We start from the raw sequence: 121,896 nt of genomic DNA, 5'->3' as shown, positions 1-121,896 counted from the left end.
AGCATTATGCTGAATAAAATAAAACAAGCCAGACCCAGGAGGACACATGTCATTCCATTTATATGAAATGTTCAGAACAGGTAAATCCATAGGGACAGAAAACAGATTAGTGATCGCCAGGGGCTGAGGGAGTGGGAACAGAGAGTGACAGCTAACGGGGATGGGGTTTCCTTTTGGGGTGATGGAAATGTTTTGGAATTAGATAGAGGTGCTGATTGCATGACATCGTGAATGCACTGAATGCCATTGAATTGTACACTTTACAATGGTGAATTTTACGGCATGGGAATTATATCTCCATTTTAAAACAAGGAAACCTAAAATGCAGAGTTTGTTAGATAGAAAAATCAAGCAGGGCTGAGGGTCGAAGAGTGAGTGTGGGAGAGGGGAAATGCCCACAGCTGGCATGGAGTTAGGATCTACTACCTGAGTGGCCCTGAGCACTGTACATTGTTTATTTTATCCGGGCTTCTGCTCTGTCCCACAAGGACATTTTGAAGATGGGAAAACTGATGTGTAGAGCTGGAGCAACCCACTCAAGGCCTCGAGGCTCATAAGAAGTTGATGCACAGCTAAGGGTAATAGCAAAGATTGTGAGAATTTATTTGATGGTGACCTCTCTAGTTTATAGAGAAGCAGAAGGAGGCGCCCGAGTGTCAGCAGCTTGCTCTGAGACCACTCAATGGTGAAGGGCAGACAGGGTGGTTGAGGCCCCAGGGTGAGGATGTAGGAAAGCAAGGCATCTCCTATCCCCCAGGCCTCAATTTCCTCCTCTGTAACACCTGGAGGTTATAAGGAGGCCTCCCAGCTCCAACCTGGGGCAGTGAGTCCCACAGCTGGTCTGGAGCGGGGAGCAGGTGGTGAGGCCTTTGCCTCTGGGAGAGCTGTGCCAGCTGTGGGCCAGATGGTGGCCAGGCCTGCAGACGCTGCCATGTCCCTGCCTGTGTGCTCTGCCAGACCATAGGTCATCATTATTGGATGACTGTGTGCAGTAACCTTCCTGGGTCCTCTCTGTCCCCACCTGCCCGTGATGCATTCCAGGTATTGCAGCCCATTGGGCTCAGGCCAAGAACCCTGGGAGGGGGGATCCCTGGCCTCACTCTGCCTGCCCCCCGACATCCTATCTGCTGTATCACCTGTTGGCTCCACCTGCAAAGTACATCCTGGCAAGGATCGCCTCCCATTCCTCCCTGGCCACCACCATGGGATGAGCACCATCTTTTGGCCAGGAAATCTTGCCTCCTAAGTAATGTCTCTAAGTCAAGATATTGCCTCCAACTGTCAGTGTTGGTTATACTCCCTCTGCTCACTAGCACCCCCCCATCTCACACAGGGAAAATGCCTCCACAGTGGTCCACAAGGCCCTCCATGACCTAGACCACACCTTGTGGCTGCCCACCTCATCTTCTCCTTCCCTCTCCCTCTCCCTCACTTTCCCCCACCAGGCAACACTGCAGGCATGCTACCTCAGGGCCTTTGCACTGGCTGTCCTGTGCTATGTGATCCTGAAGTAACTAGTGTGTCCACAGACCACGCGTCTGCAGTGTGCTACCTGTAAGCACGCAACCAGGGGCCCAGTGAACCTCTTCTTGCTTATCTTTGACTATGTGTCTGACATGTGGGTCAAATCTGTGTGTTTATGAAGTGTGGGTGCATATGGATGCCATTGCCTACAGCTGTATGTGTCCGGCGTGTGAGCTGAAGGTCTCTGCTGAGCGGGGTTTGGTGCCTGCATGTGGTTCATCCGGAACAAAGGCTCAAGTGGCAGGCAGACCACAGGCAGGTGAGGGGATGTGTGCAGAGCTAGCCGGAATGTGAGCTGTTCGTGCTCTCACACATTCAATATTTATCGAGAGCTTATTGTGTGCTGGAGGAGTTAGCAGGGCCCTTCAGCACCTGGTATCTATCAACTTCCAGTGTCCTGAGCATTTTACACAAATGATTGAGTACCTGCTGTGTACCCGACCCTCTGCTGGAGATGGATCAGTTGCGTCTGGTTCTACCTGAAGGAGCCCACCCAGGGAGGCCCCTTGTTTCCTCCTCTGGGCCCTCCAGCCCCATGTCCACCCCCTTTCCCCAGCGCTGACTGCAGGAAGGCTCTGAGCCCCATTTGGACCCTTGGACCCTGTCTGAGGCTGCACAAGGGAGGGTTTTCCAACTCAGACGGTGAAAGAATAAATGGGTTCAAGGCTGGAGAGAAAATCCTGGAAGCTTGGACCCTTCCAGGGTGAAGATTCTAGGCGTTCAGTGGGTTGGGGGTGGGGTGGGGGGTGACCTCAAAGGCTCTGGAAACTTTACCTTCTTGGCTCTGGGCTCCATGGGGTCCAGAAAGGAGGAGAGGAAAGGGAGGCAAGAAGGAAGAACAAAGGGAAACAGATGCAGGACTTCGCGCCCTGGCTGAAGACAGGGGTGTTTGTGGCACTGGAGCTGGGAGGTCCAAGGGGGTTGGGTCTGGTGGAATGGACTTTGGGGGTGTGAGTGTGGGTTTGAAGGGTCTGTGGGCAAGGATTTGGGGGAGTGGAGTTGGGATTTGAGCGGAGGATGGGGAGATAACTTGAGGGTAGGGGTTTGGGGGTATGGGAACCACAACTGAGGGTGAAGCAGTAGGTTTGGGGATCTGAGGGCAGATGCTGGAATCTGAAGGTGGAGGTTCTTGGATGGGAGAGAGGAGGCTCTGGGAAGATGGGGGAGGGCTGGGACCCAAAGATGGGTTGGAAGTCTGAGGCCTGGGCACCAGGTGAGTTCCTGAGTCTGAGGGAGGTCTTGGCGAGGGAGTGACCCTGGAAGGAGAGAGGGGGGTTTCTCAGATTTCTTCGACCAGTTTCTCCATGTCCTTCCTCTCATCTCGGCTCGGCTCCGCCGCTCCCCTTTCCCACAGCCAACCTCGCTCCTGAAGTGCAGCACTAAACGGTCGGGCTGCCCCTACTCCCAGCTGCGTCCCACCCTCGCCTCATTCCTCGCCCCCCCAGGCCACGCCCCCACACGCACAGGTTTCCTTTGCCCAGTCTCTCCCGGACAGGTCCCTCCCCTTACTCGGGCCACGTCCCTCCGTAGACTATGCCCCCCGCCCCTTGTCCCTGTCCCACCAGTCTCCTGTCCCTCCTCAGACCCACGACCGTGCCTCGTCCCAGACTCCGCCCCTCTCCCCAGGCCCCACCCCCCTCCTCCTGCTGAACCGGCACTTGCCTTTGCCCTCTCCCCAGCGCATCCGCAGACCCCACTCCCTCGCGGCCCAGGACCCGCTCCCTCCTCAGACCCGGCCCCGCCCCTCGCCTAGGGCCCCGCCCCTCCGCAGAGCAGGCCCCGCCCCCCCACCCCCCCCACGAGACTTAGTCTCCCGGGCCGGCGCGCGCGGTTCCCGTCACTAGCACGCGCGGTGGCGGCGGCGGGAAGATGGCGGCGTCCGGTGGCAGTGGTGGCGCTGGTGGCGGCGGCTTCCGCGCGGGCCCGGGCCCCGAGCGCCCTAACAGGTGAGAACCAGCCCACAGGGTGGGCCTGCACCTGCCCCGGGACTGGAGTGACCTAAGGGGAGTCCTGGAGGAGTGGCCCGGGCAGGCTCGAGGATTTTTACGGGGGCTGCGGACTTTAGGTGGCTATGGAGTACTGAGGGGACTGAGGGCTGTTCACGGGTCATCCGAAGGCGGATTGGGGGCCCCAGGGCCTCCAGGCGTCTGCATGCGGCCCTAGGGGCCTGAGAGGGCTTTGAGGGGTGTGGAGGTCTGAAAGGAGACCCAGGGGCTCCTGACTGTGTTGTGGCCATGGGGGAACTGGGGATGCCAAGGGGTCTGGGAGGCAGGGAGGTCCTGAGCAGGGGCTATAGGAAGTCTTGAGGTTGTTGAGGCTGTCTGGGCGACTCTGAGGAGGGGCTGAGGGGAATTTGGAGGGCTGAGGCCCACGGCTTCTTGGAGGGTGCTGAAGGACCCTGAGGTTCCTAAAGGTGGTCCTGAGGACATGCTGAGGGGACCTGGGAGGAGTGAGGACTGTAGAAGTTTGGGAGTAGGAGGCTCAAGTGAACTCAAGGGCCTGAAAGAGGCCTGAGGGACCAGGGAGAACTTGAGAGAGGGAGCTGAGGGGCCCTGGGGGTCCCAGTGAGTCCTGATTGGCAGGGAGAGGTCTTGGGGTCCCAGGGGTCCTGGGGGGCTAGAATGGGTCTTGGGAAGCCTGAAGATGGTGAGAGAGCGCTGAAGGTTTAAAAAATACATGAGAAGGGTCCGACCTTGTGGCTCCTCCCTCCAAGCCCCGTGGGTTGTAAATCCCATTCACCCCCAGGAAAATAACTTGAAGCATGGTCTTGCCCTCAGATCATGGTGGAAGAATTCACCCCTTTTGGTCTGAGAGAGGCCCCCTTTCCCTGTGGACAAGTCCTGAGACTGGTTGTTTGAACCGCAGAATTGGCATAGCAATTGAAGGTATTTTTATGCATTGTTCTGGGTTCTCAGAGGGAAAGGGGGGATCTTAGGATGTAAGACCTCCCTCCCTCTTCCCGTTGCACAAGGCCAGAGTAATCTAGACCTTCTCATCCCAGTCCCCCAGGACAGTCTGCTACCCTCAGTGACCAAGGAAGAAATTCGGACTTTTTCTTGCTGGTGAGCTTATGGGAGCAAATAATTTCCGTCAGTGTGATAAATGATGAAGTGGTTAATACTCGTGTGCTTCAGAAAGGCCTGAGGGTCCGGGTGCATGAGTTGGGCTTTGGAGGCCTGTAGTGGGGAGCAAAGAGAGATGAGGGGATTTGGGAAGACATGCAGGGGGTAGAGTGGACAGGATTTGGTGACCGGTAGGAGGTGGCATGTAAGGGACAGTGAATCCTAGTCCCTGCTTTGAGCCCTGGCTAGGGATAACCTGGGGCAAGAATGAGGTATAATTCGTTACATGTTATACAATTCACTCATTTTAACTGAACAGTTCACTGAGTTTTTTGGAGTTTTTTGTTTTTTTGGCTGCACCGGGTCTTAGTTGCGGCACACAGGATCTTCGTTGCCACATGAGGGATCTTTTAGTTGCAGCATGTGGGGTTTTGCGGCATGCAGGATCTAGTTCCCTGACCAGGGATTGCCCCCTGCCTTGGGAGCATGGAGTCTTAACCACTGGACCACCAGGGAAGTCTCCTCACTGAGTTTTAATAAATTTATAGAGTTATGTACCCATTAACACAATCCAGGTTTTCAGAATGCGTCCATTACCACAATGAATTCCTTCAAGCCCGTTGCAGTCAACCCTTCTCCCACCCCTGGCCTCAGGCACACTCTGATCTGCTTTTGCCCTCTGTAGTTTCGTCTTTTTAGAAATTTTACATGAATGGAATCATATAATATGTGGCTTCTTGTGTCTGGCTTCTGTTCCTTAACAGAATATTTTTGAAGTTTCATCTGTGTTGTCACAAGTATCAGAAGTTCATTCTTTTCTCACTGCTGCCTACTATTCCATTAAATGGATGGACACAATTTGTTTATCCATTTACTGGTTGATGGACATTTGGGTTGTTTCCATTTTGACAATTGCAGATAAAGTTGCTGTGAACATCTGGGTATGCATCTTTGTGTGGACATATACTTTCATCCTCGGGTAAATACCTAGGAGTGGAATGACTGGGTCCTATGGTAGGTGTAGGTTTAAGTTTTTTTTCTTTTTTTCAGGGTAAAATGGATCTTTTATTTATTTGTACTTAAACTTATAAACCAGCCAGTCAAACCGGGACTATTATTATCATCATGTGGCAAAATACAAAACACCTTTCTACAAATACTAGAGTGATGAACAACTTAGGGGTTGCAATAAAACAGAGCAAAAGAGGCAGAGGAAATCAATGAAGCACACTGTAGCATAACCCCTCACTTTAGCAATTGAGGTTCTTAACAAGTAGGACCTCCCCATCCCAGAAAATATAAAAAATTGTTCATTGAATCTTTGTACTTTTGCTTCCTATTTTTTTAAAATAAATTTATTTACTTATTTATTTATTTTTGGCTGTGGTGGATCTTTGTTGCTGTGTGCGGGTTTTCTCTAGTTCCAGTGAGCGGCGTCTACTCTTCATTCGGTGCACCGGCTTCTCATTGCGGTGGCTTCTCTTTGAGGAGCACAGGCTCTAGGCATGTGGGCTTCAGTAGTTGTGGCACGCGGGCTCTAGAGCGCAGGCTCAGTAGTTGTGGCGCACAGGCTTAGTTGCTCCGCGGCATGTGGAATCTTCCCCGATCAGGGCTCAAACCCGTTTCCCCTGCATTGGCAGGCGGATTCTTAACCACTGTGCCACCAGGGAAGCCCCTTGCTTCCTATTTTTTGAGGTTAGATTGAAAAATATGGAACATTTCGCGAACTTGAGTGTCATCCTTGTGCAGGGGCCATGATAAGTTCCAATTTTAGTATATGTGCTACCGAAGCAAGCATCATAGGTATTTTTAAAAAATATTTACTTATTTATTTTGGCTGCGCTGGGTCTTCGTTGTGGCACGCGGGATCTTCGCTGCAGCATACGGACTTCTTACTCCTGTATGCAGACTCTTAGTTGTGGCATGCATGTGGGATCTAGTTCCCCAGCCCAAGATCTAACCCGGGCCCCTTGCATTGGGAGTGCAGTCTTACCCCCTGGACCATCAAGGAAGTCCCTCTGCACTGTAGGTTTTTCAAGAAACTGCTGAGTTGTTTGGAGTGACTGAACCATAACTGCATTTGTACCAGCAATGTGCAACAGTTCCAGCTGCTCCCCATCCTTGCCAACACTTCACGTGGCCAGTCTTTAATTTTAGCCATTCTAAGTGTATGTTGGTATCTTATTTTGGTTGCATTTTACATATCCCTAATAACTAACGATGTTGGACATCTTTTCATGGTCTCACTGGCTATTCAGATCTTTGGTAAAGTGTTTTTTCAAATCTTTTGTCCATTTTTTACTTGGTTTGTCTTTTTTTAAAAAATTAATTCGTTTATTTTTGACTGCGTTGAGTCTTCGTTGCTGCACGCAGGCTTTCTCTAGTTGCGGTGAGCGGGGGCTACTCTTTGTTGCTGTGTGCAGGCTTCTCATTGCGGTGGCTTCTCTTGTTGCGGAGCACTGGCTGTAGGCACGTGGGCTTCAGTAGCTGTGACACACAGGCTCAGTAATTGTGGCTCGCAGGCTCTAGAGCGCAGGCTCAGTAGTTGTGGCGCACGGGCTTAGTTGCTCTGCGGCATATGGGATCTTCCCAGACCAGGGCTCGAACCCGTGTCCCTTGCATTGGCAGGCATATTCTTAACCACTGCACCACCAGGCAAGTCCCTACTCATCTACTTTCTGTCTCTATAAATTTACCTTTTTTTTTTTTTTTGGCCTCACCACGCGACTATGCAAGGTATTAGTTCCCCAACCAGGGATGGAACCCATGCCCCTGCAGTGGAAGCACAGAGTCTTAACCACTGGACTGCCAGGGAATTCCGTAAATTTACCTGTTTTATAAATAGAATCGTACCATATGTGACCTTCAGTGTCTGGCTTCTTTCACTCCATATTAATGTTTGCGAGGTTCATCCACAATGTAATGTGTGTCAGTACTTCATTTCTTTTTATGGCTGCATAACATTCCATTGTGTGGACATAGCACGTTTTGTTTATTCGTTCACCAGCTGAAGGACATTTAGGTTGGTTCTACCTTTTGGCTGTTTTGGGTAATGCTGCTATAAACATGCATGTACAAGTTTTTGTCTGAACACCTGGGTTCAGTTCTTAGGGGTATATACCAGGAGCAGAATTGCTGGGTCCTATGGCTGTTGTGTGTCCTTGAACATGCAGTCACCACCCAACACTACTTGGTGTGTTTATTAGTGGAAGTACCTTGAAGGTAGAGAGCATGTCTGTCTCGTGTAGTCTTGGTCTTGTATGCCTGGAGCACGGGCAGCCCAGAGGAAAGAAGTGTTCAAGAAATCTGGCTGGGGGACTTCCCTGGTGGTCGGTCCAGTGGGTAAGACTCTGCGGTACCAATGCAGGGGCCCGGTTTTGATCCTTGGTTGGGGAACTAGATCCTGCATGCATGCCACAACTAAGAGTCCGCATGCTGCAGCTAAGAAATCCCCATGCCACAACTAAGAAGTCTACAAGCTGCAACTAAGACCTGGAGCAGCCAAAAAAAAAAAAAAAAAAAAAGGAAATATGGCTGGGAGGGAGGGATGGATGAATGGAGTGTGGAAAAGCTCTCTAGGGCTTGTAGTCTGGCTGGTAGGACGTCCCTTCTAGGTGGTCAGGTCTGTCCCTTGTCTTCTCGGGGAGACTTGTGGGCCTGCCAGGGATGGGGGGAGGCTGGCCCTGTCTGTGAGTCTGGTTTTCCAGCCTTCCAGGTGGTGCCTGCATCTGCCTTTTTGTCCCATGAAGGGTTTTGTCATTTGGCCAGGGGTGGGGGCGGTTCCTGTCTTCTCCTTGGCCCTTCCAACGGTCCCACAACTCGAAAAACTGTCCTTAGGAGGGACTGCGTTCCCCCAGCCGCCCCCAGCATTACATAACTTGTTTGTTCCAACTTCACTTTTCTGCAACCAAGGGGGAAAAAAGAAAGAGAAAAGCTTATTCTCCTTCCTTCCTATCTCGAGGGATCAACAAAAAACCCGTTGCCTAGTAGAGATGGTCGTTAATGACCAAGCCGAACCTCTGGGATGGATAGAGCATGGCTGCCTTGGCTGGGCGCTTGCTGAGGGGAGGTGGGGTCCTAACTGCAGGCTCACTCACACAAAAGAAACTTGTTCTGCAGCAGGCCCCCTCTCAGCTCCACCTCAGGCCCTTGAGGGGGTCCAGGCTTCTGGAGAGAGAGGAGGTTTACAGTGTGTTGTGAGGGGGTGGAGGAACTCTCCCAGGAGTCACACCTCCCCAGCTAAAATTCCATCGCTGTGAGGTACCTGGCCTGCCTAGTTCTGGAGGAACCTTCTCGCCACGAAGTTTCTTCAGACATTGGGCCTTTGGCATCCTCTCTCCACTGCCCGTCTTTCCTAAAGGTGTCTGGATGGGGCCCAGTCTCATTGATTCACACTGCTTCTTGTGGGGCGAGGCAGGAGTATCTGGGTGAGGGCCACGCCGGTCACAGGTGTTTCTCTGAGAAGTCGTGACTGGGACACAGTGTGAGTGGGTTTGGCACAGTTCAGCTGAGGCGTCTGCTCCTGGCTTGGTGGCCTTTGCTTGTTTAAACTTTCTTAACAAGCCCTCTCTGGCTGCACCCTAGATTGTCTCCACTAATCCCTGAGGCTCTGGAAGAGTCCAGCCCCCCAACCCCTGTGTGAAAGACTGGGCAATGATTTGGCCTTCTGAGACGATTCTTGTTCCTTTGGCCTCATCCTCTCTTCAGCTGAGAGGGAGAGACAGGACTTTGACCCTTCAGAGACAGGAACTCAACTCCTCCTAGGAATTCTGGGAGATCTGGTGACATCAGGCACCTCATCAGACCCACATGCTTGTTGCATGCCTTGGGCACATCTGCAACCCTCTGTGTGTTAGTCTTCATCCGGGAAGTGGGACCCCGGACCCACTGGGCAGGGTAGCTGGGAAGAAGCAAACTAGGGTGAAGGTATGCTCAGAGGGCGCCCAGCATGTTGCACATGTGTGTGTGTGGAAGTGGCAGTGTTGCCCTGTGGTCCTGAAGCTGTTAGCATTCTGTCCGCTGTGCCTGCATGGACCAAGAAGGGATCATGGGGTGTTTGGCAGGTCTTGCTAACGAGCCAATGTGACACGTTGGGAGGAGAAAGTTGGTATCTTAGTCTGTTTGGGCTGCCATAACAGAATACCATAGACTGAGTGGCTTATAAACGGCAGAAATTTAGTTCTTGAAGTTCTGGAGGTTGAGAAGTCCAAAGTCAAGGTGCCGACAGATTTGGTGTCTGGAGAGGCCACTTCCTGGTTCATAGACACGGCCTCCTTGCTGAGTCCTCAAATAGTGGTTGGGTCTAGGGAGCTCTCTGGGGTCTCTTTTATAAGGGCACTAATTCCATTCATGAGGGCCCCATCCTCATGACCTAATCACCTCCCAAAGGCCCTGCCCTCTAATACCATCACATTAGGGAATAGGTCTCAATGTTTGAATTTTGGGGGGATACAAGCATTCATTCTGTGGTTGTTGGCTTGAGCAGTTTGGAGGATGGTAGTATCATTACTTGGTGGCCATGAGAGGGACAGTGGCAGGGCCAGTGGGAGAATGGAACATGTCAAGTCTGAGCTGCTTCTGCAGCATTGAGAGGACAGATGCTGCCATGTGAACCTGGCACCTAGGAACAGAGTGTAGAGCATGAGCTGGTGGGTCTTGGCAGAGTATTGGGGTGGGGCAGTTGAGTCTGGGGTAAGCTGGAGAGAGTGCTGGGCAGAGGTGCTTTGGGGGGGCTGGGTCACACAGCCGAGCTCCTTCTCTAGGAGTGAGGCGCCCCATTCCTCACCTTCTCACTGGTAGGGTCCCTTGAGCTCAGGATGTGAAATTGCTCTGAAAACTGCACACTTCGCCCTGAATTGTGCAGCCGGATTGTCTCATAGCTGAACCACTTCCATCCGGTAGCTGTGACCCCTCGGGGATGGCCTTCTTGTCGGGGTAGAAAGGCGTTATTAGCCTCTGCTAGCATTGCGCCATCTCTAGGGAGTAGACGTAGTGTGTCATCCCACTTTCCTTAACTGGTTATTTTTTATTGCCGATCCTCACGCGAGAGCTCAGAGGGGCCAGGTTGGAGGTTTGCGCCTGCCTCCCCGCCCCAGCCACTTTAAAAGTGGGGCTTCTCTGCACTCCTGCCCTTTGGTCTTGGGGCATGTTTCAGACTTAGGGTTGAAGGCCCTAGAGAAGGGGGAGGAGGGAGGGTGACTTCTCGGCATCCCCAGCTCCTTCCTCTTGTGGATGGGACTCATTTGACACCCTTCTCTTCCCCTGGCGATTGTCGATGGTCACATGCCTCCTGTGTGCCTGCCGCTGTGCTTGGTGTTGGGCATATGGGCCCCCGGACACCCAGACAGAGGGGCTGTGCCTGTGTGGGACACTTATGTGCCAGCATGTGAAGCAGTTGGGCTGTCATTTCCCCACGGTTGCCATAAAATGTCCCGAGGCTGAGTTGGAGGTTCCTGCCTTCTCCGGAAGGTTCTGAGCGTCTCCTTACAAATGAGGTTGAGCAGAGCCTAAAGGTTAGTGCCATCAGCTTGGGGGAAGGGAGTCTCGGGAGGTGGCCTGTTTTCTGGGTACAGGCAAGTGGCATGTGCAGGTTCTGGAGGGGGAGGAGCCTGGCTTTTTAGGGGTCCGGAGGGTAGAGAGGAGCTAGAGAGGGTGAGAGGAAGGAGTGGGGAGACTGGGGGCTGGTGCAGGGTTTGGGTGAGGGGGCACCTGGGTCAAATTCGTGTTTTGGAAGGATCCCTCTGGCAGGAGATGAGGGGGCCTGGGCTGAGGCGGGCGCGTGGAGATGGTGAGGTGGGCATGGGTTTGGGGAAGATACAAGGTTGAACTTGTGTGACATGCTGACCCATGGTGGCAGCCAGGTTGGGAGTCACCAGCTCTCAGGTTTCTGCCGTGGATGCGTCAGGCAGGAGGATGAGGCCCCACTTGGCTTGAGAGGCTCTGCTGCCCGAGATCATCCAGTGGGGACAGGGAGCAGACATGGACACCTGGCCTGGAGGGCTTAAAGTCCTCCCTCTGTTCTGGAAAGTCCTCGTGCCTGTCCTTGCTCGAGGGTCCCTGGTCTTCTAACCACCAGGACCTGGTCCTTCCCAGTTCAATTCCTGCCTCTCTCCTCTGGCCTCCTTGAGAGCACTCACCACGTGCACACTTATTTGCTCTCTTTTCCTTTAATCTGTTGGCACATTGTGTTGCTTCCGCCTTTGAGCCACATCCCCATCCGGCCCCTTCTTCCACTTCCACCTCATCCTGGCTCTGAGCTGCCATCGATTCTTGCCCTCCTGGCTGCTGTCCCCCCACCTCCAGTTGGCAGGACCCTCCCAAGGCAGGCATCAGACCAGGCCGTCCCTTGCCTGACACCTGCCGGGGGCTTCCTCACTCTCAGAACAGTCTCAGAACAAAATTCACTTCTCCACATGATCCCCTTGGCCCCCACGGCGAGGCCCTGCCCACCTACAGGCCCCCATGCTTCCACAGCCCACATCTCCAACAGCAGGCTGGTGCCCCTCCTGGGCCTCGTGGGCTCACCCTCCCTCGGCTGGGGTGACCTGTCCCAGAGCTTTGCACAACTCCTGTGTTGCCTCCTTGGGGCCTGGCCACTCTGTCCACCATGACTCCCCCCGTCTGCCCCTCTTCGTCCTCTGCCCCAGGCTCATGGTCCATTCTGTGTTCTTAAGGATCTGTGTCCCCTAGAATGTGTGCTCCCCGCAGGCAGGGCTTCACTGTGGAGGCTCTGATACAGTCTAGCGGATATTCTACATACAATCTACGATGGATTTGCAGGGGGAGCTGGCCTGACTGGGAGGCTTCTGGAACGGCCCTCCATGGCCAGCCGAGCAAGGGTCACTATTCTTCTTCTGATTTTTGTTAATGGCAGGGTCCGGGTAGAGAAACAGAGACTCACAGGTGTGTTGTCAGTGAATCAGCCCCGTTAGAGAGAAGCCAGTGTGAGCAGCACCCTTTTGCACGAGCTCCATTTAGTTCACGGACAGGATCTTAGCGCCGTGTTGAAGACGGGGAAAGGGCCAGCCGCATTCCCTGTCCAGCTGCCTGCCGGGGGAAGTGGGGGCTGGGGCCCGCTGGGTCCCCACCGGGCCGACCCGCCCTCCTCCTGTGGTAGCCGCTCCGCAGCTGTGCAGACGGGCTCTTAACACTTGTTAACCCCGAGTCTCCAGTCCCTTCCTCCTCCCCGCCCCTTTCCCGTTTCCCTTCAGAGAGGGCTGCTCAGGATTCACAGAACTCATCCCCCATGGCTATGAGAGCGTTTCCCTAACATTCCTTGGCGGAGTGGGTTTTGGGGCGCATCCAGCGTGATTTCAGACCCCTCGCCGAGCAGCCCCGCTGCTGAGCTCTTCCCGCAGACCACCTCGCCGCATACTGAAAATATTGTGATTCGGGAGGAAGTAACCGGCACCTTTGGGGAATCGCGGACCTTTCCTATGAGGGAAGCAGCTTCCGGAATTGAACACGCTCAGCCTGGAGGAAATCTTGAGGGGTGGACCTTTGGGCTTTTAAAGGCCTCGAGAGGGGGTCACCCGAGGATCAAGGATCGAGGCCGAAGACGTTTTCTGACGCCACAACTGCAAAATTCCACAGGGGTCAAAGACAGGATCCTAGCAGGAGCGGGCTGGGCTGGGCTGGGCTGGGCTGGGCTGGGCTGGATATCCGGACAGCTCGCCTCTCAAAGGGATGTTAGAATTTGAAGCAGTCTGCTGGAGGAAGCAGCAGCAGGGAGACGTGATCACCCGGAATCTTCCATGACTGTAGCTGAGAGTGGGACATTCTCCTGAGGGAGGGTTTGGGGGGGGGGTGGTGCCAAAATGCCCGTGAAGCAACAGTCATGTAGGGGAGCCCCGCTGCAGACCCCCGAGGCAGCCTCAACTTGGAATACTTCCAGGACTATAGTTAAAGTCATAACTGTGTGCTGGCTTGGTGAAGTCTGGTCGATCCTAGGAGGGCTTCTCTTGCTCTCTCTCTTTTCTCCCCACCTCTGTTGTGCAAGGGGTAATGGCAGCCCGTGGGCTGTAAGGCAGGGAGGCTGGGAACACACAAATGTTTATGCTCCACGTGAGTCACTTGCAGAAACTCTGGGTGGTGTTTTCCTTGCCAAGGCTGATGGCATTGGGCTGCCCTGCGGCTCCAGCCTTAGGCGCGCTTCCAGCATTTTAGCATTTAGAGTTGCTGAACTTTCACAGTAGGGGGCATGGGTAGCTTGCTGACCTTTCACAGGGAGATGGCTGGACTGTCTCTTTACGGGCGGGCGGGGCTTGGGCTGGGTCTGGTCACCACCCACTCACCTGCAGATCAACCAGTGAGGCTTCCTTGTCCCCATTCCCAGGGTAGGAAGCCAGTGTGCATTGCAGGGAGAGGTGGTAGCTGGAGAAGTATTAACTCCACAGTGGTTTTTCCAGAGGCTCGTCCGGAATTCGAGCCCCAGATCAGAGGCTTCTGACATTGAAGGCCCCTTTTGGCTACGAGAGCCAGAAACTCAACTCGACTCACTGCCTTCAGTTAAAAAATAAAAGTTCATCGTTCACATAAAAAATAAGTTCAGGGAGAATTCCAGTTTTTATATTCATTAAATTCAGAGCTCAGATGATTCCTCTGGAACCTGTGACTCCCGTCTCTTAGCTCTTGGCTGGGCAAGGTAACCTCACCTTGCTCCCCATCATCCCAGCAACCCTAGTGGGGAGGCAAGTTTCCATCCTGGTGGCTCCAGCAAAAGTCCCAGGGAAGGTTTTGGTTGGGTCGGATGGGTCACACTCCCTATCCCGGGCTCAGTCAGCGTGGCTGGGGACCTGGGAGGCTCTGGTTGGCCAGGCTGGGTTATGAATTCTCCCTTTTCAGCCCAGGGGTGCGTCTCCTGATCCTTACCATTGGGGCTGAGAGTGAAGGAGGTTCCCTGAGGAAAACGGGGCTCTTAACAGAAGAAGGAAAGGATGTTGGCACCCCCTAAAATGAAGATGTTCGTGAGAGGCCCCTCTTGATGCCTAAGTTTGTGCTGCTGTTAGAAGGTCCTTGCTGCGCCATACCCATACTGTGTCTGCCTGCAAATGGCCTAGCACCACCAGGCATGAGCACATGCCATTTGGTGGAACTGTCCCTTTCAGAGCCTCAATACCTGCCCTGCCAGGGGAGGCAGCTGGGCTGGGTCCTGAAATGCTGGCATTTGCAGTGCTGGATTCTCACAGGGTTTCCGAGTGGTGTTCTGGGGCCATGCAGTCATGTGCCTACTTGCCTAATTTGTAGAGTGAAGGGGTTTTGCTCATTCAAGTGGCCCCATCTCCAAGCCCAGTGCAGCAGGGATAATGTGGGGGGATGGGCTCTTACTGGGATCAGCCTCTTGTCAGTGGGTGGGAACAAAACAGGCGAAGCTTCAGCCTGAGACCTGCTTATTAGTAGCCCTTGCTGCCCCTGGCATTGGGGCCCTGGCTGGGCTTTGAGGGGTCACGGAGGCTGTGGGGAACCTGGCTGGTCCATGAAGGCAAGGGAGGTCATGGGGGAGACCTTCTACTTCGAGAAGACTTGGAAGGGAAAGTGATAGAGGAGCGTGGAAGAGCTAGTGGGCTTGAGAGTGCAGCATAGGGAGGAGGGGTGGAGGTGGGGGGCAGAAAGAGTTGGCCCTTCAACACGGGGAATAGCATGAGTAAAGTGTGGAGGCCAGACATCCCAGAGAGGAGCCTGCCGAGGGCTTCCTGGTTGAGCCGTCAAAGGATAACATACCTAGTCCCAGGACTTGGACCAGGAGGTTCCATGGAGGGGGTAACAGAGCAGATATATGCAGCAGATACCTGCAACAAGCAGAGATAGGAGTCAGGCGCCAGCCACTGCTGCCACCTAGCAGCCAGCCACCTGCCACCTCACCCATCCTATCCATCCATCCATCCTTCCATCCGTCTATCCATCTACCCATCCTTCCATCCAACCATCCATCCATCTGTCCCATCTGTCTATTCATCTGTTCATCTACCCTATCACCCATTGTCCATCCATCCATCATCCATCTCCCCATCTATCCATCCGCTCATCCACCCACCCACTCAGCCATCCAGCCATTTAATCAACAAGTGTGACTGAGCTCTGAGCACATGCTGGGCATGGTGCCAGGTGCCGGAACACAGCAGGAGACAGAACCCACCCTTCCCTGCTTGGTGAGGCTCCTGTTGAAGCTTCGAGGAGACAGGTTGGAATCAGATGGATGGTTTACCAGATGGAACGATGGGCAGACAAGACAAATAGAGCTGGGTTGGGGTCAGAGAGGTGTGAGGCCTGGGTGGGGCTTTCCCACTGTGACCTGGCAGAATGGGGTTACCTCCCTCATAACAGCTGGAGGGTTAGTGGGATAGTCCACACCCTTGCCCTGGCTGCCACTGAGGAGCCACATCCTGCCCTACTTACTGTCCAGCTCCACGTCCACCTCCTGGCTTGGCCTTCCTGGTGAGTGGTCTCAGCTCTCCCAGCCTCAGTCTCCCCGTCTGCATCATGGAGGTGATCAGGGGGCCCATCCACCTGGGGCTACAGAGAGACCGACACTGACCAGGCCTCTTACGTGCTGTGTGGCCTTGGGTGGGTGCCTGAACCTCTCTGTGCCTCAATGTCCCTATCTGTAAGATGGTGGCGATAGTGGTATACCCCTCTCCAGGCTGCCCACTGAGAGACGAGCTGGGAACCAGGTTGGCACTGCCCCGGGCCCACAGTCTTGCATGGAGTGGGTGCTCGCTTGCCAGGATGGGGAGGGGTGGGGGTACGTGGAGGCAGAGAGCTTGCTGATGAGGGAAGGAGGGTCTGGGTGTCCGCCTTCCATCTTCCTAGCCTTGAGAAGTTGCTGGAGTTGGGCAGGTCTGGGACTGGGGAAGTGCTGCCTACAGGGTCCTCTTGTCCATCAGCAGTGGCCAGATCCCTACGTCCTGGGCTCCCTGGGGCACTGGTCAGAGGCTGGGGTGAGGGCAGAGAGCCTGGGCAAGAGGTCATAGCTGGGCTTCAGGGGCACTGGGCTCACCGTGTCCCCTGAGGAGCAAGACTGTGGGAGAGCCACAGGGGGCTTAGGCAGGAGAGTGATGGAGTTTGATGTCATTGTTGCCTTCTGCTTGTGGGAGGGTGGGCCATACCTGTAGAGTTCTTGGCTGTAACCCAGTGAGTATTGTGGGAGTGGGGGGAATTCATGCGGTTTGTCCCTGTCTCAGAAGGGCGGGATGACGGAACTGACCGGGTGGTTCCACTTGCCTTGAGTGGAACCAGCACTGAGTGAGGCTGTCTGGCGCCAGGCTCAGGATCCCAGCCAGGCTTTGGGGATGGCTGGTGGGGTCTCATTGTGAGGCTGGTAACTTGTGGGGCCAGGCACACCCCTGCCTCTACTCCCAGCCCCTAGGAATTTGCTCCTGTCACCTCTCTGGGTCCTTGGGAGGAGTCATGATGGTTCTTTTGAGGTGGACGTGGGTTCTAGAACCTGTCTGCCTTCCCTACCACCCTCTGGACCCTCAACCTCCCTGGCTGTCATGTCGGGGTTCTCAGGAGCCACCAGTCCTGGGTGCCGGCAGGTTGCATGGTTCCCTCCTGCCGGTACTCCCCAGCACCCAGCACCGCCTCTCTTCTGTCACCCTGTCACTGCACTGCAGGCACAGACAGGCAGGAGCCAAGGACATACGTGTGGGAGGTGGCCCTGCCTGGTGATGCTCTGAAGATGAGGTGGGCAACCATGGCCTGGCGCCCCTTTGCAGGGCTCAGGGAGAGCGTCTCTGTGGGTGATGTGCTCCCAGGGTGGGCTCGCAGTGGGCCCTAGACGTGTCCACGGTCCAGCTCTTGGATGAGGCAGAGCAGGTGGGAAGGAGTGGATGAGGCTCTGTCCCTGCCTGGCGGCCTGGCTCACCTGGCCTCCCATGGGGTGCGCAGATCCACCTTGGCACTGGGCATCCTGATTTAAATTATCGCAGAAGATGTAGGAAGTAACCAGTATGATGACCAGGAGGGAGAAATAAACAATTCAGCTGATGCTGTGGAAAGAGCCCAGGCTCAGGGGCACATGGGATCTGGGGCCCTGGCCAGATCTTCTTCTCTCTCTCTCTCTCTCTCTGGGTCTCTGTCCCCTCTCTATGGGTCTCTGTGCCCCCCAGTCTCTCTCAGTGGTTTGGCCTCCAGGCCTGCTGGGACACTGCTCTGAGGACCTTCATCTGCTCCTGGGTTCCACACTTGTCCACACTGGAGCCCTGCTCTTTCATCTGCTCCCCAGCGTGCCCGGGGATCAAGCCCTGCGAGAGGACTGCAGGCATCTCAGAAGGAGCTGCCCCTTATTGTGGGGCTGCGGCTGTCTGGGGGTGAGGAGGGCGGAGCCGGCCTGGGGTGAGCAGCCCCAGGGGAGAGTGTGCTGACGTGAGCATGGGGGCTGCTGGCCAGCCGGAGCATTTAAGGGCTACTGCCAGGTGCCAAAACATGGTGACTCCATCCTTTGGGCTGGGAGCATAGTACCCAGAGCTGTGAAATACTGTGGTAACCACAGCAACAGTGGCTTGGGGTGTCTGCCTTTGTGGGACATGTGGGACCTTGGTTCAGACGCACCTTTGATCCATGGAGCTGCGTGCCTGGAAGGCAGAGCAGTGGCCTTGGCAGAGTCAGCAGGCTGTAGTAGAGTGGGAAGTGGGAGCCAGTACTGGAGCTGCCTGCAGCCATGGGGGGGGGGCATACTGGGCCTCAGTTTCTCCATCTTTTTTAAAAAAAAAAAATCTATTTATTTTTGGCTGCCTTGGGTCATCGTTGCTGCACAGCCTTTCTCTAGTTGGGGTGAGCAGGGGCTACTCTTCATTGTGGCGTGCGGGCTTCTCATTGTGGTGGCTTCTCTTGTTGCAGAGCACGGGCTCTAGGCGTGCGGGCTTCAGTAGCTGTGGCACGTGGGCTCAGTAGTTGTGGCTCGCAGGCTCTAGAGCGCAGGCTCAGTAGTTCTGGCGCACAGGCTTAGTTGCTCTGCGGCATGTGGGATCTTCCCGGACTAGGGAATCGAACCCATGTCCCCTGCATTGGCAGGCGGATTCTTAACCACTGCACCACCAGGGAAGTCCAGTTTCTCCATCTTGAAAGGGACACTTGCTGCACTGACCTCCTGGGCTGGCCAGGGATTCATGAAGTTCTTTGTGAAGGGCTGTGCCCAGCATGTGCTCTGTCAGTGAGCCTGCTTTGTGAAGGGTCTGAGGCGGGCAGGAAGGGGAAGCCAGAGAAGCTTCCAGTGTGGCTAGATAGGAGGCAGTGGTTGGTGGTGTGGGAAATAGGACAGAGAGGTCACCAGTGGGCTGCCGGCACTTCTCCCTCTGCAGCTAGAGAGCCCCATCCCCATCCCCCAGCCTCTGTCTCCCCCCCCACCCCGTCTCTGTCCCCCTCTCTCTGGGTCTCTGTCCCCCTTCTCTGGGTCTCTTTCTCTTTCTCTGGGTCTCTCTCCCCCTCTCTGGGTCTCTATCTCCCTTTGTCACCCCAAGTGCAGTGTCTTCCCTGCTGATGCACCCAGGACCCTAAGGTGGAATGGCCTGGAGCTCCCTGGTACTGCATCAGCTGGGGTGTGAGCCAACCAGCTGCACTGCGCTGCTGTACTCCATCGAGCCACATGGACAATAAAACCAAAATTGGCTTTGAAAGTGGAAGTGCTCTCTGTTTTGAGGGGAAGTGAGGGAATTTGCATGTAAGAACAGTATGTTAAAGGGGCAATACCGTCAGACTCTGTTCTGGCCTGAGCTTTGGGCTCCATGTGGGGGTGGGAAAGGAGTTTACAAAACCCCAAAGAAATGTTTCCATGAAATTCTTTCTTGGTCTTGCCTTTTCCCATTTTTTTTTTTTTTTTTTGGACATTCCAGTGAAAAAAACTTTCCGGGGCTTCATATCTCTCCTGTGGGCTTGGGAAACCAACCGTGGAGACCAGGGCCAGCAGCCGGGCGAGGGCAGGAGGAGGGGAGCGCCCTCCCCACCAAGTGCTGCTCCCAAGGCAGCCCCTACCGCCGTCGCGGGGCTCTGTCACTGTTGGTGTGGCTCTGTACCTCCTGTGGCTGTCCCTCACTAGGCCATCCTGCCTTGGGTACCCCCGAAGCAGGCCCTGAGGCAAGGACTCTAGCCCCTGGTATATTTGGGGGGTGACCCCATGAAGAATGGGGGGCAGGAAGGAGCCCACACAGGGGGCGCCAGCAAGGATCCAGCGACAGCATGGGCAATGGGCTCAGCAGGCTGGGGACGCCTGGAGGTTGTGGGGATCCTGCCACAGGTGGGCATTTACCCCACCTAGTCCCACTGGCTGTCAGCTCCCATGCAGGGACATCCAGAGGGAGGCAGCAGCTGTTTCCCTTGTTCAGCACGGGACTGCACATGGCTGGGGGTGCCTGATGACAGTGGTAGAGAGACACAGCGCGGGGGTTGGGGTCAGGACAGTGGGGGGCACATGGTCAGAGGCCAGGTCCAGGCTGAGGGTGCAGCTGGGGAGGCAGTGAGTGGCCTCCAGAGACGCCCTGACCCGGCTGCTGACGCATTGGCTCCGATGACTCAGCGCGGGTGACCGTGGCTTGGGTGGCCGTCTGGAGACTCGGACTAGCTCAAGGGCTGCCGCTGCCGCCTTCCTGGGGGCCCGGGGCCCCGCCTCGCCAGCCGCCCCCTGTCTGGGCTGGCCTGAGTAATGGGTCCTTCCCTTAGTCATCGGTCCCAGGCCCTGGCCCTCCCTCTTCCTCCTGCCCACCTCCGCCCAGCCAAGCCTGCTTCTCTGTCCAGGCTGGGGACTCTGGCCCCTGCCGGCTTCCTCCCTCCTTCCCTGAGTTCCCCAGAGGCTGTGAAGTGTGTGTGGGGTAGCGGTGGGGGCTTCAGGGACAGTTGTCCCACCGGTGAGATGGGAGGAGGAAACCAGCCTTGTGAGGTGCCATGAACCTTGCTGGGGGCACGAGGAGGAGCGCCTGGGACAGGATGAGGCATGCAGAAAGGGGCTGTTTCCTACCCCCTTGGTGCAACTTGGGCTCCACACCCTGTAAGCAGAAGTGCTATGGGCTTTGTAGGGGTTCCTGGGCCGGGGTGTCCTAACTCCAGCAGAGGAGCGTTTTAACGCTCAGAGTATGCACGGCCTCCGTGCTCTGCTGGAGGGCAGCCCTTTGTACCCCCTTAAAGGGTGTTTAGCTTGTTTCCCATCTTCAGCCCCCAGAAATGGTATTTGGTAAATATCCTCACACATCTCTCAACTTGCACATGCGAGTATATCTCAGATAAATCCCAAAAGTAGACTTGCTAGGTCAAGGATGTGAACCTTTAGAATTTTTCTAGGTGTACCAAACTGCCTGCCTGGGAGTTGTCCCTCTTCGCACTCCTGCTGGGAATGGACAAGAGCATCTGCTGCCAGATGGCCTACCCCATGACTCTGCCCACCTGAGGGGTGAAGCCAGTCCTTTGGCAAGCACACTTCCCTTATCGTGAGCGAGGCTGAGTCTTAGGTCTCTCCAGCCAGCTGTGCTTCCTTTCCTAGGAACTGTCAACCCACATCCTTCTGTGACATTGCTGGCTTTGTATTGATTTCTTGGTGCTCTTTATATATGGAGGACCACTGTAAATATATGTCCAGGGACCAAGCAGCCCCAGGTTGAAGTTGCCTCTGGTGGGAGATCTTTCTTCTGGTGAAAACATGCATAGGCACGCCAGTCCCCAGAGCTCAGAGGAAGCACAGGAAATCCTCCCAGCTTGCCTCACACTTTCAGAGGAACTTCTAAGAAAAAACTGAGGCCAGCTAAAAGCAAAATGTCAAATGCTGGGTGGGGGGAATATACAAAATCTGTGAGGTGAGGTGTACACAGAGAGGCCAGCCAGGCTCACTTGACACCTGCCGTGGGCTGGTGCTCTGTGGGTGGTTCCAAGCTTCAAGTTCCCAAGCACTTGGCCCCATTCAAAGGCATGCGAGTGGCTTGTATGGTTGGTGGCAGGATGTAGCCCCCCACTTTGCCAGCCCAAAGTGAAGCTGGGGGAAGTAGGGGGTCTGTGGTCCCTCATTTCCCAGGAGGTGATGGGGGCCAGGGAGCCTCATGGCAGCCCTGTGACGTCTGCTCCTCCCTGCCCCTTCCCACCTTTTTTTTTTTTTTGCGTATGCTGGCCTCTCACTGTTGTGGCCTCTCCCGCTGCAGAGCACAGCCTCCGGACGTGCAGGCTCAGTGGCCATGGCTCACGAGCCCAGCCGCTCCGTGGCATGTGGGATCTTCCCGGGCCAGGGCACGAACCCGTGTCCCCTGCATCGGCAGGCAGACTCTCAACCACTGCGCCACCAGGGAAGCCCATGTTTCTCAATTTTGGGTAATTCTCTTGGCGTTTTTTTTTTTCTTTTCTTTTGCGGTACGCAGGCCTCTCACTGTTGAGGCCTCTTCTGTTGCAGAGCACAAGCTCTGGTCGCGCAGGCTCAGGGGCTGTGGCTCACGGGCCCAGCCGCTCCGCGGCATGTGGGAGCCTCCCGGATCGGGGCACGAACCCGCATCCCCTGCATCGGCAGGCGGACTCTCAACCACTGTGCCACCAGGGAAGCTCTTCCCACCTTTTAAAAAAATTTTGGCCGCGCTGAGCAGCATGCGGGATCTTATTTCCCAACCAGGGATCGAACCCGTGCCCCCTGCAGTGGAAGTGTGGAGTCTTAACCACTGGACCACCAGGGCAGTTCTGCCTGCCCCATTTGAGAGCTGAGAAAATGAAGACCCAGAGGACCGGGGAACGTGCCTTAGTCACACAGCTGGCAGATAGCAGGGCAGCCTCGGAATCCTGCCCTCTGCTCCTCACACCAGGTGCCAGAGCCTGGAGCAGCAAGGGCCGTGGTGCAGCCCGGGCAGTCTTTCCAGAGTGGGTCTGGCCAAAATTCACCTCCCAGGCTTTGGGTCCCGGCCCAACCCTCCAGACACTCTGCTCAGGGCCAGGCTCCAGGCTTGGATGACTCTAGGGGATCCTGGTGATGAAAGGGGCACACAGGTGCTGTCTGCGTGTCACCTCCTCACGCCCTGCAGCCCCTGCTGTGCTGAGTGACATCTGCAGAGAACAGCACTGCCATCCCCGGGGCTACCCAGACTGGCCAAGTCTACGTCTGCGTCTGCATCTTAACACGGTCCCTGGTTTGAGACACACCTCTTCTCTGCACCCTGTTCCTGGGAGGGAGGTTCCAAGGGTTCACAGCAGCCGTCCCTGATCCCAGGCCACTGTGCTGCACAGGGAAGGTGGAGCACCTGGCCCCAGGCAGGAGGGGGCCCGTCTTGGGAGGGGAGGTGGCCCTGCACAGGGACGGCCGTTTGTGGAAGTCGGGCCTTAGGGCCAACACCCAGGATGCAGCCAAGCCCTCTGCTCCCAGGGAGAGGCTGGGCGTCACTGTCTAACCTCAGGGGTGGCAGTGCTGGGAGGAGAAGCCGGGGACACCCCCACTTTTTCTGGCCTCTGCACCTCTCTGCTCCCAGCTCCTGTCTCCTCCCCCCGGGACATTCACAGCTTCGATGTGAAGCCAGTTGTGGATGATGTGACCACTTTTGGTCCCCATTTCCTGGATTGTGCACCCGACGAGGGCAGGTCTGCTCTGTCTCATTCATGCTGTGTCCTCCCACCCATGAGAAACAGACAAGGGGCTGACAAAAAAGCCCATGAGGAGAAGGGGGGAGGGAGGGGATGGATCTGAGCACCTCAAGGGTCCTTGGAGGCTCATGTGGGATGTGGCTTTGGCTCGGCGCTCCGGAGACCTGTCACAGGGTGTCGCCGAGAGGACACAGCAAGACCCTGTCCCTGGAGATGTCCTGGCAGGGCCTATATGGCTGAGGGCAGCCCTGGCCAGTGGGTGGGTACAGTTGGAGGCCTTCTGAATCCTGAGGGTCCAATGACATTCTCTTCGTGATCTTCGGAACATGGGTCAGGTGGGGTTCTTGGGAAACCAAAAGAGCAGAGACTCGGATCTGAGCAGTGACCCGGTCAGGAAGGATGGGTTGGATGCAGCAGCACTGGCTGCTTCCTGCCTGGGAGAGGAGGGGGACGTGTGAGGTGGGCGTCCCCTCCACCTCATGGGGAGAGGCGACTCAGCCAAGCTAGAGACTCAGGGTCCTCCTGGGCCCCTTTCCTTCCCTCCCTCCACGGTCTGCACACCCAGCCTCCAGGACAAACCCAGGATCTGGCTACCGACACCACTGGCATCCCAGTATCACCAGCTCAGATGACCACAGCGCTGGGCTCTGAATCACATGTGTTCCTGCCTCCCAGAGACAGGATGGTTTTCTGTTAAGCACAGGTGGTGTCCCCCTGCCACGTCCCCTGTCCCCCCGCCACGTCCCCATACCTTTGGAACCCTGAGCACCTCGCAGGCCTGCAGGCAGTGTCCAGGGCCCTGCAGCCCCTCTACACATTGGATGGTTTACCCCTTTTCCCTAGGCTCTGCAGTTTCCCTAGGCTGATGGGGGCGGCCTGTGCGAGCCGGGGACCTCCCGTTAGCAGCGACTGTGTGTCTTGTGCCCGGCGTCAGCTCTTTTACCCCGTGGTTGTGTTTTGGGAGCTGGTGGGCAGTAGGAGTCGAGGAGCCTTCTTTCTCTTCCTGCTTTCTTGGAAAGACCAGTGCCCACATTCCTGGCCCTCATTTGTGGGCAGGGGCAGGCGTCAGTCCCAGGAATGGGAAAGCAAGTTCCAGAGAGCCGGAGGCCATGGGGAGAGAGCAGAGGGCTGGGGAGGATGGCCTTTGCCTGGGGTGGGGTGTGGGGGCTGAGAGAGTCCTGGGAAGGCTCTTGACCCCATGGAGGCTGATGGGCATTGCCCCCTTCTGTTGTGTTTGGAGGAGGAAGTGATATATTAGGACCTCCTAAACTACTCATTTATCTCTGCATTTCTACAAAAGTTTTCCGAGATGAAACAGCAAAGCGGACAGGGGCTGGGGGGGTGGTAGGGGATGAGGGGAAGCGAGTGGGGGTGATAGGGGCTGGGCCACAGAGGACCTTGTATGCTGTGAGGCCCTGGAGGTCATGGCAGGGTTTTGCCCAGGACCTGAGAAGGCTCAGATGTCCTTGAGTTTTGTTTTGTTTTTGAGGTGAAAGTCATATAACATAAAATTCACCATTTTAAAGTATATAATTCAGTGACATTTAGTGCTTTTACAATGTCGTGCAACTATCGTCTCTGTTTAGTTCCAGAACGTTTTCATCACCCCAAAGGGAATCCTGTACCCTCAGGCGGGCACTCCACACCCCCCCTCCCCCAGCCACTAATCTACTTTCTGTCTCTATGGATTTCTGGACGTTTCATATAAATGGAATCGTGTAACACGTGGCCTTTCGTGTCTGGCGGCTTTCACTCAGCCTGATGTCTTCAAGTTTCTTCCATGTTGTAGCATGAATCAGTTTCATTCTTTTTTTATGACCGAGTAATATTCCATTGTATTCATATACCATGTTTTGTTTATGCATTCATCCACTGATGGGCATTTGGGTTAGTTCCACCCCTCTCCTTTTCAAAACTTTATTTTTATTCCAAGACAACCTTTGCCTTGTGCGTCCTCATTTTGAGGTGCAGGAATCTGTTTTACTTGTCGCATCCCCAGCTAACTGCCCCCATAGGTAAATCCATCTTAGGGCAGTTATTCTTGGTTTTATGGCTTCCTTACCTTGGTGACAGGAAGATCCCACGCAACCTCCTGTTTCCTGGGCCCGGGTTCAGTCCTCCTGTGTCCTCTTATAGCTCTGGGGCTGCGGAGAGACTGTTCAGCGTGTCCCTGAAAGGTAGGACTGACAGGCGTTTCCCCTCGACTGGGCATCCACCGAGTGCAGCCAGAGCCGAATTCTTCCGTAAACGGCCAGGGTGACTTGATGGTCGTGTGGCCGCCCTCCCCTGGGGTACAGGGCACAAGAGGCATGCTGGCTGGTGTCAGAGTGGCTGGACCTTGAAGGTCAGCACCCGCTGGAGGTGGCTCTCCCTCTCCCACGGTGAGAAGCTGGCCCGTGGCACCCCCAACCCCGGGGCTTAGTGCCACCCGGGAGGCTGCAGGTTTCGAGTTCCTCCTTCAGACCTGTGCTGGAGCTCTGCGCTGGCAACTAATCCCACCCCGCCTCCTGCAGGGGAGAGAAGAGGGGCTTACTTGTGGGGATGGCTTACTGGGGCACAGGGGACAGTGAGGTGACATGGAGAGTCCTGTTCCTTAAAACGAGCACTCAGTAGGCACAGGTCATTTTATTTGCTATTATTTGTTTATTTATTTATTTTTGGCTGCGTTGGGTCTTTGTGGCTGTGCGTGGGCTTTCTCTAGTTGCGGCGAGCAGGGGCTACTCTTCGTTGCGGTGCGTGGGCTTCTCATTGCAGTGGCTTCTCTTGTTGTGGAGCACGGGCTCTAGGCGCGCGGGCTTCAGTATTGTGGCTCGTGGGCTCTAGAGCGCGGGCTCAGCAGTTGTGGCACGTGGGCTTAGTTGCTCCTTGGCATGTCGGATCGTCCCGGACCAGGACTCAAACCTGCATCGGCAGGCAGATTCTTAACCACTGCACCACCAGGGAAGCCCCAGCACAGGTCATTTTAGAATGAAAGCTAATGAAATAAATTTTTAAAGAGGAGAAGGTTGGAAGCAACCCAAAGGTTCATAGATGGGTGAACAGATAAAGGAATTATGGTGTGTCCACACAGGGGAATATTACTCAGCTAGAAAAAGGAATGAAGCGTTGACACACGCTACAACATGGATGAACCTTGAAGACATCAGGCTGAGTGAAAGAAGCCAGATACAAAAGACCACATGTTGCATGATTCCATTTATATGAAACATCAAAACAGGCAAATCCATAGTTACAGGAGGCAGATTAGTGGTTGCCAGGGCCTGGGGGAGGGGGGATGGGAGGGTGACTGGTAATGGGGGTGGGTCTTCTTTCACAGTGCTGAAATGTTCTGGAACTAGATAGAGGTGATGGTTGCATAACATCGTGAGTGGATTTTATGCCACTGAATTGTACACTTTAAAATGATGAATGTTATGTGAATCTCATCTCAAATACAAAAAAAAGGGATGCGGGAGGCTCTGCAGGTCCTGCATCAAACCCCGCCCATTTCACAGGCGGCAAATGGAGGCTGGAGAGGCGCATCCACTGCCACGGCCAGTCAGTGGGCAGGTGGCAGACACCATTGGGACCCAGGCCTGGTTTCCACTTCTCTGGGGCTGGTTCTGGCAATTTTGCCTCCACCCGGGGCAGCTTCAGAGCCCTGCCAAGCCTGCCCAGGGACCAGACGGCCCTGAGGCCGGTGAGCCACCTGCCCACCTCTGCTCTCCCCCAGCATGGCCGACAAGAACGGGGCCCTCAAGTGTACCTTCTCAGCCCCTGGCCACAGCACCAGCCTCCTGCAGGGCCTCGCCGCCCTCCGCGCCCAGGGCCAGCTCCTGGATGTCGTGCTCACCATCAACCAAGAGACCTTTCACGCGCACAAGGTGGTCCTGGCCGCCTGCAGCGACTACTTCAGGTGAGCGTGGGCCCCCAGGGGCAGGGTGGAGGGTGCTGCCCTTCTAAGAGGGAAGATCTCAGGGCTGGGCATCTAGCCGGGGATGGCTCTGAGGGAAAATGGCTGGGGTTAGCCCATCTTTGGGTTTAGAGGGAAGTCCAGTAAGCCTGCAGGTTTTTCCAGGTTTGCTACTTATTCAAACTTGTGGGGGACACTGAGCAGACAAGCAGAGCATGCCTGGGGGACAGAGGTGGGTGCCCGATGAGCAGCTTCTGCCCTGCGAAGGTGGCAGGACTCCGTCAGGTTTTCATTCTAAGTCTTTATGTGATGCCTGCATGTGCCAGGCGCTGTTCTAGGCCTTGGGGATTTAGCAGGGATAAGACAGGCACGAGCTCTGCCCTCATGGCACCTGTACTCAGGCTGAGGGATGGGAGGGACACCTGCTCGGCAGCCCTTGTGTGTGCCAGGCTCTGTCCAAGGCCCCACGTGATGAGTGAGGCCTTGCTGGGTGTACAGGTCTCTCTACCCTAAAGGCCCTTTCCTGAAAGCCCCTTCCCTGTGCCTGGCTGGGCAGCGGAGCGAGGGCCCCACGGAGCAGGGCTGGGGGCTGTCACAGTCTCCCTCATTCCCTTAGTGACCAGCTGGCAAGCTTCCTCCTGACACCAGAGAGAGCTGGGGTGCCGCCCTGGGGGTGGTTCTTCAGCCCCACATTGCCAAGGGTGGCCGAAGCGTTCCCACCTGCCGTCCCAGGTGCCCGTCTTGGGCTGCATGTTCCTCGCAGCTGGGGTGCCTTGCCTGGTGCGCCCCCTGGCTGCCCGCCATGGGCTCAGAGGGGCCATTCTGGGGAGTTGGAGCAGCCAAGCCATCTGGGGCGCCGCTTCTATTTTTATTCTGGATTTGGGGACGGGCGGGCTGGCCCAGCCAGAAATGCCCTTTAAAGGCTCCTCTGCGCTGGCACTGCAGTTGGAGAGGCCTTAAAAGGCAATGCTCCCTCCCGTCACCGTCACCGTGATTGCTTCTGCCTTCGATGGGCTGACGGGACTCGCGGGGACAAGAAGGGGCAGGGTCCAGGGGGCTGGTAGAGCACTGCGGTGGAGGGTTGGGGGGTTGTTAGTCAGTGGCCGCACGGCAGCACCAAGCTCAGCTGTCCCTTCTCTGGGGCCTGCGACTAGGGGACGGGCATCTGTCGGGCAATGTCAGGAAGTTCTCTCCCCTCAGACGGCTGTCACAGGCGTGTGCTGATGGTAGTTATGATTATGATGAAATGCCAGCTTGCCCCAAGCTGGAGCACACGCCATCTTCTAGAACCTGCCATGAACCCTGAGCAGGCACTGGGGTTCTCACCCCTCTTCCTGGTGGGGGGCCCTCAAAGGCCATGGGGAGCTGTGACCCAGGGCCTACGTCTCTCAGCAGCGCTCACATTAGCACTGCTTCTCAGAGCAGGATAGCACGGCTGACAGAGCTGGGGTTACTTGCTGCTGGGAGGCGGGTCTCACGATGGGCTGGTGTTCCTTTGGGCCATTCTCAGGGAGCTTTCCTGACCATGTAAGCCTCTGGAGATGGCAGGGACCCTAGCACCGCCCCCTGATGGGCACTCTGACCTGGGCACCCTCACCCCTCCCCAACCCATGTGACAGTGACCCAGGCTGGGGAACGTGGAGCCAGTTGCCCACGTGAGGGGCTGGGCTCTGTGAACCACAGTGCCTAGTGCCCTTGGGGGTCCCTGCCTTGTCTCCTGAACTTGCCGCCGGCGTGGTCATCCAGGGCTGGGTGTTAATGTGGGGCTGGAGACCTGTCCCCAGAGCCAAAGCCAGAGCCAAGGTTTGGTCTTCTCTTGCACAGCCACACCAGCCCCGCAGCGAGCAGCCCCTGGTCCCTGCCCTTTGAGGCAGCTGGGCCCCAGCACCGCACACTTCTGGGTGAGGCCAGGCAGGGCTCCACGTAGGGGGGCAGAGTGGGGAGTTGCTGCTTGCAGGAAGATGCACGGCTAGGGGTGGATTAAAAATCTTTCTTTTCCTTTTGCCTGTCTTTAATGAGCATCCAGCCTGCTTTCCCCTGGCCGGCCGTGCCCTGCTCACAGTGTCCTGGGGCCAGGCCATGCTCAGGCAGCCACAGTGCCCCTTGGCTGCCCCGAGCCCACATGCTATGTTTCTGACCTTCAGGGCCATGTTCACGGGCGGCATGAGGGAGACGAGCCAGGACGTTATTGAGCTGAAGGGCGTGTCGGCCCGCGGCCTGCAGCACATCATCGACTTTGCCTACAGTGCCGAGGTGACACTGGACCTGGACTGTGTGCAGGACGTGCTGGGTGCAGCCGTGTTCCTGCAGATGCTGCCCGTGGTGGAGCTGTGTGAGGAGTTCCTCAAGGCCGCCATGAGCGTGGAGACCTGCCTCAACATTGGCCACATGGCCACCACCTTCAGCCTGGCCTCGCTCAAGGAATCGGTGGACACCTTCACCTTCCGGCACTTCCTGCAGATTGCCGAGGAGGAGGACTTCCTGCACCTGCCGCTGGAGCGCCTCGTCTTCTTCCTGAAGAGCAACCGGCTGCAGAGCTGCGCTGAGATTGACCTGTTCCGTGTGGCCGTCCGCTGGCTGCAGCACGACCCCGCCAGGCGGCTGCGCGCCAGCCACGTGCTCTGCCACATCCGCTTCCCGCTCATGCGGTCCTCAGACCTGGTGGACAGCGTGCAGACGCTAGACATCATGGTGGAGGATGTGCTGTGCCGCCAGTACCTGCTGGAGGCCTTCAACTACCAGGTGCTCCCCTTCCGGCAGCATGAGATGCAGTCGCCGCGCACAGCCGTGCGCTCGGATGTGCCCTCGCTGGTTGCCTTCGGTGGCACGCCCTACACCGACAGCGACCGCTCGGTCAGCAGCAAGGTGTACCAGCTGCCCGAGCCGGGGTCCCGCCACTTCCGTGAGCTGACGGAGATGGAGGTGGGCTGCAGCCACACGTGCGTAGCCGTGCTGGACAACTTCGTGTACGTGGCCGGGGGTCAGCACCTGCAGTACCGCAGTGGCGAGGGCGCCGTGGACTCCTGCTACCGCTACGACCCCCACCTGAACCGCTGGCTGCGCCTGCAGGCCATGCAGGAGAGCCGAATCCAGTTCCAGTTGAATGTGCTGTGCGGCATGGTATACGCCACGGGTGGCCGCAACCGGGCCGGCAGCCTGGCCTCGGTTGAGAGGTACTGCCCGCGGCGCAATGAGTGGGGCTACGCCTGTTCACTGAAGCGCCGCACGTGGGGCCACGCGGGTGCCTCGTCTGGGGGCCGCCTCTACATCTCGGGCGGCTACGGCATTTCGGTGGAGGACAAGAAGGCCCTGCACTGCTACGACCCCGAGGCCGACCAGTGGGAGTTCAAGGCTCCCATGAGCGAGCCCCGAGTGCTCCACGCCATGGTGGGCACCGGCGGCCGCATCTACGCCCTCGGTGGCCGCATGGACCACGTTGACCGCTGCTTCGACGTGCTGGCTGTGGAGTACTACGTGCCCGAGACGGACCAGTGGACCAGTGTGAGCCCCATGCGGGCCGGACAGTCAGAGGCCGGCTGCTGCCTGCTGGACAGGAAGATCTACATTGTTGGGGGCTACAACTGGCGTCTCAACAACGTGACAGGCATCGTGCAGGTGTACAACACCGAGACGGATGAGTGGGAGCGCGACCTGCACTTCCCGGAGTCCTTTGCCGGCATCGCCTGTGCCCCCGTCCTGCTGCCCCGGGCCAGGACCAGGAGGTAGCTCCCCAGACCCCGGTTCCCGGCCTGGCCGCCTGCTGTTTCTGCGAGGGGCTTGGCGGGTGCGTGTCTGGGCGGGGAACTTCAAATCCCCACCCCCGCGGGCTGGTCTCGCATAAGGCACCCTCCTCACCCCCCCCCTTCCTTCCTGAAGCAGATTCTGGCTCTGTGCCCAGTGGGGGAGGCTGCCAGCAACAAGGCTGATGTGGCAGCAAACTCACACCCAAGGCGGTTTCCTCGCCCACCTTCAGTTCTCGCTGGCTGGCTGGCGGGCGGGAATCGGGGTCTCCTTTGGGGCGTCGTGGTGTGGCTTTGCCCCACTTCTCTCCCCTCCCCCTGCCTGGAGGTCTGAGAAATGCAGATACGAACTCGTTCCCGGTTGATCCCCAAATTCCCCCCAACCCCCATGAGTTGCATGCGTCCTTTTTTAAATAAACACACCCCAAGTCTCTAACATATGGACCTCCAGGAGCAGGAGAAGCGGCTGGCAAGTACCTGGCTCAGGTTGGCCAGAAGGGCATGTTTCCGCCTCCCCAAGAAGCCTGAGCTGCTGGGCAGGAGGGAGCCGGCACTCATTTCCATTCCTGGCCTGGGTCTTAGCACCTCCAGGGTGTTCTGTCATCCACTTTCAGGAGGAAAAACAACACAGCCAGCTCCCAGAGACCGTCCTTACGGGCATCAGGCCTTCCCATTTGGCCCTGGGTGATGTGTGGGGCTTTAATAAGAACGGGCTGACTCTCCTCATCCCTGTCCCGGTCCCATGAATGAAAGGGGACGCCTGCTTCAGAATCTCACAGTGCGTCTGCATTCCACAGGCCTGTCCCGTGCTTTTTATTTCTCCCCCTCTTTCCAGCCCTCTGCTCCCCCCAGCCCTGTGTTCAGGTTGACAGGCCGCAGGCCTGTGCCCACCCTGCGTGGGAAGTCAGGCGGGCTGTGAGGCCTCTGCCTTCAAGGGCTTTGGGCATCTCCAGCCACATTTGCTCTGGTGTCTAAACCTCAAAACCATTTTTTTTTTTTTTGTTATTCTCTTTTGCTTTTCTTTAAGAGGCCAGCACCACTGTCTTATAAATGAGATTTGTCCCCTCGGGGCAACTTAAAGTGTCTCTTCTGCTGCTAATGGACGATTGATGTCGTGTCTCTGTGACCCGCTCGCCATGTAAAGAATTAACCTCATACCTTAGCAGACGTCGTCTCCTAATACTTTCCTTTTATTTAATAAAAATGTTATGGTAAAAAGATGGAGCGGGCCCAGTGCTGAGCTTGTGGGCTTGATGGGTCGCAGATTCCTCGTGTCCTTGCATGTTTGGGTGCTCCTCTCCCCCCTCGCCCTTTTCCAGCATTGCAGAGGAGCCGGAAGTGGGGCCGGCCTTTGGCTCAGAGGCCTGGGGGCAGCAGGAAAGGAGGCTAGGACTTCCTTCCACCCGGCGCCCAGAAGACAGAGGGCAACCAGCCGGGGCAAGGCAGCCTTCCAGAGACTCTTTCCAGGTGGTTCCTTGCGCCTGGTGACCCGGCCCCCTGCCATCAGCCAGCCCCACAGCCCCTGGCAGGTTCTGTCTCCATCTGCTCAGTCCTGGGACTCCAGGTTGGGAAGCTGGGGAGCCCCCCTCCACAGAGGCTGTGATAGGGGAGGAGCAGGGCAGGTCCTAAAGGAAGCATGAAGTCACTGTGCTTCCCTATGGGGCTTCTGGGATCATCCTCAAAACGTCACCACAGGCCTGGTGCTCCTGTGCGGTGGCCGTCGGGGCCCGGGGTGAGGCTGGGTGTGTGTATGGGTGCAGGGTGGAAAAAAGAACTTGGTTGGGAACCAGTAAGGAGCCCACACTGCCAGGGTCATAGAAGTGAAAAAACAGCAGCCCTCAGGGACTTACTCCAACATTCTAGCCCCTTCTCATCACCCCCAACCTGAGCTCCCCCAAAGAGAACCCTTCCCTGCTGGAGGCACGGCCCCTTTGGGGGGGGCAGGGAGAAGCCTTTGCCAGCTGCAAGTCCCCCCAGATCAGCTCACACCTCAGAACATCTTGTCCCCAACGAGCTGGCAGGGGCGCCGGCGCGGAGTTGGGGGCGGGGAGGTGCTGCCATATCTAACTGGGTCGATTGTACATAACCGTCTGGGCTGGTTCATGCAATGTTCTCAGGGGCCCCCTGCCCCTCCCTCTCCACACCCACACCCCCCCGGAAGAAAGGAAAATTATTTTTCGTATTGTAAACTTTAAACACGAAAAAGCTGTTTTTAATTTAGCAGAAACTGGCTTGCATCTTCACTTTGTGCACATTTGTGTCCTTCAGAGGGAGGCAGAACATGCGTGCACACAGGCACGCAGACGCTTACACGCACACCTGCACTCATGCATCTGACACCCACATCCACGTGGTCACGCTCACAGGTAGCCTTGTTCATAGGCCGTGTAACGTGCTCACATGCTCACTCACGCACAATTAAACACACAGCTCACGTGTGTACATGCTCCTGGACTAGCCTGGCCCTCCTCTGCACAGCACCCTGAAGGGGTCTGGAGCTCATCACCTCATCACCTCCTTCACCTTTTGCCCAGGGCAGCTTGGGCACGTAGGGACTGAGCTTGTGGCGAGCCCGTCTGCTTCCAGATATCCTGCTTTCCCACCGTGGCCCTGGATGTGGCCGGCAGGAGCCTCCCTCTGCACCTGGGCTTGGGCTGTGGGAAAACGCCATCTCCTGGGACGGTGGGATGGAGGCCCACGAGAGGGAGGCCAAGTGTGACTTCTGGGGCCTCACAGTGAGCGAGGGCCAAGGGGGCCTCGGGGGAGCCGTGTGAGGTGGGAATCTGCCCCAGACCTGGCCAGCTTGGAAACCCGCCCCTGGCTTCATCTCTGAGAATGCAGCTCCAGCCCCTCTGTTCTCACGGGCCCTGGAGCCTTTGCTTCTCATGGTGGAGCCTCGGCGCATCAGTTTTATTAGGGGCACCTGGCCATGTGTCCCAGGAGGCACAGCCTGAATGTTTGTTGCACAAATGACAGCTTTTGGGGTGGGGTGGTGAGAGCAGAGTCTCATCCACTCCAGGATCCGTGGGCACCATTGGCCTGCAGACCCCCAGGGCAAGAGGGCCACGAAGCCGTGCTCCTGCCCACGACAAAGGGCCCAGCTTAATTCTTGTGGCTGACCCCGCTTGTTGCCATCCCGGCGATCATTTCACCCTCCTCACCAACAGAGCCATGGTTTGGTGCCCAGCCTCGGGGGTTAATTTAGGATTTGGCTGAGCCATTCTTGGCAACGTCTTTTGTGGGGGTTTTTCGCGATCTGGGCACATTTCCCAGTTCTGGCCAGCAAGTTTTAAGGGGAGGTCTGGGGTAGGGGTTTCTGGACACAGGAAAGGTTTTATAAGCCCCCTTCCCTCCCTTACTGTTTCCTACGAGGACATGATGCCAGGAGCTTCTGTAGCCATCTTGTGGCCACGAGGAGCAAGTTAAGACAGGCACAGAGATGCTGCCTCCCAGAGCCCTGAAACCATGGGGGCACCAGTCCCACCCTGGAACCTCTTACCTCCAGACTCCTTTTTATGAAAAATCACAATGTCTGTGCCACTTAAGATACTAGTGGTCAGATATTCTGTTAATTGTAATCCAAACAGTTCCAAAATTATAATATAAATGTGACAGATGCTGGGGTTTCCCCATCTTATGTAAGTCAAGGTTTTAATTTGCAAGCAGCGGAAACACCGGCCAAATTAAATAGCAAAAATGTGCATTGGAAGTCTGTTCAGTTCCTCACAAAAGTGGCAGGAAGGCTGGAAAACCAGGCTCAGAAAGTGGTAGAAATCAAGGAGGCGAGGGTGATTAGCTGAAATCATGCCAGGGAACTGGTTGGTGAGGTCACTCCTGCCACCACCACAGAATCCAGATGCCTCAACTGGCACTGCCATTGGTACTCCGCCATAGCTGCCCCTGGAAACTGCATGCTCCTGCCCCAATGCTGTGTCTTTGCATCACTTGGAAACATCCTGTTGGCCCAGCCCATGTCCTGCTCCAATGCCCTAGGGAGTGGGGAAAGTTAGTACCTCAGTGGATTAGTCAGCTGCTGCTGCTGTGTAACAAGCAACCCCAAGTCCCAATGGCATGCAAAAATATTTTTCACATGTCTGTGACTCAGCTGGGGTGGGGTATTTGTTCTAGGCTTCCCTTGGCTGAGCAGCTCTGCTTCCAGGTGCAAGACTGTGGAGTAACCAGGAAGTTCAGCTCCACCTACCTTGCATCTTCCTGGGACCAGCAGCTAGTCAACCTATGTTCTCCTCTTACAATGGTGCCAGAGGACAAGTGGGATCACATGAGGCTTCCTAAGGTCCAGATTCGGAACTCTTGTGCTGCTGCTTCTACCCATATTCCTTTGGTCAAAGCAAATGATGTGCTCAAAATCAGGGCTGGGTAAATATCCCCTACCTTATGCAGGAAGAATGCACAGCGGTGTGGCAAAGGGTGGGACACAGAAACGAAGGGGAACTGAGGCCCATAATTTGACTGATCACACCATTGGCTTTGGAGCCTCTGTTGTCATCGGGGAGGCTGAATTCCCATTATGGGGATTCCCCAGCCTCCAGATGCTGGGCCACCAAAAAGAAAAGCCAGCTGTATCTCTTCTGCAGCCACTGCCCCCTAGAGGTTGGGGAATCTTTCTCTTTTATTGTGGAGTAGATTGGGGCTGTAAGTGTCCTGGGCTTTTGGACAGCGGGTAGCGGGGGGCTCTGTGAGGCAGTTTAGCTGGAGCTCGGCCAAGTCTCAGGGCATTCTGGTGTCACTGGAAGGCCTTCCCCAGATGTCCCTTCAGCGTGGTGGTGGTTGTGGTGGGGACTGGACGGCTGGCTCTGCCCCACCATACCCTAGATCCATCCCCCTGGGTCCCTGCCCCCTCAACTCCAGCCTCCTTGGCAGTCCGGCAGTCCGCCCCGTCCTACCTTCCACCCCACACTCAGCCTGCGGTGGGGGGCGGAGGGGCCTGGGTCCTCATCTAACCTCTTATTCGGTCGTAAGGAGTGAGCTCCATGTCTGGTGTTTCTGGCTCCCATCGGGTTCTTCCCTTTCGCTTCATAATCAAACCTGGATCTTGTTTTGCCTTTCAAAACTCTGTCTGATGAGGGCCTGGTTTGGAAGTCAAAGACGGGCCCTGGATGGTTTTCCTCTTTGCCTTCCAGCTCCCAATAGCCCGAGTTCACCTTCATGCAATGTGGGTACCCTGGATTGACTAAGATTCCATATAAGGCAGTGCAGAAAAGTGAGCCATGAAAACTAACATCTCGATGTAGGGTTTTGCTTCCCTAACAGTTGAGTGCTTGCGAGGAAGCAGGCGCTGAGCTAAGTGCTTTACATGCATTATCTATTTAATCTTCCCAAGAGCTTGCTCTGCGGAGTGCCATTATCTGCATTTCACACGGGAGGACAGTGAGGCTCAGAGACATGAAATCACTTGCCTGTTGTCACACAGCTGGAGAATTGGCAAGGGCTGGGCCACGCAGAAACGCACAGGAATTTAGGTTTTAATTTAGCTTGTATTTAGAAGCTTTACGTTGAGGGGTGCTGTGGCCTGGATGCAGGGGAAAGGGCATTCTAGGCAGGGAGACAGCCTGTGCAAAGGCCCACGCAGGATCAGCAAGGCTGGATGGAGGACATGAGAAAGGGAAGGGTGGGAGAGGATGCTAGGGAAGCTGGCAGAGAAAAAAAGGCAGCCAGCCAGAGTTATGGAGCACAGGAGAGAAAACTATATCATGGAGGCAGCAAGAAGTAGCTTATAGGACTTGCCTCTTAGCTCACACTTGGATGTGCTCTGTAACTCAAGTGAAGCTATTTAAGAATGGGATACTCCTGGGACTTCCCTGGTGATCCAGTGGTTAAGAATCCACCTTCTGGGACGTCCCTGGTGGCTCAGTGGTTGACTCCATGCTCCCAATGCTGGGGGCTGGGGTTCAGTCCCTGGTCAGGGAACTAGATCCCACGTGCATGCCGCAACTAAGAGTTCGCATGCCACAACTAAGGAGCCTGTGAGCCACAACTAAGGAGCCCACCTGCCACAACTAAGACGCAGCACAACCAAATAAATAAATAAATATTAAAAAAGAAAAAATAAAGAGTCTGCATTCTAATGCAGGGGACGTGGTTTCGACCCCTGGTCGAGGAACTAAGATTCCCACATGCCGCGGGCAACTAAGCCTGTGTGCCGCAACTACTGAGCCCACACTGCACCACAACTAGACAGTCTGTGTGCTGCAACTAGAGAAGCTCACGTGCCACAACAAAGAGCCTGCGCTCCGCAATGAAGACCCAGTGCAGCCAAAAAAAAAAAAAAAGAAAGAAAGAATGGGATATTCCTTATCCCTTTGGGTCAGGGTTGGCTGGAGAAGGACCCAGGGCTGTGTGAGTCCAGAGGGAGGAACAGCTCTGCTTTGGGGTCAGGAATGGCTTTCTGGAGGAGGGGTCATTTGAGGTGGGTTTTGAGGGATAGATAGGAGTTTCCCAGGCATATTCATTTAACAAACCCTTCCTAATTCCCCATTTCTGACTAGTCTTGTGTTAGCTCTGGGGAGCCAGGGAAACAGAATGAACACAGATGAGTATAAAATGAGGCCTAAAGTGCTCAGAGCCATCAACAGAGAACAAGCTTTAGGAGTAGGGAATTGGGTGTGTCTGTGTTCTTTCTGCATCACACAGGAAATTCAAGCCCCCGGAGTGTCTGAGAAGGGTGAACATACTTTCAGCTTCTGATCTCTGCTCAGTCTATAGGGGAGCAGACAGTACTCCAGACACAGCTGCCTTCAGAGGGTGGGATGTTCCTGGATCATGGGACAAACATTCAAGGGTATACTTTAGATAGCGCCCTCAGAGTGGGTCTGCCAGAGGAGAGGTCTGAAAGATGAGAAGGTGCCAGCCATGAAAGGATCTGGGGGGAGAGCAGTGCGGGCAGAGGAAACAGCACATGCAAAGACCTGGAGGTGGAGTAGCAGGGAAGCCAGGGTGGCTGGAGTGAGGGGCCGGGGTGTGTGAGGACCCTTCGGGCCACTGGATTTTTTTCTGAGTGTCATAGGGAGCATGAGATCCGCCCCCTTTTACGAAGACCATGAGCTGCTCCAGAAGTCCTGCCCGGGCCACACTGGGTGGTGGAAGGTGCCTTTGATGAAGGGAGAAAGTGATAAAGTCAGGGCTGGGTTCTGCCTGGGTCACCAGACGCCCTGGCCTCACCCTTCTCAGGGCTGGGGGTCAGTGGAGTGGGAGGAGGGCTTTGGTCACTGTCTGGCCATTGTGCAATAAGCAGGCTTGTGGCTTCCTCTGACTCATCACCAGGGTTTAGGATGGATCGAGTTGCTGCTGGGGTGCGGGGTAAACGGGGGTGAGTAGGGCGAGCACTGGCCCCTCACCTCTGCCCTGTGGGCACGGCCTCTTGCTGTGGCCCCTGCTCCCCCTGAAATCTTTTCTCCTCCATCTTTCTGTGCAGAAACCGGCTTAGTGCAGCCTTATGTAAGTGATCTAGGTAACCAGCATTTTTTGAGCACTTATTATGAGCCAGGCACTTGACATATATTAACCTCATTTAAACTTGACAAAATCTGGTGTAGAGAAGGAAGCCGACCTCTGCTGTCAGGCCCAAGTTCCAGTCCTGGCTCTGGCGCTTAACTTGTTATGGGCAGCTGCCGTCCCTGCTCTCTGTCACTATTTCCTCTCCAATCTCAGGATGGTGGCAGGGACTAAAAGTCACATAAATAGAATGTCCCGTCCCTTACCTGACTCCCAGAAGCTTCAGTCTCCGTGCCAGGGAGAGAAGATGGACTTCAAATCGACTTCAGCAAAAAAGAGCATGAATTATTGGCTCATATAACTGAAAAGGCAGGAGTGTCTAGCTTCGGGTATGGCTGGATGCAGGAATTCTGAGAGTGTCTTTGCCTACATTTGGTTCTCTTTTCCTTTGTGTGGGTTTACTCTCAGGCCACCTTCCTCTCTTTTTTTTTTTTTTTGTCCACGCGTACTGTGCGACCTCTAGGACAGTTCCCTAACCAGGGATTGAACCCAGGCCACGGCAGTGAAAGCACAGAATCCTAACCACTAGACCACCAGGGAATTCCCCAGGCCACCTCTATTCAAGTGGTGACCTCTGGCTCTGCAAACCTGTGTTATCCTTCAAATCAGCCACCCAAGCAAAGAGGGTGCTTCTCTTTCCCATGCTTCAAACAAAAATTCCAGACTTGCATCTCATTGGGCAAACTGGGTCACATGCCTGCCCTGACCCAATCGTGCTGGTCAGAGCAATGGCTCTGCTGATTGGCCAAGGCTTCCAATTTGAAGGGGAGACTGTGGGGAGAGCGAGTGGTGAGACCAGCTCTACCACAAACCAGGGACTGAAAGTTGGAAAGAGTTCCCTGAAGGGTAGTTGGTTGTTGACACCCCAGATAGGTGGCAGATACTGGCTAGGCAAAAAGGCTAGAAGTCCAATAAAGTGCTCAAAACCATATGAACAAGAAGGATAAAATAGAGCAGTGGCAGTGTCCAGGACACTCCAAATTAAAATCTATGTATGTGTATGTATTTAATGTGGACTTTTCATTAAACTGTTGTAAAATGTAAATAAAAGCATGTTTGGAAAATGTTGGTTTCCCCCTATGATCTCCATCAGTGTCCCCTCCAGCCATCCCTCGCCCTGGTAAAAAAGTGTGCTTGTTGTGCAATTAGAGATGCCCCCAATTCCCCTGGCTGCCCCTCCTGGCTTCTGCCCCACCCATGCTCCGAAATCCCTGGAGCCTCTTGAATACAAACTTTGACACTGGTGGTTGGGGTCCCTCTGTCTGGGGAGAGACAACTAGGTGTCAGAATCCCTCTTGCTTTTCTAGGTCACCTGCTCCCCCCCCCACCTCATCATCGGGGAGACTCTGCTGTCCCTTTCACTGCTGGGTCTGGGTGGGATTTCTGGACCTGTCCTTTAGCACCCCATGGCAAAGCTGGCTTCCTTGATCAAAATTGGACTGGAGAAATTCACAGAGAGGAGGCTGAAGCTATGTAGCTCCAGTTCTCCGACCTTAAGGATCCAGAAAATAGGAACTGGATAGGGGATAGGAACAGGGAAAGAAAGGTGTTAAGGACGACATTGGGATTTTGGGCTGGGGACTGATCGCACCCTCAAAACCATGTTGGCCATAGGAGCCTCCCTTCCTAACATCATTCTCCTCCTGGCCCATCACTGGTTTTATTTTCCACATCACATTTCTCTCCATCTGAAAAGTTCTCGGGTCATTTGTTGGTGGGTTATGTTCCATCCCCCCGCCCCGACTGTGCATCCCATGAGGGCAGGGACCACGTCTGCTTGCTCACGCCGTTCCCCCAGTACGCTTGGCACACATAGGCGCTCCATAAATGAATGAATGCATGCATGGAAGAGCAACGCCCTGAACTGGTCTCTGAGCTGAACTGGTCCGAGCCCAGGCTCAGCCTCGAGTGCTACCTGTCCTTGGGATGGGTGCTGGCTCCATCTTGGTGACCTGGAAGGGTCTGCGTCCAGGAGTCTCTCTCTTGGGAGCTCCAGCGGCCCAGCCTGTCCCTCGCCCAACAGCCAGACGGCCGCTGTCCAGCGGGCCAGGAGGCGGCTCACTGCGACTGCGCCGAAAACTCCACCCTCCCTCTCCCGCCTCCCCTTCTGGCCTCTAAGCGCGCCGCCGAGGCGCGCGCATGCGCCATCGCCCCCGCGCCGCGCGCCACTCCTGTGCGCATGTGCCGCTCTCACTACAGCCGGCGCGCCTGCGCACTGCCCGCCGCCCGCGGGTCCGGCCGGCGCTTGCGTGGTGGCACCGGCGAGTGGGGGGGGCGAGGAGGTGGAGGAGGAGGAGGAGGAGGAGGAGGAGGCGGCGAGAAGATGGCGACTTCGAACAATCCGCGGAAATTCAGCGAGAAGATCGCCCTGCACAACCAGAAGCAAGCGGAGGAGACGGCAGCTTTCGAGGAGGTCATGAAGGACCTGAGCCTGACGCGGGCCGCGCGGGTAAGGGGGCTGCCCGCGCCGACCCCTCTGGGCCGGAGAGGGAGGCAGGGGGCGCGTGTCTGGCGCGTGCACGGGGTGGGGGGCGCGCGGCGGGGGCGGGGCGCGCGCGGCGGGGGCGGGACTTGGCTCGGCCCGTGGGGACAGGTGTCCCCACGCCCCGGGCGTCGTGGGCGGGACAGGTGCACCCACATCATCGATACCTGAAGGGGTGAAGGTGTCCCTTCATCATTGCTACCTGAAGTGGGGGACAGGTGTCTTTACATCATTGTTACCTGTAGGAGCAGGGGTCTCTACATCATTACTACATGGAGGGAACAGGTGCCATTACATCATTGGTACCTGAGGGGGGAAAGGTGTCCCCACACTGCTACCTGAGGGGGATAGGTGCCTTTATATCACTGCTACCTAGGGCAGTGATACTGAGGTGTGTGAACTGGGTGCTGCTTGCAAGCATCACTGTTACCTGGGGAGGGGGGATAGGTGCTCCTATATCATTGGCACCTGAGGGGGACAGCTGCCCCCACACCATTGCTACCTGAAGGGACAGGTGTCTCTCCATCATTGTCACCTGTGCACTCACTGCCTGAGTGTTGGGGGAAGGACAGGTACCCCCACTTGCAGAGCTGAGATGGGATAGGTATCTCCCTTTTGGATACCTGAGGGAAAGGTCTGGCCTCCGCTGTGGGGACCTGGGCGGGATCAGGAAGGCAGATTGGGCTGTCTTGGAGCTTGGAGTGCAGACAGCTGCCCCTTCCCCATGCAGCCCATATGGTGGGGACCAGGTGATGTTCCTCCCACTAGGACAAGGTACAGCTGGCCACAGATGGCCCCTGGCCCCTCAGGACCAGGATGGAGGGACAGTTCTTCAGATGGCTGGGTGCTTTTGGTGTGCAGGAGCAGGCCCGGTTACCTGCTAACCTCCTCTGGGAAGCCGCTGTAGGCCTGGAGCAGGGGCTTGGTTGTGGCTGGGGTTGGGGGTCCTGGCCCTTCTTCTGGGCCCCAGCTCTCTGGCGACCACCGTGAGGTGCCAAGCTCCTTGGGTCTCGGTATCCTCCCTTGTGGAGTGTGTCTAGCAAGCCCTTCCTCGTGGGTCAGGGAGGGGAGCGTGCTTTGCACAGGTGGCAGTAAATCTCTGCTTCGATCCTTCAGAGCGGTGGGACCCCTGTGCTGTACCCTGGGGCCTTGGGGAGGGGTTGAGTGGGAGCTGCAGACACCCACCCTCTGGTTTGTGGATTTGGCGTCCGATCTGACTGGCCTAGGCAGACCTACCTCCATGCCGTGAGCCTCAGTTTCTGATTCCTCAGGTGGGCTTTGGGGGTGACGTTACTTTTTAATTAGTTGCTTGTTTCTCTTTGAGATCGTGACCTTAAGACTAGAATGTGTGTCTTCATTTCCGTGCATTTGTTCAGCTATATCAGTCGGGTGCTCACTGTCGGCCAGGTGCTGCTTGTCCCTGCTCCAGCCGCTTGCGGCCTCGCTCAGGATGTGGTTGGTGAATGAATGAATGAATGAAAGCACGCAGCTTGAGTGTTGCCCATACGTCAGGGCTTCTGAGTGCAGGAGTGTCCACTTCATCTTGTCTCCAGCATGTAGTGTGTGCTAGCATGCAGTAGGTGTCAAATGTGTGTGGTGTGACAAGAAGAAGGGGTCACACTGGTTCTTGACAGTTCTTCAAGATCCCAGGCCTGGTTTCTGCTTTAGGGTTGGAAATGAATTATTGGTGTTTTTTTGTCTGTTTGTTTTTGAATTGTTGTTGAAAAGATATCTTTAAAATAACAACTTTATTGAGATAGTACCATATAATTCACTTGTTTAAAGTGTACAATTCAGTGGTTTTTAGTACATTTACAGAGTTGTGCAACCATCACCACTGTCTAATTCCAGAATGTTTTCATCATTCCTCAAAGAAACTCCACACCCATTAGCAATCACTTCTCATTTGCCCCTCCCCCCAGCCCCTGGCAGCCACCAAGTTTTCTGTCTTTATGGATTTACCTGTTCTGGACATGTCATATAAATGGAATCATACAAGATGTGGCCTTTTGTGTCTGTCTTCTTTCGCTCAGCCTAATGTTTTCAAGGTTCATCTACATTGTAGCGTGTATCAGGAGGCTTCTTTCCTTTTTATGGCTGAGTAGTATTCCTTTGTATGGCTGGACCACATTTGTTTATCCGTTCATTGGTTGATGGATGTAGAAAAGATTTTTAAGATTCGCAGACAGCAGTTCTCTCGGCCCCTGGTAACCGTTTCCCATCTCTTTCCTCCCTCGCCCTGTTGCCTTCCTTTACTTCGGGAGTTGGGGAGGTGGGGTGGGCTTGGGCCCTGGGCGGAGGTGCACTTATACTAGATTTTTACAGACAGAGCAGTGTTCTCTATTGGGGGTGATTCTGTCCTCTGGGGACATTTGGCAATGACATTTTTGGTTGTCTCGACTAGGGGAAGGGCTGCTACTGGCATCTAGTGAGTAGAGAGCAGGGATGCACCCCACGATGCATAGACGGCTCCCACCATAGACAGTGATCCGGCCCCAGGTGTCAGCAGTGTCAAGGCTGAGATACCTTCAGTTTGAAGGAAACGCTGTGTGGGCAGGGGTGCGAGCTTTGCACCCGGGCAGATAGTTCAAAACTCCACACCCACCAATACGGCTGTGCCACTGTGGGCAGGCTGGTGGCTTTGCCTGCACCTGAGACCAGGATGGGCAAGCTCTTTCCCAGCCTTTTCCGGCTATTGCACATGGCACGTGGTACATCAGCAGTGTCTGGTGCAGGTGAGTGAACCCGCCTGATGCAGGGTCCCCTCCTGCTCACCCTCCCATGGCTGCAGCCTTCTGCGCTGCCTCCGCCTGCGGTAGACACAAGCGTTTCACCTGAGAACAGGTGGGACGTGGCCAAGTCGGTACCTGCTCTTCTCAGGGGAATTCCACAGGTCAGCACGCCCACTCCCGGAACGAGCGGGGACACTCGTGTCGATGTGTGTCTGTGCACAGCCCTTGGTCGTGATGGGTGCACCCGCAGTGCCTTCCCTTGTGAAAGGCCGGTCAGCAGGTGTTGAGCCTGATGAGTAGATCCATGCTGTCACTTCACCCAGGGGCAGGTACCCCAAGGGCTAGTTCGGGTGGCGGATGGGGTGTGACGTCCACTTTCGGGTCGCAGTGTAGAGAGGTGAGTGCACGAATGCTCCTTTCTCGTCCTCAGACTTGGGCAGCCTGATGTGCAGAGAGGGCTGTGGTGCTCAGCTGTGTGACTTCGGGCAGGTTTCTTAACCTCTCTGGGTCTCAGAATCCTGATCTGTGAGCAAGGGTAGCTTGCTTATTCCACAAAATGACATTTTTATTTGCCCAGCACGTCCCAGGGACTGTATTAGGTACTGGGGAGCCAGCAGCATATGAGGCATGTGAGGACCATGCTCTTGGGGAGCCGGCATGGTTTTAGTGGAGACAGGAGAGAATTGCTACAGATAAATGAGGCCGATGCTCTCAGAGAGAAGAAGCAAAGCAATGTCCTAGGACTGGCTAGGGCGGGAGGCTGGCACCTGGACAGTGAGACAGAGGCCCCCGCGCCCCCCACCCCCACCCCATGCTGGGGAAGGGTGTCCCTTGTGAGGGAGGCAGGCGCAGAGGCCCCGAGGTGGGAAGGGCTTGGCGAGGTTGAGGCTGGCATATTGAGGGAGAGAGAGGAGAGATGCGGCTGGCCCCTGAGGGAGGGGCCCTGGGAGGGTTTGTGATGGTCAGTGGCCTGATCCTTTGCTTGTTTTTATAGTAGCTTTATTAAGATATCATTCCCAATACATTCAAACCACTCATTTAAAGTGTACTGGGACTTGCCTGGTGGCACAGTGGTTAAGAATCCGCCTGCCAACGTAGGGGACAGCCCTGGCCCCAGGAAGATCCCACGTGCCGCGGAGCAGCTAAGCCTGTGCGCCACAACTACTGAGCATGCACTCTAGAGCCCGCGAGCCACAACTGCTGAGCCCATGCGCCACAACTACTGAGCCCACACACCGCAACTAGTGAAGCCCGTGTGCCTAGAGCCCATGCTCCGCACCAAGAGAAGCCAGCGCACCTCAAAGAAGCGTAGCCCCCACTCACCCCAACTAGAGAGAAAGCCCGCATGCAGCAACGAAGACCCAACGCAGCCAAAAAAAAAAAAAAAAAAAGAAAAGCGTACCATCTAGGGGACTTCCCTGGTGGTCCAGTGGTTAAGACTCCGAGTTTCCACTGCAGGGGGCACAGGTTCAATCCCTGGTCGGGGAACTAAGATCCCTCAAGCCGCACGGCACAGCCAGAAAAATAAATAAAGTGTACCATCCAGTGGTTTTTAGCATATTCACACAGTTGTGTGTGAAACCATCACCAATTTTAGAACATTTCCATCACCCCAGAAGGAAACCCCGTCCCCTTAGCAGTCACTCCCCATTCCCCCTCCCACACTCCTGGCAACCACTCATCTACTTTCTGTCTCTGTGGATTTGCCTGTTCTGGACATTTCATATAAATGGAATCATATAACACATAGCTTTTTATGTCTGACTTTTTTCGCGCAGCGTGATGTTTCCGAGGTTCATGCATATTGTAGGGTGTATCAGTCCTTCCTTTCTTTATTAAGAATTGTGGTAAAATATACAAAACATACAGTTTACCACCTTTTTTTTTTTTTTAACATTTATGTTTTATTTATTTTGGCCGTGCCGGGTCTTAGATGAGGCACTCAGGATCTTCGTTGCGACATGTGGGATCTTTAGTTGCAGCGTGCGGACTTCTTAGTTGCGGCATGCGGGATCTAGTTCCCTGACCAGGGATCAAACCCAGGCCCCCTGCATTGGGAGCTCAGAGTCTTACCCACTGGGCCACCAGCAAAGTCCCTAATTTACCATCTTAACCATTGATAAGTGTACAGATCAGTGGTATTAAGTACGTTTACAGTGTCGTGTAGCCACCACTGTCCATTACTTCATGACTCTTTAAGGCTGAATAATACTCCATGGTGTGGATACACTGCATTTCGCGTATCCATTTGTTCACCCGTGGACACTCGGGTTGTTTCCACCTTTTTGGCTACTGTGACTAGTGCTGCTGCGGACGTTTGTGTCCCAGTGCTTGTGTGGACGCGGGTCTTCCTTTCCCTTGGGTGTATATGCCGAGGAGTGGAGTTGCTGGTCACTCTCAAATGGTAACTCTCCATTTAATCATTCAAGGACGCTTCGTGTCTTACAAAGATGGCTGTGAGCTGAGTGGGCAAGGGGGTGAGAAGGGAAGCAGGCAGATGGTGCGAGGCCGCTGTAGCATCCCGGTTGGGGAATGGAGAAGGTGGCTTGAGCAGGGAGGTGGCCGTGGCAGTGGCCGGAGTGGTGGATTTTGCCAGCAGAGATGACTGGACGTGTGGGTGGACCGGATGTGGGAGGTGACGGGAAGAGATGGGGGCGTGTCGCCCACTTGCCGGGGGCTCAGGGCACAGGAGGCTCTGCCTGTAACTGATCACTGAGCATCCCAGGGAACAGCACCTGGGCCAGAAAAAGCCCGCGTGCAAAGCAGTCCACGGTGGCCCAGCCAGGGCTGCCAGCTCTGGCTGCTCTGAAGGAGGGTGTTCTCCCGGCCCTACCCTGTGACGGGGGTGGCTCTGCACAGGCTGTTGGAAAACGGGCCTCTGGGCCGCAGGCACCGTGCAGCGGGGGCTCGGGTTAGCTGAGCGTGGAGGCCGCCCCCAGTCCTGGCCTCCATCCTGGGCTTTGGCACCATTTGCCTCTGTGCCGGCTGCTTCAAGTGTCTGGTGCCATCTGCAGCCTTAACACACACACGCGCACGCAGGACTCGCCGAGCTGCTCTGTTGAGAGGATGGGGTACACTGTACCCCACCTCCAGAAAGCCCCAGCAGTCTCAGTGCTCTCCAGCTTGTGATCTGCCACACCCAATAATAGGTTGAATGGGGGCCCCTAAGAAGATATGCCCACATCCTGACTCCCAGAACCTGTGACTCTGACCTTATTTGGAAAAAGGGTCTCTGCAGCTGTGAGTAGGGTAAGGATCTCAAGATGACGTTGTCCTGGATTTAGGGTGGTCAGATGACTGGCGTCCTCACGAAAAGAGAAGACCCGGACTCACATATGAGAGGCCACGTATGACGGAGGCAGAGATTGGAGTGTTGCAGCCATGAGCCAGGGATGCGTGGAGCCCCCAGAAGCTGGAAGAGGCAAGGGAGGATCCTCCCCTAGGGCCTCCAGAGGGAATGTGGCCCTGCCGACACCTCGATTTTGGATGTCTGGCCTCCCGAGCTGTGCAAAAATGAATTTGTGTTGTTTTATGCACCCCCCCACTCCCGCCTTTGGCGGTCATTTGTGATGGCATTCCCGGGACACTCTCCCCTGGGCTGAGACAGAGCCTGCAGAGTCCAAGTACCATGCGGAACCCGCTTCGGGGCGGTGGGCCTGAGGGTTGTCTGCAGATGTGCACATCTGTCCTTCTCTGGCAGGTCATGTTCCCCTCGAGGCCTTGAGTGGACCCGTCACACACCCATTGTCAGGAACTGGGCACTCTCGCTCTGTACTGGGCCTGGTGGTGATGGTGAACAAGCCTGAGAAACAGCAGCTAAAGCAAGGGTCCTGGGGCAGGAGGGGGCATCTTGTCAGGAGCTGACCAAGAGTATGGTCACAGTGTGGTCAGGGGTAAAGTCTGTCCTTTGCACTCTCGGGTCCTGCCCCCTGCTGGGCACCGTGTGGCTTTCACTCAACCCCATTCTTGTTGCTCAGCCCCTCCTACCGGAAGGGAGGGTCGTCTTTGCCATTGTGCCGATGGGCAAGCTGAGGCCCAGTGCTGCATCCCAGCTGGGAAGAGGCAGAACTGACGTGTAGCTCTGGGATGAGCACACGCGCTGTGTCCGAAACAAGGAAGTAAGAACACAAACTAGAACCTTCAGTAGCTCACCAGAGCCTGCTTGGCCCCATGTGGGCCTTGGTTTTTCCGAAACGTGACTCAGTTTCTCCAACCACGCCCCTGTTTCTCCCATGACACTTGGACCCTGGACTCCATATTTCCTGTCACTAATTGTCCTCGTCTTGGAGGCGGCAGCCTTGGGACACCATCACACACACCTTTGTGCAGTGCCCATGGCTCTTTTCCCATAAAAGCCATGGTCTAGATCAGACTGGGTGCCGAAGTCTCTGTGGCTGGCACGGGACACGCTTCTGGGTTAATTGGTCCAGTTGTCATTTGGAAGGAGGCTTTCTTGGAGAGCCCTGGTTCTGTTCCCATAGGGGACTGCTGAGTGGCCCTGCCAGCCCGGGGTCCTGTGTAGGGAACCCTCCTAAAGCTCATGGCCAGCCCGGGAACCATGTGGAGTGACCTTTTTTTTGAAAAAAAAGCCTTTAAAAAATTGACGTGAAATTCACATAAAATGAACCATTTTAATACACATTTCCGTGGCATTTAGCACATTCACAGTGTTGTACAACCATCACCGCTGTCTAGTATCAGAACATTTCCATCACCCCAGAAGGAGATCCCGTCCCCATTAGCAGTCACTCCCTATCCTCCCCTCCCCCATCTCCTGGCAACCACTAATCTACTTTCTGTCTCTATGGATTGACGTGTCCGGACATTTCATGTAAATGGGTCCATACGACATGTGGCCTTTTGTGTTTGTCTTCTTTCACTCAGCATGATGTTTCTGAGGTTCATCCACTTCGTAGCATGTGTCAGAGTGTCATTCCTTTCTGTGGCCAAATAATATTCCGTTGTGTGGATGGACCGCATTTAGTTTTATCTGTTAGCTGTTGATGGGTATATGGCCTGTTTCCACTTTCTCACTGTCATGAATGGTGCTGCTGTGAACATGTGTGTGCAAGTATTTGCACAAGCCCCTGTTTTCACCTTGTGGGCACATGCCCGGGAGTGGAATTGCCAGGCATATTGATTCACCAGGTGGTGGCCGGTGCTCAGGGTGTGCGGTGCTGGGGCCCACCTGCTCCGGGGAATCCAGGAGGGCTTGCTGGACCTGCAGTAAGTGTGGAACCAGGGGTGTCTGTGGCTCGGTGAGGGGAGGGTGTCACTGACTGAGGGACAGGCATGGAAGCTGAGGGCTTAGTTCCGAGGCTGCCTTCTCATTTCCTTGACTGTGACCCACTGTTAGAAATTTGTGTTTCGTGTCATAACAGCAGCCACCAACAAACATACAATTGAAACAGATTTCTCCAAGGAGTCCAGCCCTCCCTGTGTGTGTGCAAAGTTGATATAATTGGTTCCCTTCTGTTTATTATAAAATGCCAGGGACCCACTGAATTGGTTTCATAACCCAGTAATCCAGGGCTCAGCCAGCTACACCTGTTTTTTGTAAATAAAGTTTTATTAGAACATAGCCACGCCCATTCATTCATGCCTTGTCTGTGGCAGTTGAGTCATTGCCTCAGAGACCTGATGGCTTAAAGAGGTGGAGATATCTACCATCTGGCTCTTTACAGGAGTTTGCTGGCCCTGGGCCAATGGCTGTCACCCACAGTTTGAGCCCCACTGACCAAGAGCAGCAAGGAAGGTTGGGAGGATGGTGGGCAGTGGTTCTGACACTCTTGGGGGTCTCTGAACCACCTTGGAACTAAAGGATGCAGACTCTGGGCTCCCCCAAGATCCTGCTTCTGGAGGTCTGGGTGGGGACCTGAGTTCTGAGTGGGGATCTGAGGACCCTGCCATGTGGGCCGTGCTGGGAGGCCCGGACACCGGGGTCACCAGGGCTGTGCCAGGTGGAGGGATAGGGTTGGCCTCTGTCAGAGGGGTAAGTGGACTGTCTGGCCCTTGGTTGGTGGCCTGGTGGTAATTGTTGGTCCGTACCATCAGGGAGGGTTCTGCTGTCACTGTCCCCAAGGCTGACTCGGGGGCAGAGTGCCAGGTGACTCTTGTCCATGCAGTGGGCCTTCTGGTCCTGCTCGGGGTCACTTAGGTTACTCTGGGTCAGAATTGGGCCGTTGCGGGTGTCCCGAAGGCTGAGTGCTGGGCCTCCTCTGCCGCTCTCGGCGCCGGGAGCTTCTGGTTTCAGCTCAGTGGTACAGGCTACCTTCCGTGCTGTTCCGTGAGACAGGGTACTGGCGCCTCAGGGGTTGGGATTCAGAGTCCTTGGTGCTGGGGATTTCTTTTTAAACAGGGACCCTCTGGAAAATGCCATGCGGATGTCAGGGGTGGGGTCTGGCCTGGGGAGAGACCGGCCCGAGTGCAGTGGTGGGGAAGTGTCAAAAATGGGTGCTACAGGGTGCTCACCCCGGCCGGTTCTGCCTCTGCGGGCATTTGGCAACATCTGGGGACATCTTGGGTTGTCATGACTTGGGGCGGTGGGTGTTCCTGGCATCTGGTGAACGGAGACCAGGGATGCTGCTCAACACCCTGCAGTGTGCACAAGGCCCCTGATGTCGGTGGGTGCCGAGGCTGAGAAGCCCTGCTCCTGTGCTCCCCCGTGTGCCAGGTTTGTGCAGGCGAGAAGGGGTCGGTAGAGGCCCCCGGTTCCTTGAGGTGCAGACCTTGAGCCTGGCGACATATCAACACCCCAGGCAGCTGATGGCATCCTCCCGGGTTTACTGAGGGGGAAACCACGGCTCAGAGAGCAAATGTCACAGAACATTCGAGGTGGGAGAGCTGGGATTTGACCCCTTTGGACAGACCCAGGTCACCACACGTTTTCCCCTGTCTCACGCGGCTCTGGGAGTTGGCCAGCCGGTCGGGGTGGGGCAGAGCCTTCCAGGCTGCTGGAACCCTGTGCGTGGAGGGAAGGGCTTGAGGAGCATAGACTGCACGGGCAGAGGGCTGGGGAGGGAGGCGGGGCGGGTGATGGAGGGCCCTAGGCCAGGCCCTGTTTATGGGCCATGGGGTGTCATGGAAGGTTCCAGCAGGATGGTGACGTGAGTGACATGAAGGTGCGGGAGTGGCAGGGGCCATGCTTGCTAGAGCCCAGGTGCGTACACCCAGCAAGTGGTGGCGGTCACCCCGAGAAAGAGCCTGTTGCTTCCCCTGGTGCACAGATGAGAGACCAAGGCATGACAGGTCACGTGGTTTGCTGTGTGTGGAGGTGCTGGGATCGACCCTGTGTCTGAATCTGGGGCCCACATTTTTCTTAATGCAGCCATAAGGGACCCTGTTGGAGGCTGAGCTTCGATTCATGTACATCTGTTGATGACCATGGCGGTCATCCATGGTGTTTTGCAAATCAGGCGTTCATTGTGTTCCTCCCTGTGCCTGCCCCACCTGTGTGTCTGTCTCTGAGCCCCCTGCAGCAGGGAGGGGACTGTAGCACCTTGGGCTCAGCACCGGTGAGGACAGAGGGAAGGCCGATTTGGGACATTTCAGAGGTAATAATGACAGGGTTTACTCAGAGGTGAGCAGGAAGGAGAGCGAGGTGGGGGAACCAGTGGGAAAGGGGTGGGGATGGGAGAGTCTCACCTCATCTTGGAGCTTGTAGGATGGATTAGCCCCCCCATTTCTGGCTGGGGCGTCTCCGACCCCCTGTCTTCACCTCCCTCCCTCCACCATGTCCAGCCCTACCCCAGAGCAGAGGTGGGTGTGCCCTGCCCTGGCCAGGGGTGGCTCTGGTGCCGCTGGCTGGCTGGGGGTCCAGGTGCGCAAACAAGGAAACCACTGCTTGCCTCTCGGGCCAAGGATTCAGAGAGAGTCAATATTTATTATTTGCCAGATGGAAATGAGGCGCGGCCAAGGCTTCCTCCTCAGGGTTCTCAGATGGGCGTGGGGGGGGAGAAAGTGCTTGGGGTGAGGGGGTCCTGTAGCACCTGGCACCCAGCTTGAGACCATGCTGCCGGGCTTCTCCCTGCTTCCTCCTGCGTGAGTTTAGACCTGGGAGTCCCCTCTGGGCTCTTCTCCCTCTCGGTGAAGCGGGGGTCACAGTGGTGTCTGCCTCATAGGCTTGTGGTGAGACATAGACGGGTTAACCCAGGTAGCGTGTCCGGAATGGGGCTCGCATGTAGATGCTTGCTGCGTGCTTGCTGCTGCTAGGATTCTGGAGGCGTGTGCACAGTGAACGCACGGCGGTACTCAGCGGCACGGGGTGGGCAAATGGCAGGCATTCAGCAGACACTCAGCTCCTGCTCAGCAGGTACCCAGTATACCCAGCAGGTGCTCAGCAGACACAGAGTGAACCATCGGTGGGTGCACAGCAGGCATTCAGCAGGCGCACAGGGTGTACCCAGCAGGTGCTCAGCAGGCGCTTGGCAGCAGGCATGGAGTGGACACAGCAGACATTCAGCAGGCACAGAGTGGGTTTTCAACAGGCACTAAGCAGATACTGGACTGTGACCCCCCTGAGGGCAGGCCTATCTCTAGTTCAGTTTAGAATCTTCTGGGTGCAAGTGTCCTCTAAAAGGGCCAGTTTCCCACCACACAGTCAGGCTTCTCCCCTTAAGTAGTGGGAATGTGTACCGGGTGCCGAGTGGCTACAGAGCCAGGTGGGTAGTAGGATCTTCCCAGAGCTACAGTTTTCTGAACAGTTTGAGGGAGAAACTTGGAGTTTGTGTTGACTATGCAGGGGTCTGGAGCGGACTGGCAGACCCCTGTGGGCTCTGGAGGGCGGACCTGGGGCAGCGTGGTGCCTGTTCGGCCCTGCAGGTACCCTGGGCTGGGGAATGTAGGAAGCACCGGACCACGCAGTGAGGTCTCCCTGCAGTGGCCGGGGTTTGGACTGGAAAGTCTAGTCCTTCAGTCAGTATTTATTGAGCACCTACTTTGTGCTGGGCCCTGGGGATACCTTGCAGAACAGGTGGGGAAACCATGCCAGCAGCCAGCTGGTCCCTGGCCCCAAAGTCATGGCTCTGAGAGAGTGAAATGGGATGGGAGTAGGGGGGCCCTTTGGTGGAGGTGGCGTTTGGGCTGAGCCCCGAGGCACAAGGGTGAGCCATGGGATTGGGGGATGTGAGGCCTGTTTTGGGGGAGAGCCTGGCCCGGCCGAACTCCGTGGGTGATGTGTCATGGGCCCCCGTGAGGGGTCAGAGTCCGATTCTGGGGTGGTGGGGTGCTCCAGAAAGGTTATGAGCAGGGCAGTGATGTGCGATGTAGGTTTAGCAAAGATCCCTCCAGCCACCATATGGGCACAGGCCTGAGGAGAGTGAGGGCAGGGGATGCAGGGATCTGGGGTGGACTAGTCCCCTGGGAGGGAACCAGGGCAGGCATCCCCAAGGGGTGGTGGGTGCTGAGGGAATGAACGCTGACTCCTTACAGACCAGGACTTGCTGACTTGGCAGAAGTTCTTTCACCCAAGAATCGGGAATCTGATTCCCCAGGGTGGGGATGGGGGAGGTTTATATTAAATAGCTTTCACTTTATGCTCTGGTGGCCCCCATAATGAGGAAAGGCATTTCTGCAGCAGAGAAGAGACCTTGAGTCCTAATTTCCTATGTGAACTTCCTTCTCTGTCAGGTGGTCCCATCCTGACACCCCACTGATCACAGGGGTTTCACCCCAAAGCTGGGGCACGGCATTCTATCCAGAGGGGTCAGTCTCTGCTGTGAAGGACAGATCTTTTCCCTTGTTGGCTGTTGAGCATTTGAGCCTCTGTTCCTGGATCCAGCCTGGGAGCTCGGTGGTCTCTCCTGAGTTGCCCTGCTCCCGCAAGGACGCTCATGACGGGAGAAGCCCTGTGAGAGCTTTTGAGGTGTGCCCTTCCCTGCCAGCTGGGGTTGCAGGGACATACCCTGCCACACTTTTTTTTTTTTTCAGTAATAAAAGAAATTGTTTATGTCTCAAAACTTTGATGAGGATTGAAAACAGAAAACCCAAAGCACTTCCCTTTTCCTCCGTGCATCTGACAACAGCTCACCTGGGCACGGAGGGTGGGTGGGTGCATGCCAGCTGGTCATTCGCCTGGAAATCTCAGGGAGGAAGTGTCAGCCCAGCCAGGCAGAGTGCCCAGGGCTGGCTCTGCAGGGCTGGCCAGTCCTCGGGCTGGGGACACCGGGGGGGTGGTGGTGGTGGAGCATGCCCCACAAAGACCGAGATCTGTCCGCCCTGCCGGAACGTCCAGGGGGCTGCTGTGTCCATGCCCTGCCAGCTAAAGAGCCTCTCTCACATTGAGATCAAGTTCAGTGATCAAGTTCAGAAGAGACAAACTCCTGCGGCCCTCCTCCGTGGGTCCTTTTGTACCCTTGAGCATTGTGCTGTCTTGATCCCTTCTGTCCTCCCAAGCGGGAGGGCTTTGATAGCTGTAATTAGCATGGGAGCGGCTCATTAAATCATCACAGAATCAATGCACAGCCTCAGGAGTGATTTATGGGCCCAGCAGCCAAGGTGCCAAGGAGATGCTAATTTCATCCCTGCTGGCTCAACAGATGCAGAGGGAGGAGCCCTGAGGGTCAGTAGCAGGGGCCCTCTGGGCGTCACTTGTGCCCAAGAGCCCGCCCCATGGCGACGCCCCCACCCTGCAAGTCTAAGTGGCTATTATCGGGGCTCAAAGCCCTGCCTCTGCCGGCTTCCCCCAAATGACTCCTCCTCTTGTGCCTCAGTTTTCCCATGTGTAGAGTTGTACAGATTAGATGACGTGCCCACCCTAAGCGTTTAGCCTCGTGCCGGGGGGCATCAGGGTGCCCCATGGGGCAGGGTCTTACACTTTGCACCCATGTGCCCTGGCTTGACATGTGACAGATGCCAAGGAACGGTTTAGGAATTGTCTGTTCAGTTTTATTGGGGGGGAGGGATATTCATTTCTTTTCACTTTTTCTTTTGAGAGAGTTTTAGATTTAGTGAAAAGTTGCAAAGACAGTACAGTTTCCATAGCCCCTCACCATGAACGGCGTCCCAGGACCAGGACAGCAGCATTGTCACGGGTCTATCAGCTAGACTCCAGTCTGCGTTTGGATTTCCCCAGATGTCCCTCAGTGACCTTTTTTGGGCCTAGGTTCTGTCCAGGCTCCCACGTTGCATTTAGTCGTTGGGTCACCTCAGTCTCCTCCAATCCGTGATGCTCAGGGTTTCCTCAATGTCCATGACCTTCACCTCTTGAAGAGAACTGCTCAGTCTTTTTGTGGAATGTCATTCAGGGCGGTTTGTCTGTTTTCTTGCCATTGGGTTACGGTGGTGTGTTTTTGGCAGGAATTCCATAGGAGTGAAATGCTAATTTTCTTTTTGTATTTTTCCTTTTTAAAAATTGTGGGAGGGAATTTCCTGGCCATCCAGTGGTTAGGACTCAGCACTTTCACTGCCCGGGCCCGGGTTTGATCCTTGGTCAGGGAGCTAGGATCCCGCAAGTCGCGTGACGTGGCCAAATAAGTAAATAAATAAAGTGGGAAAATACACGTAATGGTTTACCATCTCAACCATTTTTAAGTTCGGGGGCATTAAGTACATTCACATCGTGGTGCTACCGTCCGCACCATCCATCTCTGGAACTCTTTTCATCTTGCAAAACCGAAACTCTCTTCCCATATTAAACACCTTCTGTCTCTATGAATTTGACTACTCTAGGGACCTCGTGTAAATGGACTGACTCATAATATTTGTCCTTTTGTGACTAGCTTATTTTACTTAGCATAATGTCCTCAAGGTTTGTCTGTGGTGTAGCATATGTCAGAATTTCCTTCCTTTTTAAGCTTGAATAATATTTCATTGTATGGATGGACCACACTTGTTTATCCATTTATTGGACGCTTGGGTTGCTTCCACCTTTTGGCCGTTGTGAATAATGCTGCTCTGAACATGGCTGTACAAATATCTGTTCGAATCCCTGCTGCCATATTTTGGGGGGGGGGTGTATACCCAAAAGTGGGATTGCTGAATCATGTGGCCATCCTGTGTTTAATTTTTTTGAGGAACCTCCACACTGTTTTCCACAGCGGCTGCACATTCCCGCCAGCAGTGCACAAAGGTTCCAATTTTTTCACATCCTCACCAGTACTTTTTATTTTATGGCTTTTTGATTATAGCCATCCTTGTGGATGTGAGGTGGTATCTCATTGTGGTTTTGATTTGCATTTCCCTAATGATTAGTGATGTTGAACATCTTTTCATGCACATGTTGGCCATTTGTATATTTTCTTTGGAGAGATATCTATTTGGGTCCTTTGCCCATTTTATTTTTTTTTAAATGTAAGTTTCAAGCATACAGCATTGTAGTTCAACATCTGCATACACTGCAGAGTGATCACCAACACAAGTCTAGTTACCATGCGTCACCATACAGTTGACCCCTTCACCCATTTTGTCCACCCCCAACCCCCTTTCCCTCTGGTAACCACTAATCTATTCTCTGTATCGATGAGTTTTTATTTTATTTTGTTTGTTCTTTTTTTTTTTTTAGATTCCACATATGAGGGAAATCATATGGTATTTTTTTCCATCTGACTTTTTTGACATAGCATAACACTCTCATATCCATTTATGTTGTCTCAAATGGCAGGACTTCATTCTTTTTTTATGGCTGAGTTGTTCTGTGTGTGTGTGTGTGTGTGTGTGTAAATAGATATGTATAAAACATTTTCTTTATCCATTCATCCATCATTGGGCACTTAGTTTGTTCCCATATCTTGGCTATTGTAAATAGTGTGGAAATGAACATAAGGGTACGTGTATCTTTTCTAATTAGTATTTTTGTGTTACTTTGCCCATTTTTTTTTTTTTTTTCTTGTGGTACGCGGGCCTCTCACTGTTGTGGCCTCTCCCTTTGCGGAGCACAGGCTCCGGACGCGCAGGCTCAGTGGCCATGGCTCACGGGCCCAGCCACTCTGCGGCGTGTGGGATCCTCCCGGACCGGGGCACGAACCCGTGTCCCCTGCATCGGCAGGTGGACTCTCAACCACTGCGCCACCAGGGAAGCCCACTTTGCCCATTTTTGAATTGAGTTGTTTTTTGCTGTTGAGGTTTAGGAGTTCCATATATATTCTGGATGTTAATCCCTTATCAGATACATGATTTGCAAATATTTTCTCACGTTCCATGGGAATGGGGCCTTTTCACTCTGTTGATGGTGTCCTTTGATACACAAATGTTTTCAATTTTGACAAAGCCCAATTTATATATATTTTTCTTTTGTTGACTGTCTTTTTGGTGTCACAGCCAAGAAGTCATTGCCAAATCTAATGTTTTGAAGTTTTTCCTCTGTTTTCTTCTGAGCTTCTATAATTTTAGTTACATAGTTAAAGTTTTATAGTTTTAGCTTTAGGTCTGGATCCATGTTGAGTTAATTTCTATATATGGTATAAGGTATTGGTTTAGCCTCAGTCTTTTGCATGTGGAGATCCAGTTTTCCCAGCACCATTTGTTGAAAAGAGTGTCCTTTCCTTTTTGAATGGTCTTGGCACCCTTGTCAAAAATCATTTGACCATATATGTGAGAGTTTATTTCTGGGCTCTGTATTCTATTCTGTTGGTGTTATATGTCTTTCTGTCAATACCACACTGTCTTGGTTGCTGTAGTTTTGTGGTAAGTTTAGAGATCGGGAAGCATGAGTCCTCCAACTTTGTTCTTCTTTTTAAAGATGGTCTTGGCTATTTGGGATCCCTTGAGATTCCATATGAACTTTACAGTGGATTTTTCTATTTCTGCCAAAAATGTTGTTGGAATTTTTTTTTTTTTTTTTTTTTTTTGGCCACGCTGTGCGGCATGCAGGATCTTACCCCAACCAGGGATCGAAACCTGTGCCCCCTGCAGTGGGAGCGCAGAGTCTTAACCACTGGACTGCCATGGAAGGCCCTGTTGTTGGGATTTTGATAGGGATTGCATTGTCTCTGTAGGTTGCTTTGGGTATTGTTGCCATCCTAACAGTATGAAGTTCTGCTCCTCTCCTGCCAGCTGTGTGACCCTGGGAAAACACATAACTGGCCCCTGTCAGTTTTCCCATCACCGCTCCTAAGATGTTCTGTAGAGGGGGTTAACCATCTCAGTGTGTGAACAACCCTTAGGACTGTACCTGCACACAGTTGGTGCCCTGTGGAGGGAATCACATCTGCTGACTGCCCTGAGGAGCTACTGACTTAGAGGGGAAAAGAGGTTACTGGAGGGTGGGGCCAAGCTGGGAGGGCTGCCTGGAGGCGGAGAGCTCTGTGGTGGGACAGGAGGTGGGTAGGGAGCGACAGAGGAGAAGGAACAGCATATCCTGAGGCACAGAGACCTGGCAGGGGTTTGTCTGGGGCACAGTTGTGGGGCGAGGGGAATCTGGGGGCTCAGGAGCTGTGGAGGAGAGGTGACCACCAGGCCGGCCACGGCGGGGAGGCCCGAGGGAAGAACGGGGCCACCCCCGGGTTTCTGGCTGCCGCACGGGGAAGATCACAGTGTCATCTGCCAGGGCCAGGAGGAGCGGGGGTGTGGAGTGGAGGACTTGGGCGGACAAGAGCCTCGTGAGGGGCTGCTGAGATGGAGGAGGTTCCTCTGAGCATGATGGAGAGCGTTCTGAGCACAGGGCCAGGTGACACACTGGAGTTGCTGGCTGACTTGGCATCCGGGGCTGCCCTAGAAGGGGTGACACGTGAGAAGCAGAGGGCTGAGTCCTTAAGAGAGCCGTGTTGGAGGGATCTGGGAGGGGACCACAGGGCGGAGGCTGGGAGAGGAGTGAAGTAATGGGGAGAGAGGGGGTTTTCCTCACAAGGGTAGCCACGGGCACCAGGCTGGAGAGGCACCCCCGGTCGACAAAGGCCTGACCAGCAGTGCCTGCTCTGAGCCTTCATGGTGCTTGGAGGTGCAGGGCTACAGCTGCGTCTGGAGCAGAGGGTGCCCGATGGGGCATGGGGGGAGCCATGTTGGGCCCTGTGGTGCCCCGAGTGAGGTTCGCCTGGGGGGCCGGGCGAGGGTGCCCCTGGCAGAGGGCACAGCAGCTGCAGAGGCTTGGCGTGGCGGGGTGGGGGTTGCCTGTGAGAAGGTGGGGACCAAGGGCACAGGATCCTGAGAGCGCCTGTCCTGGCCTCACGCTCCTGCGGGCACGTGGGACTTCATCCTGAGGGTGGTGGCAGGAAGCCTGCAGTGAGAGGCACAGCCGCTGGAGCAGGGGAGCAGACCCCGCCTTGGGGTCTGGATGGGAAGGAGGGAGACATTGGGAGGAAGGCTGGCCAGCACCTGCATGGGGACAAGAGGGGGACAGATAGAGCCTGGGGACCAGCCAGGGGTCATGGATGATAGTTGGGGTGAGCCGGTGTGCTTGTCAACACCCTCCTGGGACCTGCTGGAAAGCTGGAAGTGCACCCAGGGGTGCCGCCTGGGAGCGCTTGGTCCCCGGGACAGGTGAGTCTCCAGGTCCCGTCTGCCCTGGGTGGTTCTCCTTGTTCCTGCACAGCCACTCATCTGTCCAGGTGTCGTATTGGGCCCCATGCTGGAAGGTGGCTGAGTTCAGGGGCCTAATCTCCACCTGCCCTGTGCCCTACCTGCCGTGGATGGGCCGTCTGCTCCCCCATCGCCAGCGCGACACTGGCTCCTCTGTCCACCTCCTCCGAGCATGGGAACTCTGTGCGAGGGAAGGCAGCCTAGGTCACTGGCTTTAATTCTTCTCGTAGCTTCTCATCACACTCAGAGTGAGATCCCATGAGGCTCTGCGCCCTCCTCCCCCTCGCTCCTTGCTCACTCATGGGTGGCCTGGCCTGCCCCCATGTCCCCCTCCGCCTGTCATGCTCACTCTGACCCCAGGGCCTTTGCACTCACTGGGCCGCCTGCCTGGAGTGCTCTTCCCAGCTCTAGTGTCACCTCCTTTGCCACCTGCTCCCCCACCCCCGACCCCCTTTCCTGCTTGTTTTCTGCACAGCCCCTCTCACTCAGAAATCCTCAGCCTCCACCCAGCCCGGAACCTGGAGCGCCCCAGGACCTCTTTATGCTGGTGGGTAAGCACGTGAGCCACAGAGCTCGTCCCCTGCTGGCCCTGCTGGCTTCCCTGCCAGCCTCCTTTCCAGCACCCTCAGGTGACTGGCTCCCCGTGTCTCCAACTGCCTGCTTGGGCCTCCTGTCCTGCTGGCCCCCCAGGCGATGCCTAGTGGACCCTCCCTGGAGGGCACTAGCCCCGCCGGCTGGGCCAGACATACAGGGTTTTCTGGGACAGCTGGAGGGTGAAGACAGGAGCCAGTGAGGGTGGCAGGGCTCCTGGGCTGTGCTGAGCGGTTCCCTCAGGTGGGGGCCCTGGGTGGCAGTGTAGTGTGGGCTCTCCCCAAGGAACCCCTGGCTCTTGAGCCAGCCTGGGGCTGGGCCTGACTGCTGACCCTTGCCTTTGCTCATGTCCCCTCCCCAGGGCTTTGCAGACCTCTTGGTGTCCACTCTGGCTGGGGCTGCTCATGGTTAAATGCTGGACAGGCAGCAGTGGATTTCTTTGGGGTTTGGCTCAGGGTGAGACCTGCATTCTGGGCCTCGCTTGGCCCACGTCCAACATCCTAGCTCCGTACCTTCTTGTCCCACACTTGGCCTGCTTCTGGGGGTGGGGTGGGGGCTTCCTCCCTCCAGGCCTTGGGTCGGTCCACACAGCTGCTGAGCTGGAGGGAGGGGCAGCGGGGACAAGCTGGGCTTGGCAGCCCTGGGTCTGCAGCCAGCTGGGCGACCTCAGGCCTGCCGGCCCTCTTGGAACCCAGACTCGCACATGGGGCGTGAGGGGACCTGTGCAGCCCTCTTGTCTCAGCGCGGGGAATGTGGCCCCGCACTGGCTGATAATAAATCACGAGCCAGGAATCCAGGCCCCAAGTTGTTGGCACTTTTAGTGTTACAGGAGGAGCCAGCAATTCTGATGTTTAAGTTAATTTCAAAAAAATTTAGAAGTTGGCCACTAGTTTGCATTTTTCAAAATGCTTCTTAGACCTCAAGAAGGCCACAGCTGCGGCCTCGGTGCTCCTGCCTGCCAGACCACAGGCTCTGACGTGGACCGATGGACCCCAAGGCACTGTGGGTTGGCAGTGCGTGGGCGGCTGTGCCCCTCCTGGGGTGGGTGCCTGGCAGGTTGACCCTGGGCTGCCTCAAGAGGGGATGTGCCATGGCCAAGAAGCCACGTGGCAGTCTGTGTTCCTCTTCTGCGTACACATGTGGGGCCGTGGTGGCTTCCCAGTTAGATGACACTGCTCTGAGGGCAGGGACGTGGTCCTTGGCGACCGTCCCCCACCCACGCCATTGTCTTGCGAGCGGGGGCTCGGGACAGGTCGCTCCGGGTCTCACCCACAGCTCACCTCCATGCTGACTTGCACTTTGCGCTTGGCCAGAATCTTGGGAATGCTTTTCCTTTCTCTTACATGTTGTTTTATTGTGGTAAAAGTCACATAACATAAAATTTACCATTTCAAAGTGCACAGTTCAGTGGTATTTAGCACATTCATGATGTTGTGCAACCATCCCCTCTATCTAGTTCCAGAACGTTTCCATCACCCCCAGAGGAGACCCGTCCCCATGAGCAGTCAGTCCCTCCCCCACCTCCCTCCTTCCCCTCATGCCCCGGCAGCCACTTTCTGTTTCTATGGATTTGCCTCTTTGATCATTTCATGTAAATGGGATCATACATTATGTGGCCTTTTGTGTCTGGCTTCTGTCATGTTTTCTTATTTAATTTATTTTTTATTGAGGTAACATTGGTTTATAACACTATATAAGTTGAATGTGTACAACATTATGTTTCTACTTCTGCCTTCCCTACGGTGTGCTCACTGTCAAAAATTTAGTTACCATCCAACAGTTGATCCCCTTTACCCATTCCACCCTCTCCGCCCCCCGAATCCTTCCCCTCTGGTAACCACTACTCTGTATCTACATGTTTGTTTTCGTTTGGTTTGGTTATTTACTTACTTATTTACTATTTCACATACAAGTGAAATCATAGGGTATTTGTCTTTCTCCATCTGACTTATTTCCCTTAGCCTAATATCCTCAAGTTCCATCCATGTTGTTGCAAATGACAAAATGTCATTCTTTTTTATGGCTGAGTAGTATTCTGTTGTATACAAGCACTACCTCTTTTTTTTTTTTTTTTTAAGAGGGGACTTTTTTTTTTTTTTTTTTTTTTTTTTTGCGATACTCGGGCCTCTCACTGCTGTGGCCTCTCCCACCGCGGAGCACAGGCTCCGGACGCGCAGGCCCAGCGGCCATGGCTCACGGGCCCAGCCGCTGCCGCGGCATGTGGGATCTTCCCGGACCGGGGCACGAACCCATGTCCCCTGCATCGGCAGGCGGACTCTCAACCACTGCGCCACCAGGGAAGCCCTAAGAGGGGACTTTTTAAAAATTTTAATTTATTTTAAACCAAACAGAGCTTTTTAAAAAAAAATTAATTAATTAGTTTTTGGCTTCATTGGGTCTTCGTTGCTGCACCTGGGCTTTCTTTAGTTGCAGCAAGTGGGGCTACTCTTCGCTGCGGTGCGTGGGCTTCTCATTGTGGTGGCTTCTCTTGTTGCGGGGCACGGGCTGTAGGAGTGTGGGCTTCAGTGGTTGTGGCATGTGGGCTCAGTAGTTGTGGCACATGGGCTTAGTTACTCTGCGGCATGTGGGATCTTCCCAGACCAGGGCTTGAACCCATGTCCCCAGCATTGGCAGGCGGATTCTTTTTTTTTTTTTTTTTAATTTATTTATTTTAATTTATTTATTACTTTTAGCTGCATTGGGTCTTCGTTGCTGCGTGTGGGCTTTCTCTAGCTGCGGCGAGCTGGGGCTACTCTTTGTTGCGGTGTGCGGGCTTCTCATTGTGGTGGCTTCTCTTGTTGTGGATCACGGGCTCTAGGCACGCAGGTTTCAGTAGATGCAGCACATGGGCTCAGTAGTTGTGGCTCGTGGGCTCTAGAACGCAGGCTCAGTAGTTGTGGCGCACGGGCTTAGCTGCTCCGCGGCATGTGTGATCTTCCCGGACCAGGGCTCAAACCCGTGTCCTCTGCATTGGCAGGTGGATTCTTAACCACTGCGCCACCAGGGAAGCCCTCTATTCTTAATTTTTTTTAGGAACCTCCATACTGTTTTCCATAGTGGCTGCACCAACTTAACATTCCCACCAACAGTGCACGAGGGTTCCCTTTTGCCCACGTCCTCACCAACACTTGTTATTTCTTGCCTTTTTGATAATAACCATTCTAACAGGCGTGAGTTGATATCTCATTGTGGCTTTGCATTTCCCTAATAATTAGTGATGCTGAACATCTTTTCATGGCCTGTTGGTCATCTGTGTGTCTTCTTTGGAGAAATGTCTATTCTGCTCCCCTGCCCATTTTTAAATTGGTTTTTTTTGTTGTTGTTGTTGAGCTATATGAGTTCTTTATATATTTTGGATATTAACCCCTTATCAGATATATGTTTTGCAAATATCTTCTCCCATCGGTGGGTCGTCTTTTCATTTTGTGGCTGGTTTCCTTTGCTGTGCAGAAGCTTTTTAGTTTCCTGTAGTCCCTTTTGTTTATTTTTGCTTCTGTTTTCCTTGCCTATCTAGAGACATACTAGAAAAATATTGCTAAGACTGATGTCACAGAGTGTATTGCCTGTGTTTTCTTCCAGTAATTTTATGTTTTCAGGTCTTACAGTTAAGTCTTTAATCCTTTTTCAGTTGATTTTTGTGTATGGTGTGAGTTGGAGGTCTAGTTTCAGTTTTTTGCACGTGGCTGTCCAGTTTTCCCAGCACCATTTATGGAAGAGACTATCCTTTCTCTGATGTATGTTCTTTACTCCTTTGTCGTAAATTAATTATTCATATATGCGAGGGTTTAATTCTGGGCTCTCAATTCTGTTCCGTTGAACTTTGTAGCTGTTTTTCTGCCAGTACCATAGCATGACGTTTCCGAGGTTCATCCATGTTGTAGCATGTATCAGTGCTTCATCCCTTTTATGGCTGAGTAATATTCCATTGTATGGATGGATCGAGTTTGTTTATCCATTCATTAGTCAGTGGACATGGGTGTTGTTTCCACCTTTTGGTGATTGTGACTTGTGCTGCTATGAACATGGTTGCACAGGTTTCTGTTTGAACACCTGAGCTCTGTTCTTTGGGTCTGTAACCTAGGAGTGGAATTGCTGGGGCATGTGGTAATTCTGTGTTTCACTTTTCGAGGACCCACCAGACCATCTTCCAAGAGCCAGCTGGTTTTGCAAACCACCCTTTCCATGTTCTGTGTTGCATCCCAGCTTGGGAGCTGGGGCTTTGCGCCCATTTACCGGTCCTTCACCTCCCCTCCCCACTCACTCCCAATTTTATTGGGATTGTCTTATTTTATATTGTGGAGGTTTGAGTTGTTTGCACACAGTCCTGTAACCGTGAGGCTCACCGCTGGTTGCTTCTAGCTTAGTGTCTGGGGGCTCGATGCAGGCTGGGATTCCTGCCCTGGTCCATCTGGAATATTCCATTTATATGCGAAGACGTGAAGGCACAAGGATGTTGCATAACACGCCCAGGCACAGAGCCCCAGGGTGTAGGCCAGAGCAGGGAACCCCTTTGTGCACACCTAACTGCATGCCCAAGGAGGTGCCCCTGGATGCCTGTGCAGTGGCTGCCAGCAAGTCCCCCGCCTTGCTGTGCCCTGTACCCACACAGTCCACTCCCTGTCCCGGAAGCTTGGCCTGCGAGTGTGGAAACCCACCCTGAAAATAGCAGCCACGTGCCTCCTGTGGGCAGCCTGTGCTGGACTCCTTCCCTCACTCCCAGGCCCACCCAGAGGCAGCAGAGTGGCAGTGCTCACTGGGGCCCATGCAGTCCCCCCACGGGCCTCCCGTGTGACACCAGGCAAGTGACACGCACCCAGGAAGACTGAGCAGCCGGGGGTCAAGGGCGCTCCAGAAATCATATTGGCTCTATTTCTAGGAAGATGGCATTGTGCGTGTACAGACACGGTGGGGTCTGGGCAGCCTCACAGTATGGACCTGGAACATATTTGCAGAAAAACTGTTGCTCTGTGAGCAAACAGCAATAGCCTCCCATCCACTGGTCATGTTACTGCTGGTAGGCCTGTACCACGCTCACCAGAAGGGTCTCTGCAGAGCTTTTGTATTTCAGGATGGTGGGTTAGGGACTGGGATGTTATTCCCACATCCGGAGGGGCGGAGATGACCTCGGGGGCCTCCCCGCTCTGGCTGCGTCCTGTTGCCTGCACCTCCGTGCTTCCCTCAGCACCTTTCCGGGGCCCTTCCTGCTACCCCTGGGCTCTGGTGCCACTGCACCCAGCTGGAGGGCGATTTGGGGGAGGGCCCCCTGAGAGTCTTCAGGGACAGTTCAAGCACTCTGTTTATTAGTTTTCCTGGGGCTGCCACAACAAATGACCACAAACCTAGTGGCTTAAAACAACAAGAATTTATTGTTTCATGGTTCTGGAGGCCAGAAGTCCAAACTCCAGATGCTGCCAGGGTTGGTTCCTTCTTTGGGCTCTAGAAGAGGATCCTTCTTTGCCTCTTCAGCTTCTGGGGGTGTCTCTGAGAGAGGCACTTCCGGGTGGGAGGGGTGTGAGCGTGTGCACCAGTGAGTGAGCACACGTACGTGTGGATGGGTGTGCCCACGTGAGTGTGTGCGCGCGCACGTGTGTGTGCTTTCAGTACTGGGTGTGTGTGAACACAGTCGTGTGAGTGTGTGTGCCCAGACATGCATGCCTGCCTCTGCACGCACATGTGAGCGAGGTGTGTGCGTGTCTCGCCTGTGGTGTCTGTGCAGCCTCTCCGTGAGGATGGCGGGCGCTGGGTAGGAAGTCAGAATTTGCAGAGCTTCGAGGGAATCCTGACAAGAGTGAGACGGGGGCTGAGAAAGCGGCTGCTAGATTGGGGTGTCAGGGTCCGAGTGGGCTTCAGTCAGGAGCCACGGGGAGGGCTCCTCCCCCTTATCGGTCTCTGGGCGGTGGCCCTTGGGGTCAAGTGTGCCCTGGAGCCCGGCTCCGTCTTCTCGGCGGCCCGTGAAGAGGATCGGGGTTGCAGCCCCACACTGCATGCTGGGGTGGATTCACTGCGGGCTGGCACAGCCCAGGGGCCAGGTCCTCCCCTCTTCATCGGCAGCCCCACTTGACCCCAGGGGGCTCGGAGGCCTGCAGACGCTGCTCCCATCCTCCCGGGCCCAGGGGAGGAGGCAGGCCTGAGTGCTGGGCAGGGAGCAGCAGATCAGGGCTTCTCGGAGGAGGGGGCTTGGCATGGGACCCCCAGGTCGGGATGCAGCTGTTCCCAGAACTGGGGGGAGCGTGGGCAGGAGGAGGGGACGCACAGACAGAGGTTCTGGGGGGAGAGGGACTCGGCCACCTCGGGGCCGAGTGACGGGGCAGGGGGGCAAGGGAGAAGATGGCGGGCACAGCCAGCCCCCCAGGGTTGGGTTCGATTTTCACTGATTGATTGATTATTGAGGTGAATTTCATGTAATAAAAGTAACCATTTAAAGAGAACAGTTGAATGGCATTTAGTATATTTACAATGTTGTGTGACCACCACCACTATCTAGTTCCAAAATATTCCCACCCACCTCCCCCCGCCAAGAGGAAACCCCAGGCCCGTGAGCAGTCACTCCCCACCCCCTCCCCCAGCCCCTGGCAACCACTAATCTGCTTTCTGTCTCTGTGGATTTACTTGTTCTGGACATTTCACTTAAATGGAGTCATACAGCACGTGGCCTTTGGTGTCTGGCCGCTTTCATTCGGCATGATGTTTTCGAGGCTCACCCGCATTGTAGTGTGTGTCAGTGCTTTGTTCCTTTTATGGCTGAGTGATGTTCCATTGTGTGAATGGACCATGTTTTGTTTATCCATTTTCCCATCAGTGGCCACTTGGGCTGTCTCCACCTTTTTGGCTGCTGTGAACACGCGTGTACAAGTGTCAGCGTGGACGTAGGTCTTCATTTCACTGGGGCACGTACCAAGGAGCGGAACCGCTACATCCCGAGGTAGCTCTTTTTAACTTGTTCAGGAGCTGCCAAAGTGGGGTTGGCTTTGATTTTAACTAGGATAGCAACCTACTGGTGTGTTTAAAACAGGAGCGTGACACAATTGGAACTTAATTAAAGAAGGGAAGAAAGGCTTTCCTGGCAGCGGTGTGCGGAGACGGCTTCGGGCAGGGGGATCGGGGAGGAGGTTGTGCGGGCATCCTGGTGCAAGGTGACGCAGGCTGGGAATGTAGACGGGGCACACAGGGGCCCTGGAGGGGGAGCCGCTGGGACTTGCTCACAGAAACAACAAGGGGAAGAGGGAAAGGGGAAGCCGTGGGATGCTCCCCTGGCTGCCCCCGCCTCTTCGGCCCCGCACTCAGGCCTTCTCCAGCCTGGCCCGGCCCCCTCTCTGGCCTCACTTTCGCGTGGTCTCCTCACCACGTCACCCTGCCCGGCTGCTCGTCCCCACAAGCCCTTGGCATTCACCGTTCTCAGCCCTTGTCTTTGCTTTCTTTTCCTTGGGGGGCACGGCGTGGCCCCAGGCTGGTGACGGTTCCTGGGACATGTCCACTGGACACGACAATTCCTAGTGGGGCCCACCCTGCCGGGCCGACTGTGGTCTGAGGGCAGTGAGGCAGCCCTAGGGCTGACCCTGCCCATCCCCGTGCCTGGAGCAGGTGCCACCCAGGGCCCCGCTGGGGGCTGGCGGTCTTAGGGGCTCAGGCAGGGCTGTGAGAGCGCCTGAGGGGCACAGGGTGGGCCTGGGCAGGCCCGGGATCCTGCTTCCCAGACCACAAAACAGCGTGCAGTGTTAATATGTAACTCCAGAGTTGTGCTGTGTCAGAAAAATGGAACATAAAAGCTATTTTGGGCCCGTGGTAATGAGGGCATCTCGCTTTTGTCTTATCTTCCCGTGGCCCCTTCCATCCTAGGGGGAGGCAGCATGGAAGGAGCCACTCGCGAGAGGCGGTCTCAACCCAGAACCTGAGTTCTGTGTGGAGGCCATTTTTAAAAGTCACTTGTTTGGCATCGGCCCGAAGCAGCTGCTGGCAGACTGCCCCGCGGCGCCGGGGATCCCGGAGGCCGGCAGGTGCTGACCCCTACGGCGTGCAGAAGGCTGTGCTCCCTGCTGCATCTGGCACCTGTCAGAAACTCAGTCTGATGTTTTCAAGGCGGGCCGGGCAGAGGGAGGCGCAGGACCCATCGCGGCCCATCTGAGTCCGGCTCCCTCCCCGTGCCGGGGCCGAGGGGCCGCTTGCTAGGAGGCAGCCCCGGTTTCCAGTGGCTGGCATCCCAGCTGGTGGTTTGTGTTCTCCAGTTGGTGATGAGATTTAAAATTAAACTGCAGAGGGTCCATTCTTTCAGCTGTAAACAGAGACACGTGCTCACACGTTCCAGAAGCGGTGTGTATTCGGAGTAAAGGTGGAGGAACTATGAGTTTCAGAGTCCCCCGCCTCTCCCCATGTACAGCACGCACGCACTTGTAAGTCCTCAGGCCCGTCTTGGTGTCCTGTGGCTGCTGTAACAAATGACCATGAACTGGGTGACTTAACAGCAGAAATACATCTCCTCTCACGGTTCTGGAGGCCAGAAGTCCCAAGCAAGGTGTGGCTGGGCTGTGCTCCTTCCGAAGGCTCTAGGGGAGGATCCCTCCTGGCCTCTTCCAGTTTCTGGTACCTCCAGATGTTCCTTGTATTGTGGCCGCATCATCCCAGTCTCTGCCTCTGTCTCCACGTGGCCTTCTCCCTTGTGTGTCTGTGTCGCTTCTCATCTTCTAAAGACACCAGTCATTGGACTGGGGCCCACCCTACTACGGTACAACCTCGCTTTAACTAATGAGATCTGCAAAGACACCGTCTCCAAATAAGGTCAGATTCCCAGGTACCGGAGGTTAGGACATGGATGTATATTTTCGGGGGACACAATTCAACCCACAACAGACCCTCCACCAAGCAGGTCCACTGGCCCTCAGTGAGGCCCCAGCTCCCCGAGAAGTGCAGTGATTTGCCCTGCCTTCATTCAAGCACATGGGGGCGCAGCCTAGTATGAGTGGGGTCTTCACTGGGCACAGAGCCGGGGGTTTGTGGACGTGTACTGCAGGCCCCTGGTGTCCCTGCCTAGGCTCGCTGCATCCCAGGCACCCCGCAGTGCTTCCCTGTGAGAATCATTCCGACCCCTCCTCCATCCGGCCGGGGAGGCACTCCCAGCCCCATGCTGCAGATGAGAAAATCGAGGCCAAGAGGTTACAGATTTGCCTATGGTCCCTTGGCTGGAGAGCAGCAGTCCACGGGTTTGGGGAGTAGGAGGGTGGGCACAGACACAGGCTGTCAGCCTTACAGCAAACCTGGTGGAGTAGGTTGAATTGTGTCCCCCAAACATGTATGTCCAAGTCCTAACCCCTGGAACATGTGACTGTGACCTTTGGAAAAAGGGTCTTTGGAGGTGTGACTAAGTCAAAGATCTTGAGATGAGATTGTCCTGGAGTTGGGTGGGCCCTGAATCCAGTGATTGGTGTCCTTCTAAGAAGGCCGTGTGAGGGTAGAAGCAGAGATTGGCGTGATGGAGCCATAAGGCAAGGAACACCAAGGATTACCAGCCGCCACCAATTTTTAAATTGAGTTGAAACTCACATAACATAGAATCCACCATTTTTAAGTGAATAATTCAGTGGCATTTAGTGCATTCACAGTGTCGGACAACCGTCATGTCTGTCTGGCTCCGGAACATTTTTATCATCCCCAAGGGAAACCCCGTACCCATTAGCAGTGACTCCCTACACGCCCCCTGCAGCCCCTGGTGACTCCTAATCTGCTGTCTCTGTGGATTTACCTGTTCTGGATATTTCGTATAAGTGGAATCCTACACTGTGTGGCCTTTTGTGTCTGGCTTCTTTCACTCGGCCTGATGTTTTCGAGGTTCATCCACGTCGTATCCTGTGTCAGTGCTTCTTTCCTTTTTATGACTGAGTAATATTCCATGGTGTAGCCGGACCACATCTTTTCTATCCCTTCATCCGTTTAGTTGTTTCCGCCTTTTGGCAGTTGTGAACAGTCCATCCACAGTTTGTAAACGTGTTTACATATGACCTTCAGTCTCCCCACTTCTGTCTCTGTCCGCCGGTTCTAGCTGTGGGACTGTCTGACCTCTGGGGACATGTGGTGGCACCACCGTGAGGTTTAAAGTGTCAGAAATTCATGCCTGTGGTGGGTTTGGTGTTTCCAGTAGTGGGCTTGGTACCTGCTGGACGGAGGACCTTGTGGGGAACTCTGGAAGGCCCGGGCATGTGCTTATCTGTTTGGTGTCTTTTGCCTCTGGGCCCTTTGTTTGGGGGAGGGGGGTGCCTAAGAGGGCCGTGTGACCTGGATGCTCAGAGGGGCCTGTTAGTGAGAGGGGTGTGGGGCCCTGATGGAACTAGACGGTCCCCAAGTAGCCTCTGTCCCCTCAGAGGCCCTGGTGCTCTCAGAGCCCCCAGAAGGCAGATCGTGAGTCAGTGGGTCAAGGGTGGTGGCGTCCAGTGTCGCCCGGTGGGAAGCATGGCAGTAATGTGGGTGCCCTGGTGGCCTCCTCAGGGCTCCGTTGTCCACTTTGCAAAGTGAGAGGCCAAGATGACGGAGCAGTGACAGCTATTAGGTCTTAGACTGAGGGAGTGGATATGTGGTATGTAGTTCTTTGTGCTTGCTGGAGTTCAACTTCGTTTTCAAGTTAAAAGAGAGAGGTAATAGGGCACCATCTGTGCGTGGGGGAGGGGTTCAGGGCCCGCCCACCAGCCTCAGCTTCCCCTGGGAAGGGGAGATGGCCGCATCTGTCCTGGCTTGGGCGATCTGTGGGTATGAGTGTCTTGGGGCTGCTGTAACAAGTACTACTGACTGGGGGGCTTCAAACAGCAGGAGTTTATTCTCTCACAGCTTTGGAGGCCAGAAGTCTGAAATCAAGGTGTCAGCAGGGCCATGGCTCCCTCTGAAAGTCTGGGGGCAGAGTCTTCCTTGCTTCTTCCAGCTTCTGGGGGCTCCCCCATTCCTTAGTGTGTGACTGCATCACCTCAGTCTCTGCCTCATCTCCACGTGGCCTTCTCCCTGTGTGTGTCTCCTCTTCTGTCTCTTATAAGGACACTTGTCATTGGATTTAGGGCCCACCTGGATAACGCAGGAAGATTTCTCCATGCCAGGATACTTTCCTTAATTACATCTGTAAAGACCCTCTTTCCAAATAAGGTCAAAGTCACAGGTTTCTGGGGTGAGGACGTGGACTTAAGTTTTTAGGGACGTAAGTGAACCCACTGCATGTGCCTGAGCTGACCCACATCAGGTGCTTGGTCGGCACCTGGTGGGATGTGGGAAGGTGCCACTTAGGTCTTGCTGTCACCATCTTCGTTGCCCTCGTCAGTTAGGGGCTTCTGACCCTGTCGCCCACCCAGCCCTGCCTTGTGTCACCCCAGCACGCCTGCTCTGTCCCTCCTACCTCCCATGCCCTCTTGGTGGGCCTGCCCGCAGCTGGGGATGCCTCTCTGCATCCCCCAGGTACACTGGGTGGACATCTGTGACTCACTTTCTGCATGTGAGATCACGCTCCCACCACTCCCCAAGCCCCTTGGCCTGAGTCGGGGGGAGCCTCCTCTCTGACCTCTGACCTCTGCGGGGCCTCTGCACCTCAAGCAGCCTCCCTTCCCCTGCTCCATGCAGCTGGGGCATCTCTCCCCATGGCCTCCAGGGAGCCCCCCGCCCTCACAGAACCCCTCACTGTCAGGATCATTGTGTTGGCCTGTTTTCGGGTTCATGTCAGTCTCTGGCCTATGGAGGACGAACGTGGAGTGTTGGGTCCCCGCTTCAAGCCCAGGTGGCCCCAGTCACCCTGGTTATGCGATTTGCCGTGGCCCTTCCTTTAACCTGGAGTTCCTCCCTTGTCCCCTGGGGCATTTCTGGGGCTGCCGGCCACCCTGCAGCCTGCGCACTTCAGCTCCTGTTCCCACTTGGGGTTGTCCCTGGAAAGGGGATAGCCCAGCCTTCTCCCGGGTCAGCCTGCGCCTGCACGGACCAGCCACAGAGATGGTCTAGAAATTGCAACAGAAGGTGGGTTCCCCGTCATCCACCTCCAGCCCTGGGGGCAGGCGTGTGTCCCCTGCTCTTCTCTGGAGGATCCTGCCATGCAGCTCGGGCTTCTCGCTCTGCAGCTCTGCGACGCTGCGGGAACATCTTGTGCATAAATCTGCCTTTTGGACCATCTTCCTCAAGAGAGCTTCCCAGAAGTGGGATTACAGGTCATAGGGCAGGAACATCGTTTAGGCTCCCAATGGATGCAGCCAAATGGCTCTGCAGACGCTGCCGGCCACCTGCCTCTCAGGGTCTGGGTCATTTCCTCTGTAGCTGACGTGTGCTGGGCGGGTCTGTGTGCCGACCTGGCTTCACCCCTCAGCCCCTGGGTGACAGCGGAGGAAGTGAAGGAGAGAGCACGGCCCGGGAGGCCCAGGGGCTGCAGGAGCAGGGTTGGGGCTTGAGCTTTGAGATGTTGCCGTTATGGGACGGACGGTTCTTAGTGTGGGCCTCGAGGGGACACAGGACTGGGTGACTCTGATGGGTTGAAGAGTGTCCCCCCTCCCCCAAGTTCATGTTTAACCAGAACCTGCAAATGGGACCTTATTTGGAAATAGGGTCTTTGCAGATCTCATCAAGTCACCGTGAGGTCATCCTGGAATAGGGTGCACCCCGAATCCAGTGCCTGGGGTCCTTACAAGAAGACAGAACAGAGTCACATAGGGAGAAGGCCACGTGAAGACAGAGGCAGAGATCGGGGTGACACATCTACAAGCCCAGGAACACCATGGACTGCCGCAAGCCACCTGCAGTCAGGAGAGAGGCCTGGGACAGATCGTCCCTCAGAGCCTCCTGAAGGGTCCAACCCTGCTCACGCCTTGATTTCAGACTTCTGGTTTCCAGAACGGTGAGGGAATAAAATCCTGTTTTTTAAGCCACCCAGTTTGTGATCATTTGTTACGGCAGCCCCAGGAAACTTGTTTAGTGCCCCAGAGTGGGGGGTGGACATAGAGGCCCCTGGGGTCAGGGTTCCTGCACCCACAGAAGCACCCTTCCCGCCATGCCTCTCCACGTGGCGAGGCTGCCAGGGGTCGGGAGTGTGCACTGTCCTGAACCACCACCCCACTCTTTCTTTTCTATCTTTTTTTTTTTGTTACTAGGCAAGGAACTTTATTAACCTGGTTCCAAACATTATTCCCAGGCTTCTCCAGCTTAATTAGCTACACAGAATGAGTTGTGGGTAAGCAAAACTGGGAAAGAACTGCAGCGTCTAAGGGGTTTGGACTTAAACATATCAGAGATCTAGATCTTATCAGCTCCAGAAATCAAGTAACGTTAGAACACAGTCATAGTAGAAATGGGCAGCTCCAAGTAACTTCTTCAAGCATGATCTGCTTTCGAAGTTCACTTGATTATTCTGTTGGCCTCACTCTTGGAAGCCCCTCTGGCCTCGAGCCCCCCAGCCCCGGGGCCTCCCCCCAGAGCCTCCTGCTGGGACCGGGCTGAGTAGCCCCCCTGGAGGCCGGGAGAGCTTCCTGAGGTCACAGGTGAAACCAGGTGCGTTTGGCCATTTGGAAGGGGCCTCACTGTGTGCTAGGCTCGGCCGCCTGCCTTGGGGGAGGCTCAACCACGCTGTGGGGACCTGCTGCCTAGACAGATGGGGTCGGGGCTGGCGCTCGTGTGCAGGCCATCCTGTGCCTGTGGGGCAGTCGGCCTCCTCTCCCATGGACGCCAGGCTGTGGAACAGGGGAGCAGCATCTCCAGTTGGCCCTGCTGGCAGCACTGGGCTTTGCCTTTGGGCTTGCAAAGCATGGCTCCCCTGCTTCCCACTTGGGGCCCCTCACACCTCTCTAGGACCTGTCAGGGCTTGTATAGGGCAGGGGTAGGAGAGCAAACACCGGGCCCTCCTGGGCTGCTGCACACACCTTCCCCGCCGACTCCCACCCTCTGAACCTGACGGTGACGGGCTGTGACCCTGCAGTCAGTGTGTGGTGAAGGGGTTGGGGGCAGTCATGTTGCTGAGGCCCCTGCTCACTTGATCCCACCCCAGCCTGCTGGGATGCAGTGCCCAGGTGCAGGCCAGAGGGAGGTGTGCAGCTCCAGCGGAGCTCTGTGCCCAGTAAGACCCCTTGTCCCTGTTGTCCCACCTAGTGCAGCCCCCAGAACCTTGGGGTGGGATTGGCATAGTGTTGGGGAAGGGTGCCTTGAGGACCTTCCAGGGGCATGTCTTGGGGGGGGGCCCTTCTGCAGCTCCCAGTGTGCCAAGACTGCCCCGCCTGGTGAGTCCACTATGGTGTCACCAGCCCCTGGGTCTCCAGCTGGGCATTCACTGCTTCCCTGTGCTGTCACGGACTGGGCACCTGTGCTTCCCTCCCCACCACTCTGCAGTAACTGCCCATCAGAGCTGGCCTGACTTTGTCTTCCCTCTCTTCCTGGGCTTCCACTTCTGCCCCTAATGTTCCCTCTGCCTAGACCCTTACTTCTTCACCCTGGAGTATCACCTTAAGGGTCCCCATCACCGGCCTTCCCCGATCATCCATTCTCAGGGTCCCCATCTCCCCCAAGCTTGGCTCTGAGTGGTCCTGCCTCCTCTCTGGGCCCCCAGAGTTAGTTTCCTAGGGCTCCTGTAGCAAAGTACCTTAAGCTGGGAGGCTTAAAACAACAAAAGTCTCTCCTGGGCATGTATCCAGAAAAGATGAAAACTCTAATTTGAAAAGATACATGCACCCCAATGTTCAAAGCAGCACTATTTACAATAGCCAAGATACGGAAGCAACCCATGTGCCCATTAACAGATGATTGGATTAAGAAGATGTGGGGGCTTCCCTGGTGGCGCAGTGGTTGAGAGTCCGCCTGCCGATGCAGGGGACACGGGTTTGTGCCCCGGTCCGGGAAGATCCCACATGCCGTGGAGGGGCTGGGCCCGTGAGCCATGGCTGCTGAGCCTGCGCATCCGGAGCCTGTGCTCCGCGACGGGAGAGGCCACAACAGTGAGAGGTCCGCGTACCACAAAAAAAAAGAAGATGTGGTATATTTATACAATGGAATACTACTCAGCCATGGAAAAGACTGAAATAATGCCATTTGCAGCAATGTGGATGGACCTAGAGATTATCATACTAAGTGAAGTAAGTCAGAGAAAGACAAATACCATATGACATCACTTATATGTGGAGTCTAAAAAAATAATACAAATGAATTTACAAAGCAGAAATAGACTCACAGATATAGAAAACAAACTTCTGGTTACCTGAGGGGAGGGGGAGGGGGAGGGATAAATTAGGAGTTTGGGATTAACAGATACACACTACTATATATAAAATAGATAGACAGGGACTTCCCTGGTGGTGCAGGGGTTAAGAATCCGCCTGCCGATGCAGGGGACACAGGTTTGAGCCCTGGTCCAGGAAGATCCCACATGCCGCGGAGCAACTAAGCCCGTGCGCCACAACTACTGAGCCTGCGCTCTAGAGCCCGTGAGCCACAACTACTGAGCCCGTGAGCCACAGCTACTGAGCCCGTGAGCCACAACTACTGAGCCCGCGCACCGCAACTACTGAAGCCCGTGCGCCTAGAGCCCGTGCTCCGCAGAGGCCACCACAATGAGAAGCCAGTGCACCTCAATGAAGAGTAGCCCCCGCTCGCCGCAACTAGAGAAAGCCCACGCGCAGCAACGAAGACCCAATGCGGCCAAAAAATAAATAAATAAAAAAAAATAAACAACAAGGACCTACTATACAGCACAGGGAACTATATTCAGTATCTTGTAATAACCTACAATGGAAAAGAATCTGAAAAAGAACAGCTATATATATATTTGTGTAACTGAATCACTTTGCTATACACCTGAAACTAACACAACATTGTAAATCAACTCTACTTCAATAAAAAAGTTGTTTTGGAAAAAAAAAGAATTTAATAACAATATAAGGATCAAAAAATACCAAACAGGGCTTCCCTGGTGGTGCAGTGGTTGAGAGTCTGCCTGCTGATGCAGGGAACACGGGTTCGTGCCCCGGTCCGGGAAGATCCCACATGCCGCGGAGCGGCTAGACCCGTGAGCCATGGCTGCTGAGCCTGTGCGTCCGGATCCTGTTGCTCTGCAACGGGAGAGGCCACAACAGTGAGAGGCCCGCATACTGCAAAAAAAAAAAAAAAAAAAACAAACCCCAAACAGATTCAAAACAAAACCAAGAACAAACAGAAAAAAAAAGAAAACAAAAACCCGGAAATATACTCCCTCATAGTTCTGGAGACGGGAAGTCCCAGATCAAGGTGTGTGCAGGGTTGGATCCATCTGGGGGCTCTCAGTGGGAGTCTGTCCCAGGCCCCTCTCCCAGCTCTGGTGGCTCCTCGTAACCCTTGGCTGTAGCTGCATCCTCCGATCTCTGCCTTCACCTTCACACTGCCTTCTCCCTGTCCGTCTCTGTGTTCTCTTCTTCGGAGAGCACTAGTCGTTGGATTTAGGGATCTCCCGAAATCCAGGATGACCTCATCTCAAGAGCCTGAACTAATCACAGCTGCAAAAACTATTTTCAAACAAGGTCATATCCTGAGGTTCCAGGTGGGCATGCAGCCCCCGTATAGTGGCTGAGCCGATTCACCCTGGGCTGTTCCTGCTCCTCGGTGCTGCCTTGCACGTGTCCCCACCCAGCCCCCACCCGTGACCCTGGTGGACAGGCACATGACTTTACATTTGGGCCACTGATTCTGGAAACGCCAGCCGTGATTGTCCACCCATCACATCTCTGTCTTCGGCAGCCCCGGAGTAGCACGCACCACTTGTCACCTCCGCCTCACTGACTCCCGGGACAGGTCCAGAGAAGACCTATCCTCGCAGGCCACCCCACCCTACACCCTAGGGGCTCCTGCTGGGAGAGTCCTGGGGTCCCTGGGCTTTGCCTGGGCCTGGCTAGCTGTGGGTGTTCCCAGAGGACTCAGGGTGTGGGGCGGTTCTGGGCTTCCCAATTCCAGATACAGCTGTTAGGAATTCCCTGGTGGTCCAGTGGTTAGGACTCTGTGCTTCCACTGCCGGGGGTGCGGGTTCGATCCCTGGTCAGGGAACTGAGATCCTGCCTACTGTGCAGTGCAGCGAAACGAAACAAAACACGGGACTTCCCTGGTGGTCCAGTGGTTAAGAATCCACCTTCCAGTTCAGGGGACGCGGGTTCGATCCCTCGTCAGGGAACTAAGAGCCCACATGCCATGCGGGGCAACTAAGCCTGCAAGCCGCAACTACTGAGCCTGTGCGCTCTGGAACGCAACAACTAGAGAGAAGCCCGCGTTCCGCAACGAAGGGCCTATGCGCTGTGACTAAGACCCGATGCAGCCACAGAAATAACTATTAACAAAATACAACAACAACAGATACAGCTGTCGATGGTTGCTTCCTCAGCTCAGGATGGGAGCTGGTCACTGGGGCACCTATGGAGGCCAGGCAAGCAGGGCCCCAGCCGTCAGGGCCTGTTGGCCCACCAGACAGACACAGGCTGGCAGCTTATCCGTGAGAGGGTGCCGCGGACCGAACTGTGTTCCCCAGATTCCTGTGTGGAAGCCCTAGCCTCCAGTGTGACCCTGTGTGGAGATGGGGCGTGCAAGAGGTGATTGAGGTGAACTGAGGTCATAAGGAAGGGTTCCTGATCCGATAGGACAGGTGTCCTTATAAGAGGGAGAGAGAGACTCCTCACTGAACACACTCCAAGGAAAGGCCACGTGAGGACACTGGGAAAAGGCAGCCTTCTGCAGGCCAACAACAGGGCTCTCACCAGAGGCTGTGCCGGCACCCTGATCTCAGACTCCAGCCTCCGAAACTCTGAGAAGTACACATCTGCTGCTTAAGCCACCCAGTCTGTGGTATTCTGTTACAGCAGCCCGAGTTAATACAGAGGGTTATTTTGGAAGTAAGGGGTCAGGGTAGGCTTCTTGTCATGTTTGAGCTGAAACCCAAAGGATGAGGAGGAGCTCCATGGAAGGTTCCAGAAAAGGGTGAGGTGGGTGCAAGGGCCCAGAGGCAGGAGGCAGGGGAGGGCCTTGTGGGCCACCGGGAAATTGAGGTTTGCCAGGAAAAGAGCCTGGATTGTAACCGAGGCCCCGTCCCGTTTCCCAGGTGACCTCAGGGCGAGCCAGTCATTCCCCCCGGGCCTCAGTTTCCCCCCTTGTAAAACGGAGGTGAAGCCATGTCTCCCCATCTCAGGGCTGCTTCAAGGCCCTACCCAGAGTGGGTGCCTGGCTGGCGGGCAGGGGAGAGAGGCCCCCCAGGAGCCAGCTGTGCTGCATTCAGACCCCAAGAGACCCTTCCTACATCCCAGCCTGACCGTCTGTGCTCAACAACGGCCACCAACGAGGGAAACAAAACATGCTCAGAGCGGACCCTCCGCTTCAGCCGGGGATGGGGATTTGGCAGCGGCAGCAGGGCCTGATTAAAGGCATTCCGAGGCGCACTCGGTGTTTGTGTATCTGGTTCTGTATTTACACTTTGGGAACGAGTGAGGAGGCAGCTGGGGAGTGTCTCAGTCGGCCAGGGGGCCGGGGGCCGGGGTGACTCAGCCTGGAATCCACGCTCGGCCACATGCCTGTGATGCTTTCATTCATTCCCGAGTTCATTCATTATTCCTTCCCATGCTCGGTAGACGTGTAATGAGAAACTCCAGTGTACCGGGCACGCTTCGTGGGGGCAGCCTGGCTCTCCTCACTGTGGAGCTGTCAGTTGGCGTGGGGGCCCATGGTGAGGTGGGACTGGGGCAGCAACAAAGTTAACAGCAGTGAATTATTACTGTTTTTGGCCGCACCTCACGGCTTGCAGGATCTTAGTTCCCCGACCAGGGATTGAACCCGGGCCCTTGGCAATGAAAGCACAGAGTCCTAACCACTGGACCACCAGGGAATTTCCAACAACAGTGAATTAAAAATGTACCAAAAGCCTAAATGTAAGAGCTCAATCTATAAAATTCCTAGAAGGAAGCATAGGTGTAAATCTTCCTGGACTTGGGTTAGGTGATGGAGTTTTAGATGTGACACTAAAAGCACAAGCAAAAAAAAAAAATAGATTAATTGGAGCATATCAGCATTTAAAACTTCGATGCATCAAAAGACTGTCAAGAAAATGAGATATTTGCAAACCATATAGCTGATAAGGGATTAAGATCCAGAATATATAAAGAACTCTTATAACTCAACAAGAAAAAGACATACAACCCAATTTTTTTAAAAGGCACAGGAATTGAATAGACCTTTCTCCACAGAAGATGTACAGTGACCGGTAAGCACATGAGAAGATGCTCAACCTCAGTAGTCATCAGGGAAATGAAAATCAGAACTGAAATGAGATACCACCTCCCACCCATCCGGATGGCTACTGTCAAAGCAACAGACACTAACAAGTGTTGATGAGGATATGGGGAAATTGGGACCCTCGTGCCCTGCTGGTGGGAATGGAAAATGGTGCAGTAGCTGTGGGAAACAGTCTGACAGTTCCTCAACAAGAGAAATACGGAGTTACCGTATGATCCAGCAGTTCTACTTGGAGGTACATACCTGAGAGATTTGAAAACAGGGACTCAGATACTTGTACATGCACATCCACGGCAGCACTAGTCACAGTCGCCAAAAGGTGGGACAACACACGTGCGTTAATAGATGAATGGACAAAATGTGGTCCATCCATGTGGTGGAATATTATTCAGACATAAAAAGGAATGAAACTCTGACACGTGCTGCCGTGTGGACGAACTCTAAAAACACCACGCTGAGAGAAAGAAGCCAGACGCAGAGGGACAGATAGTGTGTGATCCCATTTCTGTGAAATATCAAGAACAGGCAAATCCACAGACACAGAAAGCAGGTTAGTGGTTGCCGGGGCTCTGGGTGGGGGGATGCAGAGCAACTGCTAATGAGCGCTGGGTCTCTTTTGGGGTGATGAGAATGTTCTGGACCTGGCTAGAGGTGATGGTCCCACGACACTGTGAATGTACTAGATGGTACTGAATTGTACAATTTCAAAGGGTTCATTTTTTTTATTTTTTATTTTTTTGTGGTACACGGGCCTCTCACTGTTGTGGCCTCTGCCGTCGTGGAGCACAGGCTCCGGACGCGCAGGCTCAGCGGCCATGGCTCATGGGCCCAGCCGCTCCGCAGCACGTGGGATCCTCCCAGACTGGGGCACGAACCCATGTCCCCTGCATCGGCAGGCGGACTCTCAACCACTTCGCCACCAGGGAAGCCCCTCAAAGGGTTCATTTTATGTTGTGTGACTTTTATTTTGATAACAAAGAAAAAAAATGTTTAAGAAGGGAGAAGAGTGGTTCCGGGCCTTCCTGGTTGGGTACCTGTGCAGGCACAGCCGTCTCCCTCAGAGCCCCAGGTTTCCGATCCTTTCCAGAGCGGGCAGGAGAGGTGTGGGGAGAGACGGCACGACCCACAGATGTTGTGAATGGAGCCTGGGAGGGGCGGTCTCCCCTCCCCAAACTCACGTCTGGTGCGCAAGCTAAGACCAGGCAGGCACTTGGGGCCAGGCCTTGGAAGGAACCTGGAGGGACACAGCTAGACTAACTGGGGTGCACACACCTCTCAGGGACTGCTGGCCCCGGAAAATGCACTGGCAGCTCCACGTGACTCAGAATCGGACCCTTTCAGGGGCTCTCTGGGGCTCCCTCCACAGGCCCCTACTGCTGCTGGAATACTTGGAGAACCTGATGAAGCCCTGGTCTCTCCCTCCCAGGGAATAACCCCCAGAGGTGACCCCTCTGCTGTTGGCAGCCTGCTCAGCACTCAGGTCCCAGAAGGATCCTGCACTTGAGATGGGATTTGCTCTCCACCTCCCTCTCACGCGTGGCTCTTTGTGTACTTGGGAAGCTGTCTGTTCTTCCTCGGGCCTCAGTTTCCCCAGAGTCGGGGAGTGGGCTGTCCCATGTGGATGCAGGAGAAACATTGTCCCTGCCTGGGATTCTGAGCACATCGAACAGTTAGTTGTTCCTGCATTCACATGTTCATCTGTTACCTGGTCTCTCAGTGCCCGTGTGAGTGCCAAGCTACTCCATTGTGCCAGGGTCCTTGCAGGGCTGACGGTCTAATGGGAGGAGATAGACCTTGGTCGGGTGGTTTTGGATAGTGAGCCGTGGAAGGAAGGAGGTGACCCCGTGGGGGAGAGGTGCGCAGTGTTGGGCTGGCCCAGCGGGAAGAGCCTTCTGGAGGAGGGAGGGCCAGTGCCAAGGCCCTGAGGCAGTTACCTCAGCTGGTAGAGCACAGTGGTTGGGGGAGGGAGAGCAGAGGGCCAGACAGTGCAGGCCTTCGTGGTGAGAGGGGGAAACAGGTCTGCTGAGAGCTCACAGCTCCTCTCTGGTGCTCTGCTGCGGCCCCCATGCCTGCCCTGGCTTTGCAGGACAGAGCTCAGCCTTCAGCTACTCCCCTTAATTTCATTAGAAGCTTGGCCAGTTGCCATGGTGGTTGCTGATGGACCTGACCGAGGCCAGCTCCTTCTAGACAGCGAGGCCTGGGAGGGGTTGGCAGATGTGAATTTGCTGTATCCTGTGGGGGTCCCAGAGGACGGGGGCTGCCCTGGAGAAGTGATTGCATCTGCCATGCCTTCCCAGGGCCATGGGCCCCCATGCTTCCCCAGCCTTGTGGCCCCCACTCCTCCCAGCCCCTCGGACGCTGCCAGGATCGGGGGTTGTGTGCCCAGTAGGGATGTGGACACAGACTGGGGATGCACGCTGTGACAGGCAACCCTGTGGGGCCCTGTCAGCAAGGGGGTTGGGAGAGGCTGGAGAAGCCACCCATTTATACACGGTTCTGTAGGGGGAGTGGGGGTCGGGTGGGGGAGAAGGACTTTGTATGGGGGGGGTAGGGCCAGTCCTCACTCAGGCTGTGTCAGGGGCCGGGGCGGGGGAACCCTGTGTGGAAACGAGGGGCCCCGGGCGAAAGCAGGACCTGAAGTGGCTTTTTTTTTTTTTTTTTTTTTTTTTTTTTTTTTTTTTTTTGTGGTACGCGGGCCTCTCACTGTTGTGGCCTCTCCCGTTGCGGAGCACAGGCTCCGGATGCGCAGGCCCAGCGGCCATGGCTCACGGACCCAGCCGCTCCGCGGCATGTGGGATCCTCCCGGACCGGGGCACGAACTCGCGTCCCCTGCATCGGCAGGCAGACTCCCAACCACTGCGCCACCAGGGAAGCCTGAAGTGGCTTTTTATAGTGAGTCTTGTGTTGGGTCCCCCTTGACAGAGCCGAAATGGTTGGGTTGATGCTCTGACTATAAGCTCCCAGAAGGGCTGGCGTGCTCTGATCTGTGATGTGATGTGGCCTCTGGGACACACTGCTGTCCCAGCCACCCGCTGGTCCACAGGGTTATGCGAGAGTCAGGTTCCAGGAGTGGAGTCTGTGCCCCACTTGGCCATTTCTGAGCTTGATGGCCCTGGGCAATTCCCTTGCCCGCTGAGTCTCAGTTTTCCCATCTGGAAAGTGGAGTGTGCTGGTAACCTCCTCAAAGGGCCTGTCTTATTACTATTTTTTTTCTTTTTGGCCTCACTGCACGGCTTGTGGGATCTTCCCCGACCAGGGATTGAACCTGGGCCACCACAGTGAAAGCCTGGAATCCTAACCACTAGGCCACCAGGGAACTCCCAAAGGGCCTGTCTTAGGTTGAATTGTGTCCCCTCAAAAGATGTGTCCTGGGGACTTCCCTGGTGATCCAGTGGTTAAGACTTTGCACTTCCACTGCAGGGGCCACAGGTTCGATCCCTGGTCGGGGAACCAAGATCCCCCATGCCTCATGATGCCCCCCACCCCCCCCAAAAAAAATACGTCCACGTGCTCACCCCTGGAACCTGGGAATGTGACCTTACTCGGCAGGAGGGTCTCTGCAGGTGTAATTAAGGGTCCCAAGATGAGATTAATTCTAAATTAGGATGGGCTCTGAATCCAATGACAGGTATTATTCTAAGAGAAAGGAGAGGGGGATTTGAGACACAGACACAGAGGGGAAGGTCGTGTAGAGACAGAGGCGGAGATCGGAGTGAGGCAGCTGTGAGCCAAGGACGCCTGGAGGCCCCCCGCCCCCCGCGAAGCCAGGAGGGGCCTGGGACGGATCATCCCTCAGAGCCTCTGGAAAGAACCAACCCTGTCCACACCTTGATTTTGGACTTTCACCTCTTGAACTGTGAGGGAGTGAATTCCTGTTGTTATAAGCCACCCAGTCTGTGGTAATTTGTTATGGTCGCCTCAGGACACTTGAGACAGGGCAGTTGTGATGCTTAAATGTGCTGAGACTTGAGAAGGGCTCTGTGGCCCATGGCGGGGGCTCAGGGGTGCCGTCTGCAACACTTGGGGTGGGAGGGTGGCTCAGAGGGTGCCTAAGGTCTATGCTGTGCTTCCTGGTCATCTGTCGTGTCCCCATCGGCCTCAACCCTGAAACACCTCTGACCCCTAGGGTGTGGCGCCACGTCGTTGGTTGGTTGGTTCACACGTGGGAGCAAGAGGATTTGAGAGACACGAACTGGACTGTTCTGGAAAGATCTGGGGCTGCAGGATGCTGGTGGGAGGCAAGGCCAGACATAAAGCAGCACTTCCTGAGGGTCCGGCGTGGCCCCACGCAGTGCTGGCACCAGACACATTGTGACCAGTAGACCGTGAATCTCGGGAGCCCGCCACCTGGCGGTTACAGGATGGGGATGGTGGACAGGGTTCATGGGCCAGGCATTTTGGATGGGGCAAACGTGGCTAGACAAACCAAGGGGCATATGGAAAAGGCCTGGGTCAGTCAGTGGTGCTATCATTTTTCTTCCTTTTGACCCAGTAAAGGAAGAGGGTAGCTTTAGGGGAAGCTGGGCAGGGTGATTCCGGGACTCCCTGTGCCATCTTTGCAGTTTTTCTGTGAACCGAAAACTTTATTAGAAACAACAACAGCAGGGCTTCCCCGGTGGCGCAGTGGTTGAGAGTCCTCCTGCCGATGCACGGGACACGGGTTCGTGCCCCAGTCCGGGAGGATCCCACATGCTGCGGAGCGGCTGGGCCCGTGAGCCATGGCCGCTGAGCCTGCGCGTCCGGAGCCTGTGCTCCACAACGGGGAAAAAACAACAACAACAACAAAGCCAGAGGCCAGTGTGAAGGTGGCTTGGGGGGGCCTTCTCCTTGGGTGGGGTGTCAGGGAGGCCCCCCCGAGGGTGGGTGTGGAGGGGGAGCTGTCACAGGCTGAGGCCCTGGGGGGAGTCACAAACTCGGGGTGCTTTGGGGTCAGGTGGCCAGAGGAAATGAAGAGTGGGGAGAGCAGAAGGCAAGGAGGCCACCGTGAAAGTGTGGGTGATGGGGCATCTGCCTGCCCTCAGCATCTGGAGTGGGGTCCACTCTCACGGTTGGGGAGCCTGGACTTGGACCCCAGGCTGTCTGACCCACAGGCCAAAAGCAAGGGGGAGCCTGGGAGTCACAGCTCCTTTGAGCCGGTGGGCCTTGTCCAGGCTTCACTGCCCTGTCTGTGCCTGCCTCTGCCAAAACCCATGAGGATGGGGTGAGGGGAAGGGGTGGCCCAAGCCTCCTGAGGGCATCAGGAGTTATGTTGGTGTCCTGAAACGTTCTTATATGGCCTCCAAATGGGACTGTCACCTGGCTGGTGAAAGTCACCTCCTGAGAGTGGGAGCAGTGGTGTTCATTCATGGATTCATTCATTCACTCATGTATTCTGTGTTTCTTTGTTCTACCAGCAGGTGCTGCTGAGTCTTAGACCCTGGCTTGGATGCCGGGTTTATGGCGAGGTTGGGGGTAGAGTACGGTAGGAAGTGCCATCGAGGGGGTACAGAGTGAGGACCACTGGGTGGAGGGATGCACGAGGGACTGTGGCTTGACAGCAGGAAGAGGCATGAACGTCAGCGTCAGGCGGCTTGTTAGACCCTGACTGGTGGTGTCCCTCTGCTCTCCTCCTTGTGGACCCTCTGAGGCATCAGGCCCATGGGTGGAGCCCAGGCTGGCACCTCCTCACCCCAGGACCTTACTCCTGGGGTTTCCTGGCCAGGCCTGGGATGGCAGTCAGCCCCTGCAAAAGTTAAGGGGGTCCCTGAGACCACCTTCACATCTGACACCAACTGCAGAATTCGAGGGTTCCCAAGACTACATTCAGCTCGGCAGTTCACTGGAAGGACTCAGGAGTCACTGAAAACCATCATACGGTCACGGGGTCTGTTACAGTGAAAGGACACAGATCACAGCTGGCGTGGGGCGGCGGCCAGGAGACTTCCCAACACAGAGCTACAGGTTGTCCCTTCCCGGGGAATCACATGGACAGTGCTTGCTTCTCCCAGCACCAGTGTCTGATGACATACATGGGGGCTGTCAACCAGGGATGTGCCCCAAGCCTTGGTGTCCAGGGTTCTTATTGGGGTTCGCCACGCAGACTCTGCTGACTGCTGTCTGCAGCTGCCGCAGAGGGTGAGCTGGTATTGCATTGGCCTGAGACCTCCACCCGCAGTCACACTGTTGGCAGAGATACCCAGCGTGGCCCGAGGACCTAGGCAAACAGAGACACTCTTTTATCAGGCAGGGCTTTCACCTCCCAGGAGCTGGGGGCAAAGGTCAAACTGCACTGGGCCAGGTTAACTCTCCTGCACAGCCCCACATACAACCGAGGGTGAGCACAGGGGTCCCCCAAAGGACAAGTGGAGCCCCGCACTGTGTCCACTCCAGAGGCTGCACCACAAAGCCTGACATTCCCAAAGCACAGTGGATGGGGGTTGGGAGCCATCAAGGGAAAGAAAGGCTCCGCCAGAGGGCCACTGTTGCAGCAGTGCACAAGCCACGAGCAGTCTGTCCCCAGTCTGGGCTCCCTCTGGGCCGGAACGTGGCAGCTTTGCAGAGTACTTTCCTGAATGCCGCGGTTTCCAGAGCTGGCCGTTCAGCCTGGGACAGAAGCACGTGTGTTATAAGCACTTCCTGTATCTCACACAACCGGCGTTTGTGCACACACGCTCACCTGGACCACCCACTCTAGAGAGGGGGAAACTGAGGCCCAGAAGGGGGCTGTAGCTCCCCAGGGCCACATGGTACTCGAGAGGTGGTTCTTGAGAGGTGGATGTAAGGCTAGTTCCTGCCACGTGGCTCAGACACAAGAAGGGCCTGGGGGGGGGGGGGGGCGGGTCTCGGGTCCAAGGTAACCCGTGCCCATCGCCCATCCTACTTGGCCTCCCCCTCTGTCCTGACCGGGGGCTAGCCTATTTCATCTCGTGCAACCGCAGGGAGGGACACAGTGGGGTGTTCACGGTGAGCGTCTCCAGCCATTGGAGACAGAGCCTGGGCCGGACCCTACAGATGCCTGAGAACCACCCGCGGACGAACGGAGCAAGGTCAATCTCCCTCCTGGCTCCACCGCAGCTCGCAGGAAACAGCTGTTTACCTGGGTGAGGTGCTCGGCCGGGCGAGCAGCCAGTTCCCGAGCTTCACTTCCCCCTCCGGTGTCGGAGGCCCCCCAGGAAGCCGGGACTGGCGTGGGAGAGCCGGGCGGTGTGGGCGGACAGCAAACGGAGTGCTGCCAGGAGCTGTTTGTGAGGGAACGTGAGCCGGTCTTGTTGTGTACACAGCGTCGACCCTAGCAACCGCCCCAGCCGGCTGGAGCGGACACCCACCTCTCCCCGGGTGCCCAGCTGCCACCCCTCCGTCACAGCACCTGCATCCCAGCCTGGGCAGACTGACGGGCTTTGGGGACCTGGCTGAGGGCCTAGGGCCACCGGTGGTCTCAACCAGGTCACGAGCATCTGCTATTCCTGGCAAAGTGGAATCGATGCTCCAGCGAGGAAAGGCCCGGTCCCAGCCCCGCACCAAGGCAGCCGTGGCTGGTCAGGGAGCCCCGGACTCCTGGTTCTGAGGCCTGGCCCAGCAGGACGAATCCCCACGCGAGTGATGGGCAGAGGACTGTGCAGGGTTGCAGCCACCCCAGACGAAGGCTCTGTAATGCGTGAGGCTGGCGGGGCAGGCAGAAGGAGCCTGGGGGCTTGGGCAGGACTCCTTAGAACTCAGGCGGGGTCTGGCAGACCCTCTCGCCCTGTGTGTGCTGTCAGAGGGATTGTACATGCTGCACTTTGAAAGCCAGCACTGCACTTCTGAGTTGGCCTCTCTGATTCAGGCCAGTGGAAAGACAATTTCTCCTGTGTCCGGGCGTAAATTCGCAGCCTCTGGCCCGCACCCCAGGAACGCAGCCTTTGGCGTGATAAGAAATGGTTCCCCTGGGGGGGGGTGAGGGGCCTCCTGCACAGGCTCCAGGCTCCAGGTCCACTTGATACTCTTGCTTATTCACAAATTGTCTGAATCAGCTGGCGACGCCCCCTCAAGTTCATGGAGGCAGCACCCCCAGGGCGAGTTTCCCTGCCTGGGGAGGGCCACCTGGGGGTCTCGGGTCTCTGATTCTGCTGGTTTTGGTGGAGAGAATCATGGCTCCTTTGAGAATCTGAGTCATGGGGGTGCCACACCCTCTGTGCCCGGTGCCACTGACTCCACTACTTGGGGCCCTGGGGAATGGTGCTCCGCAGGGTGTGCTCAGGAACCACACCCCCCCCGCTCCCCCCACACTGTAGCTGTCGGTTTCTCTCTTGCAGCTCCAGCTCCAAAAGTCCCAGTACCTGCAGCTGGGCCCAAGCCGTGGCCAGTACTATGGCGGGTCCCTGCCCAACGTGAACCAGATTGGGAGCGGCACCGTGGATCTGCCCTTCCAGGTGAGCCCCCATTCCTCTCCCACACCACCTCCCACCTGGAGTGTGTTGCAGTCTGGGCCCTGGCCACAGAGCCAGAGAGCGTGCATGACAGCCTGTGAACAGCTGGGGTCACCAGACAATTGCCGCCGCCCACCCAGCCCCCGCCTACTCCTTCCCCTGGGATGGCCTGGCCAGGCCTCACCCGGATCCCCCCTGCCCATCCTCTTGTCAGCAGAGCCCGCAGAGAGGCCGAGGTCTGGCTGTGAGTGTTTCGGCAGCCGCTACACCTGTTGGCCGGCTGTGCGGCAGCGGGAACTGCTCAGGGCCTCTGGGGCTTGGCTCCGTCCCGCTTCACTAATCCGCAAGCCCAGCAATTCTCAGAAGGAGGCCCCTCAGCCTGACCCCACTTGTCTGCAAACGTTTTCTGGCAGAGACCCACACAGCACGGCTCCCGCAGGCCGCATAGCTGCCGCGCACGTCCTTATCATAAGTAAGAACAGATAAGGTCCACCGCCTGCCCGGTGCAGGGCCGGCCTCTTCTCCTGGGCCATGTCCCTCGACCCTGGTCCGCAGGTGGAAGTGGGGGCACGGTGGGCCCAGGAGCGGGGCCGATAGCTGGGCCCGCCGCCCCCCGGCACGGTATCTGGACTCCTGCAGGGACAGGTCCGCCGAGCAGCCACGCACTTGTCCCGTTGCTGGGACGGAGCCCCAGAAACAGCCACGTCCGTTAGCATGTTGACAGGCCAGGTGGAGCTGGGTCGCTCCCACAGGGAGCTCAGTCCCCACCCACCCCCCAGTCATTCCTCAGCTTGTACTCCTCCCACACTGCTGCTGGGATGTGTCAGGGCACCAGCCCAGGGTCCCGCAGGCTGGCTTGGGGTCCGGCTGGCTCAGCTCTGAATCCCCAGGGCCTCTTGGAGCACGGCCCTCCTCACATGGCCTCCACATCAGAGCAGATAGATGCATGGGGCTGTCATGCTGATCTTCACATGCTCCAAAAGCCTCACCTCTTTGTCAGGGCCCTTTCTAGTTTGGGTTTTCTCCTCTCCTCCCTGGCTCCCCTCTTCCTCTGTTTCCCCATCCCCTCCTCCGTCAGACAGTGTCTCTCTGGGCATCCCCAAACTTGGCCCTGCCTGAGGCTGCTGTAGAGCCCCCGAGGGCCGAGGGTGCATGGGGGCCTGTTGGGCTTCCCACTGGGGGGCCAGGCGAGGCAGGAGTGTCTCAAAGTCTTGGTTCTTTGCATTTTCAGCCCAGCGGATATCTGGGGGAGGCTCTGGCAGCGGCTCCTGTCTCTCTGGTAAATGAGCCCCTGGGCTGAGGCCTCGGCATCCCCGGCACGTGTGCGGGCGCTGGGTATTCCTGTGCGGCCGCCCCCATGGCCCAGCGGGAGGTGTCCCGTCTGCCAAACGGAAGCAGATTCGCTCTGCACCCCCTTGTCTGGGGAAGTGCATATGGTCGCGTCGAGAGACCCCTTCCCCGGGGGATCCTAGCATGCGTGCCAACGCTGCATGGTTCGTTCCTGTGACACATGCACACGCGTGTGCGCGGATCCTAACTCGGCCTGGCGAGCTGGGCTGTGGCTGGGCCCGAGCTTCTCTGTGCCTCTGGCTCTGCTTCAGCCGCCTTGGTTTCCCCTCTGGGCTTCCAGGCGTCTCTGGGAGGAGATGAACGGCCCCTGTCCTCTGGTGTCTGTGCCTGGGCAGTGAGGTTCCTACCCTCCCTCGGTCACTGCTATCTCCCGGGCCCACAGCCTTTTGGAGGCAGAAGCACAGAAAGACCCAAGCTGGCAGCGTCCTTGCTGGGTCAGAGAAAGACAGGGTCCCTGGACGCCAGGGGTCCCCAAACACCAGGGAGAGCAGTCAGCCCTGAATGCTAGCCGAGGTTTTCGGACAGGTGGAGAAGAGCAATGAGCCAGCCAGTGGCATTCTTCCGGAGGAAATTGGTTTTTGCCTGGCTGCCCGGAGAAGACAGAAGGGCCCGAGGGCCAGATGGCCAGGTAGGAGGCTGGTAGCTGCCTCCAGAGCTAGCTAAGGCTGCCAGTCTCACCCCAGTCAGATGGTGAGGGGCCCATGGCACCAGGGCTGGTGGAGAGCAGGCTCTTGGGGACCTCAGGAGCATGGAGCCAGGAGCGGGAGCCGGACGTGACCGGGGGGGCCTCATGCCAGCCCCAGGTGCTGAAAGGGAGCCCCGTCCAGCCAAGCTGTGGGCCAGGGCTCCGGAAAGTGCCTGCACTTGGCTGCCGGTGGTGCTGGGACAAGGCTGTGGGGGAAGAGTGCGTGGGGGCCGAGTCTCAATCAGGACCAGCCCCAGGCTCCACGAGGAGCCTCCAGGGAGCCAGCACTTGGCCAGGTGGGCCCCTGAAGTCCTGGGCTGGAAGCCCTGGGGCTGTCTCTTGGCAGGCCCCTCCAGGGATGACGTAGGTGGGGAGAGGAGGCCGGCCAGGCCCGGAGAGAGAGGGCGGAGGCCTGTCTGCACCTGGCGAGGCTGGGAGGGGGTGCTCGGGCCGTCTGCACCCCTGGCACCCTGGCCGGCTCCGGGCCCCGAGCTTGCGCCGCTCTGCCTGGCCCGTGCATGCCAGCTGCACTGCACGCCTGCCGCCCCGGCACCTGGAACCCCAGCGCGCCGCCACCCCTACAGTGCTCGGAGGCTGAGGGCAGAGGCCGAGGAGGAAAGGAAGCCCATCTGGAGTAGCCGAGGGTGTCTCCAGAACTGGGCAGGGAGGTTGTAGAGGGACCCTGAGGCGAGATCCTGGGGGCAGAGCTGGGGTCAGATCTTGGACCACAGCTGGTAACTGTGGTTTGGGTTCCTCTCTCTTTTTTTCCATCTCTTCCTCTCCTCCCTCCCCACCCCCAGACACCCTTCCAGTCCTCAGGCCTGGACACCAGCCGAACTACCCGGCACCATGGGCTAGTGGACAGAGTGTACCGGGAGCGTGGCCGCCTTGGCTCCCCACATCGCCGGCCTCTGTCAGTGGACAAACATGGAAGGCAGATATCCTTTTTCCAGAGGATGGGGGTGGGGGTGGGGGCGGGGGCCACTTCATCCAGCTGGTGGACCTGCCTGCTGCCAGCTCTGTGATAGAATCAGGGCCGCTCCAGTCCTCCAGGGCTACCGGGCCCCACCAAGAGGGGGTGCCATTGCATGGCAACCCTGGAAGACTTCCTGGAGGAGGCAGTGCAAGCTAAGGAGCCTTTAGCCAGGCGGGGGCTAGGGGAGCACAGGGAACAGTGACACAGTAGGCCACTGGAGCACACAGCCTGAGATGAGAGTTGGGAGGGTACGCTCAGATGCCTGACTGGGCAGTGGGGCCCAGGAAGGCTGTGAGCAGGGCACCCACACGTCAGGGCCATGGTGGTGGACCCCTCTGGGGGCCATATGGAGCCAAGGCAGTGGGGCCGAGGGAGATCTGAGCCAGACACAGACAGATCAGAGGGAGGCTTGATCTGAAGACACAAAATTTGCCTTTGCACCTCTGCCAAGCAGAGAGGTTGTGAGGAATCCCACCCCCACCACCGACTTGGCTGCCCCCTGGTACTTAACCAGCCAGGCTCCCCCGCCATTGCGGTCTGAGTGGCTGCTCCTGGGAACCCCGGCTCTCTAGAACAGAGAAGCCTGTTCTTTCCTGGTTCTCGTTTCCATGGGCTGGGGGAGCCTGAGCAACTGGGCGCCAGACCAAGCCCTCGGGCCCTGGGAGTCACCCTGTCAGCCCAAAGTTAAGAGTCAAGACCAGGGTCAGCTGAACTAGACTCCCTGCAGCCCCCCCTACGGGCCCCCGTTTCATGGCTGAGGCCCCTCTTGGAAGGGGTGCAGCCTGCACGTGCGCTTGCAGGGGGTGAGTGCTGAGTGCTAGGTGGATGGGGCTGCACCCTGGGGGCTGCTCGCAGCCAGGCAGGAAAGGCCCCCGCCCCGAGGCCCCAGCTGTTTGCCGGCTCCCAGCAGCCTGGCTACTCGGGCTGGCCAGCACAGGGTTCTTGGGGCTCAGGGCAGGGCCTCAGCTGACAGCACCATCCCCTTAACTTATACTCACGCGGACAGCTGCCCATATGGCACCGTGTACCTCTCGCCACCTGCGGACACCAGCTGGAGAAGGTCAGTGACCCAGAACCAACCCCCAGCCCTCTCATTGGAAACAAAACTATACTTTCATCGTGGCCGTGCTTGGAAAACCAATATGCAGTCACTTAAAAATGACAAAACTTAGAAGCATCCAGAAGTTTCTAGAAATCAGCTCTATCCCTGTAAACAATGAGGTCACAGTTTTGGGGTCTTCCAGGGAGTTTTTTTTCCCCTCTATTTATGACTTTTTTTTTTCCTTTTCTTTTTTAAACAAAGTTGGGAGTTGTCGCTTGCTTTATTTAATGCTCTATTATGATTGTTTCCCACATTCCTGAAAAGCCATAGAAAATTTGATTGGAAAAGTATGATATATTTATATAGAAGATTAGGAAAATACATAAATGCATCTAGAAGATGAAAAAAAAGTCCATAATGCCATCATCTAGGAAGATCTAAGATAACGACAATAATATAGTTAATGTAAATCCCTACAATAACACAGATGATAGTTACACACCAGTGTGAATGTACTTAATGAAATAGAAGTGTATACTTAAGAATGGTTAAAAAGGCAAGTTTTATATTTATTTTAGCACACATACACAAAAAAACATATGTAGGTGACTTCAGTAAACAAAGACCCAAAGTAAACAAGCTGTTAAAAAAAAACACAGCACAAAATATATCATTCAATTAGGGACTTCCGTAATTAGGGACTTCCCTGGTGGCGCAGTGGTTGAGAATCCGCCTGCCAATGCAGGGGACACGGGTTTGATCCCTGGTCCGGGAAGATCCCACATGCCACGGAGCATCTAAGCCCGTGAGCCAGAACTATTGAGCCTGCGCTCTAGAGCCCGTCAGTCACAGCTACTGAGGCCGCGTGCCACAACTACTGAAGCCCGCGCGCCTAGAGGCCAAGCTCTGCAACAAGAGAAGCCACCGCAGTGAGAAGCCCACGCACCGCAATGAAGAGTAGCCCCCGCTCGCCACAACTAGAGAAAGCCCGCGCGCAGCAACTAAGACCCAACAACGAAGACCCAATGCAGCCAAAAATAAATAAATAAATTTAAAAAATAACATAATTAAATGCCCACCAAGCGCGTGTTCATATACCAGGTCCTATTTCAACCATCACATACATTAACTGATGTAAGACGCACAGAGCTCTGTGGAGTGGGTGCTGTTATCCTCCCCATTTTAGGCATAAGAAAGCGCGCAGAGAGGTCAGAACACTTGCTCAGGGACAGACAGCTGGTGGGGAGCCAGGATCCCCCTGGCTCCTCACAGCTCAGCTGGCCCCTGGGTCAGAGGCAGCCCGGTCCTCTGTAACCTGCTGTTGTCCTTGAACCAAGTTTCCTCCACGTCACTCTCAGTGTCTGGGACATCCCCGTTGGGGGTGTGTGGCTGTTTCCCCGAATTGGCTGTGCAGCTGGACCTGCCCTTTGCGTGTCTGCCCAGCTCCCCGTGGCTGCCCCTGGTTTCCTAGGCAGCTGAGGGGTTTTTCTGAGGACCCTCCCTCCAGGCACCTGCAGCTGGGGGCAGATTGTGTTATTGGGGCAGAGAGTGGAGCCTCTCCCAGACTCCTGGGAGCACTGGGCTGGTTGGAGCAAGACCCCGCGCCCCCATTGGCCATTGGTCACCAGTAAGGGACTCCATGATGGGTTCATACTCCCAAGGCTGGGCCACTGTGGGACTGTCAGGCCCTCTCTCTTCAGGGTTTCAACAGGAAAGCACTACCTTTTCCCTAAAGCCGCGAAGGCCATCGAAGGGGCAGGGTTGGGCAGGGGCTGGTTAGGAACGAAGGGACAGCTCTGCTGCAGCCTTTGCAGACGAAAACCAAAATCACTGTTGTGGTTCTTCAGGGTTTTTGCTCAGGTATGCAGCTCACAAAAATGACCCATGACTGCCACCCTGTTCCATCGGGTGCGTCCCAGATAGAGTGGAACCAGGACTGTCCCTTCGTCCCCTTTGGGGCCAAGGCTCACTGTCTCTCTCCTCTCCCCAGGACCAATTCTGACTCTGCCCTTCACCAGAGCACAATGACACCCACCCAGCCAGAGCCTTTTACGGGTGGGTCCCAGGACGTGCACCAGAAAAAAGGTATCAACGGGGCCCATGGGTGTCTTTCCTGGGGTCAGGCAAGTCCAGTGGCTGACCGCTGTGCTCCCAGAGGTCACAAATATGTAGGTGGACAGACCTGAGAAGGAAGACTCAGCAGGTGCTGTGGGACAAGGGGAGGGGTTCAGGGAAACTTTGAGATGGCGCTATTTGAGTTGGATTTTGAGGAGTGAGTAGGAGTTTTCTAGGCAGAGACAACAGTCCCTGCAAACTCAGATTGGCTTCTGATTATGGATTCAGGGTATGGCCGTGCAGTCTGGGGGCCTTGCAGATTCTTTCAAATGTTGGGAGCAGCAAGCCCGGGGAAAAGGGGCATTTATCAGCTCGTGACCAACAGTCGGAGCTAGATGTTCAGCTTCAGGTATCGTTTGATCCAGGGCTTCACACTGGATCATTTCCCGGCTCTGATGCTCAGAACCTCTTGGTCCACAGGGTCTGTCCTGGCAACAGTGTGTGGAAAAGAGGCTAACTGTTCCCTAACTCTTGTCCAGAGCTTCCTTTCCAACTGGGTCATGCACACACCCCTGCAGCTGGGGCAGATCTGTGCCCAGGCCTCAGTTCCTCCTTGGAGCCAGGTATGGAGGCAGCATCCCTGGGACCTTCCAGGAAGGTACATGGCATCTTAAAAACTGGGGCAGTGTCACCCAGAGAGGGGAGTGTGATGCTATGAGGCCAGCCCTAGAAGCCCATGTGGGCCTGATCTGCTCCAGGACACTGAAACCAGACAGTTAATCATTTACACTGCAGGTCCAAACGTTTACCACTTTTTTGGTAGCATTTCACTGTGTGAGTATGTAAACATACCGGGGAGATTTTGCTGATAGAAGAAGGATGGTCAACCAGAACTTCACCCCTTGGTGGGCAGGGGCTCTCCTCATGTGATCTTTCCAGCTCATTGGGCATCAAAGGCGAGATTGCAGAAGGGAATGTCTCCATAATAAAAGCGAGGATTCCAAATGCCTAGGGGTGACGAGAATGGACCTGGCACTTCCCTCCTGTTCCTGATGCTGGGGGCAATTCAGAGGGCGCTGTCTATCCTGAGGGAGGTCCGCCAGGAACTTGGGGCTTTGGGGGTGGGTGAGTGGGCTTCGCCCTCCCCAGGGACTCTTTGTGACCGTGGAAGGACCCCTGGTAGCTCAGAGTCCAGTTGGCCTTGGTGGGGGTGGGGGGGGGTGGGACACATCACCTCTCCCCGTTGCTCTAGGAAGGGCCCAGGCAGTAACGAAGTCTGGTGTTAGCCTGGCTGTCCTCCCATCACCCAGTCCAGGTTTCTAGAAGGAGGAATTAACCTCCTCCTTCTAATTATGTTCATAGTGGCGCTATTGCAGCACTGAACCTCCAACAGGCATCAGGAAATTGGATCTCATAAAGAAAGTGTTGAATCTCACGTTAACTGAAAGTTTTAAGGAAAGGGGCCTTCAGGCACAGCTGGTTCCAGGGCCTCGACCGATGCCCATCCAGTCCCTTAGACCTTCTCTCTCCTCCTTTCCTCCTCCGGGACTGGTTGGCATTGCAGCTAACTCACAGAGCCGTAGCTACCATGGTTGGATCGACCTCAGACTACACTGAGCTACGTGGCTTGGTGCCAAATGCCCAAGAAGGGCCCGGCCCCTGGGTGCTGACAGCCCAGAGGGGGAGGCAGGTGTCCACAGGGCTGTAGGTGGGGTGCACGGGGTGAGGCGACCAGTCGTGGGAGATGGGAAGAGATTCTTGGCTGTTCTCTGCAGCCCGAGGCCTGAGTGGGTCCTGTGAGAGGCAGAGTTGACACACGTCCTTAGCTCCAGAGCTTTCATTTTCATTTCTTTATAAGTCACAAGTTCTCTGACTTTTTTTTTTTAACTTTTCTTTTTCTTTCTTTCTTTCTTTTTTTTTTTTTTTTTAACGAAACTCTTTTTTTACTTTAGTACAATCCCCAGGAGTTACTGTTGGGGTAGTTTCATTCATATCACGGTCGTGACTCTGTATGTCAGGGAAGTGCCCTCCTGGTGCCACCACACAGCTGCAAAGATTCCTTTTCTGCTTCTCCTTCTTCTCCAACCCCACCCCACCCCAGTCTTACTATTAACAGTCCCTGGAATGGAGGAGACCACATCAGAGATGGACAAGAACCTTTCCAAGCAGGCATGGGACACCAAGAAGGTAAGAGCCTAAGGGTTTTCGGAAGTGGTTTTCCTTCTTGATCTTTTTTTTTTTTTTTTTTAAGCACAACCCATGTGAAGATGGTGGAATAGCACCTTGGGGGAGTGTCGCCTTCCCTGAAGTGTGAACCTCATTCGATGTTTTTTTTTTTTGGCTGTGCTGCACAGCATGTGGGATCTTAGTTCCCCAACCAGGGATTGAACCGGGGCCCTTGGCAGTGAGTACTCGGAGTCCTAACCACTGGACCACCAGGGAATTGCCTAAACCTCGTTCAGTTTTGACCAGTTGCATAGGCCTTGAATACTGATGGCAGGCCTGTCACACTGGTGAAAGCCATGTAAAGAACTAAAATCTGTGTTCACTTTGGCAGCGTGTATGCTAAAATTGGAACAGCGCAGGGAGGATTAACATGGCCCCTGTACAAGGAGGACGTGCAGGTTCACACAGCGTTCCATATTTTTATGTGCCGTGATAGATGTTAACCGTTAACTAGACTTACTGTGATCACTGCAGCATATACAAATACCGGATTATTATGTTGTACGCCTGAAACTAAGATAATATGATGTGCGAATTATACCTCAATGAAAAAAGAAAGAAAGAAATTGAAGCCAGGGAAGTTAAGTGATTTGCCCAAGGCTGTGAAGATACTTAGGGTTTAGAACGTATACCTCCTGATTTTTAGCCTGTGATCGTTCTGCTAACCCACAGTATTGGGTAATTATCGTCATTCTTTCTTTTTTTTTTTTTTTTTTTTTCTGTTGCACCGTACAGCACGCGGGATCTTAGTTCCCCAACCAGGGATTGAAATTGTGCCCCCTGCGGTAGAATCACGGAATCCTAACCACTGGACCTCCAGGGAATTCCCTGTCCTCATTCTTAAACGTAAACTTCCATTCACTTGTGCAATAATTGCAGCTTTTATTAGAGTACAGAGTCTGCTTGGAATTCCCAGTTGGGTTGGGATTTCTGTGTTATCTCAAGGTCCAGAAACAAATTTCTCAAGTTCAGCCTACAGAAATGTCTAGTGATAAGATAGAATTTGTGCCGTGAATACAGATTTCAACGAATTTTTTTGTTAATTAATTAATTTATTTTTGGCTGTGTTGGGCCTTCGTTTCTGTGGGAGGGCTTTCTCTAGTTGTGGCAAGCGGGGGCCACTCTTCATCGCGGTGCGCGGACCTCTCACTATCGCGGCCTCTCTTGTTGCGGAGCACAGGCTCCAGACGCGCAGGCTCAGTAGTTGTGGCTCACGGGCCCAGTTGCTCCGCGGCATGTGGGATCTTCCCAGACCAGGGCTCAAGCCCGTGTCCCCTGCATTAGCAGGCAGATTCTCAACCACTGCGCCACCAGGGAAGCCCCCAATGAATTTGAATAGAACAAAAATGCACTAACACTAAAGCAATTTTGAATGTTTTTTTTTTTAAATTGAAACCCTGTCAGGAACTCGGAGGGAGATGATGAACGAGCAGACAGCACTATGTTCCTCAAAGGCATGTGTTCAGAACGTTTGAAATCAACAGGAAACAACCTGAGTGTTCGACAGTAGGGGATTTATAAGGAAACTGTCCTTAGTCCCTCGTGTGGAAAGCTCTGTGTGTACGAATTGGGATCTTTGAAGGAATTTTAAAGGCATGAGAGACTTGTGATAAAACTGGTATGTGGAAAGAGCAGGATAAAGCTGTTTAGAAAGGCACAAGACACGTAAAGATGCCAACAGATCCCTGGGTGTGCAGGACCAGGCCCTGGGGGAGACCCGAGTGCAGGTGTGAGCAGCACTGTTGGCCTTTTTTTTTTAATTATTTTTTTTGCGGGTACGCGGGCCTCTCACTGTTGCGGCCTCTCCCGTTGCGGAGCAAGGGCTCCAGACGCGCAGGCTCAGCGGCCATGGCCCATGGGCCCAGCCGCTCCGCGGCATGTGGGATCTTCCCAGACCGGGGCACGAACCCGTATCCCCTGCATCGGCAGGCGGACTCTCAACCGCTGCGCCACCAGGGAAGCCCTGGCCTTTTAATCCCCGTCTGCATGTTCCAGTTTTGCACAAGGAACGCATATGATTTTCAGACTTGGGGGGAGAAACTTAAAAATTCTAAGAACCCAAACAAAGTCAAAAAGTAACTGAAACGTCTAGTTGCAGAGAGGTGCGTCAGTAAGGACAACAGGGTCCCTACACATGCCCAAATGTGGTGCTGCCATAAAGAAAGTGAAGATGGCGAGCGTCGTGACTCTGGGGAGGGGGACGGCCCCAGCATCCTGGGAGTGAGAAGATGGTGGCAGAGCCCAGCATCTTGGCGAGACTTCCTTTAACTGCCGCTCAAAACGATGCATCTGTGAGGATGTCAGTAAAGGAATTCCTGTGGATTTGTTGGGGGTGGGGCGGGGGGTGATGGGTGAATTTTTAATACTGTTTAGAAATCTGTTAGGATCCCATAACATTCGTGGAATGCTTTTGAAAAGATTCTTTAGAAAAAGTCATTGTCAAAGTGCTTTGTTAAAAATCTGGTAATGAAGCGAGTGTTTACCCACGGAATTAAGGAGCCTGTGGCCAAGTAGAAACCCGTTCCTCCGGCATTCCCTGCAGGGGCTAAATGCCTGCTGGTCACATGCCAGTCGGGCCTCCCCCACCCCACCGCACTGGGTGTGTGCATGGGAGGCAGGCCTAGCGCGCGCACACACACACACACACACACACACACACACACACACACACCGCTGGTGTGTCCACGCTCCTGTAACACGTCAGCCAGGAGTGTCTGCCCCAGGGCCCGAGAGGCAGAGAGGAATAAGGGAACATGACACAGCCAAGCCCGCCACTGGCATGCCAGGTTCTGTCCAGTCATGTCTGCTGCCATCGGAAGAGAGTTTCCTCCTTTGTCCTTGAACAGGTCTGGGGACCCTGCAGTTCTTGGATGGTGATAGTGTCCCGGGTTCACAGAAGGGGAAACAGGGTTTCTCTGGGACCCTCTCCCCAGGGCTGGTCTCCAGGGCAGCCACGGTCTCTGTCCTTGGGCCGCGTGGGCCAGGGAGCACGTCAGCAGCAGGGTCACCTGTGGGAGTCGCAGCTCTGGGGCACCGCACCGCTGCAAGGCGGGTCAGCAGGGGGCGTGGGGAGCGCCCTCTGTGTACTTAGGGCATGCAGTTTGAGCCTCCTCAGGCTTCTCCACGTGGTGTCCTTCCTTGCCATGGACAGAGGCACACAGAACAGAGGCAGCCCCTGCCACTGGAGCCCTGCCTGCCTCCATTCAGGAGTGACACAGGGTGTTAGCCTGGAGTTTTCAGTAACCCTGCCCCCCAGCTGGCCGCTAACAGCCACGGTACAGCCCTGTGGGGGTTCAGATGTGAAGAGTGGGCAAGCTTCCTCTTCTTCCCCGATGCCTGCTCTCACAGGGGACCACGCCACCCCTGGGCTGTGCCCACAGGTAGACGGAGTTGAAGCTGGGAGGGGGCTGTAGAAAGACCATCTCCACACAACTCTTGGTTTTGCCCCTGGGTGTGTCTGGGGCAGGCCCCCCCAGTGCCGTGGGGCCACGTGTTCTTCATCTGCAGGTGACTCCATTCTTGTTGAGCATTTCTTAGCCCTGGTGGGGAGAAGCCATGTTGTGAGGAGGAGCGGTGCACATGAGGAGGCCAGCTCAGCCTCTGCTGTCTTCTCTTTCAGACGGGGTCCAGGCCCAAGTCCTGCGAGGTCCCTGGAATCAAGTAAGTCTCAGCAGGGCCCACCCTGTGTGCCCAAGGCCACCCTGGGCTGCTTGGACGATGCCAGGGCTTCCCCTCCGCCCATGAGGCTACATATCCTGACAAGAGGGACACTGTGCCGCTGGCAGCCACCCAGCAAGCCCCACCGCGGGGGGACACGCCTACCGCTCCTTCCCTGAGATGACAGAGCCCCTGTCCTAGCCCCAGCACACTCACCCCTCAGACACAGTGGGAGGACCCTCACCCCGGCCCCCATCCCACAGGGATAGGCTGCTTCCTGAGGTTCCGCTGGAGGTGCTGACAGTCGTTTCTCCAGCAGGGCAGTGCCTAATTATGGGGTGTCATTTTGCGCCTACGAATTTTTTTGCACCAGCCTTCTTCTGCCCCTGCCACAGCTTTCGTGGGAGAACAGGCCAGCCGCCACCCCGAGAGCTCACCGCCCCCTCTGTCTGGCCTTTCCCCCCAGCATCTTTCCATCCGCCGACCAGGAAAACACTACAGCCCTGATCCCTGCCACCCACAACACGGGGGGCTCCCTGCCTGACCTGACCAACATCCACTTCCCCTCCCCCCTCCCGACCCCGCTGGACCCCGAGGAGCCCACCTTCCCCGCGCTGAGCAGCTCCAGCAGCACCGGCAACCTCGCAGCCAACCTGACACACCTGGGCATCGGCGGTGCCGGCCAGGGTAAGGCTGGGCTGGGTGGCGGGGACACTCCCTTCCCTGACAGAGGTCACCGTCTAGTGAGAATGACAAGTGTGTTTGAACGATGACTTAGCAGGGTCACGTCCAAAATGCCAGGCATGGGGGTGGAGCACAGAGTCCACCACGGGGGTTCAGGGTTGCCATGCTGACCCAAGGGGAAAGGCATCTGGGCAGAGGGCACAGCCTGGGCAGAGGACCAGGGCTGGGAAAGCTCATGCTCCCAGGGATGGGACCATGGTTCTTAGCGGGGGCTGGGGGCTTCAGAGAGTTGGGGTGTGCCAGGCTTTCCTCATGCCCTTCATCAAGGGACAGGCCTGATCTGTTCCTCTCCCCCGCCTCTCCCACTCCCCCCACCCCGACCCCCCAATCCCCCGACCGTGGCTGCCTGCTTGGGATGCTCCAGCCCGGCCCCCTCCCCTGAGGACGTTTCATGGGCCCCTGGCCCGTCCCAGTATCCCCCGGTGGTGCCCCAACCCTGTTCCTCCTCGGGACTTCCGGCAGCACCGTCCTCCTATGACTCAGGCAGGGACCCTGGAGGTGTCCTCCTCCACTCAGACCCTCTCCCCTGCGTGGCCTCCATCTGCTTGCTCCCTGACCAGCCCCTGCCTCTTCTCCACCCAGAAGGGCCATCAGCTCTTGGCCCTCCTCTGGTCAGGACCTTGCATAGCACCTCAGTTTCCTCCCTAGTGAAAGCTTGAGACCTGCGGGGCCCCCTAATTCCTGCTGCCCATGCCGACTCCTCTCCAGCCAACAGGCTTACCGCCGACCACCGTGGGGCCTTTGCACATGCCACCCCACCCACACAGCGCTCCTCCAGGCTCCTCACCCCGTTCCCTACGCAGACCGCCTCCCCTCCCCTCTGCAGGCCTTCCTGACTCCCTGCCCATGCCCCTGCCCATGCCCCCTCTCACACTGGGTTGCTTTTCTGCACTCACCGTGCTGCTGTTGAGTCACTATTTTGCTCTTTGGTCTGTCCCCTGGGCTGGGCCTTGATCTCCCACGCCCTTGATCTGACCCCTCTACCCACGTTGACTGTGGGAGGCGTGGGTTTGCGCCCAGGGAGGAGACAGGACGGGCCCCCAACAGCCTGGTGGTGGGACTGGCAGAAGGGGCCGTGGGGACTCACACGTGTCCCCACCTGTGTCCGGACTCGGCGGTCGGTGAGAGCACTGCCTCGCTGTGCTCTCCCTATGTCCTGGAGCCACAGCACAGGTCAGCGCTCAGCCCCCGTCCACAGGCCCACGGCACCTCCGCCCCGACCATGGTGGGTAGCGCCACGCAGGGTTTTCTGAGAATCACACACTCACATTCGTGTTTGCCACACTTCCTCTGACTGCCCCGGGGAGAAGCTGACTGTGAGGAATGGGCGGCAGCCCCTGGGCCAGGGCAGAGCCCCATTGGGAGCTTTGCAGAGAGATTTCAGGGTGAAATTGGCCAGCCTTGGAGCCAGGTTGATTCAGGGAGTGAAGGAGAGCAAGGAGCCTGGAGTCATTCCCGGCTTTGGTGCCGACCGGGCCAGGGCCAGGTGAGGGTGGTTGAGGGTGGTGCAGACGTTCCCTAGGTATTTAGGCGAGGAGATAGAGGCCAGAGTGGTGAAGAGGAGAGAGACATTCTGCCTCATGCCATTTAGGCTGTGTTCTTTTTCCCATGCACCTGGCCCCATGCCCGCTGAGGCTCAGCCATCGGGCAGAGGGTACTGGCCCTGGCCGTGTGCACCCACTCACCCACCCACACCTCCAGGGAAGGCCCAGAAGGCAAAACGAGCAGATTCAGGGGAGCCCCAGATCCGTGGCCCTCCCACCAGTGGGTGGGCAGCGTCCACAGATGCCCGTGCAAGGAAGGAAGTCAGAAGGTCGGCCCTGGGGCTGCTGGCCCTCGGGCAGAGAGTCGCTGTTTCCGGGCCCCCGTTTTTCTCCTCACGCCTTGGCAGCAGCCTCCAGGGCACCACCCCCTCCGCTGGAGGGCCCTTGGCAGCCCCCCAGCGCCCGCCCGGGAGCCTCGCACCTCCAGCCCGCGCCGAGTCTAAACAAGTACAGGAAAACACAACACATGTGAAAACCATAGATGCGGGAACGAGTGCAGACCCCGAGCGTGGGGCCCAGACCCCAGCCTGCCTGGCTCAGAGCTTCGGCCCGGTAATGTCTGGCATGTGTTCGGTTGTTTGCGAACCTGCCGCGCTCCAGCAGCTCGCCTGGCGGGGGCCTCACTCTCCGGGTGTGTTTTAAATCAAGCAGAGCCACCGGCCCCTGGCACACATGGAGATCGCCCCCCACACCACCCGGCCCACCCTGCAGTCAGGACGGGAGCCGGTGGAGGAGGAGGGCGGAGGCCTCCGCCGCCAGGGAGACAGTGGCCCCTCTCATCTCCTTCCAAGTTTGCCAAAGTCGTTTCCCTGGCTGCATGCCGGAAGCGGGAAGTGGGCAGGCTGAGGTCCTCCTTCCCTGCACAGCTCCGTGGCCAGCTAGCCCCGTGCACAGGGCTTCCATTGCCACTGGGGCGGGCTCCTGCCACCTGGGCTGCCCTCCCCTGGCAGCTGTCCCTGCCCACGCTAGGCTTCCCTTCCAGCTGGCCCCACTTCTTTTCCTAAAGTTGATCCAGGTTGTCAAAGGGAACTCAACAGCAAGGCATCCCTCGGCCCTCCCTCCCGGCCCAACTGGTGTCTCAGGGGGTGGTGGCTGCCCCACGTGAGGCCAGGAGCTCACGTTACAGCCTAGCAGAGGATTAAAAACTCCCTTGTCTTCAGGACAGACGTCAGAGGCGGCAGCTGAAGGGCCAAATCCAGCCCCCCCGGTGTATTTTGGCTTTCTTACACGATTGTGTGTGTGATGCTTTGAATCGACATTCAAATATGCACGTAAAAACCTGGATTTCCAGCTTCTCTTGAAGAGTCAGGCCCAGCAATGGTGGGTCGAGGTCGTGTGCCTCAAGCTGGGCTAGAGCACTCCAGTTTGCTGCGGGCCCCTCCCGTCCCCGTCGCCCCTCTGTCCCCGCCACTCTTGGCGTCTGCCCCCGCTGCTTACCGAGCCCCGACATCTGCTCCCGACGTGCACGTTGAGCGTTCCTCGGCCCGCTGGACCCATGAAGCGTCAGATGCTCAGAGAAGACGAGGGAGCAGTGCAGGGTCCCGACTCCCAGTGTGCTCTCAGCAGGCGTCTTCCGGACTCCTCCTGACTAGGCCTCTGTCGATGGCTCCCTTGACGTCGCTGTGTTTGCAGCAGCCTGATTCTGGGCCCAAGGTCTGTGCAGAAACTGGCCCCCGGGGGCTCCGCTACAGGAGCTGTCGACGGTGCCAGGCCCCCCCAGCAGTGCTCAGCCGAGTGGAGCGGCCAGGGCATCCGAGGGGAAGTGCAGGCGTGACCGGGCTCGCCTTGCACAGATGACACAGCCCCAGCGAACAGCTGCCTGGGGTAGAGGGAAGGCTGCCCGTCATCTCCCCTCAGTGTATGCTGGGTGCGTTCTTGCCGGCCCTGGAACCTGCCACCTCACCCGCTGGAACCAGGTTGATCCGGTGCCCTCCGCGGGGTGGGCCCAGCTCCCCCAGTGAGTCAGGCACCTTCACCTGGCCTTGACTGCTGGCCAGATTCTCTCGGAGCCTGCTCACGACCTCCTTAGGGCCTCGCGGTGAACTGGAGAGGACAAAGAAACTTGAGTCTGGGGTGATCAGGCCAGGCCCCCAGGGCTCCCCTCCTGCCCCCAGCATCAGGGGGCCCATTGCTTCCCTGGCACAGTGCCCCAGGATCATCTGGCAGGCCCCAACACACTGAACTTGACCTCACTTAGCTCCTTCACAGCAGATACATCCAGGGATCAGATTGCTGGGGGAGGGGGCCAGGGTGAGGGAAGGGGTGACTTGGAGCACCCCCGCCCCCAGCAAAAGCTCCATCAGGAAGAAGATAAAATAACTGAGTTTCTTGCTCCGGTATCCTGATGGGGTTGGTGCTGCAGCATGGGGAGTGCATGAGGTGGGAGGAGAAGGTTGTGGGTGCGTGTTGTGGGGGGAAGGGCTGCTAGATACAGAGGTCAGGGGCCAAGAGGAGATCTGGCCAATGGAGCAGTTATGGGAAGGGGCACGTTCACGGAATGGGGGTGAGGAGAACGATGAGGCTCAAGAAGAAACCGCAGCATCAGGCAGCACCGATTTGGTTGGAGCTAACCAAAACCCAAGGCATTTTAGGGAAAAAAAAAAAAAAAAAAAAAAAAAAAGGAGGGGGACTGTCTCTGAAACCAGGGAAGTGCCAGCATGGCTGGATCTGGGGCTCAGGTGCTATCTCTGCCCCTCATTTCCCTTGTGGTTACCAGGATGCCTCCTCACACAATTCCGGACCTCCCTTCCCGGAGTTCCATCAAAAGCCCCCGGGCAGGGTCTCATTTGGCCAGCCTAGTCACATGTCCATCTGGGGGCCAATCATGCGGTAGCCCAGAGGTGGGGAAGCGCTGATTGGCAGGGCCTGCGGGACACGCCCCTCCTGGAGGGATGGCAGGATCTGTGGGGAGAGTGTTGGTCAGCGCTGGAGGTGGGAGCCCGTGCAGAGCTGGGGGACCCTGGGGTCGGGGTATCGGGACCTCAGAGGGGGCATCCCGGGTTTGGTGATCAGGATGTGCCCACTGGCGTCTGTCTGAGCGATTGGACTGTCCTCAGCAATGACCCTGGGTGTGTGAGCGCCCCCTGCCATGATCCCAGTGGCTGGCATCATGCCCACCCTCCCTTCCTTTCAGGGATGAGCACACCTGGCTCCTCGCCGCAGCACCGCCCGGCCGGCGTCAGCCCGCTGTCCCTGAGCACGGAGGCAAGGCGGCAGCAGGCCCAGCAGGTGTCGCCCACTCTCTCCCCACTGTCACCCATCACTCAGGTGCGAGGGCTCAGTGGGGCGGGGGAGGTGGGGCCCGGCTCTGCCTCTCTGGGAGGCCTCACGCTCCTTCCAGGGAGCAGAATCCTGAAAATCTTGCCAACATTTTTTTTGCTTTTTGTTGTCAAATTTTCAAACACGCGGGGAATGCAGAAATCAGTGGCCTGGATTCCCCTGTGCGCATCATGGCTGTTAGCTTGTGCCCGTGTGACTGGGCATTCTTTATTATGCTGTTCTCTTCTTTAAGATCTAGTTGCAATTTCCCAAAATAAAATGTTCAGAGGTTCCCCCCCCCCACCAATTTACCATGTTTGCTTTGTCTGCTTCTTTGGTAGTTTTGTGTGTGTGTGGGAGTTGGTCCGTTTCATCAGAGTTATCCCACGTGCCAGCACACAGTGGTTCGTAGTATTCTCATAGTCCTTTTTATTTCCGAGAAGTGGTTAGTAACGTCGCCCCTTTCGTTTCCGATTTCCATAATTGGAACCTTCTCTTTTTTAGTCAATCCAGGCTCGTAGAACGAGTTAGGAAGTGTTCCCTCCTCTTCTATTTTGTTGAAAAGTTGGAGAAGCATTGGTATTAATTCTTCTTTGAACATTTGGTAGAATTCAGTGAAGGTGCTGCGGTCTTGGCAGATCTTCACTGGAAAGTTTTTGGTGGCTGATCCCACCTCCTTACTCAATATCGGTCCTACTCAGACGTCCTTTTCCTTCTTGGGTCCGTTTCGGTAGTTTGTGTGTTCTGAGGAATTTGTCCACTTTGTCTGCTTTTCAGTCCCTAATAGATAATATTGTTTCTTCCGTTTTTAACATGACCTCGATGGTCTTATCCACCCACAACGAAATTAACAGTAGTTCTATACCTTCCGATGCCCGGCCTGGTCTCGGCTGTCCACAGTGTCTCTTGTCTCTTGTACGGTTCTTGTTCAGATCAGGATCCAAACAGAGCCATGCGTGGCTCCTAGTTGCTGTGTCTTTAGTCTCTTCATCCGTGGCCCCAGCCTCTTCTCCCCTCCCCGCCACGCCCCACCCCTGAGGCCTGCCTTCCCTTTCCGGAAACTGCCTTCCGGCCACTCCTTTCCTGCGTTCTGCTAAGTGTTTACATCCTGTAGCTCCTGGGCATATCCAGCCTCCCTCAGAGGGCAGGAGCCCATGCCTGCCTGCCTGCCTGAGGAACTGTCCGCTCAGACTCGTGAGCCTGGAAAACTTGCCTCTGGTTATTTTCCTCTTTCCAACTCTAAGAGGGGCCCGAGCTGGTCATTGCCGAGTGACCGCACGGGAGCCTCCGTCAGCCCCACCGTCTCCAGCCTCCCCTTGGTGCCCAGGCTGCAGGGTGGCGGGAGGGGGTTCCTTCTCCCGGCAGGACCCCACAGGGGCTAGGTGCTGGATCCCCGCTGGGCTACCAGAGTGTGGTGCCCTGTGCCTGCCCACAGTGGGGAAACGCCAGCTCAGAGAGGCGGGGGATGGGGGCGGAGCATCCTGAGTGGAAGGGCGTGCAGCGAGGAAGGCTCACTGGGGGCAGGCCTGCTGAGCTTCAGCCCAGTCCTCCGTGGGCCTTGGGGGAAGCCCGCTTCGCTTCCCTGGTCCAGGGTCTGGACATCCCTCTGTTCATCTCTCACTTCAGTGTCAATCACGCCAGGCCGTGGGGGTCCCCTGGGGGCCAGGTGTTCACAGCCCGCTCGGCCCACTCCTTTGAGCATGTGTCCCACCTGATGCCCTCCTCTCCATTCAGGCCGTGGCCATGGATGCCCTGTCTCTGGAGCAGCAGCTGCCCTACGCCTTCTTCACCCAGGCGGGCTCTCAGCAGCCGCCGCCGCCTCAGCCTCAGCCCCCGCCCCCGCCACCGCCTGCGTCCCAGCAGCAGCCGCCCCCGCCGCCCCCGCAGGTGCCTGTCGGCCTCCCCCAGGGCGGCTCCCTGATGCCGAGCGCCAGCCTGACTCGGGGGCCCCAACTGCCCCCGCTTGCGGTCACGGTACCATCCTCTCTCCCCCAGTCCCCCCCAGAGAACTCGGGCCAGCCGCCGATGGGGATCGACACTGCCTCGGTAAGCCCGGGGCGGGGCCTGACGGGGGCGGGGGGGCTGGGGGTGGGGCTTGTGCAGGAGGAGCCCAGGGGCTGTGGGAGACCCCCATCAGACCTGCAGGAGGAGTGTCAGGGTGCCTGGCTTTATCTGCAGCCACCTTGAGGCTCCACTTTGAGGCCAACTTGGCCAGGGGTTGGGGCTGAGGCAAACACTGCCTGGGGCTGGGAGCTCAGTGGGGTATTCTCCCTGGAATCCTCAAGCCAAGTTTGTCACCCCGGTATAGATGGGGAAACTGAGGCACAAGCAGGGGTCAGGTGCCCCAGACTTCACCCAGGGCGGGCCACCCCACGTCTGGCTGCCGAGCCCTCCCCCATAGCCCCGATTGCCCCCCTCAGCCCTGCCCACCCAAGACAGGGCTTCCTCGGGGGCAGGGAGAACACGGAGCTCTCAGGGCCTCGGGAATGGACTTCTGAGAGCCAGAGGGCTGGAGATGAACTTGGAGGAGAAGAAGGGATGAAGCCAGTTCTGTGATTCATACAGCACAGTGCCCTGGGCTGGGGGCCTGCCGCTCAGACAATGGGACCCCCTTGCCTGGGGCCAGGCTTGGGGTAACAAGTGCTAGGTTTTGACCCCTGCACCCCAAACCTTCCTGCTTGTTCAGACTTTCACCCAGGTTGCCCTGATGGGAAGGGAGTGGTCACAGCTACCTTTGACCACATCCAGAGGAACAGGGACCCACGTTTGGGGCCCAGCCAGCCCTCTCCACTCACTTGGCCCATGGCTGCCAGCCCCAGGATAAATGTCATCAGAACACCATGTGCTCTGTGAAGAACAGGCCCCCCCTGGGTTGGCCAGGGTGGGCAGGTAACCCAACAGGTAGAAACCCACATTTCCAGGCCGCTCTGATCCCTCAGAGGGCAGACCTCAGGGGTCCCCTTGGACGGGACTGCACCCAAGCCTTGCCTTGGGCAGAAACACAGCAGGTATGGAGGTGGCTCTGACAGTGGGGCTGCCTGGGGCACCCAGTTCCATGACGCCCTGCCATGGCAGTGCCTCTCTGTGGACCTGGGGGGACATAGGAGACGTGGGCTATCCAGGCCAGGCTCTCGGGTCAGGGCGCTGTTGTCGGGCAACCCCCTCCCCTCCCGTGGGAGGGGTGGCTCCCTCAGGGCTCAGGTTCCAGTGGCCTCCTCTGTGAGTTTCTGTAGATCCACCCAAGCGAGGAGAATGTCCCTCTGGTCATTTTCCTCTCTCCAACCCGAAGAAGGCCTGAGCTGGTCATTGCCAAGTGACCACGCTGATGTCTCTGACACCCACACCCTCCTGCATGAGCCCCCTGCCCCATCTGGGCTCAACCGCCATCCCAAACTGCTCAGAACAGGCCGCTGAGGAAATGAAGGAGACATAGCACTTAAGGAGCCCTGGGCCGGCCGGCTGGGTCTTACTGAACAAGCTCAGAGAGGTCAGGCAGCTTGCCCAGAGGCACACAGCAGGGCCTCACTGGTTAGGACCAGAGCAGGGTCTAAATCCAGGTCCTGGCCGAGCTCGTCCTGCCCCCCAGGAGTCTGATAAGAAGCCAAGACCCTTTGTCATTCGAGTGAGGAGGTGGCCGTCCTTTGGAAGTCTGTGGGCGGACTTGTCCCAGGCAATACCAGTGGTAGTGACTACCCGGCGCCAGGAGCCCTGCAGTGTGCCCCAGGTGGCCTTGGCTGTCAGCCTGAGGGCATCTGACCGGCCCTGGCCTTCCCTGCCCTTGCGGGTGTGCGTGTTCACACGTGTGCGTCTGTGTGCACACGTACGTGGGTGTGGTGTGCGTTCGTGTGAGTGCTCTAAAACCTGCTGAGTAGAACTGATCCCTCCGCCCCTCCCCAGCCCCCCAGGGCGATTCTGTGAGGCTGGGTTCCGGGCTCTCTGACAGAATGCCCCCACCCTTCCCAGAGTTGGGTTTGGAGTTAGGGCCCCTTGAGGCCCTGGGCTCAGGTGCCCTCCTGCAGGTGCCCTGGGTATTCAGCTCACCTGAGGGATGGGGGCCCTGCCGGGGGTGTCAGCAGCGAACAGCCAGTCCCGGGAAGCCAGGCCCGGGGCCCCGCGAGCATCCTGACCTGTCTGTCGTCACAGGCGCCGGCTCTGCAGCAGTACCGTACTAGTGCTGGCTCCCCAGCCAACCAGTCTCCCACCTCACCCGTCTCCAATCAAGGCTTCTCCCCCGGGAGCTCCCCGCAAGTAAGGGACGCCGCCTCCCCTCCCCGGCCTCCCCCACGTGTCCCCCATCCACCTGTCTGTCCGCCGTCTGTGCCTCCCGTCTCACTCCACCCCATCTTGTTCGCTCCACCGGGGTGGGGACCGGTGAGGGGTAGCCACCCTGGGCAGTGGCCAAGGAGAAGGCACCCTCTCCCGGAGCTGTCACATTCCCTCGGCGCCTCTGTGGTCCACGCCAAGCCCCAAGTGGGGTTGGCGGGCTCCCCATTCGCATCGGTGACGTTGGTGTCGCCTTCGCCCCAGCTCTTCACCCCGTGGCTGGGATGCCGAGCCCAGTGTGCGGCTCAGAGCAGGCATCGAGCAGCCCGTGCACCCGTCCCCACCCATGTCTGCCCGCCCTGAGGCCTCCTGCTTCCAGGCTTCTGGAGGTGGAGGCGTGCTCCCCCTGCGTCAGGGTGCAGCTGAGGTGACGGCCAGCGTGTGATGGGGGCTCTGACTCTTCAGCCCCCTCTGCCCCTTAGGATGGCGTGTCTCTCGCCTTCAGACCCCCAGCACAGGAAGCAGCCCCTCCAGTGTCTTCGTCCTCTTCCCACAGATGAGACTGAGGCTTGCCCCAGGCGACAGGCAGGGCTAGATCATGTCTATCAGACTCAGGTTTTCCCTCCATACCAGGCACCACAGGACCCCGATCTCTGACACAGACACACACACACACCCCTTCCAGGTTCCTCAGAATCCCTCTTGGCTCTGCTCCATCCATGGGTGCATTCTGTCTCGAACCTTCCATCAGGGGAGAAGGGGTTCCTGCAAAACTGACATCCAGGCCCCAGACTTCTTGCTGTAGCAGCAGAGCCTCCCCAGGACCCCACCACCCCATCCCCAGGCTGAGAAACCTCAGGAGCTGCCGCAGTGCCCAAGACCCTGAAGTCTCCTTCTCAGCCAGGGGAAGATAGGGCCTCACTTCCTGGGTAGAGCAGGGGGAGGAGCTGTTCCTCCAGGCAGGACGTGGGCTCCCTTGTCCCCGGCGACATGCCCCGCTGTCCATCTCCCAGGCTCGCAGCAACGCACCCCGAGCCAGGCCCTGTGTGTCAGGACAGTAGACCTAGTCCTCAGGGGACCTGAGGCTGTTCTCATGGCTCACTGATACAGGAGGGGCGCTCCCTCCGCCACCCACGGCAGCCAGGGGTCCCGCTGGGACTGTTGGCGTGCAGCCCCCCACTCCGCAGAAGGCAGGGAAGGTGCAGTGAGCTCGGGGCCGGCCGGGGGTCAGCCTGGTTGTCTGCATGCTCTCCGTCCATCCCTGTCGGCTCTGAGCTCTCGCGGCTGGTCTCGTCACGTGGTGCCGAGGGGACGCGGGAGTGGGAGAAGTTGGTCCAGGCAGGGGAAGCGATAGGGGGCGCCTGCCCGAAGTGGGCAGCCCTGCCTGGGGCTGGTGTACGTGAGGCAGGACAGGAATTTAAGGGTGGAGCAGATCGCTCTCAGGAGAGGTTCTCCTGCACCAAAGTGGGCCATTCTGAGCGGAAAGCATGTCGCTGTCTCATCAAGCCCGTGTCTGTGTGTCGGTTTGTCCGTCCGTCAATTGGGCACTGGCCAGGGAGGCAGGCTGCTCACTCAGATGTGAGGACGGGGCCGGCAGGCTGTCTGGCCCCAACCAGGGGCTCGCTTGGGGGCAAACCATGGTTTCCCACTGCAGCTGGATCTCTGGGGACATACTCATCAGCCCCATGGGCCTGGGTCACCCCACGCCTCCCCGGCCCAGCCAGCATCTCCCCTGGACGCACGAGGCAGCCGCCTTGCCCCACTTGGCCCCAAGCGGATGTCGCGTGTGTCCGGCTGCACCCTGAAGCTTAGGCAGCTAGAATTGGCTCCTTTGTGCTGCCCCCTCCAGCCCCAGCCCTTCCATTCTGGGCAGACCTTTCTGGCAAACCCTCATGGTAGCTTCACAAGAGAAACCATATCTGGGGTCTCCTGTGTGTGCCGGACCTCTCTGGGGTCAAGGCCATGGGGACAGGGTCAGGTGCCCCAGAACAGCTTGCCCCCGGCCTCAGCCAAGGCCATCATCTGCCCCCTTCACAGGTAAACCCAGCAACCTCACAGCCCCCTTTTCCAAACCTGAAGCTGGCGATTTTTAGGGCAAATGTGGCCTTTTTGCCACATTGTCTTTTTTGCTTCTTACTCCTTTCGCATTTTTAACTCTTTCCTGGTGTTTGAATGGAATGTGCATCCCCAGGAGCCACCGCACCAGCCGGAGTGACTGTCCCTTTCTGCGGTCAGTCCACTGAACACCCGGAGCGGCTGGGGGCTTTGTGGCCAACTCCTCTCTGGGATGGAGGCCTGAGAGTCAAGCTTTGGCAGTTGTCAGAGAACGCGGGGGCCTTTCTAGAATAGAGAGCTCAAAGCGGGGGGGTCCAGGGCCTGTGGTCCGTGAAGACTCTGACCTGGAAACGGCCGCAGGGGAGCGACTTCTGCAGGGCCACCCTGTTCTACAGAGGAGGAAACAGGCCAGAGCTCCCAGCCTCGGGGACGCCGAGGGCCCTGGGCGGGGCATCTGTTTCCCCAGGTCTGTTGCCTCCGGTGTGACTTGGCGACACACACGGCCATCCCTTTCCTCCCTTCCACATCCCGCCAGACTCTGTCCTGCCATCTCCCTGGCAGCATCTTGAGAATGGGCGGGAGCTCCACAGTCCTATTCTTGGCATCTCCACTGCCTCAGAGGATCCCCAGCCCCCTGCTCCTCTCCCAGGGGCAGCCCCCATCCCTCTGCCCCAGCTGGCATTGGGCAAACAGGAGTGGGACTGCCTGCCATCCCCCAGGCCCCAGGGCCTCACGGGCAGGCAGGCAGCCGCGGCTGGACAGGTGGGCAGGGGCTTTCCGTGTACCTGTCCCGTGCTCACTCTGTGCACCCTTCCTGCCCACGTGTGTGTGGCCGGCTGCCTGCCCCGCGTCTCCCATGTCTGACAAGGTACGCATCCCACCCTGAACACCCAGAGTATCTCCCGCCTTGCCCCACTCACACACTTTCCTCTGGGGCCTGTCAGGTGGGGTTTCCGGTGTGGCCCCTCGTCTTCCATCTGACGACAGCGGGTTCACCCACACCTGAGCTTAAGGGGAGGAGATGGGATGGCACTTTGGGAGAAGTTGGGCGGCAGAGGCCCCCTCCCCAGGAGCAGGTGGTGGAAAGGAGCAATCGTCCCGAGAGTAGGGGTGCACCCCTCCACCCCAGTGGGTGTGGGCTATCCCAGGAGCCCTGAGATAGACGTCATCAGCCTCTCATGTCCTGAGCATCTTCCAGGAAGTTCCAGAGGCCTCCCTCCTCTCCCAGCCCAGGCCGGTGGTGAGGTCCTGGGAGAAGGGTATGGGTGCAGCCAGCCTGTGGGAGCACCGCCCCCCCACCCACGCCACAGCAGCCTCACCCCCTGCCTGGTTTTGGGAACTCTGACGACAGTGGGCCTCTCTTCTGTCTGCAGCACTCCTCCGCCCTGGGCGGCGTGTTTGGGGACTCATACTACGAGCAGCAGATGGCGGCCAGGCAGGCCAATGCTCTGTCCCACCAGGTGAGCAGGCACCCGCCGCAGACGCTCGCCAGGCCCCGCCCGCTCCTCTGTGTGAGCTGCTCAGCCTCTCCAGTCTCCGGACTGCAGAGACCCAGGCCCTGGAGGGGGTGGCTTGGCTTGGCCTCTGCTGGCGTTTGCACCCTGCCCGCAGAACGAGGCCGCCAGCGGAGGGGGGAGGAAGGGTAGGCGGTGAACGCTGGTAGGGACGGGCAGTGGCTGTTACAGCGGTGCCTCGGTGTGGGCCGTGCACGTGGGTTTGCCGGGAGGTTGCAGTGGCTTTGCGTGAAGGCCGGGATTGGGGGCGTGTGGGCACGGGAAGGGTTGGCTGCAGCCTGGAGCTGTTCACTCACTCACTTATCCATCCATCCATCCATCCATCCATCCATCCATCCAGCAAGCTCTGAGGGGGCCGTGTGCCGGCAGGCCCAGGCAGGTTCGGAGATGGGGAGACCCCAAGGCAGAGGGACTCATGCTTGGCAGCCCCAAGTGTACCTTGGCACGGGTGCTGGCCGTCCTGTAGGGGAGGAGGTGCTGGCGGTTGCAGGCAGGCCGGCCAGCCAACCACGGCCGGGGCCCCAGGGTGGCCAGCTCGGGGGGCTGGCCTCACACCTGTATGCTTCCTGTCCCAGCTGGAGCAGTTCAACATGATAGAGAATGCCATCAGCTCCAGCAGCCTGTACAGCCCGGGCTCGACACTCAACTACTCACAGGCGGCCATGATGGGCCTCACGGGCAGCCACGGGAGCCTGCCGGACACACAGCAGCTCAGCTTCCCCAGCCACGGCAGCATCCCCAATATCATCCTCACAGGTGAGAGGCCGGGGGAGATGGAGTCCCTGCCCTGCGGGGTGAGGCGCGACGGGGCTGAGGTGTCCCTGCCCAAGGAGGCCAGAACCCACTGACCTCGGCTCACTGCTGGGCTTACAGGACACAGGCTGGGGAGACGCACACTGGACCCTGGACCAGGTGTCCGGTGTCCCAGGCTCAAGGGTGAGAACAGGATGAAACCGGTCTCTCACCTAGCCCTTCACCTCCTGCCCAGTCCCCTGAACCCCAACATGCCGGGGATGCATGTGACTGTGGGGTGGGCCCTGCCTGCTGGGGCCTGTCCCGTGCAGCTGACAGACACGTCAGAGCTCGCGCATGCCGCGTCGGGCCGCCCCGAGCGGCCTGAGCACAGTGCCCAGGCACCCAGGCTTGCGCACGCTCATGTTGAGTGAGTCTTCTCCCAGCAGAGCTCAGACGCTGCAGTCCCCCACCCCCACCCCTCGTCATGCCCCTGAAGGTTCTAGGTTTTATCAAAGACGGAGGCGGTTTCCTCATAAGCCAGGGCTGTCGGGGAATTGAGGGTGAGACCCTCTCAGCAGTCCCCACTGACATCTCTAGGATGGAAGGGGTTCCTGCCCAGAGCTCCCCACAGCCGGAGTGCAGACCCAGTGCCTCCTCCCCGCCCCAAGGGTCTGCAGGAGATGCTCTGGTTGTAGAAGCCTTGGCCTTGGAGGTTGTGTGAGAAGGATCAGGCCTCTGTGATTGTCCAACAGCCCAGGAAGAACGAAACTTTCATATATGTTTCCCAGATTGGGAAACTGAGGCCCGGGATCTCACCACAAGTAGAGGAAGGAGCCCAGGTGTGAACCTGGGTCTCTGCAGGGAAACCCGGGCTTCCCTCCAACCCACAGGGAGGCCCCTGATGCACATGGAGCAGACTGCCTGGCAGAACCTGGCAGAGACTGAGAGGCCCCTGCTCCCTCCAGGTCACACTGAAGTCTGTGTCGCAGCCCTCATCCCAGGGCTTTCCGGCCCTGGTCCCCCGACGTCTGGGTTGGGACTGTCCTGTGTGCTATGGGGTGTTGAGCAGCATCCCTGGCCTCCACCCACCTGATACCAGTAGCATTCCCTCCAGTCGTGACAACTAAAAATGTCCCCAGACATCGCAAATGTCCTTTGGGGAACACACTACTCAGGTGAGCTCCCTGGTATGGCCTGAGAATTGATGGGAGCCATGGAGGCGCAGAGTCGGGGTGCGGGGAGTCAGGGCCAAGCTGAGCCTTTTGTGTGTACCCCCCACCCCCAGTGACAGGAGAGTCCCCTCCCAGCCTCTCTAAAGAACTGACCAGCACGCTGGCCGGGGTCGGTGACGTCAGCTTCGATTCTGACAACCAGTTCCCCTTGGACGAACTCAAGATTGACCCCCTGACCCTGGACGGACTGCACATGCTCAATGACCCAGACATGGTCCTGGCCGACCCGGCCACCGAGGACACCTTCCGGATGGACCGTCTGTGAGCCGCACGCCCGGCACACGGCCGCCCAGCCCCTGGCTCCGTCACCCCACCGGTCAGTGGTCCCCACGGCGTCTCCCCAAGCCTGGGGACGGTGGCGCTCCGTCCCTCGCAAACGGCCGAGCTTGTGATTCTGAGCTTGCAATGCCGCCAAGCGCCCCAGCCCACCCGCCCGCCCACCCCGGTTGTGCACCTCCCGCGTGAGGCCGCGTGTCGTCGCACCCGCGGACCCTCCCTCCCTGCTCTCTCGTCCCCCTGTAAGATGCGGAAAGCGTGCTGGGCAGGGCCGCCGGCCTCGGGGGGGCGCCGTGCTCTGCGACGGTGGTGGGATGAGGTGCATCTTGCGACTGTTGTCCAGCTCTCACTGCCTTCCTTTGTCCCCGGTCCCCCCACCCGCCCGCGCCCCCAGCCCTTGGTTAGGTAGCGAGCCAGCCCCACCCCGCCGAAAGGAGAAGGCGCCGGGGGCGGGGGGTGGGCGGACATGAAGCGGAAATAAACACTATTTGGACTGCCGTCTTTTATATTTCTGAGCACACACAGAACACTAGACTCCATCCCACGGAGGTGGGATGGCGAACATGTGAACGGAGCATGCGAAGCAGCTACATCTCCCCCGGGGGCCAGTAGGGAAGCCCATGCCCCCGCCTCGCCACCCCCAGCTGGGCCCCTCGGTGGCCACCTTTGCTGTGAAATCCCCACCCAGGCCTGTCGGGGATGCACGTGGAGGCGGGGATTATTTCTAGGGGGTTTTGCGACTTGTTTCCTCTTTCTTTCTCTGTACCGTGGTCACTGTTACTATTATTTAAAGAATGGCCGGGGGTGGGGGGGTGCGGGTGGAGGCGGCCGGGGCATTTTTTTGGTTTGTTTCTTTCGGTTTGTATTTACGTTTTGGTTGTAGATGAATAACTGACTCCTTCAAGCCAACACTTGCCTGAGAGCATGTTTTTATTCTAGAAATCCAGCGTTATAATATTTGTAAGCTAACTGGAAGTGGTCTGCTGCCTGCCCGGGTCTGAGCTGCACCTCCGGCCTTTTTACTTTTGCTCCGTTATCCCAAAACAGAAGGACATGAGGTTGGGCTGGGCTCGCTGGCCTGGGTGGGCACTCTGGCAGAAGCTGGCAGCAGCGGCCAGAGGGGCCTCTGCTCTGATCCCTAACGGACTTCTGGGAAGGAGCCCCGGCTTCCATCAGGGGTCTTGTGAAGACCCAGCTCTGCCCGGCCTTCCCAAAGGTGCCAGCCAGTCCTCAGGGCAGGCCTGTCCTAGACCCCGTGGCTGGCGGCAGCAGCCGCGGCCCCTCTGTTCTGAGATGCCCCAGAGACGAGCCTGTCCTCAGCACCCCCATCCCGAGGTCCAGCCGACATTCATCCCCTCCCACCATCCCGCCATCTCTTTCGTAGCCCTTCCTGGGAGGGCTGGATTTGGAGGCAAAGAGCAGTGTGCAGCTGGCTTTGTGTTCTGTCAGTTGCGTTGGAATAGGAACGTCTGTTTCATTCCCTCCGACATCGCATCTCGAGTTCTTACTCGCTCCTCCGCCTGCCAGCAGGGCTGGCACCTCCTGCCTGGTGCGTTTCCGCCTCCGTCGGCGTCTTGGGAGCGCCCGCCTCTATCTGTGGGAGCCAGATTTGATCCTAGCGACCATCCCTCTCTCTCGTTCCCTGGCCGGGCTCTTAGCACGTGGCCAAGTGGCCGCGTGGCCCCACAGACGGGAAGCCCCCTGTCCTCGGTCACTTGGCCTCCGCCGCTGTTGTCTGGACTGGAGTTAGGTTTAGTGTCAGTCCATCCAGGTCAAGTGCCCGTCTTCTTTCCAGGGCTGGGGGCAAAGAGTTGAGGACTCTTTCTTTTTTTAAAGAAAAACTACATGTATGTACATAGAAGGGTTTGATTACCATTAGACTTGTATGTAGAACTTTTTTTAAAAAATGGCCTTAATAAAATTACAAGCAACCTTCCTGGATGCAATTTTCAAACAAGGAGTTGGGGACCCCGTGAGGGAGCCCCGTCAGCCCACATTTCCCATCTGCCCAGCAGTGGGTTCTTGGTGCAGATGGGCAGGGAAGGAGGGACTGTCCAGCCCCATGGCCCGTTTCTAGCATCCCTAGGCCAGGAGCACAGGTGACACTGTGTTAACACGGCAGCCTCAGCCCACGAGGGGCGTAGGTGCAGAGCTTTCCCAGGGAGGGGATCCAGCCAGGAGCCAGCGGGCAGGCGTCCTCAAAGGGTTCACTGCCTCTTCCTGGGCCTGGGCAGGCCTCTGGGGGTCTACAACAGGGGATTTGGGTTTTTTTCTTAAATATCATTTCTCTACTAAATATTGAATATGAGTTGCCAAGACTTTTAGAAACAGGACAGCTTAAGGGAATCAGCCCTTTGACTTGTGACGTGAAAATACTGTGATTTCAGACGAGCTGCGCCGTGAGGGGTGAGCTGGAGCCCCTGCGTCGTGTATATAGACCCGCTCGCTGTGGCCGAGCCCCCCTCAGCTGTGCAAACCTTTCCTCCGGGAGCGTGAGCCAACCAGCGTGTCCCCACCTGCCTCAGTTTACCCTCTGTCTTCTGAGCCCCCAGGGTGGTAAATTTGTTCCCCCGTGAGGCTCCATGGGCCGAGGATGAGACCTGGGGTCAACCTGTCTCTGTGTCCCCCAGAGAAGAGAGTTCATGCCCCTGGTCCCCACCCTCCGCCTGTCAGCGTCACCCCCTGCAGTGCCCAGGGTTGACTTGGGGAAGGAGGAGTCTCATTGGGGTCACATCCCTGTCACAGGTACCCGTGAGGACCTCCCCCCGCACCGTGCCCTTAGCAGAGGGAAGACAGGCAGCACTGTTTGGGGTACCCTGCAGCCCCCCCGCCCCCCCGCTTTCCTTGCACGCCTTGCTTCCCCCCAGCGCTCTTCCGGGCAAGAAGGGTAGGGGCCAGTCCCCTGGGGCAGGGGGCCCTGAGGCCCTCAGTGGAAAGCTCAGGGAGCAGGTCGATGCTTCAGCAAAATTTGGAGGCCCACGGCCAGCGGTATCCAAAAACCAGTCAGGCTTCCCTGTGGGGACAAGTACACAGCAGAAGGGACCCTAATTGCGTTGGGTCCAGCCCCCAACCCCAGTGTGGTCCACGGAGTTCCCTGGGACCAGGCCTGCGAGGCTGGAAGGCAAGGGCAGGTGTGTGTGTTTGCAGCCCTTTCCCCAGCAACGCCTCCATTCACTGGGAGTGCTTGGCTGGCCTTTGCAGCCTGTGTGCTGTTATCTCCTTGTGGGTGTTGAGGGCTGGGCAGGAGGGTTCTGACGTCGTAGGTGTGTTTGACCAGATTTCTTCAGGCGGCCGACCTCCCAGGAGGGCGGCCAGCCAAGTGGGCCCATCGTGAGGCCTGTGTGTCACAGTGGCGCGGGCAAGGACAGCTGTCCATCTGTCCGTCCATCAGATGCTGTGAGACTCCTGCGTGGAGGGCGAGACGTCCCGTGTCGTCCATCCATCCTGCTGGGGTGGGTGTCCAGTTTGGGGGCTGCGTGCATGCTGGGTGCTGGCCACGGCCTGGTCACAGGGGACGGGAGTAGGTACGAGGCCCATGGAGGTGCTGGGTGGGACTCAAGCAGCAGGGGTGACCCCCCTCTGTCCAGCCTCCTGGGCCTAATGAGCCCCCATGATCACCTTCTCCTAGAGAAAACTTTGTTGACCTGGAGGCCTCCAGGCAGCTGAGAACGCCTGGGATGGTACACCCCTCCCCAGACCTCCACATCTCAGCCCACCCTGAGCTAGTTCATAACCAAACTTGCTGCCGAACCCCTGCCCCCAACGGGATTCTGAGTCTTCTGCATTTCCAAAGAAGGCATCCCCACCCCAGGGTGCAGGCTGGGTATGGTGAGGCCTGGTGGGGTCAGGAGACCCCCGCCCCCAGCCCTGACACAGCAGTAGCAGCACCCATCACCCTCACTGGGTTCTGAGGGAGCCGTAGTCAGAGTCCTCAGGGTGCCTGCCCTTGGCGTAGTGTTGGGGCACAGGGGTGCAAGGTCAAGGGTACCTGCTGCTCTTGGGCCTGGCCTACCACCCCTGCAGGTGACGCTTCAGGTGAGGGAGCTGTGGCCACCTGAGCTCCACGCACCCCCCCCCCCCCACGTGACCTGAAGAGCTGGGGGAGGATTTGGCACCTCGCCTACCCTGGGAGGCCTGCCTGGGGTGAGTGGGCAGACAGGTCTGTTTCTGCCCGAGTTCTCTGTGGACCCTGGGCCCCCATCCCCTGGGGGGTCTCACATCATATGACAGGGGTCCTTGGGACATTCCTTTGTCAGGCCCTGCCCGGCCAGCTTGGCCTGAACCGACTCTTTTTGGCTTCCTCGGCTTTTGGGGGTCCTGGCTGCGTGGGGCTCAGGCACCTCTCCTAACCGTTGGTGTGCCACAGGTGGCTGGCCACAGACAAGAGTTCTACCCCAATGGAGGTGGGGTGACCTGCACCCCCAGGCCTGGGCGCTGGGGTACTCCTGGAGGCGCCGGCGGGCAGACAAGACCCTTGTGACCCGGGCCTCAGTTCCCTCTTGTCATTAGCTCAGGCCCACGGGTCTCAGGGCCCCAGGCTCATCCCAGGCAGGGGCTGGACGTCAGGGACTGGTTCCAGACAGCTCCCTCTGCCTTCTGCCCTCCTGGCCAGTGCCCAGCACCCTGTCCCGAGGAGCCAGTGACACTTGGGTTGCCCCCATCTTGCAGGGTTGTGGAATTTGGGGGTAATCGATGCCCAGCCTGTCATTTCTGACCTCCTGCCAACCGGGGACAAGGGGACACAGCTGTGGCATTTGCTACCAGACTCCGGAAGGGAGGGCTTTGGCAGTCAAGGTCCACTGACCCCGCCATGCCCTCCGTTGGAAACTGCCCCTGCCCCTCTAGGGACTGGGCACTGATATATGCAAACCTGCCAGTCCAAGCCCTGTCCCACTCATGTCCCTCTTTCCCCCAGGCTGGCTCTGCCCCCACCCCCAGCATGTACATTGTGCTGTAGATGTCCCGTGGGCCGCACGCGTGGGTGCCCATGGCGGGCGGGGGCGGGCGCTCAGGGCGCACTCGGCCGGCCCCTGCCCATCCTCTCTGACGTGGACGCTATCGTCTGTGTACCTTTGCATCCTTTGTAATGAAACGTAATAAAAATACAATGTTTTCATCTCTGCCTCCTCCCCTTTTTTCCTGCCCTCTTCTCCCCTCTGGAGGATGAACTGTGGGTGTTGCAGGCGCACCAGGCAGGAGCCACACAGGGGCCACACACACAGACACAGACACACGGACACGCAGGCATGAGCCCCTCACACACACACCCCAGGATCCTGGGGCAGACGCCCCAGGAGAGTGAGTGGGATGCAGCAGGGCCGGACACTCCTAGTCAGGCTTCTAGGGCCCCAGCCAGTCACGGGGGGAGAGAGTGGCAGGCCCCCAACTCTCCCAAGGCCTGAGTTTGGGGTCCCTGGCCTCTCCTCAGAGGCTCGACCCTTCCATCTCCCCGCAGCAGAGACCACAGCCGGCTTGTTCCGCCACACACACACTTTATTTCGTCCTCTTTGAGCCCCTCTCCCTCCCCACCAGGCCAGCTGCCTCTTGGGGCCGGTGCCGATGGCCTCCCACAGTGAGGGCAGCCGTGAGGGTGGCCGTCATCCAGTGGCGGGTCCCCCACCTGTGTCCCTAGGCCTGCAGCAGCCTCTGGACCTCGTAGTCCTCAGGGATGGTGTCTGTGGAGAGAGGGTAAGCAGGTGAGGGGGGGTGAGGCTGGGCGGTATGGACTCCCCACCTTCCCCAACAGGGTCGTCTTACCATTGCAGCGGTAGCGCAGGTTGGCCCAGATGATGTTCTCCTGGGAGAAGCAGAAGACTCCCAAGCGGCCTCCCCGCATGGTCGTGTCCAGGACCACATTGCTGTCCGCAACCAGCTCCGGGCCCTCGTAGAACCTCACTCTGCGGAGAAGGAACAGACTGTGATTCGGGGCCCTGGGCCAGGTGCCTCCTCCCCTCTCAGAGCTTCAGCATCCTGCCCCATGAGCTAGGCCCCCTCCTCTCTAGGAGAGGGGGCCATATGTCTCCCTGCCTGGGCCATGCTCAGGGCAGAGGGGGCTCCTGACCTGAGCCTCAGTTTCCCTGTGTGAGAGGATGGACATCTAGGGCCCTGCACACAGTAGGTGCTAAGCGTAGCGCCTGATCTTCCTGGCAGTGTAGAGTGGGGATTGAGAAACCAGGAGTGAGTGAGACCCCCCTACTGCTGTGTGCAGAGTCCAGAACCACCGGACCCTTGAGCCCAGACCACCCAAACTGGCCCCGCCTTTTCTGAGTCCAGGCTCCCCCATGTCTCACCTCTCCTCTGGCCCTGCCCCCTGAGCAGCTCCCTGCACGGCCTGGCCCCTCCCCATGTCCTGGGACGGGTGTCATGCCCTAGGGCCAGACAGTTATTTCTAAATGCCTGTATTATTCCCATTTTACAGATAAGGGGACCGAGGCCCCCTGAAGCACTCCCCCTTTCCCTCAAGAGCCAGGATAGAGCAGGGACTCCGGGCCCCCTGGCAGAGGGCGGGTTCCCACCTGATGTAGCCCACTTGGGGCCGGTGCTGCAGGAACCAGCGATAGGACGTCTTGTCCTTCCAGCCCACATTGCGGGGGTCCTTCCACAGCAGCCGCACCTGTGACTCTGTGTCCCCCGTGTGCCACAGTGCATTCCGAAGCTGCTCCCCAGGGCCTGTGGAGGACTTCACGGCCTGCCACGCCGGAGAACAGGGGAGTGGGGGTCAGAGACCACACAGGCCACCAGAGCCCCCAGACAGGCAAGGAGCTGTGAGTCATAGAGGAGTGGTGGGGACCCCCAGTATGCCTGGATGGGAGACCCATGAGAAAGCCTTGGGAGCCACGAGGAGCTTTGCAGTCCGGCTGTAAGGGCAGCAGTGGTTTGTGGGATAAACTCGGAGTCTAGAGGACTTGGGGAATTCTAGGGTTTCAGTGAAATACTGGGGTCTGTGGGGCCTGCAGGAGGATTTGGAACCTGAGGGAAAGTTTGGGGCTCTGTGAGAGGGTTTTGGGGCTCACAGAGAGATTGGGGGATCCCGGGGGAGTGTTTGAGGGCCTGTGGGAGGAACTAGGTAGAAAGACTTCTAGGTCCATAGAATGAGGCCGGGGGCTGTAAGGCTTTGGGGATCTGTGGGAGGGTTTGGGGCCTCCGAGTTGGCACTGAGACCAAGA

General features: G+C 56.7%; 3 protein-coding genes, 1 non-coding gene and 1 pseudogene across 15 annotated transcripts in view; 3 read left to right on the top strand and 2 right to left on the bottom strand.

The window, feature by feature from the left end:
* Window positions 1-3,365: 3,365 nt before the first annotated feature.
* On the top strand, window positions 3,366-31,175 carry KLHL26 (kelch like family member 26). Of its 4 annotated transcripts, none has more exons than XM_032628293.1 (4): window positions 3,366-3,470; window positions 4,302-4,409; window positions 26,827-27,009; window positions 29,151-31,175. In XM_032628293.1, the coding sequence occupies exons 3-4, from the start codon at window positions 26,828-26,830 to the stop codon at window positions 30,730-30,732; spliced, it is 1,764 nt and encodes a 587-aa protein (XP_032484184.1). In that variant the 5' UTR covers window positions 3,366-3,470; window positions 4,302-4,409; window position 26,827; the 3' UTR covers window positions 30,733-31,175. The 4 variants fall into 4 exon arrangements, with proteins under 4 accessions (XP_032484184.1, XP_032484183.1, XP_032484181.1 ...); XM_032628292.1 differs by having other exon boundaries at window positions 26,609-27,009; XM_032628290.1 differs by lacking the exon at window positions 4,302-4,409 and having other exon boundaries at window positions 3,367-3,470.
* LOC116752394 lies at window positions 6,291-6,384 on the bottom strand (annotated as a pseudogene).
* Window positions 31,176-40,557: 9,382 nt separating the features above from the next.
* On the top strand, window positions 40,558-115,526 carry CRTC1 (CREB regulated transcription coactivator 1). 9 transcript variants are annotated; one of them, XR_004349359.1, is made up of 16 exons: window positions 40,577-40,707; window positions 87,005-87,121; window positions 88,350-88,397; window positions 89,954-90,091; window positions 91,128-91,189; window positions 93,162-93,256; window positions 95,328-95,413; window positions 99,072-99,112; window positions 99,576-99,796; window positions 104,531-104,664; window positions 106,390-106,701; window positions 108,799-108,903; window positions 112,347-112,433; window positions 113,063-113,243; window positions 114,188-114,397; window positions 114,508-114,647. XR_004349359.1 is itself a non-coding variant. In XM_032628285.1 (16 exons), exons 1-16 carry the CDS (start codon window positions 40,582-40,584, stop codon window positions 114,717-114,719), a joined length of 1,857 nt encoding a protein of 618 aa, XP_032484176.1. In that variant the 5' UTR covers window positions 40,577-40,581; the 3' UTR covers window positions 114,720-115,526. The 9 variants fall into 9 exon arrangements, 8 of the variants coding, with proteins under 8 accessions (XP_032484177.1, XP_032484176.1, XP_032484173.1 ...); XM_032628285.1 differs by lacking the exon at window positions 114,188-114,397 and having other exon boundaries at window positions 106,390-106,542; window positions 106,651-106,701; window positions 114,508-115,526; XM_032628286.1 differs by lacking the exons at window positions 88,350-88,397; window positions 114,188-114,397 and having other exon boundaries at window positions 40,558-40,707; window positions 106,390-106,542; window positions 106,651-106,701; window positions 114,508-115,526.
* Window positions 95,772-95,874, top strand: LOC116752396. The gene has a single exon (XR_004349474.1). It is a non-coding gene; the product is annotated as a U6 spliceosomal RNA (small nuclear RNA).
* A 4,680-nt stretch (window positions 115,527-120,206) lies between the features above and the next one.
* COMP (cartilage oligomeric matrix protein) overlaps window positions 120,207-121,896 on the bottom strand; it is a 7,690-nt gene continuing 6,000 nt past the window's right edge. Inside the window, exons 17-19 of the mRNA XM_032628279.1 lie at window positions 121,246-121,418; window positions 120,488-120,627; window positions 120,207-120,405 (exon numbers count right to left, since the gene is read on the bottom strand). Coding sequence (XP_032484170.1) covers window positions 120,359-120,405; window positions 120,488-120,627; window positions 121,246-121,418 — 360 coding nt within the window. The 3' untranslated portion in view covers window positions 120,207-120,358. The remainder of the gene's footprint in view (window positions 120,406-120,487; window positions 120,628-121,245; window positions 121,419-121,896) is intronic.

This window comes from Phocoena sinus, chromosome 3 (genome assembly GCF_008692025.1).
Source record: "Phocoena sinus isolate mPhoSin1 chromosome 3, mPhoSin1.pri, whole genome shotgun sequence".
NCBI lineage: Eukaryota > Metazoa > Chordata > Mammalia > Artiodactyla > Phocoenidae > Phocoena > Phocoena sinus.
Note: the sequence above shows the minus strand (reverse complement) of the source record. Positions and strands in the feature narration are given on the sequence as shown.

Excerpts from the sequence above, each read along its gene's own strand:
- KLHL26 (XM_032628290.1), top strand. The coding sequence starts at position 3,394 with ATGGCGGCGTCCGGTGGCAGTGGTGGCGCTGGTGGCGGCGGCTTCCGC. Across the intron at positions 3,471-26,826 it reads GGCCCCGAGCGCCCTAACAG|CATGGCCGACAAGAACGGGG; the intron begins GTGAGAACCAGC and ends GCTCTCCCCCAG. Across the intron at positions 27,010-29,150 it reads GCCTGCAGCGACTACTTCAG|GGCCATGTTCACGGGCGGCA; the intron begins GTGAGCGTGGGC and ends TCTGACCTTCAG.
- CRTC1 (XM_032628281.1), top strand. The coding sequence starts at position 40,582 with ATGGCGACTTCGAACAATCCGCGGAAATTCAGCGAGAAGATCGCCCTG. Across the intron at positions 112,434-113,062 it reads CCAATGCTCTGTCCCACCAG|CTGGAGCAGTTCAACATGAT; the intron begins GTGAGCAGGCAC and ends TTCCTGTCCCAG. Across the intron at positions 113,244-114,507 it reads CCCCAATATCATCCTCACAG|TGACAGGAGAGTCCCCTCCC; the intron begins GTGAGAGGCCGG and ends CCCCACCCCCAG.